Consider the following 133881-nt stretch of genomic DNA (forward strand, 5'->3'; position numbering starts at 1 on the left):
AGTTGCAGAGTCTTGTCAATAACACTTGACACTTGTTAATATATAATTACTTTAATTAATTAACCAAAAGATTGGTTTAAAGTTTAAACAACCATGGAAAACGTTAATCGATCTTTCCTTAAAATTAGGGACCACTAACATTAGTAAGCAGAGTCTTAGGTTATCTGCTCGTGGCCAAAAACCAGCCACCTCATGCAAACCTAATTAACAAACCAAGGATACTTTCAAACTCAATTCTTAATCAAGCCAAAAGTTTGTCTTGACCTATGCTTTCAATTCTACGGTGTAGAACTTCAGACAGATGCATCCACTTGGATCTTGTTTTTAAAGAGAGCCATGAGAGACAGATTCCTGCAGAATTCATGGAATTGTTTATCTGACTCAGTGTTCTTGTTTTAATTTAAAAAAAAAAACGCATCATATGTACAATGTAGATTACTAAATGCTTAAACCCATTTTCTAAGACCAAGTCCCACATGCCTACAAAGATTATGGGTTCCTTATATATATATACACACACACACACACACACCTTATGCTAGATTCGATCCCCATGTTCAGTACAATAGGTTCTGAATAGTTGTCTCCTTGTTTTACTACATGTGATTAACACCCATGTCTGGTTTCAAGTCGTTCGTTGAACACTTGTACAAAAATATAAACTTTTATGTATTTTCATTTCATTCGATCTCGAGTAGACATTCGTATTCGATGTGAGAACCGTCCTACTACTGAATATCAAAAATTAGGTTACGATAAAAAAAATTGAGGAAAATATAGTGGTCATATTGACAACGTGGGTAGACATGTTAGAATACTAAGACCATCTTTAGTCAAGGGCTACAAGCCACATTTAGCTCTCAAATTGATAAAATTAGTCTCCAACCAAAGGGCTAAATTGGAATCGAGCTAAAAGAATCAGTCTAAGTTGGCCCCAGGACAAGCAACATGTAGTCCCATGATAGACTAAGTTTGGCACCAAAAAGTAACAAAATATGAAGGGGAATAAAATATAGTCATGCACGGTTGGAGATGGAAAAATTTAGTCCAAATTTATTTTTAAGATATTAAATTTTAGAGTACTAAAACAACCAAAGACTATGTTTAGCCCTGCAACTGAAGATTTCCTCGTGACATTGAACTTGTGGAACTAGGTTGGGAGAAGTGATTCAGCAGAATCTAATGGAGAATTTTCAAATGTGTTTTTTGTCATGTCATGTGCAGGTGCCTCCCAGCTACATATGTTTTTTGGGTTATATGTTATTTGGGTGTGTTTTTTGTGTAGCCGTCTATGTGTGTGTGTCTCTCTCTCTCTTTATTTAGCAAACAAACCACATTGATTGACCAAAGTCCCTCTTCTCCAAACCCACTTCACGGTCTTCCAATTAATGTATTTTTGAAACCCTAAAGTTTGATGGACTTCATGTAGCAATTCTCCTAATTATTTTTAATATATAAAACATTCTAGACTGTAATATCTAGGGTTTAGCTCTAATTAAGTTGGATTAATTAGTAATTGTATGTATTAGTTAAATAATCTAGAGAGAGAGAGTCACTTCACATGACTTAAAGCTAACTCCACCCAACCTTCACCATTTTTCTATTAAAAAAGAAGTAGGCAATGTCACTTGGAATACATGAAGAGTCTCATTGAGTCACCCATATTGTTTGGAATTTTCCCTAATTAAAAAAGCCCTAAACATATCCCTAAAAGGGATTTCCAACTTGAAAACTAAGTCACATTGGGTTATCCTTTTATCCTTTTTGGATCCTTCCAAAAGTAATGGTTGCAAAAAAGAAACAATTAAAGGTGATTAGAAGTTAATGGAGTTTTAACATGATATGGGATCATGTCTTAAATAATAATCTCTCTCATTTATTTAATCGACGTTGTTTTCTCATTGGTTTGATTTTCTTTTTGTAATAAGCACAACTTGGCGGGGGCCATGCTCGAGATTTAGGCAATCTTAAAACGATAATATTGGCATCACTTCAATCAACAACAAAGCAAAAAAGCATGATTAAGGCCCTAAAATGTGTTTTATATTTAGATGGTGGAAACCATTCCAACATCAAGAACATGAAGAAACCCATTGTTAAGTAGACATGTTAATTAATCAACATTAGTGATTGGACAATCCTCTCACCACCCCGACTACTTATTAACTTAAAACTCTTCTTCTTTGAGAGAGTGAGAGTTGCTCCTTGTAGGTCCAATGTCACAAAACTTGGAAATTGAGGTGGTTCCAACGTGCCCTAATGTGCGCGGGCCCTAACCAGAGTTTGATCAACTACTTAGATGCAACTTCACATGCCTAACCCTCCATCAGTGGAGAAACCCTTCTGCCTATGTCACCCGTCCTACAACATTATATTAAATTATATTTTAGCTTCCAATTAAGCCACCGTTCGATCTCCCTCTTATGCAGCATGTTTGACCCATGTTTCAACTTTTTTATGTCCAAGTGCTTTGGTATTTTTTCTTTTCTTTTTCAAAGGAACATAAAATGAGCTTTATTCAAGAAAATGAGCTTGTCTTTTCTTTTTATATAATAAATAGTAACATTCATTCAACCACCAACACTATGGTACGGTGATATTTATTTCTAACATAAAATGAAAGTTTTGGATTCGATTCTCATAAAAAAAGTAGTCTAAATCCCGGTCTCCGAGTAAGCATTAAGAAAAAGAAATAGAAAAGTTCTTTTGGATAGATGGATAGAAGACAGTTCACTTGCAAAGTTACAAGGTGAAGCCTACAAACCCTAGCTAGCTATATGAAATGAACTCTTCAACTTTATAGTAAAAATAGGACTTAGATCTCATCCAGATCCAAATTGTAAAAATCCTCACATCTTAACAATTTATCGTATATTGTGTAATAAAAAATTATTTAAATTATTTATTTAAAATTAAATATAAATAGTACATGATAAAAACTGATCATACGATGTACAATAAATGGCTAAACTATGAAAATCCTCATAAAGAAAATTAAAAAAAAATGTTCATCCGTAAAGATATGCATGTACATGAGAAAATCACTTCGGGACGTACAAGGTGAGCCCCATATCGTGAGAACGGTAGCTGGTTGGCCTGGTTTTGCTAACCCTCCCTTCAAGTGTGATTCGAGACTCAAAATGACAGATAAGTGAGAACGACCCAAAGGTCACAAAATCATTGGATCCAATTAATAAAGCGAAAAAGGTTGTTAGGTTTAATCAGTAGAAATCCATCATTTCAAACTAATTAGTGCGGAGATATTCCTAATCCCAAGTCCTAAATTGATGTGCATTAGTTTAATAATTCAGACCCCCCCCTCCCCTTCCCCCAATATACTCTTCTATCTATGTTTCATGTTAGGGATTTCAGCATTATGGACCCACATAAACTATACAGGAATGGGCCATCACGAGTCTCAACTATCATCTCCAACCTGCTTGTAGAAATTGACATGATCCTTTGATGAAGGAATCATCTCTACTTCTGGCAAACGAAATGGGTTGCTTGTGGGACCATTATTCAAATTATTCAATAATTAAACCGTCTGTATCTTTTTCCTACTCTATAATTATTAGAAAACTAAATAATTGAAAAATATTATCTCTACTAATTAATAAAATTTTTTTTGTTAACTAGAAGAATGTAAAAAGACAAATTAATCTTCTATCATAAAAAAAAAATAATGATGGGCTATGTAATTTCATAGGTTTAAATTTTACTGTTTTTTTTTTAACCTCACCTACATGTGATGTTAAAATACTTCCAATATTAAAAAAAAAAACCGAAAACAAAAACTTCTCACTCCTCCCACGTTCTCTCTCTCTCCCTCTTTCCTTCTCATTTTCTAAAAAAATGTGTTCATTCACACAAAGTGTCTATGTAAATGCTAGTTTGATTAATGAAAACATTGTTTAGTTATTAATTGCGATCAAACAAATAGAATGAACATTACTATAATCATGATGGTAATTGAATTGTTTGAAATTTTTTGCACGAATAATTCGTAAAAATAACGCCCTCCCTATAAACAAAGTGAAGTCTAAATATTTGCCTAAAGGGTGAATAAATTAAATATACATCGATCAACCATTCATGATGGAGCGATTGACTTTTGTTTACCTAAATATTGCATATCTAGGTCATATTTAAGCTTTGTGATGGATCAAAGAAACCACCTCTTGTTTTGTGGTTAGTATAAGTAATCATGATTATCCAGACCACAAAACAAAAACACACATGATGAATTGTGAAATCTAACGGTCGAAAAAGAATGCAAGCTTTCACTTGAAAGGTGATCCAGATGATGATGGGGATCAGATTTCTTGTATGGGAAAACTTGACTAAGGAAATAGGAAAGAAGAGAAAGAGGAGACAAGGTGGGTCAGGTTTGGAGTTGTGACGAAGACTTATTAGGGTTAGGGTTCAGAGGCTGCTTTCAAAAATAATGTATACTAATCACACATTAAGCAAAAACTTTATGCTCATGAAGTGGGAGATTTCGAAAGCCAACTTCTTGTCTCTCTTTATAATTTTCTCTCGTAGTTAGTAAGATTCGCAGAGATCTCACACAAAGAAAAAGTAAATCACATTCATTAATTATTCATTTGATTAAATTTATATGGATTTCAAACGTCAATCACGCAAACATCCCAAACTACTACCGATCATCAACACGTAATGGTGGAGTCCGTGGGGCCCAAATATAAGTTGTAACTTGTAAGCACACCTGAACCCAACTCTGTAACCCCAGCTCGAGTTATATAAGAGCTTCCCATGTTTACTTTATTCACGATACTGCCATCATTACCGTCACTTTCGACCGTGGGAAAAACTTCAACTGTGAAACATGCGTATCTTAGGGTTTAGATACCGAAGATAAGTAGATGGTGACACGTGGGCCATACAAAGTGAGTAGAGGCAAACCTACGGTAGGAGATCTCACTTGAATCCATCTCTTGACGTGGGACCAACACGAGTGCCAAAAACCATGAAAGATTTGCATTTCGCACATTTGGAAAGTTTTGACTTTTTAGAGGGAAAAAAATTAAAAAAAAAATTGGAGTTTTAATGAAACATTTCTGTTTTTTTTTTTTAACGAAAAATAATATTTTTATTTCTTATAATACTATTCATTACAACTTTATTTATTCTTTTTTATTAAAATTAAAGTTTTTTTGAGCTTTTTAATAGTTTTTTTCTGTTCTTTTTTTAAATGCATTGGTGGGTGATGTCGGGCCTGAGATTGAGCACCTCTCGGAGCCAGCTAGAAAGACAATGGGGCAAGGGTAAAATTGGAAACTCAATTTTCATTGTTAGAGAGAGAGAAGATGTAACAAGTTTTGGGATTTTAAATTTTCTAAGCTTCTAGCAGTTGAAGGAGCAGTTGGGGTCAGGGAAACAGAGGAATGGGCTTCATGTTGTTTCATCGAGTTTCGTTCCCAACTGCATATCTGAGCCACTCATACTCAAAGTACGAGATAACAAAAGTACCTAAGTTTTAAAATTGTGAAAAACTTAGTTTCTACATACTTAAAAACCTAATCAAATAGGTAGAGAAATGTTATAGGAATTCTCTCAAAAGTGAAATTTTTTGTGAATTTTTTTGTTATCTTATATTTTTTACATAATATTTTATAATGTTGTCACGTGAATTAACGTTAAATTATGCAATGTTAGAGAATCTTACTTTTGACATATACAGTTAGTTTTTTTTTTCAAAAAAGTATTATAATATGATTTAAAATACTATTATAATAAAATTCGTTTAAAATACTATTATAATAAAATTCGTGTTGTAGTTAGGTCAAATTCTCTTACCCCTAGAGGAAGGAGAATAAGAAGAATATTGCTCTTAAGAGAAAAGTGGAACATAAATACAGATGTGAGAAATATATAAGACTTGTAGGAGGAGTGTACTTGTCATAGCATGTAGGACGTGTCGCCCAACAGAGAATTTTGAGTAGGAAGGCATGAGAGCTTATCCAGGCAAAGTTTCTTTATTTGATGAAACATTTTCTTTAGATTGGATTGGTCATCTTCCCCAAAATCCCCATCATCACTGACTGAAAGCAAAGCCAGTAGGACTGGCCCGTGCAGTAAGTTAATTACTTCCAGACTTTTCTAACCTAATTTTTTTTCTCCATGTGGCTGATAATCCTATAATTGAGCGGCTCATGTGAAGTTTGATCGTACTGGTCCAATTCATAGAAAATGAAATTACAAGTTAATCACACAGCTTGTTTGGCATAAATTATAATAACCACAAATAATAATAATAAGAAATTAAGATAGAGGTTGATTAAGCACTTCCTGGTTGAAACAGTAGTGGACGAACTCAATCATTTAGATTTTTTTTTTTTTAACAATCGATATTATCAGCATTACGAGGGTATGAATTGAGTTTAGTTCACAATCGGGTAGCAATAATATAGTTCACATTCATCTTCGGTAAGAATATAACCTAAAACATCTCACTTACAAGTGAAGAGGAATAGACCGTATTACTAAGTCATTTTACTTTAATTTGATTCGTATACAAATATATGTACTCCAAACACGTACCAAGCTGGCCATCACATTCTCTCCTCAAGTCACAAATGACAAAACTCACACATTGGTTTTTAACAAGTAATGTTGTGTAGAAATACAAAATTAATCGTTTTACTAACAGATTATTTGACGCACACATGAATTTGTATCCAACTAACCTCATTAGTGTCTGTCTCAACAACATGATCAACAATTTAAACCACTAACTCCATTATAGTATTATATGTCATATCCCCGTCCGAGCCCTCATCACATTCCGAGTTCGACTTCGTCGTAGCACGATACTGATTTGTCACATCCCGGCCCGGGCCCCACCACATCCGGAGCACGACTCCGTCTTAACACGATATTGTTCGTTTTGGGCCCCGATCATGCCCTCACGGTTTTGTTTTTGGGAATTCACACAAGAACTTCCTAATGGATCATCCATCCTGGGATTGTTCTCGCGCGAACTCGCTTAACTTCGAAGTTCCTACGGAATCTGAAGCCAGTGAGCTCCCAAAAGATCTCGTGCTACGTAGATATGAGAATATACATATGAGGCTTATATGATTCACTTACTTGGACGATGTGAGATGTTACAATATCTCAACAACGTGACCACTAATTTAAATCAAAGTTTGCAAATTATATGATTTTGTTATTAATGATTGAATTATTAATTAACATGTTTAATTATTTTTTAATAATATCACATCACATAATTTACAAATTTAATCTGAAAAAAGGGCCTACTGATCATTATTCTTGGTATAAATATCGATTTTGAATTATAATTAATTTCGAATTTGAAATCCCATCATGTCAAGCAAAGGGTATTGTTGCAATTTGACATGTATTGAAAGAAGAAACAGATGTGGATGAGATTAAGTGGCAAGACAAGTGCAATCCTTTGGGGCCCTAGAGTGTCCTTGGGTCGTGTTCCCATATGTACATTATATTTACAGGGTAATACTAAAAATGTTAAATTTGTAGATAAAATCTTAGAAACTAAAAAATATGAAAGTTGATAATTAATTTATTATTTAAATATTACTAAACGTACGTATTTTAATAATAATATATCATTTAATTTATAAATTTTATCTTCAAAATTAGTCTCTTAACATTTCCCTTCCACAACCCTCACTTTCTTTCCTTTGGGAAGTCCGCAACCCGAAACCATCGCTCTCTCACAGTCTACCACCTATATATGCACATATATTATACATATGCGATTCTAATCAACTAATTACATCAATAAAGGGTTTGTCACTCAAGTTAAATATAATTCTTTATCTATGCATAGACAATGTATTGTTAAATTCTTTGAGGAGAGTGGTCATGATCATTCACACTTACGTTTGATATTCTGATATTTTTTATACTATTCCGTAGTTTAAAAAATAAACTCTAAAAATCCATGAGTGATGATTACTTAAATATAGAACTACTTGGTAGGTTACGCAACCAAAAAAAAAAAAAAAAAACACGTTTAAGCACTTGAAATATATTTTTAATTAATTTTTTATTGAATTGAAGAACCCTTTTTGTTATCCTGTGTATAAATACCCCCTCGCACATGCAACAACTCCCCTGCATCCTCCATTTCCCCTTCCCTCTCCCTCTCTCTCTCATCACTCCAATTCTCTCTCTTAAAAGCAAACATGGCTGAGGCTGCAGAGCTTCACTATCAACCCAAACCAACCAACAACACAACCACACGCTTAAAACTCTTCGGTTTCAATGTCCAAGAAGACGACGTAGAATCACCCCCCGTACTCGACTCCACCAAGACCGCCACCACCCCTTCCGACTCACCGGAATCCGCCCCATTCTCCACCTCCGGCGACCGTAAATACGAGTGCCAGTACTGCTGCCGAGAATTCGCCAACTCCCAAGCCCTCGGCGGCCACCAGAACGCCCACAAGAAAGAGCGCCAGCAGCTCAAGCGAGCTCAGCTCCAAGCCAGCCGAAACGCTGCGGTCTCCTACGCCAGAAACCCCATCATCTCCGCCTTCACTCCGCCGCCTCACCTCCTCTCCCCGGCCGGATCCCTGATGGTTCCGGCGGCGTCTCCGGCAAATCCGTCGTGGGTTTACGTCCCGCGCACGGCCACCCCGTTCCATGTCTCGCACGGGTGCGTGTTTCCCGCGGCGGCGAATCACGGGAGGGCTGCTGGGAGTTATTCCTACGGTGGCGGTGTAGGGGATTCCGCATTGACGTCAATGGGGCCGTCTCATCACCAGGTACTACAACAAGACCGGGCCCACGTGAGAGCGGATGGGCCGTCGTTGAGTAGGTTCACGAAAGGGGATGGTGGGCCCAGTTTCGATGACGCGTTGGGCTTGGACTTGCATCTCAGCCTTTGACTTAGCAAACCAAACGGTTTTTGTAATGTGAAATCAGCTGGGAAAAACTGTGTATTTTGCTGATGGAGATCTTTGTACATTTCAAATTTTATTTATTTGTTTAATTTAAGACGTAATTTAACGGCCATATGCATTGCTCATTAGCCTCATTTCTACCATTTTTTCCTTTTTTTGTTTCATTCCTTCTTTTGTCACTAGGGTTTATGATGAGTAGGTAGAATAGAATTCACGTTTGTATTTAGATCATTCTGTTTTTTTTTTTTGAAATGCGGAAATCCCACTTGCAAGTTAGAATGATGAAAGTGGGACGTCGAGACTTTCTGCGTCTTGAGACGTCGACATACAGTTGAATGCGCACCCAATTTGAGTCATACGTTGCTTGGCCACCATGTGTGTATTTGATATAAAGGAATGTGAAAGTACATGTAAATGTGGAAGTTCTTTGCAAAATCCAAATGATAATGCTCACTTTAGAAATATATCAGATTCCTGTTGAGAATCTTATTCTTAATATCTGTAATAATCTCGACTTTTGAAACAAGAAATTAAGTTGAGAAATTGTTCACATTCTATAGCTACTTTAGAATGTTAATTTTGTTAATTTAGTGAAATTAATTAATTAATTGATATGTAAAATAAAAGATGAGTGTGTCATTGCCAACCATCTGGTGTTGACTACTCAAGTAGTAGTCAGCAGTAGAGATTAAAGTATAGTAAGACTGATTAATAGATTTTGACACTAATTATCTTCAGATTTTACCAATTAATTAAAAAGAATTCATCTCACACACCAATCTGATAAAGTCTTATATATATATATATATATATAGGATGGATCCGTGACACCACTTTTTTGACACACTTTTTTGTGGGACACACTTCGTAATATTTTTCAACAATTCACACCGTTGATGCACAAAATCAGTGAGGACTTTGGTACAACAGAAAATGTTAAGTTTGTGACCTTCGCAAGATTGCTCCGGTCACTAATGTGGATAAGTATGTAAATGGATAGAGACAGGGAATCAAACACAAGATGTACGTGGTTCACCCAGATTGGCTATGTCCACGGAGTAGAGGAGTTCTCATTAATTGTGAAGGGTTTACACAAGTACATAGGTTCAAGCTCTCATTTAGTGAGTACTAGTGAATGATTTAGTACAAATGACATTAGGAAATATTGTGAGAGAATGATCTCTATTTATAGAAGAGAGTTTCTAGTTTCATTATGATATTGACACGTGTCGTGTTGTGATTGGCTTCTGATATTGACACGTGTTGTGCTATGATTGGGTTCTGATGTTGATACGTGTCGCGTTGTGATTGGTCTCCTGGTTGGAGGGAAACTCTTATGGGTCATTGACGGTATAACATTGACCGGTGCTCAGTAGTTTCGGGATTGGTCAAGTATGGTACAAACACACTTCGTCTATCTTTTAGGTCTTCCCTCAAAGATCATGCATATATACCAAAAATCACCTAAATCTGAAACCATATGACTATTTGATTAATGGTTTAGGATTTCTTTGTAGAACATTACTTTCTCGTTTTCTTCACTACAAGTCTACAAATGAATGTCTTAATGGTTTTGGATTTATCTAATTTTTTGTAGGGATGATCTATAAATGCTATTCTAAAAGATAGACTGTTCGGATTGTTAAAATATATTACGGAATTGACCCCACAAATACATGTGTCAAAACTTGTATAAAAAAGTTACACCAGAGATATACTTTAGAACAAAACTTGTATAAAAAAGTTACACCACAGATATACTTTAGAACATTCTCTCTTCTTAGCTATAGATCATGAGCTTGCAGGATACAAACATTCTGCATATGATGTATGACATACGTACAAGAAATTCAATCTAAAAACTCAACCTCTTCACCATAATTCGCTCATTTAAAACAAAAAATCATTAGTTGCTTGTGTGAAAAACACATGACTAAATTGTAGCAGCATTGTCCTTATACATTGTAGGCCAATCGTCTAACTCCGTGAATAAAATTAATGACAATTAAGAATAAGTAGTCAGTGGATGTTTTTAATTTCTTAGAGTGTAAGCATTTTAGAATGCATCCTAAAGTTGGCTATAGGATGTTACATTTGTTACTAGATATTTTTACAGAGATACCAAAATGATTGATAGTTGACAAACTCAAGGACCACTTCTGTTGATTTCAAATCTCAGAGACTAAAGTAAGGAGTCACAATAATCTCTTAGACCATTTTAACTAAAAAGCCATATATAATATATATTCCTTGATGAGCTATGTCTTTAGCCACTATATACGCTCCCTCCTCTCTTTAGCACAGATAAACGAAAGATGCTTCAGCACACATAAACTGTAATATATGACTCCAATTAAAAGACACCAATAACATTAAACCTTATTACTTTATATTTATGTGCTTAAGCATTCACTGACGACAAGATAAATTAGGTAGATAATTGCATCAGCCAAACACAGCGTTCGGCTAACTCAGTAAATAATCTTAGTTTTTAGTATTTTACTTAATGACTACACAATTTAATTCACTCAAGCTATTACTTCCAATATTCCATATATCATTTCAAGAGTTTCTAGTCACAAACACCTCCAACTAACCCATTGATGGATTGTTGGTGCCTTCTTTTCACCTTTCTTCTTCTTGACTAGGTGGTGTTGATGGATGTGTGGGCCGGGGACCAATCACATGCAGACCAATCTCCCACAACTGATAGAAAATCAGTGGTTTGATTGGATAAGCTGATATAACACTAGGGTTTAAGTCAAACGCTACAATCTTTCAATGTTCCCTGTAATTATTAAGCGATTAGTTTATTAATCAAGGAAGCAGCTAAGGTCTAATGGAGGTTAATTGGTTCCTGATATCCAACCAGAAAAAAGCAGCACAGATAGAGTGAGAGTGAGTGTTGCTGCTGTATTAAGAAATATAATAAACAATAGAGTTCTAGAGAGAAGTGGTTTGATTTAAATTTACAAACTGAGCAAGTTGGGAGAGTCTCTTGTGGGTAAAACAAACTAAAGCATACGTGTTAGCACGAAAACAAGATAATGCATTCCAAGCAAGCATCTAATATATATGCATCGTTGGTTTTTTTCTAGGGTTTCTTCCCCCAAATCTTAAGTTGCTCAGTCAAAAGGTAGGTGGCACTACCAAAAATGGTACCCTTTCTTGGTGCAAATTCAAGTCTAGAACTTAACACAACGTTGGTGCTTTTGCACCCAATAACATGATGAACTATGGGCATCCAGGAAGTAAGCTTTGCCTACCTCCTTTAAACGGAAAAGCATTTTTACATTTTTGTTAATTATAGTTTGATATAAGTGCAAATTTTGTTTTCATATTTTCATTGAGTTATGTTTGCATATATCGTTAAACTGTGATTTACATGAATGAAAAGTGACTCATTTTAAAATATGAGCCATGTAGTGTTTTGATAGTAGGGTGGGAGCTAGCTAGAGAGAGAATTCTACAAGGGAACAAGAGAATTATTTAAGTTATATGTAAAGTAGTAGAGTATAGAGATGGATTTAATTGGATTGGATGCTTTTAGGGTTTTCCTTTTTATTGTTTGTTTGTTTTTGGCATGAAATTTTTGATGATTTGAGGAGTAAAGAAAGGAGCTAAGATAGGGTGTGGAATCAAGTACTTATAATCATAGATTTGAAAAACTTATGCACTTGAAAAAGTTAATTCTTCTTTAGAGCTTTTTGACGATAAGAAAACATCAACCAAAGAGTAGTTGGTGAGGCATATAGCAAAGAAAATCAAACTCACTCCCGCGACTTTGCCTTAAGCAATATATTAATCTCCGGATTGGGTCCCAATTGTAGCTTCATTAGCAAGTGATTATATTAGAGTTTAATTAAGTATGGTATAAGTTCCTAGTCACCATGATCCAATCAAGTTGTGGCATAGTTAAATAATGCACGCCTCTAAGTGTGACAAATCAAGCATACTAATTAGCTTTCCCGAAAATAAGGCCGGGACCAGGGAAGTAGGGTTCTCAATGAGACACATTGCGCCTTGGTTGCATCTAATTGAAGGAGAGAAAAATACAAGATAATTAAGCAGTCTTTTTCTTGTACGAGTACAGTTCAACCACAGGTCATGAACTCATCAGTGACCGCTAAATGCTACCATATTTACACACACACACACACATATATAATGGCTTCCATTGGAAAATGACCTTTAACAGAAACCAGTCAAGTATCATTTTCATTTCTGCGTGGGTCTTGCACTGATTCCATTAAATCAATAGGATTTTACAAATGAAGTGGGCGGTTTTGGAATTCAATTGGTAACATATGTCAGTTGCCCCATGTTAGGTTCTCTAATTATTCACTGTAACTAATAATATTATGTATTAGGGTACTATGATAAATAGATATGGTACTGATAAATATCGAAATAGTTGGTAGCTAATGAAACCAGATGGAATACTGATAGTTTAATTTAAATATATCTTGAGAGAATTAACATATGCATGCAAGCATGTGGTTTTGTGATTGCTTATCCAAACCTTTTCTTGTACAGACAAAAAAGGCATGCATGTTTAATTTGATCCATATTAATTAATCATCAAATAATTTTTGAATAACGTAATACACAGTTAGACGATGTAACTATTATACTCAAGCTGCAACACGCAAATTCTTTGTATAATATATTCTAAAATTGAGACAAATCATAACCCTACTATCCAATCTTTATTGAAACATGTAAAATGATACATTACAATTAATTTTTTTCTCGATATTCATAAAACTTTCTCGTTAATAATCTAATATTTCAATGTATTGGTCCACGTTCGGATATTTCGATGACAAACCAATTTTGTTCGGATAGTACTAATATGAGATCACCGACTCATGATCTCATATAGATCCTAGAGAGCTAACTAGAGAGAGTTGTGCCGACCTTGATTAATATATAAACAAGTGCAGTCCTGTGCTAAAAAACAGATTTGATTTGATATATGCATGCATCTGTGTCAATAAGGTTACACATAAGGTGTGAACTATATGAATTACAAGACTCCCAAATCCAATAGTACACAGATATGATATATATGAGCTTTGTAGAGCGCCATACAGCTGAAATGTTCTTCTTGTCGGCAGCTAACAGTAATATAAATTTAAGGCAGCACATAATATCTACCAATCTCTGTGATGGTCTAATAATAAAGGTTGATTATAATGCAGAAAGCAATAATTTCTTCGCAAATAAAGATAAAACTGTGTACGATGGACAATTTTTTCCGACTCTTCGTTTTACAAAAGTCTTGTTAATATAGGTCGCCCATTATAAGGCAAAAAGGAACAAAATAGCATAAGTGCTTCATTCCTTTCCCATATCGTATGTTAGCTTATTAGCTTTAGCTTTCATTTCATGCCCTTTTATGGAGGTAAGAGGTTCAGTCTGAACATGAAAAAGGACGAACAGATTTCCAATGTACAAACTTTAAAGTCCTTCAGAGTTTGCTTTTAACAGTCATGCATGTGCACTACTGTGTATGCTTCACAAACCACCTTTAATACAACCATGTTTAAAGTACTTCAAAATTGACACAACGTTTCTGGTCCCTACTTAGGGTTTTCACATCTAGTAATCTACCCGGCCCCCACAAAAAAAAACTTGTGTACAAGTTGTTCGGATTATCTCACTTGTGTAGAGATATTTCTCTGGCCATATCAATTGCATGACACTTATACACTAATAAGATATTTCTATGTATTTTAGTCTTACATGATCTCACGCGATTTCAATCAATATAAAGTTTATGCACTTAGACAATCATACCGAATATCTTCCATCAACGTTAGCCCACTAACCCTTCAAACAATCTATATGAGGAACTACATAAAGAATGAATTTCAGCCGGTACTGACTTCTCTTGGTATTTAAGCAATTATGTTGCAGTCATAATAATTAATATCTTGCAACTTACATCGATATGAGTTTTTCATGTCGTATAGCCTTTTTAAAACATGTTAATTTTCTTCAGGATTACTCATTCCATCTTAGACTTTTGAGATGGAATATTTAGCTTAGCCTGCAGACTTGACCTCAAGTCAAACAATTTACAAATATATTGTGGCTAGCATTCAAACCAATTGAAGAATAAATGATGATAGTGAATTAAGCCAAACTTTTCAACCTTAAATTTAGATGGAAGTTATACTTGTCAACTTTGGGGTCCCATCAATCAAGAGGAGTGTCCCAATGTACAGTTCAAGCTGATTCTTGTCGACTAGGACTACTGTTCTAAAAATTTCAATCTAAGTGTTAGGCGGTTGGTCATCGTTCCAATTAATTCTTAAGTGTTTGAAAGTTAAAAAATAGAGTATAGACTTGCTAAGGTGCCCGCTTAGACTGTATGGACATCCGCCTAACCTGCCCAGACTCGTCTAGGCATTCGACTAGGTTGCGACTTATTTAGACAGAAAATATATAGCTTTCATTTTGCATTTTATTTTTTTTTTCAATAAATTGTAAAGACTTGTTGAATACTTAAACGAACACACATTATATGTTTGTTCCTCATGTTTTCATTATGTTCCAATACTTCATAATATATATATGTCATGCGTCTTTTAGAACCTTAACTAGGACTAGTTTGGTATTTCTATGTAAAAAAAAAAAAAAAAAAAAAACACTACTTTTATTGTGTTGTGAGAATAAGCAGTTACAAACTCCTACAAGATTGAAGCCTGAGGTTGTTCCAAGCTCATTTATTTATTTTGTTCAAAGCTCACCTTATTTCATTAAACTCCTTAAAATTTAGTGTCACATATTAATTTACCCGGTGGAGAAAAAAAAAACAGTGTTTATTGGTCAGACCAACCAATGTTGATGGGAATAATAGCATATAGAAAGCTAGGTTACAAGCACCTCCTTAAATTAAAGCTGTAATCATGAGGCATATATGTGGAAACAACCTGTTGGGTTTGGACCTACGTAATTAGTTTTATGCAGTTTTACGCTTCATGATTCATAAGTCTTAATTGAGACTTATAGATGGTGAGTTCGATACCATATTATTATGGTTGAGTCATTATGTAGTTTAACTTAAATCACACACCGTTTAGTGTAAATATTTCATTATATTAAAAAAATCTAAACCCTAATACACATAATAAAAGGTGTATGGGAATGGGAACCCACTATATATATAGCGTTCACTTGTGGAAAAGAAAGATTATAGCGACTAGATACAACACTACTATGGCGTCCCAGTCAAAGAACACAATATCAGTCTTTCTTCACAAGCATGACATAGTGATAAAGAACCGGAACGTCACAGTCATTACTCAATACATGAAAGTTGATGTCCTTATGAAAACTGCTTAACATGAATGAGCATGATATACTATTAGTAATTGGTAGGGGCAGGACAGCCCGAAAATAACTCAGCCAAGAAATGCCACCACTGGTCGTACTAGCACAATGTTGATGGTGAACTTTTTCTTGCAATGTTGCTATCACAGCTAGCAAGCTAGGCCTCTCTGTAAATTGTAATATGCATGAAGCTGCATGCATGGCTTTTAGAAACAAGGACGGCATCTCCACTATTGAAATTGCTGCTTTTGAAACAATGAGGGGAACTCAAGTCCCCACAAAAAAGGGAAGGGCATTGCTTTTGGCATCCTACCCTGCGACTGCGAGGAAAGATAGAAACTGGTGCCTTCTCGAATCGCACTTTGTAAAGCTTCTTTTTGTGCTTTCGACGATATTAATGTTTAACTTGTAAATTATAATCTATACTCTTGTGATTAGGGGTACAAAAGATTTGAAGCCTGTGATTAGATTAGCTTAATTAAAATCAGGTATGTGAGACTTCAAATTCAGTGTTAACATTAACTTGGATTCTTCTCCTTCACTTTTGTATTCTAACTGCGATACTAAAAATATTGGTATATATCATGAAATGTATTATGCATCATGAAACTGAATTCAGAGAGTTCTTTGTTTTTTAATAGTCCAAACTACTCAGTAGTGTGGAAAATAAATGGTCATAATTGAATTTAGAAAATACGATTTTTTATTACTTATCAGTCTAATAGATATAAAACCGGACTATCCTGTAGTTAAGATTATTGAAGACTTCTTCGGGTAAGTGTTTTGTTTCTCATGGTGAGTGTTTTGGATTAACGGGCCCACACCATAAGGAGGGCTCTCAAAGACATGACAACCAAACTCCAATCTTGGACCAAGCCCAAGATACACACGTGACAAAGTTGACAACTTCCACCATTCATCTAAAGCCTACATACTCTCTAGGAGTACAATTACGTTGAGGACCTAATGCACTTGACTTGATGCCATTCGTGGATCTACTAAAGTTCAAAAGCCCAGAAGACCAGGCTCTAACCCTAGACCTCGTAAATTAGTATTAATGTATTAGCCATTAAGAATTGTTATTAGCATTCCAAAAATTTCATTTTACATTCCTCACAAGTGTATTTTTCTTTCTAATTATAGAAAATTTGGAGTGCCAAATGAGATTTTTGGAGTGCTAATAATAATTCCCTAACCATTTATCAAGAGATAAATTATGTGGCTGATGAACCGACTAACATGGGAAAGGGATCATCCAGATCCATTCCTCCTAATCCACCAAATCAGGGAATACGTACCGTTGAAAATTGATCCAACGTTTACAAACAGAGATCCACTTTAAAAGTTATAATAACTTCAGTCGTTGGATTAATTTTAGGGAATTTTAACGAAAAGCACCCGGTACTGTTCACTTTAACGAAAAACCACATTTTTACACTAAAAAGTCAATCCTGGTACTATTCACTTTACCCTTTATTTTGTCCTTATCATTAAAACTCAAAGTTTTCAAGCCCTTTTCATTAGTTTTCCTTTAATTTTAAACGGCACGGATTCCCGAGTTTATCATGTTTCCTTGGTCCAGTTTGCTTCAATCAAAGCTCATGTATCTTGTCGGCATCTTCTTGTGGTAGACGCTACTTGGAGCTCTAGGCCTTGTTGTAGTTTCTTTTTGTTAAGCGTTTAGACCAGTCGTCAACCAAAAAAAGAAGAGAACTTTAACAAAAAGCTCCCGATACTATTCACTTTAACGAAAAATCACATTTTTATCACTAAAAAGTCAATTCTGGTACTATTCACTTTACCCTTTATTTTATCCTTATTGTTAAAACTCAAATTTTTAAACCCTTTTAATTAGTTTTCCTAAAAAAGAAGCCTAATACCATTTTGGACTTGTGTATTGGGCCAACTAGTATACAAAACAAAATAGCAATAAAAAAATAAGAACTTTAACGAAAATCTCTTAGTATTGTTCACTTTAATAAAAAATCACATTTTTTACACTAAAAAGTCAATCCTGATACTATTCACTTTACCCTTTATTTTGTCTTTTTCATTAAAACTCAAAGTTTTCAAGTCATTTTAATTGGTTTTCTTAAAAAAAAGGCTTCGTAGAATCAATCGTGTAGATCTAGTCTAGAAGCTCGTTTGAAAATGCTTTTAAAATAACTGAAAATACTTTTTGGCACTAATCCTTGATGAAAATACAAGTGAATTCTGAAAAAACATTAGTTATGTGCTTGCAAAAAGCACTTTTAGGTACTATTAGAATGCAAAAACCTTTTTTCTAAAGTCAATTTCAATCATTTTAAAAACACTTCCAAACAATCCCTAGCACAAGCACAAGGGAAATTTAGAGGACAGTAGGACCCAAAAAATATATATCAAAAAGGAGGTAAAATAGGTTACAAAATAAAAACTTCAAGACTCCAGGGGGACTTGGCCCATCTGATCCCCAAAGTATTACAAGACTAATCATGTATGAATCAAAACTAATAAGCGATTTCTCGACCTCAAAAGATATAAAAAAAATCCTGCCAATCATCACTCACACTAAGTTGTTAACAGGTCAAGGCAGGTCTAAGGTTGTACAACATTCACGTCGACACAGCCAGTTCCTTTTCGACGGGTAATGCGTTGTGTTCTTCTTCACTTGACAGCTGCTTTTGCTCTTCCTTTTGTTCAACCGGCAATACCTTTTGTTCCTCTTCAGTCGGCAGCTGTTTTTCCTCTTCCTTGATGGGCTCCTCTCGTACACAAGGTCTCCAGATTGTCTCCTTGCCCACGTCCATGAGTGCAATGCCTTTTCTAGTCAAATCAGCTCTGATCTGATCACTCATTGCAAAGTCTTTGTTTTCCCTTGCTCGTTTTCTCTCTTCAATCTTCTTCAGTACATCGTTTTCCACCATCCCTGCTCTCTCCAATGCTTTCGCTTTCAATTGCTGCAAAACCTGTACAACACAGTATCCCTGTGTAGTTGATAACTTCAATCCATGATTTAAAATTTAAAGGAAAAAAAAAAAGAAGAGGACATATAACCTCCGAGTATGTATGGGACGACTTTAAACCCAAAACGTCCAGAACATCATCAGTTACTGCTTTCTTTACATCGATTAGTGACTGGACCATTGATAACTGTTTTTGCTTTTGCTGCTTCTTCTATAAAAAGTAAAAATACCTTCTGTTATCACAACACAGCCATACACACATTTAAAGGTGGGAGAGAGCACCCAAAAAAAGTCAGGCATGGTGGAATTGAATCTATATGTTTACCTTGAGTCCATTCAAAGAACTGTTTATAAACTTCAACGCATCTTGGAAAGCACCAGTCAATATCTGGGCAGTGTTTAAGTCATCGCACATTTTGGACTCAAACTCATTCTTTAGCTTACTGATGCATTCTTGGGCAGTCAGAGTAATTTTAACTATTTTGCCATTTTGATCTGCACCTTCCTTCAGACCCTCTTCTAGAAGTGGAGCTAAAGCATCCTCACAATCTTGCAAAGTCTAACAACAAAAAACATCAAGCCATTAGATACTAGATACAGAAACATAAAATCCATTTGTGCTGTGATCCAAAATGCATGTTTGACTTGTCTTATTAACTTCTGTCTCTATACAATTCTGTTCAATCTTGATCAGTATTTTATTTGTATTTCACTATATTAACCAAAAGTCCAGAATTTTCTGGAACCAGCTACATCACAAAGATTAATATTTAATGCCAACAGCCATCATTCCGGAAGACATTGGACAAACAGAAAATTTGCAGGGATAATCGAACAAGACAATAACAACTATTTAACCCAACCAGGAAAACTTGCCAACACAAAGTTTAGAGCAACGTCCACTAAAATTACACATCAGGATACAATAAAAGATATCAACGGAGAACAATATTACGCAAAAGGAAAGGTCTCAGAACACTTAGGAACTACGCAGGTGCATGCATAACCATAAGGACTGAGAGACGAACTTCCAAATGAAAATTATTCGGATACAAGCCACATACCTGATATACGTAATAAATAGCATCTGATGAACTTTCCAGCTGGGAGATTGTGTAGTTGAGGGGAGACCTATAGTGAGCGCTTATCAAGAAGTGTCTCAAAGCCAGTGGATGGTACTTTTCAGTAATCTAATAGAGAATGAAATTATATATTAAATGGTAGTATAAACTGAAAATATATAGAAGCTCGAAGAAGCATTAAAAGGAAAAGTTAGCACAATTTACCTCCCTAATAGTGAAAAAGTTGTTGAGGGATTTTGACATTTTCTCGTTGTTATTGGTAACATGTCCATTATGCATCCAGTAACTCACACTGCTCTCTTGGCATGCAGCACAACTCTGGGCAACCTCATTCTCATGATGTGGAAAAATCAAGTCAATGCCGCCGCCATGAATATCAAACTTGAATGTCAGATAATGTGCACTCATTGCACTGCATTCAATGTGCCATCCAGGTCTACCAGGTCCCCAAGGGCTTTCCCAACTTGGCTCACCAGGCTTTGCAGACTGCAGATTTCTTTTGAAGTTTCATTAATTTAAAAATACAAACAAAAAACCGCAAAAACGAGGTAAATGGTTGAGGACTTCAGACCTTCCACAATGCAAAGTCTGCAGGATTACGCTTCCTTGAATCAACAGCAACTCGCTCACCAGCCCGATTGTGTTCCAATTTTTGTCCAGATAACTGGCCATAATTTGGAAATTTATCAACAGCAAAGAAAACATCCCCGCCAACCAGATATGCATATTCTTTGTTAATAATCTGCATGATATAACAATCATTAGAGAGAAACTGCAGGCCTATAAATATAAAACAAACAAGAAACCATCACAAAAACATAATATATAAGCATTAGAGCAAGCAGAAAACCTGTGTTATCAAATCCTTGATATGTTCTATGTGCTCAGAAACATATGGCTGATGGGTGGGAAGAAGGCACTGGAGATCGCCCATGTCATTGAGATATTCTTTGCAAAAACGACTACTTAAACTAAATGGGTCTTCACCATTCTTATTTGCTCGCATTATTATCTGAAACATCCAAACATTAGCAATCTCTACATGGCATTAAGTAACAAGTACACAATGAAAATGAAAATGAACAAGAAGAGTCGGAAGATTCAAAATAGAAAATTATATGAGTTCGAGAGAATACATGTATAAAAATAGAGATAAACTCATAGAAGTTTAAAAACCATGAGTAAAGAACTAATTGTTATTCCAGATTCCAGTGTTTAATCTAAACCCCTTTACAATGAATTCACCTGAGTTGATGAGTTAAGAGTGTTACACATGCGGAACAATAAATGACAACAGGCACACGGCAAAAAGAAAGAGATATTTCTAAAATAATTGTGCAGATAAAGACAGGATGTAAGAACTATAACCACTAAATGCACAAAATTCTTTCAAGAACATGGACAGCCATATGTCCCGGATATTCAAATGCCAAACAATGTTAAAGCATTAGCTAGCTGCCAGATAACTGATTTTGTACATGAGAAAAAAACCCCGATATCAGGCCAGTAATTTAGTCAAAAAAAGGTAAGCAGATTTATAGCACTAAACAAATCAAACGAAAAGTTTTAACTATAATGAGATAACAAGTATACGATAACTGAAGCATTAATGTTTTGTTTCAATGATGGATTCCCAAGTTCTAAGGGATTTAGACTAAATTAGTTAGAAATGCCCTAAAGGAAACATTAAGTGGAGGGGGCTGAAAATGCACTACATGAGCATTACAGCAAGAATTTATAAGGGTATTAGTATAACTATAAACGAACCAAAGCAGAGCACACGCTAATGAAGGGTAACAAAGGAATCCAATCAAAATCATCTCATGATACGGTTCAAGATTCTCACCTTGTCATCAACATCAGTGAAATTCCGGACATACGTAACCTCGTAACCCAAATGCTTTAAGTATCTGTAGAATTGCAATTCAATGTCACGCATGATTAGTTGCCACAAACTAATCTTCACTTATGTATTATGCTAAACAGATTTGGCAGCGTTTGACAGTGATCAAGAAACTAGCTTTATCAAATTGATAAAACAAAAAAAGCCACTTAATTTCTAACAGAAATCAAACATATCAAATTCCACACTAATCAAAAGCACGATTAATTGCATAATTATTAAATTAAACATGCAAATAATGAGATTGAATGTGCGAACCTGAAGAGGACATCGAAATTGACGGCGGCGCGAGCGTGGCCGAGATGGCTGAGATCATAGGCGGTAATTCCACAGACGTACATGCTGACCTTGCCGGGTTCTATCGGCCTGAACGTCTCCTTCTGGCGGGTCATCGAGTTGTAAACCATGAACTCCTTGCCGGCGGCCATTCTCGGATTTCTCAACCCTTTGCCAGCCGCTCAATGCTCTCTGTAAAGACTTCTGCAATCGAATTGGGAAAAAAACCTAAACCCTAATTCAAGTTCCTTTTTTTCCAATTCGATTCGCAGTTCATAAACCATAAGGTTTTGCTTTTATGTGTATTTTCTCTGACTGGTGCGGCAAACAAAAGAAAGTGACAGAAATTTGTAATGCTTTGCATTTTAAGTAATAAAAAATTTTAATAGGAAAGAATTATTAGCATAAAAGGAAATTAAATCTGCCAAAGATTTTTAAAAGACTTATTATATTAACACCTCACATATTGTTGAATACATCCTACAAACTTAATACACTCCGTATTTGCTTTTTTAATTAACAATTATCTTAATGCACCTCATATCCTTTCCCATAACACCCTCATACCCCACATTCTCAACATACACCTTATATTTTCTATATACACCCCACATAATTCATATCTTATAATACTCATTTTAATTATTGTAAACTAAATTGACTTGGGAGTAAAACCCTCTATGAGCAACTAAGGTTTGATGACCGGTAGGAATTGATCGGCATTCTAAATTAGGTCATATATTTAGATAACTTAGACTTCTACAATTTCGTTTCCAATCACAAAAATGAGAATGCATGAAAATACCATGCGTAAAGTATGGAGGGTATGAGAAAACCCAATAAAAAGGGGAAAAGAAGGAGAAAGATAATCACAAATGTCTTATGCTGATTATTTTCTCTTGAACTTGTTAGGAGGGTTTTGCATGACCATGGTGCAGATACAACCCATGACTGCAAGCACTTCCAATGATATGACATAAAACCTTAAATTCCTTCTAAGAGCTTGAACACACAACAAAATATTATGGTTTCCTGGGAATCGCATGCAAGTATTTGCACTATTTGTAATTCACAAATTCGGACTACTTAAAGTTTCATCGTTCATCAAACGAATATGATCCTACCCTAAATTCTCTCTATCGAAAGACTAATCTCTCACTTTATATAGGGAGATGTCATTGAAATCACTAAAAAAATGAAAAATATAGAGTCTTACCTAATGAGAAGTTTCTAAAACATCGATTTCGTGTTTCATTAGTAAAAAATAAATAAAAATTTCGCAATCAACGTATTAGTTTCATTGGTTAGAATTTTATTTTACAATGAAGGGTGAAAGGGGTTTTGAGAATTGAAGATAAATATACTTTAAAGTGATTTGGTGTGTATTTATAATTTTTTTTTTTAAATCTTATAAGGTCGAAATTGTCATTGTATAATAAGGTATATAAGTCATTTAATATTAAATTTCAATGTGGGATGTATTCAACATTACGTGGGGTGTTAATAAAAAAAACTTTTTAAAATTTATGTCACAACAAAGCATTCATAATCTCAAAAAGTACTCATTCCTAATTAGGTTCAATTCTTACCAAAGTGAATTTGAATCACATTATTACTAGCTCATTATGAGGCTTAGCCCACTATTCACCCTTTAGTATGAATAATATTGTTTGTTCAAAAAATAAATATAAGATACCAAAAATTGTTGGGGGCCCCTTTAAATTTGGCGGCCCTGTGCGATTGCACCTTTCGCTCGCCTATTGACACACCCCGATCCGGAGGATCCAGGTGTGCTGGCCGTCACGTGGGCGTGACGTAACCATCGGCGCGACACGGAAGCAAAATAACAATATAACTCAGCAGAAATTCAAACCAAACTCAAACATAACCACCTACGAACATAACCGGACGAGTTATCAGGTAAACACATAAGTTCAGAGCATAGGTTAACTGCAGTCAAGTAGGACTAAAATAAGATACATCACCCTCAGGTGAGTCCTACATGTCGAAAGTCTGTCAGAAAGCCGGAAAAGACCTCGTGAGCCAACCACCGCTAAACTAGAACCTGGAGGGGCGCAAAACAAAATGAGTGGGTCAGTAAAACCAAAGATTTTCCAAAACATTTCAATTAAAACATTTCTAACCCCTCACCGTAAAAACCTGTATACTTTCCCAGAAATATATATAACCATATAAAATCTCAAAACTTAAATCCCAAATCTTTAACATTTTCAAGAAAACATGCCATGCCATAAATCAAAATATAAATCAGGTGAAATAAGGAATCAATCGGAGACCCTGCAGTTGGTCCTATACGATTAATTCAATAGCTTAATATCCCACTAAGCCGGAGCCACCACAGTGACCTGTACGGCCCTACTCTGCACATCACTCGGAACTACGTAAGGTAGTCTATACGATGAAAGGTGTAAAAATACGCTCTAGTGCTTCTCTCATCATATCATCAGCGCGCATATCTAAGGTCACCTACCAGTCGGAACCCCTCTAATGGTCTATGCGACTGGCATGTCGGAACCCTCACATGGTCTGTACGACATCCACCTACTTGGATCCAAGGCGAGCGTGCGGTGTGGTGAATAAAATAAGCACTAACACCTAGGGTGCAGGTTATGAGCTTGAAACATCTTATCAACAATCAATTAAATGAATAATGAACTCACCTGACTTACCTGTGCCTCCACAGCACCATGCAACATGTATGCATCATATATCAATCATATAACTCATATGAAATTCACATTTTCCAAATAATTCTATGCATGGCATTTTCAAAACATAATTTCGTATAAATTCATTTTCTGGGAAAAATCGATAGTATAAAGGTAATACGAAAACAAAACTGCCCACTCACTGGTAAGTCGACGGGTCGTAACCCCCGTGGCGTCCCTGGATGCGGTCGTCCTCGTGATACGTCTCACCTATATGCGAAATAACTATAAAAATGTTAATTTTAAACATATCACCAATAATTCGAAATAATTTCTCATACGATGCTCAATTTGGGTATATGAATATACCACATTGACCTACTCGACGTCACGAGCGTCGAGAAATTTTTAGAACTCGATTTGGACTCCCCACGCGCCCTCACGCGCCGGCTAGGGCTCGGCCCTACGCGCGGCCACGCGCAGGCCACGCGCCGCACGTGTCATCTTCTCCAAAGGCTCGCCGGACTGGTTTTTCCGGCGGCCGGACTCCGGCCAACCTCCGGCCGATTTTCAAACTCCTTATTCTCCTTCGTTTTTCACCCATTTTCTTCGAATTTTATACCAATTTGAAGCCCTAAGAGTGTACTATCACGTTGGACTAGTTTTAGGGCCTAAAAACCAAGAAATCTCACCTTGCAAAAACCAAAGATTCGGCCAACCTTGAAACCCACGATCCCGACGTCCAAAACTCTCCAACGAACGTCCCCGAGCTTCCTTAGGACCTCCTAAAGCTCGCCACAAGCTTGAAATTCCCTGAAACGCGACATTTAACGACTGCATGAACAGTACCTCAAAAATGGAGGTTCGGGATCCACGTGAAATCGAAGGTTTCACTTCCTAAAACTAGTACCAATGAACTCAGGACGTCGAAACGATGAAGATACATACCTTATTTGCCTCGATCCGTCGAGTTTTGAAGGATTTTGGGTGTGTGCCGTACAATGGGTGTGAGTGTGGGTGCGAAGTCGAGAGAGACAAAGACAGGAAAAGCACGGGGGAAGGAGAGGGAGAGAGGGAGGTCTTGTGTGGTCCAAACTAATCCACACCCTCCATTTCATCCTAATCATACATAACAAAATCCATCTTTCAAAATATTTTCTAATACCCTTGCATCATATTTAAACCAATAAAATCTCACACACGTACCTTAGTAACGACAAGGGCATTCCCGCCATTTCATATTCCCGTCAACAGTACCTCCGGGACGGGCTGTGACACCTATTATGAGGCTTAGCCAACTCTCCACCCTTTGGTTTTGCTTTTATGTGTATTTTCTCTGACTGGTGCGGCAAATAAAAGAAAGTGACAGAAATTTGTATTGCTTTGCTTTTTAAGTAATAAAATTTTTAATAGGAAAGAATTATTAGCATAAAAGGAAATTAAATCTGCCAAAGATTTTTAAAATTTATAACACAACAAATCATTCATAATCCAAAAAAGTAATAATTCCTAATTAGAATTTTGAAAAAAAACAACTTAATTTGAAAATTTTATACTTTTCGATCAAAATATTTTGAAATTTTCCATTTTTTAAGTTGGCCTTTTTTAAGGTAATAAAATAATTAATGTTTATTTTTGTAATTTAAATTCCATTAAATGTTAGATTTTAAATTTTATAAAATGTCAAACTTAATTGATATGAAAATATACTAATATATTGAGATACACAGTCAAAAAGACTGATAAAAACTGAAAATCTCTTGCTTATGACTAGGACTTGTGAGGTCCATAAGAAATGATATACGCCAATATGATCTAGGGCCAGATGATGTGACTGAAACCCAACGAGGAACAAGGCCCGGCCCATGATATTTACACGGTAAAAAGGTGCACTGCCGAGGTGATCAATAAATGTGACACAAATGACGTCGAAAATTTGGATTCTAACTTGCAATAATAGTTGTTCAGCTCTCAACTAACAAAACAACGATTCTACAACCAACATTTCCATTGATCTTGTCGATCCACTTAGATTGTCGGAGAAAGTTTTGAGATGTATTTCTAGCAAAGTTCCAAAGGGTAATAGGTACTAATCGGGTGGCGGGTATAGACTTAGCGCTTAGACTCCTAGGCAAAGGTAAGAGCATCTCCAATAGAGATGTCAAAAGATAAATGTTAAATGTTAATTTAATGGCTGACGTGACAATGTCAGATTTCCTCTTTTTCCAATTGATATGTTTTTTTGTTATAAATGATTTTTGTATGACCAATTTTAAAAATAAATCAATTAAATTAGCTTTTTAAGATCTATAATTGGTGCATTAATGGGATCCACACAATAAAATAATTAAAAATGATTTGACATCACATTTTCTCATATGTCAAATTTGACATATGAAAACTCATATGTCAATCCACATAGGATTCACATATTGGTTGAAACTTGCTCCTACCTTCAAATTTGATTACATGACATTATACTTATGATTTGACATCTCATTTGGAGATGGTCTAAGGCGGTTTGTTGCGTTTTATTAAAATTTATTATATAGCATATAAATAAATATAACTTACCCTAAAAAAATACATAATTGTATTGGAATATTATAAATTGCAAAATAGAATGACATATAGTGTATAAAGTATTAGAACATATTGAAAACATGAGGAACAAACATTTAATGAGTGTTCATCCACATATTCAACAAGTCTTTACAATTATTGAAAAAATAAAATGCAAAGTGAAAGTTATCTATTTTCTATCTAAGTGAGAGTCGTGACCTAGGATTGCTAGGCGGAAGCCTAGGTAGGTCTAGGCATCATTTCTTAATTTTCAAACGCCTAAAAATTAATCAGAACAGTGGCTAGCAGCCTAATACCTAAACGGCGCTAATCAGTATTTTTAGAGTGATTTCTAAGAGCTCTTTCTTTTCTTGCTCATGAAAGCATTGGTAGCATGTGAAACCATTAAGTTGGTCTATTGTCATGGCCTCGATGTTTAGAGATTTCTAAGACACTAACTACCATGTTTAGAGATTTGTTAAGAATAATCAAAGATCTTATGAGTATGTGCACTAATGACGATGGCAGATTTTTTATACTTTTTGTATGTTTTTAGGGAGTTTTCATGTATGAATGCTTCTATTAAACAGCCCAGCTTCATTGAAGTTCTGCTATCTCCCCTGTAGGCGAAGACACAGTACTATGCGGTCCATTTACTTCACTTTCTGCCAGCTTAATTTGTTAGATTTCTACTACGGATTACCATTCTAATTATCTAAAGAGTGTAAGCGCAACTATATCGATTATAACATATGAAAATTAGTTTAATTTAAAATATTGTTTATGTGAAATAAATGATATCAAATGTTACACAATCGTTGTCACAGCCCGTCCCAGAGTTACTAAATACCGAGGACGTGAAATTACTAAAACGCCCTTAAACGGGATTAAGGTGCGTAAATTTGGTATTTGTTTTACACTAAGATCCTAAACTAGGGTTAGAATTATATTAGTATGTGTTAATTTAATTTGTGTTTGGACTTAGGGTGGGGTCCTACCCCCTAAATCCCTCCCCAAAACCCGTGGGATGTCTCTCTCTCATCTCCCTTCACTCTCTCTCTCTTTCTTCATTTCAGTATCACTCTCTCTCTCTTACTCTCGAACTCTCTCAAGCTCTCGGACAAACACCAAGAGCAATCACAATCCTACACCAACGTCCGATCTAAGATCACCACGACACTCCTTAGGACCTCACGAGCACGGGAATACCAGTTTTAGGTAAGTTCTATTTCGAGAACCCTAGTTTTAAAACACCCCGTGTAATGGCACTGTTCACGAACTTAATTTTGGTTGTGTTTTAGGTTAAACAAAGATCACCACGAGTCTTAGGAAGTTCCAAGGAGGCTCGGAGTGCCTCGTTTGAACAAAATGGACGTCGGGATCGTCGGGTTCGAGTTTGGCCGAAATTGAAGAATTTTGAAAGGTTTGATCTTGTTGTTTTTAGGCCTTAAAACCCTTCCAACGTGATAGTACATGTGAAATGCTTCATTTTGGTATAAAATGCGAAGAAATTGGTTGAAAAACGAAGGAGAATAGTGGATTTGAAAATTTTCCAGAAACCGGCGAACAGCCGCCGGCGACCGGCGACTCGCCGGAGAAGACAGGGAATCTTCCGTCAAGTTTGACGGAATATTCCGACGCCGTTAGTTAACTTTAACGGAAACCGTTAGTTTTTAACGGAATATTCCTAACGCCGTTCACTGTACCGTCAGTGTGCCTGGCACGTGGCTGCGCGTGGGCCGCGCGTAGGTCCGTGCCACGTCAGGCGCGTGGGGGCGCGTGAGGACTCCAAAAATTATTTTAAAAATATGGGGATGATCCTGAGGTTGTGTAGGTCACTGTGGTATATTCATATACCCAATTTGAGCATCGTATGAAGAATGTATTACCTAGTTTGGTTTAGGTGCGTTAATTGTGCGTTAAATGATTGTTTTAAGTTATTTCACTTCTAGGTGGAACTTATAACGAGGACGAGCACATCCAGGGGCGTCAAGGGGGTTACGACCCGGCGACATACCAGTGAGTGGGCATTGCTTTCTATATATATATACCTATATACTCGATTTCCCCAGAAATCAAATTTAAATGAAAAATATATTGAAATGAAATGAAATATGATGTGATTGCCATGCATAGAATGTTATGGATATTATGAACTGTCGTATGATGCATATATGTATGATGGTGCTGTGGACGCACAGGTAAGTATTTAATTACTGTTATGTTGAGGATGATGATATATTGAGCTCATATCCTGCACCATGGTTTAGTGCTTATAGTATTCACCGCATCGCACGCTCGCCTTGGATCCAAGTAGATGCTGGTCGTACAGTCCACGCGGAGTGGGTACGACGGGCCAGTCGTAGAGTGTTAGTGAGATTATGACTGGTGGGTGACCTTAGGTTATTGTATACAGATGATTGATGAGAGAAGCACTAGAGCGAATATTACCATGAGTCGTTCAGACTACATTAGGTGGTTCCGACTTATGTGCAGAAGGCCGGACAGGTCACGCGGAGTGACTCCGGCAGAGAGTGAGATTGATAGATGTTGAGCTCTAGGTTCAATCGTTCAGGGCTATTAGAGGGCCTCCGATTGATTATTTCTTTTACCTGATTATATTATGTTAATGCATTCATACTACACTGTTGAAATTGGCATGGTACATTCTTTATTGAATCTGTTATAAGATTGATGATTGAGACAGTTGAGATATATATGCTATATACTATTTTTCTGGGAAAGTATACAGGTTTTCCAAAAAGGGGTTATAAATGTGGATTTATGAAATGTTTTGGAAAAGCTTTATTTTCGCCCACTCACGTTTTCTGTTTTTCGCCCCTCCAGGTTCTAGTTGATAGTTGAGGCGTTGGTGGCCTACGAGACTGCTTCGGCGTTCTGACAGACTAAATAAATGTAGGATTCACCCGAGGGTGTTGTAAATTAGTTATGTTCCTACTTGACTGCACATAGAATGCTCGGTTGTAAATAACTGCAATTAGTGGTTTTCGTTGACTCGTATTTTATTATTAAATCGTTTCCGCTTGCGTTATGGTTACGTCACACTCACGTGACGGCCATCACGTCCTAGTCTTCGGGTTAGGGTGTGTCAGTTTGGTATCAGAGCATAGGTTGCAGTCCTGTATAACTAATGAGTTCTTCTATTGATTTTGTTATGTTTTCTGTCAGAATTATGCCGCCTCGTAGAGATCCTCGCCGTGCTGCTGAGCCTAATTTCCCCGATATAACTCAGTTAGGGGCAGCAATGGCTCAAGCTTTTCAGGCTAATATCCGTCCTCCTCAGAGAACGCCCGTAGAGACGATGTATAATCTGAAACTGGAAACTTTTGAGGGAAATGAAGGTTATGAAGGGGCAGAAAAGTGGTTGGATCGAATTGAGCAGACCTTTCAAGTGATGCAAAGTCAGGGAAACCTGCCAGCTAATAGATGGGTGGAGACCACCACCTGGTTTTTGGGCCGTGAGCCAGCTGCGTGGTGGATAAATCAGTCGAGGCACATGGCACCTGAAAGGGCAGCCGAATGGGAGGTATTTAAGGAAAATTTTATGAAGAGATTTGTTCCTCCGGAATATATAGATCGCAAGAAACAGGAATTCACCAGTCTGAAGCAGAGGAATATGTCTGCACATGAGTACTACAGGAAGTTTACTGATTTATCCCGTTATGATTCTGATTTAGCGGGTAATCAAGCAGAAATGCTTCGTCGTTTCAAGCTAGGATCTAAGAAGAAGTACAGAACGTTTGCCAATGCACTTCCCTGTGCCGATTATCATGAGTATTTTGAGATTCTGGTCAGGATGGAAGACTCTGATAATCTTCCGGACAGTGAGGATGAAGAGGATAAGGGTAATGGTCAGAAGAAAAATGAGAAAGGTAAAGGTGTTTCCATTCCAGGACCTCGTCAGACGCAGAATTTCAAGAAAAGTGGAATGAGTTCGAGTTCTTCCAGTGGTGGATTTAGTGCCACAGGTCCGAGGAGAGGAGGTGGTAGGTTTGGTAATGGACCTAGATTTTCTGGTCAGAGAGGCTTTGGTGGTACTGGTAGTTCGGGTCCTCCGTTATGTCGCCGTTGTAATTTCCGACATCATGGGGAATGTAGGAGAAGCAGTGGTGCATGCTTTACATGTGGTCAGACAGGACATAGAGCTATGTATTGTCCCCAGAATCAGCAGAGGCCCCAGCAGCCTGTTATGCCAACATCAGCACCGACTCAACAGAACTTTAATTCAGGCAGTTATGGCCAGGGTGGTCGTGGTGGTGCTTATCACTATCAGGGTGATGCTGCTCCTTATGCTCCGGGACAGTATCACTATTCCCAGGATCCTTATTTTCAGAGTGGATATTCTCAGGATCAGGGAGGTTATACTTCATATCCGTCTATGCCAGCTAGCGGATCTCAGTGGTATCAGGGGGGCCAGCCCCAACAGAGCGGAGTTGCTGCTAGTAGTACAGGGTCGTTTAGGCCGCCTGCCCAGACAGGTCAAGGACGTACTCATCAGGGACGAGGTAATCAGAGTGGCAGAGGTCGTGGAGGACGACAGCCAGCTCAGGGACGTGTTAACCACATATCGCTGCAAGATGCTCAGAACCATCCAGACTTGATTATGGGTACGTTGAATGTTCTTGGTCATTTTGCTAAAGTCTTGATTGATTGTGGTGCTACACACTCTGTGATTTCTCATACATTTGCTCAAATGACACAACCTCATCCTTCACCTCTAGGGTTTGATTTAGAGTTTGCTATGCCTAGAGGGGATAAATGTTATGTTGATAGTTTTTACTCTGGGTGTCCAGTGATGGTAGATAATGTCATTATGCCTGCTAATCTTATCCCATTAGACATCGTGGATTTTGATGTGATTTTAGGGGCGGATTGGTTGCATTATAATCGCGCCCATATAGATTGTTACGGGAAATCAGTTACTTTTCTTCGTCCTGGACTACCTGAGGTTACTTTTGTGGGTGAAAGAAGTGGGGTGAGGCATGGTGTTATTTCCGCCATAAGGGCAAAGAAGTTGTTATCCAAGGGTTGTCAGGGATACTTGGCACATGTGGTGTTAAATGATGTTGATTCCGGTAGTGTGGAGGAAGTCGGAGTAGTCAGACACTATCCTGATGTATTTCCAGATGATTTACCTGGGTTGCCTCCAGATAGAGATGTGGAATTTTCGATTGATTTGCTTCCAGGTACGAACCCTATCTCTTTGACTCCTTATAGAATGGCACCAGCGGAATTAAGAGAGTTGAAAATTCAATTGCAAGAGTTAATTGATAAAGGTTTCATTCAGCCTAGTTCTTCACCTTGGGGAGCTCCAGTGTTGTTTGTAAGAAAGAAAGATGGAACTTTGAGATTGTGCATTGATTACAGGCAACTGAATCGGGTGACGATTAAAAACCGTTATCCCTTGCCTCGTATAGATGATTTGTTTGATCAGCTCAAAGGTGCCTGTGTGTTTTCTAAGATCGATTTGAGGTCTGGGTATTATCAATTAAAGATTAAAGATGAGGATGTTCATAAAACAGCTTTCAGGACTCGTTATGGGCATTATGAGTTTTTGGTGATGCCATTTGGATTAACGAACGCTCCTGCAGCTTTCATGAGATTGATGAATGAAGTATTCCAGGAATATCTTGACAAGTTTGTTATTGTTTTTATTGATGACATCCTGGTATATTCTAAGTCGAAATCAGACCATATTCGACATCTTAACTTGGTGTTAAGGAAATTGAGGGAACACCGATTATATGCCAAATTTAGTAAATGTGAATTTTGGCTGGATCAAGTGGCATTTTTGGGACATGTGGTATCAGCTCAGGGAATTCAAGTGGATCCTCAAAAGATAGCAGCAGTGGAAAATTGGGAACAACCTCGAACGGTCACTGAGGTGCGGAGTTTTCTTGGTTTGGCAGGTTATTATAGACGGTTTGTTCAAGACTTTTCTATGATTGCCTTGCCATTAACGAAGTTAACCAGGAAGGATGTTAAGTTTGAGTGGGATGAAAGTTGTGAGCAAAGTTTCCAACAGTTGAAGTATTGCCTTACTCATGCACCTGTGTTAGTACTTCCTGATGATAATGGTAACTTCGAGATCTATAGTGATGCTTCTTTGAATGGTTTGGGTTGTGTTTTGATGCAGCATAGTAGAGTGATTGCCTATGCTTCTAGGCAGTTGAAGACTCATGAAAGAAACTATCCGACTCACGATCTTGAGTTGGCAGCTATTGTGTTTGCTTTGAAGATTTGGAGACACTATCTCTATGGCGAGAAATGTAAGATCTTTACCGATCATAAAAGCCTTCAGTACCTTTTCACTCAGCATGATCTTAATCTTCGTCAGAGAAGATGGTTGGAATTGTTAAGTGATTATGATTGCACGATTGAGTACCATCCGGGTCGTGCAAATGTGGTAGCTGATGCTCTGAGTAGGAAGCCTCAAGGGCGGCTTAATGCTTTGTATACCAGTCGTGTTCCTCTTCTGGCAGAGTTGAGATCTACTGGAGTAGAATTAGAATGGGAAGAGCAAAGTGAAGCTTTTCTTGCCAATTTTCAAGTCAAGCCAATTTTAATTGATCGGGTGCTTGCAGCTCAATCGTTGGATGAAGAAATTCAAGAATTGATCAATTTAAGAAATGAAGGGAAGAAGAAAGATCTCAAGATCCGAGGATCAGATGGTATGCTTATGCAAGAGAACAGGATGTATGTGCCTAATAATGAGGAACTGAAGAAAGAAATCTTGGATGAAGCACATTGTTCGGCTTATGCTATGCACCCAGGAGGAACTAAAATGTATCATACCATTCGACCATTCTACTATTGGCCGGGTATGAAGAGAGAGATTGCGGAGTATGTGAGTAGGTGTATTGTCTGCCAGCAGGTTAAGGCTGAAAGAAAGAAGCCGTTTGGGAGATTGCAACCACTTCCCGTTCCCCAGTGGAAATGGGAGAATATAACGATGGATTTTGTGTATAAGTTGCCACGTACACAAAATGGTTTTGATGGCATTTGGGTGGTTGTAGATCGACTTACCAAATCAGCACATTTTATTCCAGTAAGAGAGAAGTACTCTTTAAATAAGTTGGCTCAGTTATTCATATCGAAGGTTGTAAAGTATCATGGTGTCCCAGTGAATATTATTTCTGATCGAGATCCAAGATTTACTTCTAAGTTTTGGATAGCTTTTCAAGAAGCTTTGGGTACTAGATTGCTTTACAGTACAGCTTATCATCCACAGACAGATGGTCAGTCAGAGAGAACTATTCAGACACTCGAGGATATGTTGAGATCCTCTGTGATGCAATTTGGTGATTTTTGGCATGATCGTTTGGATTTGATGGAGTTTGCCTATAATAATAGTTTTCATTCGAGTATTGGAATGTCTCCATTTGAAGCACTTTATGGTAAAGCTTGCCGTACGCCATTATGTTGGTTAGAGGTTGGTGAAAGAATACTTGAAGGGCCAGAGATTGTGGATGAGACTACTCAGAATATTCAGGTAATTAAATCTAACCTGAAAGTGGCCCAGGATAGACAAAAGAGCCTAGCGGATCGACATACCACGGACAGAATGTATAATGTGGGCGACTATGTTTTTCTGAAATTATCGCCTTGGAGAGGTGTGGTTCGCTTTGGAAAGAAAGGAAAGCTAAGTCCCAGGTACATTGGACCTTATGAGATCACTGAGAGGATTGGTGAAGTTGCTTACAGGTTGGAGCTACCTCCAGAGTTGTCTAAGGTACATAATGTGTTCCATGTCTCGATGCTTCGGCATTATGTGTCAGATCCTTCACATGTGATTCCTCCTCAACCATTGGAAATTAATCCGGACTTGACGTACGATGAGGAACCAGTGACTATACTGGATTGGAAAGATAAGACCTTGAGGAATAAGACCGTGAGCTTGGTGAAAGTATTGTGGAGAAACCATTCAGCTGAAGAAGCTACTTGGGAGACAGAAGATCGGATGAGAGATATGTATCCGAGGTTATTCTATGACTTTTGATGTTCTGGTTAGTGATTGGAATTTCGGGGACGAAATTCTATAAGGAGGGGAGATTGTCACAGCCCGTCCCAGAGTTACTAAATACCGAGGACGTGAAATTACTAAAACGCCCTTAAACGGGATTAAGGTGCGTAAATTTGGTATTTGTTTTACACTAAGATCCTAAACTAGGGTTAGAATTATATTAGTATGTGTTAATTTAATTTGTGTTTGGACTTAGGGTGGGGTCCTACCCCCTAAATCCCTCCCCAAAACCCGTGGGATGTCTCTCTCTCATCTCCCTTCACTCTCTCTCTCTTTCTTCATTTCAGTATCACTCTCTCTCTCTTACTCTCGAACTCTCTCAAGCTCTCGGACAAACACCAAGAGCAATCACAATCCTACACCAACGTCCGATCTAAGATCACCACGACACTCCTTAGGACCTCACGAGCACGGGAATACCAGTTTTAGGTAAGTTCTATTTCGAGAACCCTAGTTTTAAAACACCCCGTGTAATGGCACTGTTCACGAACTTAATTTTGGTTGTGTTTTAGGTTAAACAAAGATCACCACGAGTCTTAGGAAGTTCCAAGGAGGCTCGGAGTGCCTCGTTTGAACAAAATGGACGTCGGGATCGTCGGGTTCGAGTTTGGCCGAAATTGAAGAATTTTGAAAGGTTTGATCTTGTTGTTTTTAGGCCTTAAAACCCTTCCAACGTGATAGTACATGTGAAATGCTTCATTTTGGTATAAAATGCGAAGAAATTGGTTGAAAAACGAAGGAGAATAGTGGATTTGAAAATTTTCCAGAAACCGGCGAACAGCCGCCGGCGACCGGCGACTCGCCGGAGAAGACAGGGAATCTTCCGTCAAGTTTGACGGAATATTCCGACGCCGTTAGTTAACTTTAACGGAAACCGTTAGTTTTTAACGGAATATTCCTGGAATATTCCTAACGCCGTTCACTGTACCGTCAGTGTGCCTGGCACGTGGCTGCGCGTGGGCCGCGCGTAGGTCCGTGCCACGTCAGGCGCGTGGGGGCGCGTGAGGACTCCAAAAATTATTTTAAAAATATGGGGATGATCCTGAGGTTGTGTAGGTCACTGTGGTATATTCATATACCCAATTTGAGCATCGTATGAAGAATGTATTACCTAGTTTGGTTTAGGTGCGTTAATTGTGCGTTAAATGATTGTTTTAAGTTATTTCACTTCTAGGTGGAACTTATAACGAGGACGAGCACATCCAGGGGCGTCAAGGGGGTTACGACCCGGCGACATACCAGTGAGTGGGCATTGCTTTCTATATATATATACCTATATACTCGATTTCCCCAGAAATCAAATTTAAATGAAAAATATATTGAAATGAAATGAAATATGATGTGATTGCCATGCATAGAATGTTATGGATATTATGAACTGTCGTATGATGCATATATGTATGATGGTGCTGTGGACGCACAGGTAAGTATTTAATTACTGTTATGTTGAGGATGATGATATATTGAGCTCATATCCTGCACCATGGTTTAGTGCTTATAGTATTCACCGCATCGCACGCTCGCCTTGGATCCAAGTAGATGCTGGTCGTACAGTCCACGCGGAGTGGGTACGACGGGCCAGTCGTAGAGTGTTAGTGAGATTATGACTGGTGGGTGACCTTAGGTTATTGTATACAGATGATTGATGAGAGAAGCACTAGAGCGAATATTACCATGAGTCGTTCAGACTACATTAGGTGGTTCCGACTTATGTGCAGAAGGCCGGACAGGTCACGCGGAGTGACTCCGGCAGAGAGTGAGATTGATAGATGTTGAGCTCTAGGTTCAATCGTTCAGGGCTATTAGAGGGCCTCCGATTGATTATTTCTTTTACCTGATTATATTATGTTAATGCATTCATACTACACTGTTGAAATTGGCATGGTACATTCTTTATTGAATCTGTTATAAGATTGATGATTGAGACAGTTGAGATATATATGCTATATACTATTTTTCTGGGAAAGTATACAGGTTTTCCAAAAAGGGGTTATAAATGTGGATTTATGAAATGTTTTGGAAAAGCTTTATTTTCGCCCACTCACGTTTTCTGTTTTTCGCCCCTCCAGGTTCTAGTTGATAGTTGAGGCGTTGGTGGCCTACGAGACTGCTTCGGCGTTCTGACAGACTAAATAAATGTAGGATTCACCCGAGGGTGTTGTAAATTAGTTATGTTCCTACTTGACTGCACATAGAATGCTCGGTTGTAAATAACTGCAATTAGTGGTTTTCGTTGACTCGTATTTTATTATTAAATCGTTTCCGCTTGCGTTATGGTTACGTCACACTCACGTGACGGCCAGCACGTCCTAGTCTTCGGGTTAGGGTGTGTCAATCGTGATTTATTATCAATAATTCAAAAACTTATTAAAAACAACGTTCTTCTGCCCCAAAAATACAAATTGCCACCCATGTCATGAAAAAATGGAATAATTTCAAACCTATGTCCACAAAGTGAAAAATATTAATGTGGAAAACTGAACAAATTGAATCGATAAATAAAACAATTCATTCAAAAATCAACAAATACGCAAAAATTTGGACTCAAATTTTGATTAACTTAAAACGACTCCTGCCTCTGCATTCTCATTTCTTCATAGAACCTCTCAATAAACATCTGCGCCCGCAAATCAATGGAAGCTTCTTCTTCGTGGACTTCCCAATCCAGCGGCTCATATAAAGCCACTGCATTGTCATCATTTCCGGTGGTCGGCAGAGCTTCCAACGTGAAATCTCCATCTTCTCCTTCAACTCTCAAGCTGTTGCCCCAACATTTGCAGAGAAAGAACATCGAATACACGTCTCGAAGGCTTTCGTTCTTCATGAGCTGCTTCCTTCTGTGGTAATGAATGAGGGGAGTGTTGGAGGGAGAGAACTGATATTCTCTTACAAACCCATAGTCGTAATTCTTCAGAAGCTTCATCTTCTTTGAATATTGCAACTTCCTAATAAATGAGTTTTCAAATGATAGTTTTCTCACTCTGGCAACGGAGATAAAGACCTTCAGAAGCTTGGAGAGATTCTGAAAAACGGGTAGTCGTCTTTTCGACATTTTTAGTGAAAACTTTGAATTAACAAAAGAGAGACTTACATACAACGAGTCCACTTACCCGACCAACAATCTAGAAATTCAGTCACTCTATCTTTTAGTTGCAGGAAAGTTTGAGTAGGGGTTTGTGAAGGAGGGAGAGAGCATTTTTAAGGAGGCAAAAAGTGGAAGGAAGTGAAAGGAATCTAATTGGTGGTTGGGAGCCAAGCTGTAAAGAGCGGGTATAATGGTCGGTTGCTTCTTCTTGTTGTGTTGTTTAGGGTTTAATATATAAAGGAATAAGCAAACTAGCCGTTGGATTTTGGACCCCGATGGGTTTACTTCCTTCCCTCTATAATTCTATGAGTTTAATTGGACTTTTAAAACCGATCGATCTCACGTTTAAAAGGCTACTTTCTGATGATTTCTATATGTATTTTGATGTTTGCCACGTGATAAGAGAGCGTATGAGGAGCTTTCTGAATTGTGCGATGGCTTTGAGTTTAAGGGCAGTTCAAAAAGGGTTTATTACAAAAATATCCCTCAAGAGAATGTTTACTTATTTGGATTAGAGAAAGTGAAAGAGAAAGAAGAATTGAGAGCAGAATCAGCTTCGTTAGTTGATACAATTCATGATTTTTTCAAGTACTAGATTAATAGTTATAATATGGAATTACGAGTTATTAAACACAAGAGAAGTTAGAATTTTAAATAATTCCAATAAATTACAATAAATGTAGGTAAGTAAACATTTCATATATCCAAAGGGTAAGAGTGAAATTTTACATGCACGAATTTTTTTTTTCTTCTTCCAATTATATGCATGATTACATAGTGAGAATCCTGATTCACAAATGACAAAAACACTCCATAATGTTTAACAATTTTTTTTAATGTTAGAAGAGGTTTCAAGTTCTTGTCATGCATTCATAGACGAATATAACTATATATTATCAATCATGCATCCAAATATGAGAAATTGAACTTCTAAATGTTATTGCACTTCTTGTTTCTTAATTGTTAAACTAATGTATACAATAATACAAAGTTAGTTTACCTTGTTTTGTATTCAAGCATGCATATATACGTACCGTATGGAGTTGGGCATGCAGATCTCAAGTGTTTCTTTCTCCTTACACATTCCTTAATTTTCTATCACCTTCAATTAATTTGCAGTTTGAAGATGCTTTTACAGCTTTGGTGGGTTGTCCGACCCGACTTGATTTGTAATTAGGAGATTGATGGTAAGAGATGAAAACAAGGATAATACTTCCCTCCTGAGAATAAACCCTACATGGACGAGGGAGGAGTCTTGTATGGTTTTTTTATAAGTAAATTGAGTTACTCCCTATTTTGACAATTAGTTTTACAGTAGAAATTCAATTTGCTTCATGATATTAGAGCATGTTATTTCGGGTGTGAAGCACAACGGTCACTCGGGCTCCACGTCATCCCATTTGCGTGGTTCATGTGTTATGCTTAAAAATTCGCCACACGTGAGGGATGTGTTCATAATGAATCCCACATTAATGGTAGGACGAGCCTTGCATGAACTTATAAATAAGTTAAACTATTCCCCATATTATCAATGGATATTATGATAGAATCTCAACTTTATTTAGAAAGTCCTTATTTTCTCTAACGTGACATTATTTTATCATACAAATGTCTTAATCATTTATGTTCATTCTCTTTACTTCATGCAGAGATTGTATTTGAAAAATTTATACGATTTGAAAATTTTCATGCAGAGATTGTATTTGAAAAATTTATACGATTTGAAAATCATTTAACCATCTATATAAATAATAAAAAATTAATAATCACGAGGATGCTACATATTATACGATGAACAGCTAAATGACTCTAAATCAAATGAATTTTCTAAATGGAGCTTTAATGAAAAGGGTTTGGACCAACAAATATTTAACCAAAAACCTCCCAAAATATTATTTAACCAAAAGGGCTCAAAGTTTAATAAAAAATCATCCAAAACTATTGTCCACGGTCCAAACTTACAAACCCAACCCACTACAAATATACACTTCCGTAAATACCCCAAAATGATTTGATATTATCCTGACTTTTCACCAACCTCAAACCAGAACAAAACTGCCATAATAACTCTTTGTCTTCCTATCAAATCGAATTCCCCCGTTTCAAAAACCACCAAATCGAAGTTCAAATCGAAGTTGAAAAAGGAAGCATTCATCGGAACAAAGCCGCCGAAACAAACCGGTGCAAAATGTACCAGAACCTTTGTCGGAACAAACCAGCAAAAAAGATGTGGAAAATGTACTAGAACTTTCAAGTGAACAAACTGGAGAAAAAGACGTGCAAAATGCACCAGAACCATCGTCGAAACAAATCAAAGAAAAACTAACACTGTTTCTGGGAAAAAAAAACTAACACTGTATTTGGAGAAAAAAAAACCAAAACATAAAACAGTTTTTGGAAAAACTAACACTGTTTCTGAAAAAAAAAAAAAAAAAAACTAACACTGTCTCTATAAAAAAAAAAAACCAAAATATAAAATTCTTTCTGGAAAAACAAAAAAATAACACTATTTCTGGAAAAAACTAACACTGTCTCTGAAAAAAAAACCAAAACATAAAATTGTTTATGGAAAAACAAAAAAATAACATTGTTTTTTTTTGAAAAAAACTAACAATGTCTTTGGAAAAAAAAAACCAAAACATAACACTATTTCAAGAAAAATAATCTGATACAGTGTTTGTTTTGTTTGTGTATAAACAAACATTGTATTTGAAAAAAAAAACCAAAATATAACACTGTTTCTAGAAAGAAAAAAACACTATTTCTGGAAAAAAATGTTGGCAAAACTGTATCTGGAAAAAAAAAACATTGTATCTGGAAAAATAACTGAACAAAAAGCTAACAAATCTCAAATTTATTTTCTTGAAAAACAAACGATGAACTTCAGTGAAGAAGAAAAATTGAAAAACAGTACCTCGAATACACTATGTGTCACATCCCTGCCCGGGTCCACCACATCCGGGGGCCCGTTCCACCATCATAGCACGATATTATCCGCTTTGGGCTTACCATTCCCTCACGGTTTTATTTTTGGGAACTCACGAGCAACTTCCCAGTGGGTCACCCACCTAGGAGTACTCTGGTCTTCTTCTCGCTTAACTTCGAAGTTCCTACGGAACCTAAAGCCAGTGACCTCCCAAAATGTCTCATGTTAGGTAGGGATAAGAATATACATTTAAGGATCACTCCCCTGGGCGATGTGGGATGTTACAATCCATCCCCCTTAGGGGCCCGACGTCTTCGTCAGCACACTTCCGGCCAGGGATTGGCTCTGATACCATTTGTCACATCCCGGCACGGGTCCACCACATCCGGGGGCCCGTTCTACCACCGTAGTATGATATTGTCTGCTTGGGCTTACCATTCCTTCACGGTTTTGTTTTTAGGAACTCACAAGCAACTTCTCAGTGGGGCACCCATCCTGGAAGTGCTCTCGCCCCCTTCTCGCTTAACTTCGGAGTTCCTACGGAACCCGAAGCCAGTGAACTCCCAAAAGGCCTCGTGCTAGGTAGGGATGAGAATATATATTTAAGGATCACTCCCATGGGCGATGTGAGATGTTATAATTGTCACACCCCGTCCCGAAATTCATTTATCGGTGATGTAAAATGACAGTTTTATCCTTGGACGGGGAAATTGTAGTGTGTATATGTGACATATTGAGACTTAGAGGTTATTGTGTGGTTTTGGCTTGGTGACCCACGTGGACCACACACATACCACACTTACTCCTTCTCTCTTCCTCTCCGTGCTCTCTCTCGTAGACTCTCTCTCTCTTCTCTCTTGTACGGACGACACCCAAAACCCACTGTAACGTGATAGATCGAGGAAGAAAATGGTACCATTGTGTTCTTAAGGTCCTCGTGAGTTCAAAGGTACCAAATATAGGTAAGATTACCTTTAATTTCATGTAGAACCACAAAGCCCGATTCCATGCATTGTTCATGCAACTTTTATTCTTCAATTTTTAGGGGATTTCAAGCTTGTAGGAAGTTTTAGGAGGTCCCAAGGAGGCTCAGAGTAGTTTGTTTGAAGAATTTGGACGTCGGGATCACGAGAAACGATGAGTTGCAGGTTTGGTCAGAATTTCGAAGCTTCTCCAACGTGATTTCGTGATATTTGAAGCTTCAAACAGGTATAACGTTGTTATACTCATCTCTAGCTTTCCATTGGTGCAAATTTCTCAGAAAATTGTGAAGAAATTAGTGAGAAAACAAAGTTTTTCGAAATCCCCAGTTTTCGGCGACGGCGACGGTCGCGGGGGATTTATGAAAAAGACGACGGAATATTTCGTCAATCCTGACGGAATATTCTGATGCCATCAGTTAGGATTAACGGTGACAGTTGAGTTTTAACGGAATATTCCTAACGGCAATTAGAGAATCCGTCAGGATTCCCTGCTCATGGCCGCGTGTCTTGCAGTGCACTCACCGGCGTGTGGCCGCGCGTGAGGGGTCCAAAAATTAATCTAAAAATTTGGGAATGATCCTGAGGTTGTGTAGGTCATTGTGGTATATTCATATATCCAATTTGAGCTATATTTGAGAAGTTATTAGCTAGTTTTGTCTATGTGCTTTAAAATAATGTTTTTATAGTTAATTCGCATATAGGTGAGACTTATCCCGAGGACGAGCGTATCCAAGGGCGACTCGGGGGCTACGACCCTTCGACTTACCAGTGAGTGGGCTTTTGGTTTTCAATATATATTTATATACTTGATATTTCCCATAAAATATGTTTAAATAAGATTATGCCTTGAATGCCATGCATATAAGTTTATAATTCATATACGAATTGGTATATGATGCATTATATAAAATTGTGGTGCTGTGGACGCTCAGGTAAGTTGATGTGAGTTATGTTTGGTTATGTGAATTATCGATGATGTGAGATGTGATTGAATAACGTTGAGCTCATAAAACTGCACCTAGGGTGCTTGTGATTTAGCCAGAGATATGGCACATGCCTGTTTATAATGTCACCTCCCGCACCATATGCTCATATTGGATCCAATTTAGGTTCACAGTTTTGTCGTACATACCTTTACTATGGTTCCGACTCGTAGGTGATTAGCGATTTATCGCCCAACTATTATGTGAGAGTAGTATTGAGTATAATTCTATTACACCCAGTATTGTCATATAGACATTTTCATTTGGTTTCGACTCTTGTGCAGTATAGTGCCGTATAGGTCATTGTAGTGACTCCGGCTAGATTGACTTTTGAGCTATGAATTCAGCCGTACAGACTACCACAAGGGTTTTGGCTAATATGTTATATTTCTATGAAGTTATTCTCACCTGAATTACATACTCTGTTATATCTTGGTATGGTATACATATGAGTATGATTATGTGAAGCATGTTTTGAATTGATATATTTACATATATATATATATATATATATATATTTATGTATGTGCTTATATTCTAATTCTAGGAAAAATTATATATGTTTTACAGCGAGGGGTTAGTTATGTTGATAAATGAAATGGTTTTGTAAAACATTTGTTTTTGCCCACTCACGTTTTCTGTTTTGCACCCCTCCAAGTTTTAAGTAAGCTTGCTGTTGGTGGCTTGAGGACGTCGGTAGTTCTGACCTATCTAAATAATAGTAGGACATTTCTGGTACTATATAACTAGTACTTGTCCTATTGGACTGCACCTAGACTTATTATGCTTTGATTAGAAGTGTTTACTGTTGTAACTAACTTCTATCACTTCTTGTTTAGTAGTGCACTCTAGTAATTTGGTTTTTAATTATTTGTATATTTCTTATCTCTATTGCTTCCGCACTGTGCACATGGCTACGTCACTCTCACGTGACGGCTAGCATGCCTTGATCTCGATCGGGGTGTGTCGTCGTACCCAGTGCACAAGGCTCCTGCTTTATGCAGGGTCTAGGAGAGGTGAATGTCGGCTCACTATGAAAAATTGAAAAACAGTAGCTCAAATTCTTCCTTTCTTCTTCATCAAATTGAAAGGTTAATAATCAGATGAATGAGAAGGGAAGGGCAGAAATTCACCTTTGGCTTTTTGCCGATGTCGGTGAAAGTGCATATCCCTTGCTCATCTTTACATAGAAGAGAGAGAGTGTGTGAGAAATTTTAGGAGGGATGGAGAGAGAGATGGACAAAATCATATAGTTTTGCTTGTAAGAGATCGTATCCAATTTTCATAGAGATGGAGACGGCTCAAAATTAGGTTTGGGGTCGAAGCTGTGGTTTTTACATAATGATAGAAATGGAGTTGTTATGCGAGATTAGAAAGAAAAATGGAAGGTTTTGAATGTCATGAAAAAATGGGAGAGAGAATTTGAGAGAGATTAACGGACAAAAGCTTGTCGTTAGGGATAAAATCGTAAACTCAATATTTGGGCCATTTTAATTAGACTAATTTAGTATTGGGCTTTATCCTAACCATTAAATAAAATTATTACATGGTTTTTCGTTAAAACTTAAATTTTTAAAACTCTTTTTATTAGTTTTCTTTTTTCTAAAATTATCTTTACATAATGATGCAAAAAATTGAAACAATTTTATTTATGACGTTGCTACATGAAATGATTTTCTTTCCATCGTCTTTCATTTATTCAAGAAAAAAAATAAAGAAAAACTAATGAAAATGGCTTGAAAATTTTGAGTTTTAACGAAAATGACAAAATAAATTGTAAAGTGAATAGTATAACAAGATTAACTTTTTAATGTAAAAATATAATTTTTCGTTAAAATTTATAAAAAATAAAACATGCTTCTACATGAAAATAATCCATGTGTTGACTTCTTATCAACATGGCTCTTCACCCGGATGAAAAGCAATAAAAAAATGGTTCGCCATTGACTATTTCAAAGCATCGGGCTTGACCTCTTGTTGAACCCACACGATACAATTCAACTGCCTTGTTATAGTAGCCGTTGGCCAGTTTACATCTATGGTATAATATTTGTACATGGGTATCTTTTTTATTAATTTTTTTATTCCTCAAATGTTTATTAATTTCATACAATTTCCTCTACGATTCGCATCAACATTTCTTTTTATTTTTGGATTCAAGGGTTATACACACATTTTCAATTTTAGATGTCTATGACTAGTAATAAAATAAAATAATAACTTCGTTCATAATAATTGGAAAGAAAGAATAAAAATTGACTAGCGTGATCTGATCATATATGACAATGTATAGCAATAAAGTAATTCAAATAAAATTTCATTAAGAATAATTAGAAAGTAAGTACAATTTGACTAGTGCGGCCTGACCGTATCCGATGATGTATATCAATATAGTAAATAATTCACCATAACCAGATTTTCTTATCTGCACGTTGGTTCAAAATTTGACTAGTGCGGCCCAATCGTATCCAACAATGTATAGCAACACAGTAAATAATTCACCATGATAAGATTTTCTTATCCGCACGTTGGTTTACGCTTCTTCCACTCCTTTCTATAAATGCTTAAAATTGCGAGATTCGATTATTATTGTCAAGGTTTGTACACTAAGCAATTATATTTGCACATGTTCCATTTTTTGTGAAGAAAAGAAAGGCATGCTTTACAAAAATGAATTTTGCCATCAAGAGGAATAATATTAAGCGAAAATAATTTTCATTTTTGAAAATCAAATGAATATAATTTTAAATCAACGGCTGGGAGAAGAGATCAAAGAGGTAAAGTTCAAACCGGAGGGTGGTTGAGGGCAAAGGCGCACTCAAAAACGACGCATCACCCGGGAAACCTCAGCGGTGCGGAAAACACACCAAGCGCGCACATTAGCAGTCACCAAAAAGAAAAGGAAAAAAGAAAAAAAAATCCAGAGTATATATAACCCGAACGTTAAAACGCCCTCTCTCGGAGTCTCTCAATTCGCTCTCATCGTATATAAACTTACGTTTCCCGGCGAGTTGCGAGAGAAAACCAAAACAGTAACAACAAACCCAATAGAAAAATTCTCCCTTTTTCCCAGAAAATCCCGAGATTTTCCGAGAAAATCAGAGGAGGCGCGAGAAACAGAGAAGGAGAGCTGTGATCTGAGAGTGGCTCTCTTTGGTCTGAGTTTCCGATAAATGGTGTATATAGGCGGGTCGGAGGAGGAAGAGAGAGTGGCGGCGAAGTCCATGGCGATGGGTTCCGAGAGGACGAAGGCTCTGCACAATTTCAACTTGCCGTGGGATTTGAAGTGGGGGAACCAGAGGCACCTGCGGTGCCAGAAGGAGAGCTCCGAGGCCGGCGGGAGTGGTGGGGAAGGGTCGGAGGCTAATCGGCGATCGTCGGCTCAGAGGATGGAGAGCTCTCCGGCGGTGACTCGGCGGAGGGATTTGGAGTTCGAGAAGCGGAAGTTTCGGGCCCCGAGGCCGAGGATCGAAAACGACGACGCGGAGGAAGGGATCGATGCGTTTAGGCAGAAGCTCATGTTTGATCTCAAGACGGCGGCGGATAAGATGAAAGACGCGATTTTGAGGGAGGAGGAGGTGGCAGTGGCGGGGGCGGCTGCTTATACTGACGTGGCGGCGGCAGAGGAGGATGTTGAGATGGCGGAGGTTGGCGAATCGGAACCTCCGGTGGCGCCGGAGCCAGAGCCGCCGGAGGCGAGGCCGTGGAATCTGAGGACGAGGAGGGCGGCTTGCAAGGCTCCAATGGGCGGCGGCGGCGCTAAGGTGGTGAGAATCGAGGAAAAGAAGGCGAATTACTCGCCGTTGAGGAGTGAGGGTAACAATGGCGTGAAGTCGCCGAGGCTGGTGAGAGGGGCTTCGGTTTCGGGTCCAGAGAAGAATAAGGAGGAGGAGAGGCCCAAATTCTCGTTGACGCTCACCAAGAAGGAGATCGAGGAAGATTTCATGAAGATGCTCGGCCACCGCCCTCTCCGACGCCCAAAGAGGCGGCCAAGAAATGTTCAGAAGCAATTGGATGTACGTCAAATTCCCAAATTCATAAATCGTGACCCTCCTCTTAGTTTCTTGACTTCTTCCCTCTCGGCCATTCTGTTTGTTTATCAAATTAACTGACGGCGGTTGTTCTTGTTGCAGGGTTTGTTTCCCGGTACGTGGTTGACGGAGGTCTCGGCGGAGACGTACAAGGTTCCTGAGTTCCCTGAAAATACAAAGGTGATTGCTTTCTTCTGACTTCTCTCTCATAACTTCAAAAGTCTTCGTCTTCAAACTTTTCATTGATTTGAATATTTGATCAACACTGAGTCACTGAAGAAATTGGGCTCTCTAAATAATGCAATTATCCCCAAATTTAGCTGATATTTTCTTGGGGTTTTCAAACTTTCATGAGTTATGAAGATTACGGAATTCAAAGTTCCCGCTTTTCTTTCTTTCCCAAATTTTCAAATCACAACTTTGTTCAGTGCTGAACTGTTTGCTCATTCTTTTTTGCAGAGGTAGCGATCCGGGCAAACGCGGGCTTATGTGGAAAGTTTCAAGGCTCTTGTTTATTTCTGACTGCTGCTGCTGCTGCTTGCAAAGAGGGTATGCCCATACACACATACACATTGGAGTTTTGATGAAACGTATCAAATCCCCTGTTACTGCTGAACGTTCAGTTGCTTTGGAACACTAATTTTGTTTGTTAATTATAATTCATCTTCCTTTCTTTTTCTGAATAAAATGTAAATAAGGGAAATCTGGCCGGATTCTATTATATCGAAAATAACATTTGTGGTCTGAGCTAGGTTTTTCCTTTTCGGTGACTGTCTAGTATAATATCAGTTGCATTTGATCTCAGTGTTCCCATTGTTCATCTTTGTTTTCGTTTTCTTTTCGGGTGCATGCTTGGCCACATACTACTTGACAATTTTGAATCTTTTACTGTTCTCTTCATTTACACCATCTTTGAAACAAGTGAATGAAAGAGAAGAGTGGCTAGGGAATTAATTGTTTGTATGGAAATGGACTTGTATATTTCCTTCTTTTCTGTACATTGTAAAATATTAAACGAGCATGTTCTTTCGAATGTAATTGAACTTCTGACCTAAATGCAAGTCTAATGACTTGTTTTGAGGTCTCCGTTTCATGGAAGTAGCGTAGCTTCAAGGCGGTAGGTTGTACCGGAAGCAACACTTGGTTGCTCCTACTTCTTGCCTGTGTTTTGGTTTTTGCTGTTAATCTTCACAGTTCTGCCCTGTCCTGCTCAACTACCTCTATTCAAAACATCGTTGTTTCACTTAACTAGTAGTATTAATCTTCATAATTCTGCAATCTTTTCATTTCTTTTTTTGTTTCGTTTTGGTACAGATGCAGTAATGCTGATTGCCATCACATTCACACTACAAATTTCTGCAACAATGATTTGTAATACAGTAACACTTCCTTGGTCATTGTTTAGCGGAGTCAATTGTTCAAGATTTTATCTGCTGAATAATGTAGATTTTATGAATTTTTTATGAATATAATGTTTGTCTTTTGCATCCTGTCCTTCTGGTGTGAGATGGATAATGTTTGTTTTCTTCTTTTGTTTATTGCCTATTGGAAGCAGGCATGCTACTGTTTAAAGTCAATCCTTCGCACTTAATTTGGCTTGTTCAAAACTGAAAACTTCCATCAAACCCTAAACAGTTGGAAGTTCTGTACGTTGGTGACCATTGATCAACGTCTCGTGATCAATGATCTTAGCATTCATTGTTGCATTGTAACATTGATTCGAGACTTCACGGTGATATCTGGGGCGCAGAGAAGTCTCTCTCTTGCTCCCTGGTCTGACTTTTTCCTGTCCTGGGATTTCCCTAGCCATAGCCTACTCGTTTGTTTGACTTCCACTTTGACTCGTGAGTTTTGTTCCCGGAACTGGATGACCTGTTATTCTTTTGGCAGAAAACCTCCAAGGCTGCTGTTTGACTAGGCAACTTATCGTTGCCGTGACTGCGCGTTCGCGTACTGTTGTTGGCTTTGGGTTCTCAGTTTCAAATTTCCAGTTGCTCAACTGTTGAGGCCCAACCCAGTTTGTGCCTCCAGTCCAGTAAATCTTGCTCTCAACATTTAAGGGGCCTTTTGCAGCCCATGATGGCAGCAGAACGTTGCGCTCGAGTGTGCCCGTCACACAGTCATATTCCTGTTTTGACGATAAAATATACCATGTGTGTCTAGTTGCCATTTTTTGAGCTTGAACTTCCTCTCTCCTTGTTGCCGCGACCTTTTCTTGTTGCCACTGTCTGTAGCTGTTTTGGTTAATGAAGTTACTATTTGCCGGAAGAACAACGAGCCATCGCTTGGAAAGTACAAGAGAGGCATCCCAAATCTTCATACATTACACAGAGAAACAAACCATTTTGACAAGACGATATTTTATTCTAAATTACTCTAATTCACGTGGAATTTGAATTTGAATTTCGACGAAATGAGACAGACACCTTCCCTACTCAATTACCTAACTCACTACTACAACTATTTTCAAAAGAGGAAAAAGAGAGTCAAATTTACTTATTTGGTAATTTGAAAAAGAATAAAAAAGCAGAAAAGAAAGAAAGGGATGTGACAGTGAAAGAAAGATACCTTGTTCATCTTTCTCCACTCTACTTTTCACCCTTCCAACCATCAAATTTACCCATCACCGTAAAAAAAATTCTTCAATTTACAGAGTATGAATATTATCACATGGTACCTAATAATACAAGATTGCAGACAGCTAATTTCATCTGTACTTGGAAGATTTAACTCGGTCATTTCTTCTTCTTTCTAAATTTACCGTTACAGAAGAGAGAACCGAACCCGAAAAAACTCCCAGTAACTTTGGAAATGTAAGGCGGTGGGAGATTCAGAACAGGGCTGATTCTGACCCCATTGCCGTGAGATCCACTCTTTCTCAACGCCGGCTTCTGGTTCATGTTGTTGTAAGGATAATACGTACTCGAACACGAGGCAGACGATGATCTTCGGCTCGAAACCGATGTCTGTTTCTGCAAATGCTGCTGCTGCTTCTGATGAGTTGTTGTTGTTGTTTCCTTTGGAGGCAACGCTTGCTTTTGATTTGGTTTTGGAGCCGACCCTGTTGAGTTGCTTCTCGAAAGAAACTGAAGCGGCCGGATTAGGCTCTTGCCGCGAGCAGCGTCGCAGTTGAGACTGCTGCTCCGCCGGAACTGCCAGAATGGCTTTGCTGTTGGAGGCTTGTCGGTTTCATCTGCATCGGCATTGGCGTCTAAAAATTCTTTCAACCTCTTCTTCTTCTCATCTGATTTTAGCCTCTCTGTTTTTATAGGTGTTGAGCGATGAGCAAGGGTAGGAGGAGCTGCCCTCTCATCATCAGCCTGACGAGTAACTGTTTTCTCTTCAGGCTGGTGAGTTTCTTCGGCGGCGGCGAGATTTCTCTTGATTTGGACGGGGAGAATCTTCCCATTGGAGAAAAGCTCGTCCGCCGAAGACAACTCCAGCTTGAGATTGTTTACAATGCAGAAATCGAAATCGGCAGTGGAATCCGAGAGAGAGGAGTCTAACCGTTGCCCTTGTTTCGGAGCATGATTCGTCTTGTCCAGATCATGGGAGAATGAAATTCTTGGACTGAATCCGGGGCTCCAAATCTCCGAGCAGACCTCAATGGCCATGGTTGCTCCAAAACCAACTAACAAAGTGTTTCGAATTCGAAGAGAAGTGCCTGAAACAAGGCTTTAAAATCCAGCAGAGAGCCCAGAGTGGCATTGAATGTCGGCAGATTCGGAGTCAAAAGAAGCCAAAAGTCGGCAGGAATTTGAATTATGGGAATCAGAAGTCAGAAGCCAGAAGCAGCAGCAGCAGCTTTAGCTTTTCCATTTGTGTTTCTGCTTTGAGCATTTCTGAGAGATGCATTGGAGGATATCAGAACAATTCTGCAGATTGCAGAGGTCGTTATATTGCCTTTTCCCCCAAGTTATCAGAACAAAAGGAGAAAGATAAAGAGAAGGAAATTAAAGTGGTTGAATTTAAGCACCGAAAGGCTAGAAAAGAAGACCCTCAAAGCCTCCTCTATGAGGTTTCCAATGAAACTTTTACTTTTGGGGATGGGAAAAACAGAGTGAAAGTGAGTTGGGTGAGGGAAATGGCACTTAAAGTCAAAAAAAAAAAAAAAAAAAAAAAAACTAAAATCGTCGGTTTGTTTGATACATATTGGAACTAAATGATTAGTAATTGATATATTTTGCAGACATGACCGTTAAATGATAACTACAAATTAAAAGGTTTTAATAGCGATATTTATACGGTTTAAATACGTCTACTGCAACTGAGTTGATAAAAAAGTATACTCACGAACGAATGATGAAAATATATATAGATGAAAATAAAATTTTGGCAGGAGCCACCTGATTAGATTTTCCATCAGGAAGGTGCAATTGTGCTTCATTTCTGAAATCAATCAGTAATAATCCATTTGAATATTTATCTAGTACTATAATGTATATTCTGCAAATTATAACAACAACCAAGCTTTATGCCATTAAGTAGGGTCGGTAATCCTAGAACGTCATTGTGCATAGTTTGTGCCAAGTCTTCCGTTCGCTTCAAGTACTTCATATCTTCTCTTATAGTCTCTTTGAAAGTCTTTATAGATTTTCCTCTACTCCTTATATCCTTAGTCTCCATCTCATATATTTGCAAATTATAGAAACCCAAAATTCTGAAATCTCTATATGAAAAGGAGCAAAAATTACATGGGAAGCAACTGGTTTTTGGGGTGGATCTAGTTGATTAATAAAAAAAAAGAGCGGCCTTAAGCAACAATGCTTCCCGCTTTGTGAGGGTGGGAGATGGAGGAACGTCTATCATACGTAATCTTATCATTCTTTCGTAAAAAATATTGTTTACACGATTTGAATCTGTGACCTTTTGATCACAAAAAAACAAGCTTGCTCTCATCAATTGAAAAATAAACTTAATATATTTTCGGGATATAGACAGAAGGTTACGTTCAGATCTAAAAGGTTGCCATTGGGATATAGAAATCCAATTCAGCAAGTTCCAAATTGAAAATAATTTAGAGAAGCAAAGCAAAGGTGTGTAATATGTTGCCTAATTGGTTGACATAAGATTGATGATTGATGAGGCAACAATAATATGTCACGCGATGTAGGGTCCATGTGGGACTCAGCCCCATAACGTTGTTTTGTATAGGCATTATTTGTTGCGTTGCAAGCGCTCAAACTAGGTTCAACCTTATTAGGGCAAAGACACAATGAAGTTGTACTAAATCTAAAAGTTTGTGATCATGTCAGAATGTGAGAGCGTCCAACACAAAAATATGTGGAGAGACTCAAAGTTGTTCAACTACGTATGTTAAACTTTAATATTGGATGTGAGATACTTTCAACATGTCTTTTTATGCATGACATTTTTTGGGGAACATGATTTAAAGGATCATGTTTGTGCGGTGCTTCGAGATCAATCGATCATGGTCATTCACCATGTTTATACCATATTTATGACCTCGTATTTAGATCTCGTACAAATACTCGGGGGACTTAAATGTAATTATGTGGTAAAGGAAAGGGCAAATATGTAATAAGTGAGGAGTCTTTATTCTATAAAAGGACCCCTCACCCTCACAATTAGAGAGGCTCATTCTCACCCTCAGAGGCCATTTCTTAAGGCTCCTTCATCCTCTCAAAGCTCTCACATTACAGAGCTCATTCTCTCTCTCCCTCAGATAAATATATATTCAGTGTGGACGTAGCCCAAACCTTGGGGTGAACCACGATACATCTTGTGTTATTTACATTTCATGCAGATTCACGGTCGGATTTACGTTGTACCAAGACCTCCGGTTTTGTGCATCAACATTTGGCGCCGTCTGTGGGAAACGACACAAAAAACTATGTCGGTTCTCTTTCATTTTTTTCATCAAATCTCACCACTGTGAATCTGCAAAATCTGCAAAACCCAAAATGATGCAAACCTGAGAAGAGAGGTTTGGAAATCGAGGCAAAAAGAATAGGCCAGAGATGTAATTTTATCAAACACGAGGGCTTTTCAGAAAATTCAACTGCCGGAGAAGGCGACAAGTGTAACATCATCCAACAAGCAAAGCATCCATGTCCACAGCAGCAGAAAGCCTTAATTATATTCCGTCTTGTGAGAAGTATTGTCCAGCGCTCCCTGCGAATCTTGTACAGTTGGCGGCCAAGACTCTCTCCCTCTCACTGATGAATCCTTGAAGTCAACACCCAGGGGGACGCCTACACATCCTGGCGCCTGGCTCACCCTTTCAGGGTCCTGATAGAAATCTGCAGACCGTGACCATGGGGGTGGTGGGGTCGGGTAGTAACACCTCATCTCTGCCGTCTGAAATCTCTCGATTCGCTGTCCATCAGCTTGTCATGGCTTTCCAGGCCGTTGATTTTGTCACCTTGACTCACTCCGAAGCGAGAAACCTCATCTCCGATCTCAAGGTCGCGCCGCCTCTAGATGATTCGCTTGCTTGGTATTTGGACCACAGCGTCAAGCTCTTGGACCTCTGCAACTCCATCTCTGCCGAGATCGAACGCCTTTGCCAGCGCCGCCTTCATTTCACCTTCGTTCTTCACCTTCTCGGCGACCGAAAGGGTGAAGAGCTCCCGTCGCCGGAGAATATCCGTCGATCTCGCAAATCGCTATTTGATTTCAATCGCGGTGCTTCTTCTGGCTTTGGAAAGCGAAGCAACGCCGAAGTCTTAGTTAGAGATCTGAACCTGAGCCCGACTCGCCTGAGCAACGCGCCATGTGGCAAGATATCGAGTGTGGCAAAGCTCGTGCGTCGAAGAGTGCACTCGGTGGGACTGGTGACTGTGTCATTTTCTTCACGAGTTTCTTACAGATGCTTATGCGGAATATGTCATCATCATGATATGGTCTGCAACTATCATGAAATGGGAGAGATTGAAGAAGTGGTGTTGGCGATGCAGGCCAGAATCAACTAGGGTGTTGGTGGGGGAAGCCGAGATCAACTAGCGGAGCTTTACACATCATGCAACGATCAGACGGTGAAGTTGTAGGGAATGGGAGAATGGACCAATTGCTCCAAGACTTTGACTGCTTTTCCACCGCCTCTATTTTATCCACCAAGAACCAGCAATTGAATAATTAAAGTGGAAAGCAAAAGCAAAGCAAAGTAAAAGAGCAAAGCAGAAAGCATGGCTACCCTTTCAACATGAGATTTGCGGTGGAAAAGAGCAAAGCAGAAAATATGGCTACCCACTGAGATAATTACAAAAGTAGAAAAGAAAAGAGAAAAACAAAAGTAAGGAATAAACATTCTACCAGAATGATGTAATTTATTATCTTTCGGAGACATATGTATAAACCCCATCAGTGGGTAATATGTATAAACCCATCAGAGGGTAATTAAAAAAAAAAAAAAGAAAAAAAAAAAAGGAAAAGCCCAAAACAAATGGGCTGACATGTTGTGGAGGGCGAAGACCTATAAGCCTGAAATAGCACCAACCAGGTGATCAAAAGTACGCCTAGTACTCCAAAATTATTCGGCAACCTGCCGCTATTAGCACCAACCAGGTGATCAAAAGTATGCCCAGTATTCCAAAATTATTCGGTAACCCGCCGCCATTACCACCAACCAGGTGATGAAGTGTACAATCCGTACTCTAAATATCATTTGGCAACTAGCCATTCATGCCACCAACCAGGTGATGAAATGTACAACCCGTACTCTAATATCATTTGACAACTAGCCATTCATGCCACCAACCAGGTGATGAAATGTACAACCCGTACTCTCCTTCATGCCACCAACCAGGTGATCAAAAGTACGCCCAATACTTCAAATTATACATGAGCATTACTCATGTCAATCATACATAAACATTCATGAGCATCACTCATATCAATCATACATAAACATTCATGAGTATCATTCATGTCAACATTCATGAAGATCACTCATGTCAACATCCATGAACATCACTCATGTTAATCAACATAAACATTCATAAGCATTACTCATGTCAATCAGCTTCAAAATCTTCATTTACAAAAGCTCTAGCTTCCAAAGCTTCATTTACAGAGCTCCAGCTTCAAAGCTTCACTTGCAAAGCTTCACCTACAAAGCTTCAGTGCAGGGTATACAAATACCACCTCCCAACAACCGCCACTTCGGCCCATACATGGATTCAATTTGAAGTCTCCAGCCAACAAACTCTATTGACCGAAGACTTGAGGGACTACATTATGTACCATATATTGGGCTTCAACTGGGCCTCATGAAAAATACTTGGGGGACTTAGCCCATTACTTATGTATTAAGGAGCGAGCCCTTATTCTATAAAAGGGACTCCTTCACTTTCATTAGAGAGCACCCATTATTCACATACTGAGGAGCGAGCTTTTTTTTATAAAAGAGACTCCCTCACCATCATTAAAGAGCAACGCCGCCAGCTGAGCAACCGCCTCGCCGCGAGCATCACTCATAACCCATCATTCATAACCCATCATTCATGTATTGAGGAACGAGCCCTTATTCCATAAAAGGGATTCCCTCACCATCATTAGAGAGCATCAACTCTAGCCTATCATTCATGTATTGAAGAGCGAGCCCTTATTCTATAAAAGGGACTCATTCACCTTCAACGCCACAAGCTGAGCCAACCAAGGCAACATAAGCCACGAGCCGAGCAGCCTCGCATCATGTGTTACTTCTAGTTGAACATCATTTCAGATTGAGCACCGCCTCATATCAAGCATCAGTTCAAGACAATATCTAGTTACTTCGGCCCACACATGGACTTAATTTCAAGTCTCCAGCCAAAAGACTCTTTTGACTGAAGACTTGGGGGACTACTGTTTATACCATATTTAGGGCCTCATATTTAGATCTCGTACAAATACTCGGGGGACTTAAATGTAATTATGTGGTAAAGGAAAGGGCAAATATGTAATAAGTGAGGAGTCCTTATTCTATAAAAGGACCCATCACCCTCACAATTAGAGAGGCTCATTCTCACCCTCAGAGGCCATTTCTTAAGGCTCCTTTATCCTCTCAAAGCTCTCACATTACAGAGCTCATTCTCTCTCTCCCTCAGATAAATACATATTCAGTGTGGACGTAGCCCAAATCTTGGGGTGAACCACGATACATCTTGTGTTATTTACATTTCATGCAGATTCACGGTCGGATTTACGTTGTACCAAGACCTCCGGTTTTGTGCATCAACACACCACATATCGAACGACTACGATTTCACCAACCTCATGTTCACTGCCTTATCTCTTCTCTTTTCATTGCTTCTCTTCTCATGTTCACAGATCGAATGAGTTTGCGACCGAGGCATGTCGATGACTCATCGTAAACTTGATTGGCACAGGGAATGAGTTCGCCACAGAAGAGAGGTTACAATCCCACCTTCATCGGCGACAATGTGCTTTAGTGCACGATGAGCGTGCAAATCATAAACGGTGTTTGGTTGGGCAAAATTGTAAGGTGATGGATGAGGCCTGGTGTCCATGGATTTGGAGGTCCTTTGGTCGCGACAACGCGCTTCGATAGTGTGACTTTTTTTCACTGTTCAATATATCATGAACGACTCGGATTAATGGATCTCGAGGATCCTCACAAACAGAATCCGAAGAGGATCCTCTTCCACACCTTTTGTGGTTAACACTTTTCACAATTTTTATTGGATGGGACCATGTGGGACAATTGGACGGATCACATGAATATCATGTTAGAATGTAGCGTATAATCCAAAATTATTTAACTATGTGTGAAGAGGTAATCTTTAAGCACTAATATTGTACTTAAACCATTCCATAACTCTTAATATATTGAAGTGGGATCCATGATGAGCACCCGCACGAAAGAGACTTCGACAGTTTTGGTTTATTAGGACATATCTCACATGCCATAGAACTAAAGTTACGTAGATTAAAATACAAATGAATCCATATTTTTGTGAATTTTTTATTTTTTTTAAAAGATGAACAACTGATTGCAAGTCACAGTTATCTATTACTTACGAAGATCGAGAAAACTCATAAAAACATTTCAGCCTCTCTTACTCACAAGCTATATTTTTATGATATTTACTCTTAGGAAAAATATGATCCTTTGTCACGCGCGTACTGATGAGATCACAATTTGCAATCATAGAACGTGCAAGTACATGCTATGCACGAAAGATTTGACACATGGGCTAGTACATCTGTTTGACCTAAAAAATAAGGGCTCCAAAGAAATGACTAGGACTGAGGGATAGACAATGCATGATATAGGCCCACGTACACGATGTCAGTGTCCCTTAATTTGTTGGGCTTGTATATTCCTCGTCCCACCGCCCACATGGACCCTGTTTGGGAATCTAATTAAGCATATCCCAGAAACCGATCGTTAAGTAAAACGGAGCTAGATTTCGACCTACTAAACGTTGTCGTTTAGGCATTAAAATACATAAATATATGCAAACGCCAAACAGCGCTTTTACCAAACGAAAACTACAGCGGAAAATTGAAGTGAAACGTCGTCAGATCTAGACCCGGATCCGACCCGCCAGCGGAACGACGCTAACAGCTTTGACTATCGGGTAACCTCCAGATTTCCACAAACCGACACGACCTTTCCCTGCATACCATCCTTTATTCCCGCAATTTGGGCCGGTTCGAAATGAGAAAATGGAGCCGCCGTGGGACAAGAGCATGAAGAAGAAGCGGAAGCGGAGCCGCCGCCCCGTCAGGCTGAGATGCTCCGTCAAGAATTACGATTGGGGCATTGTCGGCCGCAATTCCAAGGTCGCCAGGCTTTTCGCGCTCAATTCCGGGTCTGACATCGACCCGGGCAAGCCGTACGCGGAGTTCTGGATCGGAACTCATGAATCTGGGCCGTCGTATGCGGATTCCGGGTCGGAGCCCTTGAGTCTCAAGGCCTGGATCTCGCAGGATCCTAGTGTGCTTGGAGACAAGGTGGTTGAAAAATGGGGTGCTGATCTTCCGTTTTTGTTTAAGGTATGGGTTCTGTTTGTTGTTTGGTTGCTGAGAAAATGCTGAAGAGGGAATAGAAAATTGAATAATTAATGGTAGTTTGTGAACACTGTGTTTGCATTTTGTTTCTTGTCATCTGGGTAATACATTGTAAATCTGAGATTTAGAACTTTTTCCTGCAAAATGCAGTGATTTCTTTTGCAAGATTATGGAGTTTTGGGATTATTGTGGATTGTAGGTGCTTTCGGTTGGGAAGGCGTTGTCGATACAGGCTCATCCGGATAAAGAACTGGCTAGGGTGTTGCACAAGTTACACCCCAGTGTTTTCCGAGATGACAATCACAAGCCTGAAATGGCATTGGCATTGACGGAATTCGAGGCTCTTTGTGGGTTTATCAGTGTCAAGGTAAAATATGCAACTTCCCTTCGATCTCATTTAGCTCTTGTGCTTGTATTGAATTTGATCTTTATAACAGTGTTGCTAGATTTAGATGACGTTTCTTATCAACGTCCTGAAAATGTGCCGATTATAGTTGCGATGGGTTAGATCCCTAGTAATTAGTAATGAAGCATAAACTCTGCTTTTGCTTTTAGCAATCAGTTCCACCGGATCTTGCGGTAAGGAAGTAAAGGAATGCAGTTGAAATCAATAAGTTAAGACGCCGTTGAAATCAAGTTTTTAACTTTATCAAGTAATCACCTGAAATGCATTTCACTTTTTACCCTCAGCTTATAAAGATTTTATAAAACATATTCAACCGAGTGCATTCTTATTATAATTATAAAACAATTTCTCTTACTCCAGATCGTTCGTCTGTTCCTAATTGTATATTTTATTTCAACCAGGAGCTTAAGGACATGCTTAATAGTGTTCCCGAGATTGCAGAATTGGTTGTGGTTGGAGATGCAGAGCGAATTGTACTTGGTAGTGAGCACCATGAGAATGGGATAGCCAAAACAGATATAGAATCCGTCTTCACTCGACTTATGTTACTAAGTAAAGATACAATTGCTGAGATGATTTCTAGACTGAAAAGACGCCTTAATCTAGAGAAAAAGGTACTTTCAAGTTATGTTTGCTGTAATTGTTGCCATTAAAGAGTTGCTTTCATCTAAACATATTGAAGGATATAACCCACAATAACTAAAATCATAGCTCGTTGTTCTGCTATCAGTATATACCCAATATGAAAGTGATAGGAACATTGTTGTTTGAATAGTCAGTATAACTAGAGTTCCACCATTATCCATCATGTTTATGTTGATTGCATCACTAGGTTTTTCTTCAATTACAATATTCTTTGCTTCATTGGACCAGAAAAGGCATTTGACGGTTAAAGAACAACTGGTACTCAGATTGGAGAGTCAATATCCAGATGATGTGGGTGCAATAGCAGCGTTTTTTCTTAACTATGTGAAGCTGAACCGTGGTGAAGCAATAAGTCTTGGGCCAAATGAACCTCATGCATATATTTCTGGTGAATGCATTGAGTGTATGGCAACTTCTGACAATGTTGTTCGTGCTGGCCTTACCTCAAAACCATTGGATGTCCAAACACTTCTTTCTATGCTCGAATATAGACAGGTAACATAGATTTTCATTCTCGATTCTTTCTGTTTCTTGAGGGATGCTCCATCTGGTAGATATGAGCATTCTAAAGAATATAAACCTGCTTGCTTCTAATATATTGACATTGTTTTTCAGGGTTCTCCTGAAATTATGCAAGGCGTTTCTTTGAATCCATACACAACAAGGTATCTCCCACCTTTTGAAGAATTTGAAGTTGACTGCTGTAACCTTCCTCACTCTGCATCGGTGGTTTTTCCTTCAGTCCTAGGACCATCCCTCTTCCTGTTTACTGCCGGGAAAGGACATTTCGATGCAAGTCTGTCTGAGGATGATATAGTGATGGAGGGTGATGATATAGTTGAAGAGGGTGAGGTTTTCTTTGTGCCTGCCAACACGAAGATTAGCATTACCGCCAAATCAACAGAACTACAATTGTACAGGGTGGGAGTGAACAGCAGAATATTTAGGGATTTGTAGTCTGCGGTTACTTTGAATTCTTCCTTTTTCTTTTTCCGAAAGAAGAAAAATGCGGACACGACTTCATACAGTCACATTCTTATGTAATATTTATGAGTAATATTTACGTAATATTTCCTCCGTCATTCTTTACATGTATTTTATTTAGGGTTAAAATTGTTAAATGTTAAGATGGAGCGAGATCGAATTCGCACTGGAGTACATTAGCATTATTACTTTCCACTATTGCTCTAAAACGTTGTTTGCATTTTCTTGACAAAGTTATTCTCCACTCAAGTAACAATTAAAAAGATTCGCGAAAAAGAATCTCCAGAAGAAAAGGAGAGAATAAATTCGGGTTGCTTGAAGCCCAAGTTTGACGTGGAAAAATAGAATAACGACTAATGATATTTTCTTGATAAGAAGTTAATAAATAAACGGGTCGGGTTGCTTGAAGCCCAAGTTGGTCAGGGTGGGTTAAATGGGTCAAGACAAACGCGTCCTTTGCTTTTACAATTCCAAGTAAAGCTTAGGGCCCACAGAAGCGCGAAAACCACAGATTCTCTCTCTCTCATCGCATTCCCATCAAATTAGCTGCCAGATTCCACTGCCGCAATCCGATTCCCTCTCCACTGGTTCGCCTGCTTGCCGCCCTCCGACGACTAAACCTAGAAAGTCACGCGCAGGCTCGCTCCCTAAACCCTAGAAGCTCCTTTCCCGTTTCAGCCATGCCCGGCAAGGACGACGCCGGCTCCTCCGAGAAGGAGAAGAACCTCGAGCTCTTCCTCAAAGTCGGATTGGACGAGCGCACGGCCAAGAACACCATCGCCAACAAAAAAGTCACCGCCAACCTCACCGCCGTCATTCATGAGGTACTCAATCGTTGATTTTCTTCTTCTTCTGCTGCTTACTTTTCGTGTTTTTTTTAACCGATTCAAATGCATGCAATTCATAATCCCGCGGATTTATAATTTTAGTCTACTTATTTTGTTGTTCTTGAATAATTTCAGGCGGCGGTTACTGATGGATGCAATCGAACAGTTGGTAATCTCCTCTACACGGTCAGTAATTTAACTTTAAGCCATCTGTTAGCATTTCTGATTAAGCTATTAATCCAGTAAATTTTAGTGTCATTTGTAACCTTGTAGAATTTACTTTAGCTCCGTCCTTTTCTAAATGGATGATAGTTCCATAAGGGTGCGTTTGGATGACGGACTTTGAAGCTCCATGGAACCTAAAAGTCTAAATTAGTTAGGAAAGCATGGTTGATTAATATCAATGACAGTGAATATATGTTAATGATTATATATGCGCTTTGATGTTGTATCATCTATGACAGGTTGCGACAAAGCACCCAGCAAATGCCCTTGTGCATCGCCCAACATTGGCGCAATACATTGTATCGTCGAAGGTTGGTGACTGCACCTTCTTAGTGTTTTGGATTTAACGGACATACTGTTTTATAATTCTTGCTGTTGATTATTGAATTACTTTTTCTTCGAATTCTTACACAGTTTTTATTTTCCAGATTAAAACCCCTGCCCAGTTAGAAGCGGCTTTTTCATTTTTTGCAACGACGGGGCCAGAGAATTTTGAAGTAAATAAATTTGAAGAAGCTTGTGGTGTTGGTAAGATTTATTGGGACGTATATTGAACATGTTTTGGATTTGTTACATAATGTATATGTCTGGAATTTGATACTGGCTCCATTTATCTATTCTGGACTTAGATTTTTGTCACAATTTGAATTAATCGTATCATGTTAGTTATCCTGTTTTCTTTCTACAATTATAGACATTTAACCTTTTTGCTTTTGGCAAGCAGGTGTTGAAGTTTCAGAAGAAGAAATAAAACAAACTGTTAATGAGGTTTTTGAGGAGAATAAGGCTGCAATCTTGGAGCAGCGGTATAGAACAAATGGTTAGTTTTTTTTTTCCTCCCAGCCATTTCTAGTTACACACAACACTCACAACTGAAAAGTTGTATGTTATTATAGGAAAACATGCATTCATCTATACTATGTTTTATAAATCTTTTGAGAATTTTTATCATTTTATTTATCATAGACTATGTTTTATAAATCTTTTGAGAATTTTTATCATTTTATTTATCATAGACACATCCAGAATTCAATTGTTTGGTTGATTGCTATTATTTCTTCTGGCCTTTGATGGTTCAAGCCTTCTGAGTTCTGAGTATAGAATTTCCCTTAGCTGTTTGGATTCGCGGCTAGATATGGTTTTGGGAAATTAGAAATGTCACGTACATGTCTTTCCAAGGGGTTCCTGCCTAATTGTTCTTATATGCTTGCTTCTCAGCCGTTAATTGGTTGGGCTATAGTCTCCTGTCTGATCCATGTGACCTCTGTTGCTCCGAATTGTTTGCCGCCTATGCATCTGTGTTCCTGTTTAATTCTTTCTCTAACCCCCAATTCTTTATGAAATTATTTGTACTTCCTTTATGTGTTACATCAGTATGTTCTGTTTGAAACTACTAAACTTCGTATTCTGTTGTTTCATCTAGTGGGGGATTTGTTTGCACATGTTAGGAGGAGGCATCCGTGGGCTGATCCAAAAATTGTAAAGGTGATCTTATTTTACTTGCCTTGGACTTATTGTTAGCTTTTTCTTTTTTGGGTTTTTAACAGAAAAACTGAAAAAGTAAGCACTAAAATATTTCTGACTGCCATATCTTTTTCTGTGACAGCAATTTATTGATGCAAAATTGCGTGAATTACTTGGTGAAAGGACAGCAGCAGATGATGAAAAGGTTCCAAAAAAGAAAAAAGAGAAGCCTGCTAAAGTAGAGGTTGGTATTTTCCCATGTTGCTGCATTTTTTCTGAAACTTATTAAGAAGTGACTGAAGACCACTCTGCATTGTGTCTCCGTCCCCTCCTTCTCCATTTTTGTAGGAAAAAGTTGATGCTGTTTCTACTCCAGAACAGCCATCTGAAGAAGTTCTTAATCCATACTCAATATTCCCTCAGCCATTGGATAATTATAAGGTATGGACTTCCTCATTTTTTTTGTTCTTCGTTCTGTATTACAACATACCTCCAACTGTATGTACAAGGTAATATTTTGATTCAGACAACATACTGAAGAAACAAAGAAGTCATTTTCATTTATTTTCTGAATAGAGTGTATTTGTACAGTTGGTGTTTTCACCACTCATCAGTCGTTTTTGTCATTTCAAAACCCCTTGCCTTTTTTGTTGCCTTATTGAGTTGTGTGTTTCTCTTTTACATTATCGCATGTCCAGCTCCGACTTTTTGTTACCCCGTTGTCAATCTTCAGGTTCATACTTCTGTTTTCTTTAGTGACGGTTCTATTTTGAGATGTTGCAATACAAGGGAATTGCTTGAGAAACACTTAAACAGGACTGGTGGGAAAGTTTTGACCCGCTTTCCTCCTGAACCGAATGGATATCTACATATAGGTCATGCCAAGGTAAATGTGTTCTTGGATAGATTCAGTGTTTTGCTTTGTCAGTGGTTGTTCCTCATTATAACCGTAAACTATTGATTAGGCAATGTTTATCGACTTTGGCCTGGCAAAAGAGAGGGATGGAGGCTGCTACCTACGGTGAGAGTCACTCCTCTGCTTTTATAGTATGATTTTACTTTTCAATTTCCAGTAGGAGGGAGAAACAAAATAGACATGGAAACCATATAATTGATTATTGTGTTGTGGTTGATGATGTCAAAATTTATGATCACATATGATGTGCATGTACTCTTTGTATTATTGCTGAAGATAATCTTACCTAATTTTTTTGTTTGCAATATCTGGAACTAGGAGAACATGTTCTTGATTAATTCTACTGTTACAGCATCACAATATTTCTAATTTTCCAGGATAACATATTTAAACTACTGTTTGTTGCAGAAGTTTATAATCTTCTTTAAAAGTTTTAAATGTTCTTTAACTTGAAAGGGAAAGAATTTTTTATCTTCCTGTGTTTTTGAAAGGTCGATTCCTACTTTATCACTTTTAGGTTTGACGATACAAACCCAGAAGCTGAAAAGAAAGAATATATTGATCATATTCAGGAAATTGTGAAGTGGATGGGTTGGGAGCCCTACAAGGTAAAAAAATTGGTTGGTACGTCTTCTTGATAGTCTGTTTTGTCTTTGCGCCAGCTGACTCCTGCTGGATTTCTGCAGATCACTTACACCAGTGACTACTTTCAAGATTTATATGATTTTGCAGTGGAACTCATACGAAGGGGTCATGCATATGTAGATCATCAGGTTTTGTTCAAAGTTTATATGAAAATTGTTTGTATGCTGTGATTAGTTAGCTTTCTACATGCCTTACAAGTCCTCTGTGGTACAGTGTGGTCATATCAATTGTTGATGACTTCTACTTTTGTATTCATGACATTGTTTTTATTTACAAATCAACATTGGTCTGAGAAATATACTTACCTTTGTTAATATGGTTTTAGACACCTGACGAGATAAAGGAGTACAGGGAGAAAAAAATGAACAGCCCTTGGCGGGACAGGCCAATTGCAGAGTCATTGAAACTTTTTGAGGATATGAGACGAGGCCTGATTGAAGAAGGCAAAGCAACCCTTAGAATGAAGCAAGACATGCAGAGTGATAACTTTAACATGTATGACCTTATTGCATATCGTATCAAGGCAAGTGTGTACCTTAAATAGTTCTTCTAATTACTCGAGTTCATGGGCATCCTAATAGTTACAGTATGAATTTCTTATTGCAGTTTACACCCCATCCTCATGCTGGAGACAAGTGGTGTATCTATCCAAGTTATGATTATTCTCACTGCATTGTTGATTCTCTTGAGGATATCACACATTCGGTATGCTTTCTAGCTTTGATTGATATTCTTTCCTAATGGATAGTAGTGGCATGATTCATGATCATCAAATCATGCCAAATTTATCATAGGGGCATTTCACTCCCTATCCTCTGTGTGTTTTCACATTATTGTGCAAATGTTGATGGTTGAGTCTTGAGATGTTGAGTCTTTAGTCACCCTGTATTTGAATATGGCAGCTTTGCACACTTGAATTTGAGACTCGCCGTGCTTCGTACTACTGGTTATTAAATGCCCTCGGAATCTATCAACCATATGTATGGGAATACTCACGGCTGAATGTCAGTAACACTGTCATGTCAAAGCGTAAGGTGTGTCAACTACTGAACATACTTATGTTAAGAGTTATAATGTTTGATATATAATTGTTATGTATGAGCCTTTTTCCACACTTATCAACTACCATCTATGTTGCAGTTAAATCGACTAGTGACTCAGAACTGGGTTGACGGTTGGGATGACCCACGTCTTATGACACTGGCTGGTTTACGACGCAGGGGTGTTACTCCAACTGCAATAAATGCTTTTGTTAGAGGAATTGGAATCACTAGAAGGTTTGAACTTTTGATTGTGCATGTGTGCGTGTGTGTATTGTGCCTGCTTTTAGTTCTGCCAGTATATTGTGCTTCTTCATTATCATATATGAACTTGTGATTCTTTCTGCAACAGTGATTGTAGTATGATACACTTAAGTCGCCTTGAGTATCACATAAGAGAGGAGCTAAATAAAACAGCTCCTCGAACGATAGCTGTGCTACATCCCCTCAAGGTGTGTATCTTATTGGCATTGGTTTTCTTGTGGTATTTTTCTTCCATCTGTGTATGACGTATAATTTCTGGTTTAAGGTGGTTATTACAAACCTGGAAGCTGGCACTACAATGGATCTAGAAGCAAGGAAATGGCCTGATGCTCAGACAGATGATGCATCTGCTTTCTACAAGGTAACCCTGGGTTTTGCTGATACATATTAAACGTTGCTCCAAGCTTTTGGTACTTCAATTGTCACTGAATTTTTTATTTTTCCTTCACATCAGGTTCCCTTTTCCAATACCGTTTATATTGACCGGTCTGATTTTCGGCTTAAAGATTCAAAGGATTACTTTGGGCTTGCTCCTGGTAAATCTGTCCTACTCAGGTACCATATGGACTACAAGTTTTTACTTTCCTTTCCACTTGAGCATATTTGGGCTCAAGGGTCACAGTCTTTATCTGAATTTTGCAGATATGCGTTTCCTATCAAGTGCACAGATGTCATATTAGCTGATGATGAGGAAACTGTTCTTGAGATACGGGCTGAGTATGATCCTACAAAGAAGACAAAGCCAAAGGTCTACAGTCCATCCTTTTGCTTGTGGTTGTTGTTTGATGCTTGGAAACTAAGCTTTGGTGCTTATTACTCACATTTTGTATTCTTATTGGTCAATTTGTATATTCCACAGGGGGTGCTTCACTGGGTTTCTGAACCTTCTCCAGGGGTTGATCCACTCAAGGTGGAAGTCAGATTGTTTGACCGACTGTTCCTTTCAGAGGTTGGCCATCATTACTCTCTCTCTCTCTCTCTCTCTCTCTCTCTCTCTCTCTCCTTCCTATCCCTCCCTCCCTCGCTAAATCTTTTGGAAATTTGTTTGTCTGTCAGAATCCTGCTGAGCTCGAAGACTGGCTTGCTGATTTGAATCCAGAGTCCAAGGTGGTAATACCCAATGCATATGCTGTGCCCTCACTTGGAAGTGCTGTTGTTGGGGACGCATTCCAGTTTGAAAGGCTCGGTACGTTTCTGCATTGACCTTTTTAATTTTTTTGTACTGAGATAACGTTTTTAAGGCAAGAAGTATTCTTTCAAGCGTGTTGATAGCGGTCCACATGGAATCTAGGAAGAAAGTTGTACATAAGTGGCTCGAGTCCATATAAATTGTCTACTCATACAGAATTGTCTGAGGACTCTGTATGTTTCTGTATTGCAGGATATTTTGTAGTCGATAAGGATTCAACTCCTGAGAAGCTCGTCTTCAACCGTACCGTCACGCTGAGAGATAGCTATCACAAGGGCGGGAAGTAGGTAACGCCTTAGCAGGACACAAAACTGGAAGTTTGGGAACTCAGTGAGTAGATATGAATTACAAACTCAACTCTTCTCTGTACTGATGTTATTGTGCCAGCAAACTTATAAGTTTGAAAGTACCAAATGAAGTGAAACCTAGATTAGTATCTCTAATCCAATCCAAGGCACCAAACGAGCTCAAAAAGTTATTTAGCGTGTTATTTTTGCGTCTCGGATTGGATTACTACTCGTCCTCGTTGAGAATTGAGAATGTGTGGACGGGGAAACTACGGGTAATAAGGAGCAATTAAAGAACACTTTGGTGCTCTCTGCAGTCGGCAGTGTTGACACAAGTAAGAAATTTAAAAACCAACCAGCTGCCTCCTCATCGCAACTCCTCCTGTGTGACAGAGAGAGTGTGAGAGTTTAGTCTCTTCACGCTTAGTTGTGAAAGCGAAAGAAAGATTGATTTGATTGAAATTTTGGAGCGATAATATCTCATTTCCCCATCATATTCTTAAATTTCCAAGTTCCAAACTTCCAAAGCCAAACCCTCACATGAAAACATAGCGCACCATTTTCCATCTCTCTCCCTCTCTCTCACTCTCTCTCTCTCTCTCTCTCTCTCTCTCTCTCTCTCTCACTGTGGTGCCCCACTTTTTCAAAGATAAACCCCCCACCCCCCACCTTCAACCCTAGTACTGATGTTCACTTTAATTCATCCACACGGCTCCACGCAAAACACCCACAAGTTAGATACTCTCAAACTCACGAACCCACCTCTACAATTTTTTTGTACGATCGATCACGATACTTTAGATTATCTTCAATAGAAATGTCAAATTATAACTGTTATATTACAAATTGATGAGCGATGTGATACTCTGGAGTCCTATATCAAATTTTGTGTTTCTTCAATCAAATTGTTAAATATTATTTTTCTTATTAATGTAATCTCCAATAGATATGTCAAAATTGTCATGTAGGTATACAACAGTAAAAAAATGGCAGCAAACTCTCTCCAATTGAGCCTTCAATTTCTTACGTGGTGCTGAGTCATTTGAAGGCAGAGTCTTCTGCTGTCAAATTTATTAAATGATTTTTTTAACAAATTAATATAATATATAATAAATGTTGTTATGTTTTTGAAACATTTGATTGGTTGCCTTAATCATTGGACTCTACAAAAAAATAAAAAAATTTATTAAATGACATTATTATTTAACATATAGGGTGGAGCAAAATATTGTACACAATGTCAAAATTGCCACATAAGCTATCAACTATCATTTTGATGTTTAAAATTTGGCATTGGAGATGCCACCCACAATTAAACTAATAAAAAAAATTGATTGTCAAATTTCACTCTTAATCACAAAGGCTTCAAATCTAACCAGTAAATAATACATTAATTGGAATTTTTTTTAATATCATATGATCATAATGGCATCTGGACTTAGGATTTGACACGTCTTTTAAAGATACTTTTAATTACCTACTGATTATAGTTATACGGACGTGACAGTCAATACAATATGTCTGCTCCATTCAAATTTCTTATCCAATAAATTATTGTACATTAAAATATTAGAATATCGCTTTGTAACATTCACCATGTGGCACCTAGAAATAAAATCATATGGTTGACCGTCGAAAAAAATAAGACTGATGTGACATAACGATCGTAATTCATTCCACGTGGCTTCTAGTTGGGGACCCCCCCTTTAACAAAGCATTAGAATTTATGTTAATTTGTTTTATATATATTTATTTTCTGTTTGCCGACGTTTAGTAGCTGCTTCTTCAACAGTTTTCCTTACGGAAATTCAAGTCAGTTCTACTGTTTGTTATTTGTTCGTTACGCTGAGTTGTCACTTAGTGAGTGAGTTGAGGCCTTGTAGATGAATAACTCATGCAAATATACTAAAATAAAGGAAATATCTATGCTCGATTCTACTAAGCGTGGATTCTCCTCTTATGTTATCGCTCGTTTTGTGCTTAGTCACTAGAGAAATAGAGCATTCTCGGACTTTGGTAATGTGCCGACCTGATAAAGTTTCGTACTTGTAACGGAAGTTTGATAGGGGTTTGAAATAGATCTCTTTGCACGCTCTAAATAGGGTTCTTTTCACCTTTCCCTCACGGTACTATGAACTATCATTTTCGAGCCCCCGCTTATTTCTTATTACAACATTCTCGTCACCCCAGTTATAAAAATTAAACAAATATTAATTGTAAATAAGATTTGTATTATATCCCCAAAAAGTACAAGGTCAAACATATGAGTACACTTAGTACAGGGTCAAACGTAAGATATTGTTACAACGTGATTCACTTAAATTTGAATCTTTCTTTTATAAGTTTTAAATAATTGTAAATAATAAAAAAAAAACAATCAACTTCAAACAGCATCTGATTACATTACTTGTAGAAAATGCAGTTTGAATACATTCCATAACCTTAAACGACATCAACTCAGAAATCAGAATCATCCCCTGAAAATCCTCTAACTTTCTAGGTTGTCACATCCCGTCCATGTTCCATAAATTGTCAGTGATGGTGTCCAACACCCAATCATTTCCTACCATCTGGCAATCAAACTGTGAATTGTCATAATTGCCCATTGCCGAAACAGGGTCCAGGCTGAGACCCTCCATGTCATAGCTACTGTTGTCCACATAGTAACTGCCATCTGGACTTAAGCTGCTGTATCCAATGTGGTCAAATGCAGGGTATAAACTCGTCGACTGTTCTGCCATTTGCGGCACCTGTGAAATAAGAGATTCCGACGAAAGAATATTACTTGGGACGGTGGCAAGATTGGAATTTCCACTCATGTGGTAGTTGTCAAACATGTTTGTCACATTGCCAGGTGGAGAAGTTGGGAGTGGTACGGAAGGAACTGTGTGATTTGGCGACAGAGAAGGAGATGCAGAGTTCTGAGAAGGGCTCAAGGTTGAAGAACGAGAAGATTGCTTCATCTTTTGCAGCAGAATCGGCATCCAGAAACCCCGAACTGCGTCGAGAAATTGCACGCTGTTCGACTCGATGTTCAGTTGGCGCGCCTGTTTTTGCACTCTTGTTCTCCAATAGTTCTTTATCTCATTGTCTGTTCTCCCCGGCAAATGCTGCGCAATTTTAGACCACCTGAAAAAACGTACATGCATGTTATCGATATATTTTGGACAATACGGATGCGCGACATAAAGAACGGGTATTCTTCATGGAGAATTTCTGACATAACAAACATCAACTTTACTAAAGAGTTAACGTTGTGACATGAATAGAAGATGACCTGTTACCCCACTTAGAGTGGAGTTCAAGGATCAAGAGCTGTTCTTGCGGAGTAAGGTTGCCGCGCTTAATGTCGGGTTTTAAGTAATTTAGCCATCTCAATCTGCAGCTTTTTCCGGTCCTCTTCAATCCTAAAGAAAAACAGAGTTGAATGCTTGAGAACCAAAAAATGAAATGGACTTGTTGACAAAAGGTTGTGATCATGTGGCTACTATTTACCTGCAAATTTTGCTAAATAGTTCCAATGGCCTTCGCCGTGGTTCGCGATGTAATGTATAAGCAGATTGTCTTCCTCAAGAGTCCAAGGCCCTTTTCTGAGCTCATTTTCTTCATTAGGGTTTCTAGGAGCAGCCATAGTTGCTGTTTTACTTGAGAGAGAGAGAGAGAGAGAGAGAGAGAGGGAGATATTTGCTTTGAGGAAAGAGAGGGATGAAAGTGAAACAATAGGAAGGCAAATTCAGATTTTATAGGGAAGAAGAAAGTTTTAAATAATTACAGGTTCAAATCTAAAAGTAAAACCCTAAAAGGAGTCTGTCCACATGCATATTTGGCTTTCTAAAACTTTATAAATGGAATTTTATGAGATGGTATTTGGTTGTATAGTTTCAATGGGGCTATGCATTAGCCTGCTGAGTGTTAAAGCTAGAGCTTCAAGCTATTGATGGGACACGACAAAATACATCATTTTCTTAGTCATCCTTGGTCAAGTTCAAACCACATTAATTGTACAATTCTAATGATATTGTAATTAAATATTACAGAATAGTTGCGGAATTTGAGTCGTCAGTCGTTAACTTTATACAACTGTTCGACCGTCATACTAATGATTTCATAAACAGTTGGATAGATTTGAATAAGGTTTTTTTAGCCAAAATGATCTCTGAGATTTGCATAACACATCACTTTGGTCCTTAAGATTAAAAATCAATAGAAATGGTCATTGAGATTGTTCACCATCCATTATTTTGATCATTCCGTTAAAAACTCCGTTAAGTATTCCGGAGCTCGCCGGAAGTTTGAGCAATTTTCAAAACTTCATAACTCAATCGCTTCTTAATCAAATTTGACCCATAATATATCAAAATGAAGATAGTAAAGTGTAGAACAAGATTATATCCATTTGGAAGCCCAATGGTTGCCGGAGATGGCCGGAAAATAGTCTGAAAGGTAATTGGTTCGCCGGAAAACTAGAATAGGTAAATTTAAACATTCATAACTTCTTCAATACTCAATGAAATCGAGTGATTCAAAAATTAAAATCATACCCCTCGATGAGAAGAATAGAATGGCACCTTTCTTGATGGCTAAATTTCCATGATTTGGTCGGAAAACGGCTTGAAAGTGGCTGTCTTGGTCTCGAGTTAGCCACTTTCGAGCCGTTTTTCGACCAAAACACGGCTAATTAGCCGTCAAGAAAGGTATCATTCTCTTCATCTCATCGAGAAATATGATTTTTGTTTTTGAATCACTCGATTTAGTTGAGTATTGAAGAAGTTACGAACGTTTAAAGTTTGCCTAATTTCCAGCGAGTTTTCCAATTTTCCCGCGGACCAGTCACCTTTCAGGTTATTTTTCGGACATCTCCATCAACCATTAAGCTTCCAAATAAGTATAATCTTGTTGTACACTTTCCTATCTTCATTTTTATATATATTATGGATCGAATTTGGTTAAGAAACGATTGAGTTACGAAGTTTTGAAAATTGCCCAAACTTCCGATCAAGAGCTCCGGACACTAATGGAGTTTTTAATGGAATGACCAAAATAATGGATGGTGGATAATTTTAGGGGTTTCTATTGATTTTCAATCTCAAGGACTAAAGTGATATGTTATGCAAATCTCAATGACTATTTTGGCTAAAAAAAAACCTTTGAATAATTAGGTATAAACTAAGGAAAGAGAAGATTAGTGAGCTTCTCGATAGTGAAATGTAATAGGGTTTCTTTTCTTCAGGGGATAGCTAGCTTCGTTTCGTTTGTGTTTGTTGTCCATCTGGATTCGACCCCTTCTTATACAAGAAACGTGATTGACTGGACAAAATATATTTACGCAGATACAGAACTGCAAAAATACAAAACCAGATGTGGAAAATGGCGTCTTCTGCGTTGGGCTGCATTGAAGCGTGATTCAAAGTATTCAACTTTGTATGACATTGACAGTGTGTGTGTGTGGTTGAAATATAATGATGCCTCATCCAAGCACCAACAAATGCGTTCGTTCTTTTGAACGTGGTACTATTTGTTTTGATAAAAAATTATCACTCGCCTAGCCAACTAATAAATGAAAATACGTGCAACCATACCCTCTAGACCACTTAATTGTAATTAGGGTATTTTTATTATACAAATATTATAAACTGAAATCACTAGCTTTCTTTCTTAGTCATCGTTTAAAGATCAACTTTGTAAAAACTCAATCAAATTAATTAGAGATTGTTAAGTCACTCATATGTTTCAAACAACTCTCAGTTTTGGTAACAATTAGCATCCTCGTGCTAAACCAAGCATGTATTTGATACATATCATTGGCAGTATCATCTCCAATTTGAATGATTTTGAAAGGATGATATGTGAATGATAATTAAGAAAATGAATGTTTTCAATTATGATATTTTTACTATGAATTACGTAAACCACAATTGAGTGGACAAGCATGTGGCCCATGGTGTGAACACAAGTATTGTCCTAACAATAAAAGAATAATTCTTAGGTGCACACCATTGTACTTCTCATTATCTACTTGGTTGTGATTACACAATTTTCAGGGTGCACGTGTCACAAACAAAATTGTTCATTTTTTTAATCACAGCCTAAAGATTATCAATGCAAAAGCATCAATAAAATTGGAAGTCCTTTAATCATCGTGATAATCTGGACGAATAATCAAATTATCACTATATTTATTCTTTCTTCTATTTCTTCCATGTGTAGAATAACCCTTTTTTTCCTACCAATTGGGACCCTCCCTTCACCAGCATATAATTCTTGCATATCCACCATTTGAATCTCCAATAATTACATATCCAATTTGACCTATTTTCAAAAACCTCGATTTGTTTTATACATAATTTTGAAACTAGCTGGATTGTAGAAAAAGTGATGAAAAGAAGAAAGAATTAAGTGACATGGGGGGGTTTCAAAGTGGGGGAGGTGGCCAATGGAGAGGAGAGGGGGACCATATATGGGGTGCTTAAAGTTTTGAATAGATGCAAAGGCCAGGTATATTTGATATCACACATCAGAACATGAGAGAATCGATTATTTGAGGATAATTTTTTTCCAAATTTAGTCGAATTGCTCTCTATCGTGGGAGGGAGATGCCCGTCATCATACCTATTTCTGGATCATGTAAAAAAAGCTTGGAGTAAAAAGATAACTAGCAACAACTCATCATGTGAGATAGACTTGATCTTGATATATATCGATACAAGGCACGCGTGTTTATGTGGTGACCCTTGTTGGGGTGGGGGTACCCTAGGCTGGAGCTGTGGATCTGTGGTTGAGAATATGAGAGAGTACTATGGACGTACTGTCCAAATGATCTGTAATTATTGACGTTAAATCACCTATTGTGTAGATTTTAGATAGACAAATCACTTAATTCAACGCAATTCCTTTACAATTAGACAGCCTAGCGTGTCCGCATGCAATTTATAAAAAAGCTTCGGTGTTACTAGTAGTGGAATGTACTTGGAATGTGTGGGTTGAGGGTGACAATTGACGCAGAGCATAAACATAAGTTACAGATGGAATGGAACATATGATACATTTACGACCTATTTGTAAAGGTTAAGTTCAATGAGAGAGAAAATTGGAGAATTCAGGAATAAGGAATAAGGAATAAGGAATAAGGAATAAGGAAAGTAAGCAATGGGAATCGAATCAACTAGTCGTCCCACCCTCTAGCTAATCTCATTTTTTACTTATAGATTATGAATTTCAAGATTTATTTACGCTTTTTCGGCTTTATATATTTTAGTGAACCCGGAGAAAATTAAAATAATTTTAATTTGTATTCTCAGTAAGTAAATATGTTGTAAATTACAATATCTTAATCTTAAATCTTAAAAGAGAGAAGATTTTAATTAAATTTCAGATGTCGCAACCACTTATGTATTTTAGAAATATAAATAGTATATTTGTTCCAAGTCAGGGTTGAAAAATGAGGAAAGGTGTGGGTGGTATTTGCTGTGTCATTTGTATATTTTAGTTTTATGAATTTGGTCGTCGTTGGGATTCTTCAACTGCTGCGCGGTTGAGCCGGCCTGCCGTTTGGACCGAGTTAATAATATTTGGGCTTGTTGTGTGTTGTTCCGGAAAGAGTGGATTAAATTAAAAATAAAAATTAACATCATTTGGGCCTAAGAAAGTCTATCCTCAGTCCGTATTATCAAGAGATTTTTCAGTATGACTGTCACATGAAGTGGTACACCACATGTCCTTATATAAATGATGGATTATATGTGTTAAAAGGTTAATAACTTAAAAATTAAAAATTTTCACCATTTGCATAAAAATACGTGGTGTACAATCCGTATTCCCGTCACCACTAAAAATTTCTCCATATTATCAAGGAACTAAGACACAAAATCTCGAAGGCAATAATAATGCTTGTAACTACTTGTAAGCTACCTTGCACCTAAGAATTTATATTCATTATATTCATAATATGATCGGTGTAATGAGAACCGAACAAAGAACCTAGATGTAGTCGTAAATACTCTAAACCACGTGCAAACCTCTTAGCCACCCAGAGTTAATAACAAGGTGATATAGTTCTTGTATAATCCCATGATTATGTCATTGTTAGTGAAATAAATTTCATACAACTTTAAATTTATGGCTTGTCATTCCATAATCATATGGCATTCGCCTATCACTTTCCTCCATGAACTAAGATTTTCACGTAAATCGACCTCCATTAATTTTTACCTAAGGAGAACACCAAAAACACTGCCCGCCTACCGATTTGGGTTACTAATAATATTGAAGTACACGTTTCTTAAGAGCAAAATATTTGTTTTAGTACTCGCACCGTTGTACGTAGGCATGGTATAAGAAGAAAGACTAAAAGTTTACTTATATACATAGTAACACCGAATTGGTTTATACTGTTCGACAAAAGAAAATTCTGACACACTTGAACTTAAATGCAAGAAAAAGAACACATTATTCTGACATATTGACCCAAATCACATTGGCAACAATATAATACAATGAATATATGTTGGATGAAATCAAGGTCTAAACAAGTTAAGGTCAGTAACAGGCCATTTGTGATGTACCTTCAAAAGAATTTGGACGAGGATGTTGACAGTCTCATTTTTACCCTTATATGATGGCAAAGTTATCGTTCAATATCTAAACCCTAAACCCTCTTCTGCTTCCACCATTTAAGAAATAAAAGTTTGGCATAGAATGTATGGATCCTAATTCAAAGTCAAAGATTAGCTACTCTACAAAATACACATTAAGTCAAGAATCAAAGGCTTATTTGGTGAAGATTGACTTTTAAACGATACTTAGTACAACTGTAATCTAATCAGCATGCTATTCTAGCTAGGGTTGAAAATCAAAAGGCAGGAGATGCCAATTAACTTGACAAGCAAGGAATGCATATATGCATGACATATTGTTATAAGTTGGGATTTCGAGGGGGATGGGGGGTTGTCAATGAGTCGGTATGGTTTACCAATGAGAGATTTTTCAGTGTGTTTGAAAGGTAGAACACCACCTTGTTATTATACAATTGGAGGAATTTTTTGTCTTCAAAGTGTTCCTCCAATTGTTTAAGACATGTGGTGTTCCACTCTGTGTTTCGGACACACTGAAAAATCGCTTGTTATCGACATAAATTTGGAATATCGAGAGCTCTGATAAATAAATGAAGCTCTCCAAATTTAGAAAGTTTGGAGTCAACATTTGTAACGACTCTTTAGATTGTGAGCACTCCAATTAAGGTGAGTCTTTATATTTGGTTTTACAACCTTTTATTGAATGGAGTTGAAGTGGAAACCCTATATATGCCATTTGTGGTAACATCATCATTATCCATAATGGGAAGATATATGTTCCCATCAAGAACAAAAATTGAAAACAAACAAAGCTAATTACACCAAATCAAATACCAAATTTACATAATTCAAAACCAAACCGGTTATATGGTCTCACACATGCGATACCACACACACCAGGACAATGAACCTGCTTTATTTTCACTGATCAAGTTTGAATTTTCTTCTTTGTAAATTAAAGTAGGTTTAGAATTTCATCTTGCTAAAAAACACCAGTGTATGGTCCCACGTACTGGACGCGGATATATTTAAACTTTTTTTTGGGATAAAAAAAGGATATAGAAGTTGGGATACAAAGTCAACTTATAACTGAAATGAAAATCTGTAGTATAGCTAATTTGCTTTTGGACTGAAGTTTCTATAAACTCGATTGGTCTGTCTCTAAAGGCATGCAAAGCCGCAAGTTTCTGTGTAGACAAACGACTCGAAGTTTGGAAGATGGAACTCATAGACAATCTCTGTGATTTGGAGACTAGTCTTGGCACCAATATTCATCATGAAATCATGGCCCTCTCGGGCAATGACACCTCCCTTACTACCGATGATTATCATCAGCCACAACCTGATGATCATCAGCTCCCTATCAACTTCACTCAACACATTCAAAGCTTTTCTCAAATTTCTGATGATCCAAATCATGACGATATCTTAGTTGCTCATTCCACAGCTCATCTCATGAATGGAGATTTTCGCCAAGAAACCGGAAAAGGAAAGGCACGTGCGTATTATTGCATACAAAATTATATAGTTGCTTGTTAGAGAGCTAGCTAGCTTATATATATGTCGTCTGGTTAATTGACCATGGGATTGATCATGCATTTATGCTTAATTTCTGGCTAGATTGATTTTCTGAGATTCGTTTTCCTTTGTTATTGAAATGCGCGATTGGTGATTCTTGACAGTCGTTAGGAGGAAGAAAGAGAAAGAATAGTGAAAAGGATGGAGAGAAACTAAAAGAAGTAATTCATGTGAGAGCTAAGAGAGGCCAAGCTACCGATAGCCACAGTTTGGCAGAAAGGGTATAAATATATCACTTCTTTTTAAATTGCATTATGTTACCAGTATGTGGTTTAGAACTAATAATTATCTTGTTAGTTTTCAAGGCCAGATTTTGAAGCACATTTAGCTTAATTATCTTGCCTTAATTAAATAGCTAAAACCCATAATATTCTGATAACTATACTATTTATAAGTACGTGAAATTATATATTGACGGGATGCTGGTCTCACGCATTTGCTTAACATGCATGGTATTATTAGCTAAGAAGAGAGAAAATAAACGAGAGGCTGAGATGCCTGCAAAATCTGGTTCCAGGCTGCTACAAGGTATGCATAATTTGATTAACTTCTTGTCGCTTAATTTGAATAATCTACGAAAGAAATGAATGATTATTTTCTTTCTAAAATTTAACTGATATCGTTGCTCTTTTTTTTATGGTTGAATTAATTTGCAGACAATGGGAATGGCAGTAATGCTGGATGTGGTTTGCAGTTACGTTCAGTCACTGCAGAACCAAATTGAGGTGAGTCACATCTTAAATAATTAATCATATCATATCATGGAGATTTCTTACATAATCATCGATCAGTGATCATATATGTCCAATAGAATATTAACAAAGTGCTTTGTATTGGTGGTTTCCAAGTTTCTGTCAATGAAACTTTCTGCAGCAAGTGCGTATTATGATTTCAATACACCAGGTGTGGATGCTGTGGACGCAATGCAACAGCAGCAGGTATGCATATACACGCTTACGCAAATATATATATGTGTGTGTGTGTGTGTGTGTGTATCCACATTAAAATATGAATTTGTATAGACTATAATCAATATACGGAAATGTTTTTGAGATTCATTCTTTCTTCTCATGCTCTATTTACTTTTTATTTTCTAATCGAAAAAAAAAAACAAAGGAGAATTCATGAAATTAAATAAATAGGAGTGTGCGTTGTTAATGAGCTTTTAAAAGATGAAGGTGATAAAAGCGAGCAATGTGGAATGTTGCAGGGGACAAGTACTGCATATCCGGAGGTACAAGAGATGGTAGTAAGATCAGAAGGGTATGGAGGACTTCCTCACTACAACAACGCAACATGGCCTATTTGAGAAGTGAGAGTACGCTCAATCTTCTTCAGATCCCATGCTCCTAAACCCTACATGTACACGTGGAGACAATGAAGCACAAGACGACGACCAATACCATCTTCTCTAGCTTCCATGGATCCCATAATATATACAATAAAATATTCTTTTTCATGCTTATATATTTTTGTAGGGTGCAAATGAATCTTGTACTATATAAATGAACCAAAAATAATAAGATGGGAAAGGCTGAGACAGATCAAAGTGGTAGTTATATAGATCATGCATGATTTGAAGACAGCTTCACAGATAATAACTTGATTTGAAAGAGTCATCTGTCATGTGGATACATATGTGGGTTTCTAAGCTTACCCTTAAGATTAAGGGCACTGATGTCCCAACGCGGTTTTGAGTGCTGAAAGAGAGGCAACCTGAGACTGGCGTATAGTATAGTAGAGTAGACCATTGTCTATGAATCCCCTAATTGGCCACTGAAGTAAACAAGGGGACATTACCTAAACTTAGATCGTTGGGATCATGCATGATTCACATGGAATGAGTTCACAATTATGTGGCGTTCCTTGTCCAATAATAAATTACTTAGTGTTAATTTTTCTCCACGTAGAAATGTATTATTGAATCAAGACGTTACGTGACAGTGAACCCGTTCCATGTAAGTTGCTCTCCCGAAAAGGGCAGGTTTTAGAGACTCTAGACTCTAGTTATAGTTGAGGTGGGTGGAAAAAACTTGTATGAGTGTCCCGATTATATCATTCGTGGAGCACTTCTACAAATAACGAATTAAACTTACTACTCACACACAAAATAAATTTAATAATTATTATTCATTCTTTTCTTGTTCCATATATTTGGATCCAATCTCAACTATGGCCCAAATTCACTTCAAGAAGTATAGACCAATGGGCCGCAAAACTTTTTTCATGCCAGACTAAACCTCCCAAGGCAACCCCCGGGACCTCAAAGTCGGGACCTAATTTGTAGGGGTTTCTTAATATGCAAAGACTTGGCCTTGTTGGACTTGGCAGAGTGAGTGAGTTCCTTGATGTGGAGCTCAGAGCCAGGGATTAAGAACTTGATCAATACGGTGTCGTTAATAACTCCTTTTTTCAATCTTTAGATTTTTTTTAAACTAACTGAGTTGTTGTGCTTCAATATTTGATCAGGTTGTCATGAACTTGTGGAAAGGTTTGGCATTAGCGCTGATGCAGTTGCCCGCATTGGGGAGGCATTAGCATTGTCCGATTTGTGGCTCAAATTCCTCGCACCTCTCAGAGGCTTCTGTAATTACGTCTGGATATCTTTAAGATTTTATTTTTCTACCACGATATGGATATGCGTGTTTGTATCTGCTAACATGGTACGTGCAACTAGAGTGGAGATAAGGTCATCTTCAACCGATCCGGTCAAAAAGTTATAGGTTAAAAATAGTTTTGAATGACACGAAAACTATTTCCGACCGAAGGCTAGGCCAAAGGGCTTATGGGCTATACCGGGCCCAAACCCTCAAATCAAGCCAACGGGCTGGCCATTTCAAGCTAGCCAGCCCTCCAACTCAACCCATTTGAATGCCAACGGCTAGCTAACATCATGCTGCCGTCAGTCTACCGTTGAAATTTGAATTTTTTTTTTGGACGAATTTAAAAAAAAAAAACTTCTAATTTTTTTTCCTATAAATACCTACACCATTCCTACAACATTGAAAGCTGAAAATAAGAAGTGTCACGTAGATAAGAATCCTATCTAAAATTCGCACAACCAATTACATCTCAACATGTGACACTTGAAATCATATCCGAAAAAATTATTAAGATTACATAAAGATAAGAAATCTGGAGAGTTACTCATGTTAGCAACACGTGTCACTCGAAATCCTATAAAAAAAATTGAGATTACATAAAGATAAGAAATCCAGAGGCTTATTCATTTGGCGACAAGTGGCACTCAAAATATGTCTGAAAATCTTATTTTAATATGGTGGTTTAATTTAATTAACCATATTAATTTAATTAAAATAATAAATTATGTTTGGCTTATAGCCCAAACATTCTCGGTTGTAGACGGTTTTTTGTCAAATAGCTATGTTTAGCCTATGACCCTTTGATCTATTCGGTTGGAGATGGTATAAAATATGTTTAGCACTGTTTATTAAATATAATTTCTTGCAAGACTACATGGTTAAAGGGAGTCTTTCAGCCCTCCTTCGATTGGAGATGACCTTTGTCATACACGTCAGGTTCCGTGGCTCCTCAGCTGCTCGCTTCTTGGCATGGGCCATTGTGGGTCTTGAAGCATCTTGACGGGCTCCACATAAATCGTAACAAACACGTTACAGGCATTGGGCCACTGTGACTCTGAACTGCGAGTATGGGATCTGAGCCCATTCGGTGGCTAGGACTGGGCAAGATTGGAATTGTGACCCACTAGGTCGAGCCTCCGAAGAAGGTAGTTGGATTACTAGGACACCACGTGTGTGCTTCTAGTTTTGACTCTTGGTTAGGACTTGCTAGGAGTAGGCATGCGGGAATGACTAGTCATCTCATTACCGCTCTGTCTTGACTTTAAATGAACACCAAGGCAGGCACGGACGAATGTGATTTGCCTTGCCTGCAAAGAGAGAGAGAGAGAGAGAGAGAGAGATGGAGGAGCAGGGAAAGAATGAGGAGAGGAAGAAGGTGATGGTGGCGATCGACGAGAGCGAGTTTAGCCTATACGCCTTCAATTGGGCGCTCGAAAATCTGCGCGAGACCATCCAGAGTTCGCAGCTAGTCGTCTTCACTGCACAGCCCATTGACTTCGCTTCCACTTATGCTGCCAGTTACGGAGCTGCCCGTAGGGTCTCTAAATCTTAATCTCACTACCTCTTTTGTTGAAGTTACCGGTTTGTAATTGTATGCTTGATCAAGCTGTTGTTTTCTGATTTTTCTCTATACATTGTGCAGCTGCTCAGTTGGTAACATCTTTGCTTGAAAACCACAAGAAGGTGGCGCTGGCTTTGTTGGAGAGAGCTAAAGAAATTTGTGCCAAACATGGGGTACAAATACAATCAAAGTTCCTTTCTTTTCCTTCCTAAAACTACATCTGATTTTGCGAAAAATTCCTCGTTTTCGACTGTGCAGATTGTTCCAGAGACAGTGACAGAGGTAGGCGATCCGAAGGTGGTGATATGTGAAGCAGTCGAGAAACACAACATCCAGTTGCTTGTGTTAGGCAGCCACGGTCGCGGAGGTATCCAAAGGTATGTGCGTTCTTATTCAGTTTGGAGTGTAGATGGCTTAAAACCTAGTGCGAAAATCGCTTTCTGATTGATATGTTCTGTTGGGACAGGGCTTTTTTGGGAAGCGTAAGCAATTACTGCGTACATAACGCTAAGTGTCCTGTTCTTGTTGTGAGGAAACAGAACTGAACGCTTATATGTTCTCTTGTTCTTCAAGTTAATATCCAAAACCCAAACTTGCATCTTCCGCAAGAAAATGTTGCGTGCTGCTTGATAATTTTTGAAATTAGAGTCATGTAATAACTGGAAACTTCATGATTGAATAAAGCATGCATTTTATGGTTTGATTAAGTGACACGTGTTGGCCCATATCAATAATTCATATCTCGATTGTAGACTGTACTTAGATTGAAAGCATCATTCTGGAACTTTTCATTATGCGTTACACTAGTGATACAAGTAATATTGTCCAACAGTTAACTGGTATTGCCCCACGTCTTCCATCAAATCCATCCAATTTTCAAATTCAGATTCGTGAAATTTAATTTAACGATTAAAATTATTATAATTTTTAAAGAGATTTCCTGTTTATAGTCGTTTGATCAAATTTTAAAAACTTAAATTTACGAATTAGGTTGATTTAGTGCAAGGAATCCGAAAAAAATATCTTTCCGAAAATGATAGTGGCCCATTCAATAAAATAATGCATTGATAATACCCCCAAGAAGATAAACATAGCACGTCAGAAACTTGTTTCATAATTCCGGAAATGTGACACGTAGTGATCGGACTTTGTGGGGCGGCTCACTAGAAAGTTTTCACGTTGTCACGATTAAGGCCAATTTAGTCAAGGAGAAATTCAAATTAAGCGACTTATTTTAGAACTTTTGAGACTAAATATTTATGCCTTTTTTTTAATTTTTAATTAAGCTTTTCAAGCTTTTAATTAAGGTGCTTTGACTTGAGTTCACATGAGCATTAATTTATTTATTTACATATCAGCATTTAATATATATTAAATATTTTTTTTATTAATGTGCTTTCACCTGTATTTTATTTTCATTTTTTTATAAACGAACAATATTATTTACATTAAAGAGTTGAAGGAGTAGATCAAGAATTACAATGAGTTTTGTAATAATATGGTTCAAATTCGTCCTCGATGAAAATCGAACTTTAAGACATTTTACTTACAAGTGAAGAAAAATACTAGTAGATCGTAGTATTAAGTGACTATTCTTCTTGTTTTTAAATCTCATCGCTTGCTTAATTTAAGGAACTCCTATTATCTTAACGAATAATACTTGGTTACTAAAAAATGAGTAGGAATTCCTACTTAAAATTCTTAATGTTTTAATCACTGAGTTTTGTACTTATGATCAGAACCGTTCATACTATGAATCACACTATAAAGATCATCTCTGGAAAAAATAAATTAAAAACAAGGTCGTTTAGTTAATCTATGTAGCAAATACATAGACGGTTCGTAATGCTTTTACCAATGTCATTCATTTGTTTTAAACAATTTGGTGATTAAACGACCTTAATTTTAATTGATTTTTTGTAGATGTGATCTTTATATGATGATTTATAATATGAACAGCTCTGATTATAAACACGAAATTCTATAAATTGTCAACAAATAATTTTGAGAAATTTTGAGTATGAGTTCCTACTCATCTTTGAGTAGCCAAATATTATTCCATCGTAACTATTAGAAAGTTTTTTTTTAAATCAAAATTAATTGGTTAATTTAATACAGCTCTACAATCATTTTCAGAACCTAATTTCCAGGTCATCAAATTTTTCTGTTTTTTTTTCACTCTCCAACGTACCCAGTAAAATCTGTGTTTCAACTTTAAATTGTATGCACGCTACATGGAAATGTACCAATATGGAAAACGAATTAGAATTACATAATGTATCTAACGATTTGGTACATAACTACGTATTAGTAGTTTTGTATGTATCCGAATTACACAACGTACCAATGATTTGCATGTACCAAAATGAGCATTTCAAATATAGATTCTAGTAAACTCGGGCACTTACAATAAGGGCATCTTCAAACAACAAAGTTACAATTAAAAAGCTAAAAAATTTACTAAACAAACACTTATATATTAGTCTATAAAGTTTTTCATACAAAACGCTTAAAATCATTGTTGGTGAAGTCAGTCATGTTGATACTAAGAGAAATGCTAAGGAGACTCTTTCAAAGTGAGACTCTTTATGGACTTTCCCCCACTTAATGTTTTTGGCGCAATGTTTAATAATGTTGGTACGAGGATTGTGCTAAAAACATGAGGTGACGGAAAATCCATGGAGAAGTCTAATTTTGGAAGAGTCTCCTTAGCATTTCTCTTGATACCAATTAGCATATAGGGTTTAATTTTTATTTTAATTAGGGTTGGTCATTGAGATGCAAAATTGTACAATTTTTCTGCACCCAACAAAAAATTTGAGTGGAGGCACCCACCCCCTCTAGGCCTATAGTGGCTCCGTCTTTGCGCACCTATATCAAAATGTTTTATTGTTTAACAAGTTGCTTGTAATTCTGCTAGTTAAGAACATTTATTTTTACATTTAGAAGTTTGTGTTGTTTCTCCTTTTCATAATTAGATAAATTTAGTGTTGTTTCTGTTGATTTTTTTTAATATCATTCAAATAAAAAATAAATAAATGGAATTAGAAGCACTGGCAAAACGTAAACTTGACGAATTTATGAATGATAATCCTCTCCGAATTCTCTCGATAATTCTTTAATCACGTTCGTTCATCGTATATCGTGCAATCAGAAATTATTGTAAATTTTTTATGTAAAATTGAATAAAAAAATTACCTGATAAAAACTAATCGTACGATACGATGAACGACATAATCGGAGAAGATTTTCATTCGATGAAAAAAGAGCAAAGTTATCTAAATCCTCTTATATGTGGGGTCGGACTAGGTGTTTGACTGGCGGTTGTGACCTGAGAAAACCCATCCTCTGTTTCTTCAACTACCATTTTGACAAAATCCATCCCAAAAACCCGATAAATAGAGATACAACTGCCCCTGGTTTTGCCAACAAAAAAGCGAAGGAAAAAAATGGGAGAGGCGATTCCGAGAGGAGAAGAAAGAATGGGAGAAGTGGTTGCAAAGGGAGCCGAGAAGAAGGTGATGGTGGCCATTGACGAGAGCGAGTGCAGTCATTACGCTCTCATGTGGGTTCTCGACAACCTCAAAGACTCCATAACCAACTCGCCCTTGATCATCTTCATGGCTCAGACTCCCTCCAACGGCAACATCACCTTCTCGGCGTCGCTCGGCGCTGCTCGCATGTACTGTCCTATGTCTTCCAGTTAAGTTGTTCAGAATTTCTTCATGAGGTTTTTCTTTTGTTCTTTTTAAGGTTGATACCGTACACATAAGTGGAGATGTGAAATCTTCTGACAAGTTGTTTGTTATTCGTGTTACGGAATTCAGGTCAGGAGTTTGTTAACTCTTCCCAAGAAAATCAAAGGAAGTTTGCGTTGGCACTGTTGGAGAAAGCTAAACAGATCTGTGCTAGTCGTGGGGTAAGGCCACCGTTCTTCATCTTCAGTCACAAAACATTATGTTTGTGTGTGTGTGTGTGTATATATGCTTGTATGTGTGTATATACTTTTCGTACAAGCGCTTCTTTTGAGACTGCTTTTGTTGGATTCCCTGCTGCTTGTTTTTGCTATAACTGATTTTTGCAAAAGCAGTTGGGATTTTCACTAAAAATCTTACTTCTTAGAGAATTACTTAGAAGTTCTTATTGATGAAGCACCTAATATGTGCTTTTTCAAAAAACGCTTGTGACCCGATCACTTTTATGTTTACCATACTTTGTCAAAATCACTTTTGGTTATTAGTAATCGGTTTTAGCTCTTCCAGAAACTCTTAAACATGCACTAGGTAGTAGGTACAATGTATTATTCAACTGTGAATTTTCATAAAATCCATATTTTTATATGGCAATTAAGCCCATCAAGGTGCTCTGATGTGGTCCATGCAGATGCATGGCATCTTTGGGATATTCCACCCGTGTGAAACATAAGTTTACCATTTTGTTTTCCATAGGTAAATGCTGAGACAGTCACAGAAGTTGGAGATCCGAAAGAAGCCATATGTGATGCTGTCAAAAAACACGGCATCAAGCTGCTAGTTGTAGGCGAGCGTGGGCTCGGAAAAATCAAAAGGTTAGTATCATTTCATCCAATTTTCTACTTTTGTGTGTGTTTTCCTCCATTTCATTTAGGGGTCTGACTATTTTATGTGCCGAGCCAGGGCAATTCTTGGTAGTGTCAGCGACTACTGTGTTCAGCACGCCAATTGCCCTGTCCTCGTCGTGAAGAAATCACAAGCTGATGCTCTTGCTTGACATATGATTCGTATTCAGTATGTAAATATTTCTACATCAAAAGAGTGTGGTGAGACATATTGTGTTTAGATTTGGATGACTCTGGTATCGATCCACATATTTTATATAGATTTGGATGATACTGGTATCTATTGAACGATGACGATGTAAGAAAACTTATGACAGTTAATATGAACCTTGTGCTGTAAAAGAACAGTATTGTTGAAATTAATTAAGCGGTGAGATATATTATACAGGGTTTATAATTGTTCAAGTGCTTGAAACAAAGAGATTTCTAGAACAATACATAACAGCATGACTAAAGTACAATATCTTTAAATTTAGAGGCATATAAGCTTCTGGAAATCTTATTGACTTCAAGCAGAACAAGTGTTCTGTCACCCGAAGATGCGGTTGAGGGTGGCTGCTAGACGGACGCCACCTTGAGCTAACCGCCTATGGACTATTGGTAGCCGGGAGAGGAAGTATTCATCTGCAAATTAACAATGTTTAATGTATTCTCTTCATTTTTTTGTTCTCCTCAATTTAACGAACAAACAAGCATACACTACCATAGAATTCAACCCATTCATGCTTACCTTCTAGCACTGAACCTTCATTTGCACCCTTGTATGCCCAATCACAAGCTGCTTTGATGCCTTCAGATGCGTATCTGTAAATAAGTACCCGGTAATTAAACTTGGTTAGCGAATCATGTAGGCCGAGCCTTGCTGATCTTATCATCAAGCAGAAACTTAACACAACCAGAAGGCTCGAAAACATAAAGTTTGGTCAAATTTGTAACATAAGCGAATGATACATACACGTCGGGGCACGCTGTCTTGTTTAGGCTGCAGGTCTCCCAACCCTTAACTTGATCTGACCATTCAGTCTGTGTTCAAAGAAATATTAAGCATCAAGGGACAAACTTTAGGATTCAGACATTCCAGAAAATATTCTACTGCAGTTGATGTTGCAAGGTACCGTAATGTTCTGTTTAATCGCGTCAATCAGTTCTTCGACGTTGGAATTGTAGAATCTCTCTTCCGCTGTCTCAATTATGTTGGAATCCCATATCTGTATGCATCGTACATTTTGAAAATTTAATTACATTTAGTAGTAGTTTGTGGAAATTTTGAACTGGCAAATGAGACTTACATGATGAAGATTTTGCTTCGTTGTGTACCAGTGAACATCAATTGTGTTGCCTCCCTTGTCCGGACCAAAACCTACATGCAGAGGCTGCGTAACACGCGTAAGGTCACGATCATTGGTAACATTACATCATGTGTGTTTAGTTATACAGATTGTGCCATACCTGATGGATGTCTCCTATGAAATGGGAAAGAAATAGAAGCGCCTGCGTGAGGTTATCTGATATCACAATAAAAACAAAGTTAAATAACAAAACATGGTCATGTAATCGTATAGTCCAACTATGGAACGGAATCTAATATATCATCGATAATGTATTGATATGATCGTCTCTATCTAGAAAAACAAAAGGATTTACATTTAGGTTGAGAAGAATGGCTACTGTACGTGAGAAGCTGGGTGGTATAATTGTTAATTGCCCCCGCAACACAACGCCCCTTCTCTCCAGTCTCATCTTTGCAGTCCCCTGGAGATTAATCATTAGTAATTACATTATTAATTAGAATTAATATTTATACGTGCATACTAATCACATGTTTAAAGGAACATACTATTGTACTGGTAATTGCAAACATCAGGAGTGTTGATAAAGTGAAGGGCAGATGACCAGTGGTAAATAAACTTGACATGATCTGGCCATATGCACAGGCTGCCCAAGTCATTCTGTGCATAGTCAGGAAGCAGTTGCTTTACCGCATCCGCCGCCGCCGTGCTCAGCCTAGACTGTCATCCCATCACCCAAAAGAAAAAACACACCCGAGCCGTTACTAAACATTTAACCCAGAGGGAAAATATGGTACATCTTTTTTACTATAGCCAACTTGGTTAAGTCGAGATCTGAGAAAAATAAGACGTTGTATAAGAACCTGAGCAATTCTGCAAATTGTGAGATGCCCATCAGTTCCCCAGCCATGAATCACAGGAAAAAGAAGGAGCAGCGAGCACAAGGTAACAACAATCTGGATCCTGCCAAACTCCATTGCTTCCCCTTCCTCCCAAGAAACAAGAATACTGAAAAATGCAGCTAATAAATGGCGGATTTTCTCTGTTTTTATAGTTAGTAATAAGAACACAAATTGGAAAGGAATTTAAATTGAATTATGTGGATGTCATTTTACATATAAATTAACTTTTGTTTTTGGCAGGGATGGAGATAGGCTTTCACCTGATTGAATCATGTGGATGACATTTTACAAGCACGACAATTGTGGCTCTCTGCGTTCACACACCAACCGGCTACGTGCTTGAAAAGGAAGGCAACTTTTAAAAAGGAAGAGATTATATGAAACGGGAAATGGTGATGGAGGTGGGAATGCAACGGTTACGGTACGTGCCCTAGAAAGCCAAGCAAACAGAATGTACCTAAGTATCCCACAGTTCCTGTGCTTTCCCTCACTCTTTACATTAAGTCTTGGATTGAAGCTTCTCTCAGTTTGACTTGGCATCAACGTTGATGCAGTTGCTTGCACGGGTGATGCATGCGTTAGTATCTTTAGATTTTTCCCTCAAAGTCCTTGGAACTCTCGAAATACATTTCAATATTTACGTTTGGATCTGCTAAGTTTTTCTTCTACATACGTACGTTCTGTATGCATTCTTGGATCTGTGATTAATTGGGAGAATTCATTAATCTTGTTTTCTGTAAAATTGTTAATTACATGACCCTTCATATGCAATTAGGGTGGAGACAAGTTTTTCATAGAGGCTAGGGTCAATGGCTCCTCATGCACTCAAGCTGCCAAATCGAGAGGTTTGTCATTCGATGGCAACTGATTTGTAGCTCAAATAATTAAGAATATTTATCTCTGCATAATTGTACCAAAGTTCATCTTGTACTATAATAATTCTTAAAGATATGACCGTGGAAGATCATTTATGTTAAGTAATAAGTCTTAAGGCAAACATAAGGCTAGAGAAAGGCTATAATGAAAACCAAAGATTGCCTATTACTATTAACCTAACATTTTCCTGCCTCCACCCATAATATTCATTATTTTCTTATTAAGCTATTTTTTTATAAAAATATTTTTACGTCATTTTCTTGTAAATAATGCTGTAGGCCCAGAAATTAAGATGGGCCATCTCAACTTCGGTAGAAATTTGAATAAACTGTGGGTCTTGAGCACACGCCATCCATCTCAACATGAAGACGAAATCGCCTTCGGCCCAGCTCCAAATTTTCATATCTCAAATTTCATCCCCTTTTCTTCTGGGACCAACTTCATGTTAGGAGTACTAAGATCCAATGGTTATGAAATGGACAAGTGTCAAATGAATATGAAGTTAGTTGAGTTGGTTATGTTGTGACTTAGAGTGTAAGCTACCAAAGGGATATTATAAATAGCTTGTAACAAATCATTGTAACTAATAAGAAAAGAATATTACAATTGAATAACTGATTTCTCTCTCTAAACTCTAATTCTTCTACTTCTCTCTCTGTCTTTCTTTCTTCTTCTTTCTTGTATCTGTATAATCCTCTTCTTCAAGAACCTATGATGGTTTACATGGTATCATCGCCCGAACAAGCGTAAAACGCTTGCCGGTTTTGTCGATCTTGGTTTCGATTGCTTCCGCTACTGTGATTGCTTTTCTTTTGCTTTGGTTTTCTGGAATATTGGGTTATTGTTGATCGTGTTTCTGATATATTGGGGTGTTTTCTGCAAATCTTCGTCTGGTTCTTCACTCGTTAAAGGGTGCATACCAACTGTTTGTGATTTGGTGTCAGTCAAGATTCTTTGGAATTTCTCTACAATTTGCAACAATGGTAACAGCAGCTCAGTTACAGATCTTACAGTCTCCGATTACTTCGTTGATTTCGTCTGTTTCCAGTTCGGTTACTGTGAAATTGGACGAGACGAACTATTTGGCTTGGCATTTTCAGATGCAGCTCCTTCTTGAAGGCCATAGCATCATTGGTTTTGTTGATGGTTCAATGCCGTGTCCTGCTCAATTCAGTCAAGATTCCTCTGCTACTTCTGCAGTTTTGTCTGGTGATTCGTCTACACGGATTCCTTCTGATGACTACACTATATGGAAGATGCATGATAAGGCATTAATGCAATTGATCACTGCGACTCTATCTCCTGCTGCAGTTTCTTGTGTCATTGGAAGTACTAGCTCCAAAGAATTGTGGACTCGTCTTAAAGATCAATTTTCTACAGTCACAAGAACGAGTATTTTCCAACTCAAATCCGAACTTCAGACAATAAAGAAGGGTACTGATTCTGTCACATTATATTTGCAGAAAATTAAGGAAGCAAGAGATTTGTTGTCTGCTGCTGGTGTATTCTTTGATGATGATGACATTGTGATTCTTACACTAAATGGTTTGCCTGCTGAATTCAATACCATAAGGTCTGTGATCAGGGGTCGGGAGAGTGTGATATCACTGAAAGATCTTCGATCTCAATTACTTGCTGAAGAAACTTTGCTTGAAAATTGTTCTCATTCACCTGTGTTGTCTGCATTAATGGCTCAAAGTAATGGTTTACCTTCCAAGAATCAGTCTTTTTCTGGGAATTATGGTAACAATAACCATGCTAGTCCGAATTCGACTGCATACAAGTCTTTCAATAATACCAAAGGCAGGAATCGGTTCACTCCTAACTTCAATCCCAAGTATGGCAATTACAAGAATTTTCATTCGAGTCCTGCTCCTGGAATCCTCGGTACTTCACCACCAAGATCAAACAATTATGGATTTCTGTCTCAACCTTGTCAAATCTGTGGGAAACACAATCATTTGGCATCAACATGTCGTTTTCGTAATACAAACTCTGTACAGGGTTGTCAAATTTGTGGAAAGAACAACCATTTTGCGGATACTTGCAGATTTCGCAACTCTGGTGCTCCTTCTGGTTGTACTATATGTGGAAATCAATATCACAGTGCAGACACATGTTTTCAAAAGAATTCTAATCCTCAACTCAATGCTCTACATGCTGCAACACCTAGTGGTCCATATTCTCCATTCACAGTGCCAGTGCCATCTGCACCATCCCAGCAACAAGTATGGCTTACTGATTCTGGTGCCAATAATCACATGACCTCAGATTTGAGTAATCTCTCCTTGGCAACTCCATATCCATCACATGAGACAATTCAGACAGCGAATGGTGAAGGTTTAGCAATATCTCATATTGGTTCTACACTTCTCAGAACTTCAAAGCAGCCTATTAAACTTACTTCAGTTCTTTATGTACCAAAATTGTCTCAAAATCTGTTGTCTGTGCATAGGATTTGTCTGGATAATAATTGTTGGTTGATTTTTGATGCGTTTTCTTTTTGGATTCAGGACAAAGCCACAGGGAGGATACTTTACAAAGGGCTGTGTAACAATGGATTGTACCCCATCATCTCTTCAACATCTCCTGCAGCAAGCTTCACAGGACATCCTGCAGCCTTTCTGGGAAAGCAAGTTCCTCACAGTATTTGGCATAAGAGATTAGGTCACCCTTCAAATTCAATAGTTTCTCAGGTTCTTACATCGTCAAATGTTTTCTGTGTTACTGATACAAACCCATCTCTGTGTCAGACCTGTTTAGAGGGCAAATTTAGCAAATTGCCATTTTCTTCTTCCCTAGTCAAGTCTGTCAAACCTTTTGATATTGTTCATAGTGATGTGTGGGGGCCTGCTCCGTGTATTTCTTTTGACGGTTTCAAATACTATGTCACTCTCATTGATCATTGTACAAAATATTCCTGGATTTTTCCTATCTGCAATAAAAGTGATGTTTTTGGAATCTTTAGGGCCTTTTACAATTTTATTCTCAATCAGTTTCAAGTCTTCATTAAAACTCTTCAAAGTGATGGTGGTGGTGAGTATGTTAGTAAGGCATTTCAAACATTCTTATCTGATAAAGGCATCCATCATCAAGTGTCTTGTCCTCATACACCCGAACAAAATGGCATTGCCGAAAGGAAACACAGACACATCATTGAAACATCTATCACTTTGTTACAAACTGCATCTCTACCATCCCTGTTTTGGTCAGTTGCTTGTCAAACTTCAGTGTACTTAATCAACAGGATGCCATCTCCTTCTTTACACAACCAGTCTCCATTCCAATTGCTGTATAATTTAAAACCTGAGATCCAACATCTGAAAGTTTTTGGCTGTTCTTGTTATCCTTGGTTAAAACCTTACACCAACACTAAACTAGACCCTAGAACAACCATATGTGTATTTTTGGGGTATGCATCTAAGTATAAAGGGTATATCTGCTATGATGTGACTAAAAACAAAATCTATATATCTAGACATGTCATTTTTGATGAGACAGAGTTTCCTTATCGGTTTCTTCACACTACACATCACTCTACTTCTTCAACACTGCCATCAGTCCTTCAAACCCCAAGTCCAGTTCCAGATCACAATAATGTTCTTGTGTTCCCACACCATAACTATCATATGAATTCCTCATCAAATAATGTCATGCCAAATACTGTACCTATTCCAATATCAGAAGGGTCTACTACCCATCCAGGGACAGTTTCAATCTCAGATACAGAATCTCCAGGTTGCAGTCAATCCATTGCTACATCACCAACACAGCCCTTGTCTTCCATACTCCCTGTGGTACCTGAATTCCAACCTGACCAATTGCAAGTGGTTCTCTCCATACCTCCTGTTAACCTCCACCCCATGCAGACAAGATCTAAAAGTGGTATTATTAAGAAGATTGCTTTTCTTGCGGCTGTTCATGACAATGGAGGTGTTGACTTGACTCAAGTGGAACCTGCCACTTATAAATATGCTTTAAAGACTCCAATATGGTATGAGGCTATGAAAGAGGAGATTGCTGCATTACACTCTCAGGGTACATGGTCTTTGGTTCCTCTACCAAAACATAAGAATTTAGTTGGTTCCAAATGGGTGTTTAAGATAAAAAAGAATGCTAATGGGTCCATTGGGAGGTATAAGGCACGACTGGTCGCTCAAGGCTTTAATCAAGAAGAAGGGATTGACTATGGGGAAACCTTTAGTCCGGTTGTTAAACCAACAACAGTGCGGTTAGTCTTAGCTTTATCAGCACACTTTGGTTGGTCATTGCGACAGTTGGATGTGAAAAATGCGTTCCTTCATGGTATTTTGCATGAAGAGGTGTACTTGGCCCAACCACCTGGTTTTGTTGATATTCATCATGAGGACTATGTTTGCAGATTACATAAGTCTTTATACGGATTGAAACAGGCACCTAGAGCCTGGAATGAGAGATTTACCTCCTTTCTACCATCTTTGGGGTTCACATCTACTTATACTGATCCTTCTTTGTTTGTGAAACTGGTTGACAGTTCTGTGGTCATTTTACTTCTGTATGTGGATGACATTATTATTACTGGCAGTGCAACTATAGCAATTACTGAGGTTATTCAGTCACTTGCTAAGGAATTTGATATTAAAGATTTGGGTCCTTTACATTATTTTCTAGGGATTCAAATCTTGCAAAGGAAGGATGGCCTGTTTCTTTCTCAAGATAAGTATGTTACAAATTTGTTAACTAAGTCTGAAATGCTGCTGTCTAAATCATGTGCCACTCCCTGTTTGCCATATAACCGATTGCTCAAAGATGATGGGAAACCTTTTAATAATCCGGCTCTTTATAGAAGTTTAGTTGGAGCTTTACACTACTTGACATTTACTCGACCTGACATCGCTTTTGCAGTACATCAGGTTTGTCAGTTTATGCAGCATCCTATGGACTCTCATTTCATGGCAGTTAAACGGATCCTTCGGTACTTAAGAGCTACTCAAGGTTGTGGTATTCATTATGTCAAGGGTTCCCTGGATATTACTGCATATAGTGATGCAGACTGGGCTGGCGATCCCAATGATCGCCTGTCCACCACTGGAATGGTTGTATTTTTGGGCTCTAATCCTATTTCGTGGTCATCCAAGAAGCAAAATACTGTCTCTCGTTCCTCCACAGAAGCTGAATATCGGGCTCTATCCACTACAGCTGCTGAACTTGATTGGATCAACCAATTGTTGGCTTTTCTGCATATTCCAGTTATAGAAAAACCGGTCCTCTTTTGTGACAATTTATCTGCTATAGCACTGACTTTAAATCCAGTTCAACATCAGCGAACGAAACACATAGAGGTTGATGTGCATTTTGTTCGTGAGAGGGTCGCAACACAGCAATTGCAGGTTCATTTTGTGTCTTCAACCGAGCAGTTTGCTGACATACTGACAAAAGGCTTGTCTGCTCCTCTCTTTCAGACTCATTGTGCCAATCTCAGGCTCAAATTCTCTGCCCCTGAGCTTGAGGGGGGATGTTAGGAGTACTAAGATCCAATGGTTATGAAATGGACAAGTGTCAAATGAATATGAAGTTAGTTGAGTTGGTTATGTTGTGACTTAGAGTGTAAGCTACCAAAGGGATATTATAAATAGCTTGTAACAAATCATTGTAACTAATAAGAAAAGAATATTACAATTGAATAACTGATTTCTCTCTCTAAACTCTAATTCTTCTACTTCTCTCTCTGTCTTTCTTTCTTCATCCTTTCTTGTATCTGTATAATCCTCTTCTTCAAGAACCTATGATGGTTTACACTTCATAGATTGAATTGAACATGTGCTGAAATTGAATTCAAATAAATAGTTTGAAAAGCAAATATTAGCTATGTTTCCCACTCCTTAGCTAGAAAGATATGTGGCCATGAAACAGAGATTAAGTGGAACAAAATTGACTGGACGGTAAAGTCGTGGAAACATTTTTTTTTCTTCCATATTTTGGATGTTGGCTCCATGGAACAATATACTAACTATTGCTTGAACATGGAAGAATTGAAATCGTAGATCAAAACATTATGATTCGATGGAGAGATAAATTGGTGGCTCTTTCCATTGTGCAAGCAAGATTGGTTGGATTAGCCCACTTTTATGTTGGGTATATATTTACTTATACGGCTTTCTTTAAACTTCAATTACTATGTTTGATCTCGAAGAGAATGTACAAAAATTCTTTTAACATTCAAAGTTTGTAGAAGTGAAGATTTGTTTCTAATTAATCAATGACCACCTTGTATTTGAGAAAAAATTAGTGGCAATATAAGTAGAACTTTCATATGTAACACTTTTTTTTTTTTTTTGTAACTCTTTCTTCAATCATGTGATGAAAGAAATAAAGAAAAAACAAATTGGAACATAAAATATGTGAGATTTTCGATGCATATCTTGTATGCATCTCCAAATACATATAGCGTGTTGAGTTTGAGATTTGATTTGATTTTGTTTTTTGGTCGTTGGGTTGTTAATAATAGAAAATAATGGGATCAAACTTAGACATTAATTATAATCAAATGATTGATAATTCCAACTAGAAGGGAGAAGAAATGACCAGAATATGATCATAATCTTTGTATAATCTAATCTCAAAGTCAATATTTTTGTGGGGATGGGATGGTCATTAACTACTCTCTTCCCGTACGCGTGAAGTTTGGCACAAAATATTTATTAAGACCAATGCATTTCACGTTACATATTTTATATGCCTTTCAATTTCATCAGCTGCAATCTCCTAATTATTTCTACGTACCAGGGATTGAATTTAGACTTTTTATACATTTTGAAAATAAAATTAGAAACTTCACCAAGCAATTTCATTTCATTTATCAGTATTATCCACTCACTCATTTTTATTTTTTACGCACTTCATGTTAATTTATGTCTTTTGATCATTTTTAATTTATTTGATATGACAAACGAAATTTAAAAGATATATAAAAAGATATAAAGGGGTCCCAAAAAATATTGCTTGCATACCCCGTAAATTAGTTTTAACTTTTTGGATGTTGGGTCTTTGGACTTGTTCCGCTTGGCTTGGCTTGACTTGACTTTTAGTTCGTCTCTTTTTATTTTTATATTTTCGTTGTTGTTACTAGTCGAGTTCCCATTAGTGGTCTTTGAGATTTGGTTCCCATTTACACACAAACTAGAGAATTTTCCATATTCGGAATGGTAAACTACTTTTTTTTTTTTTTTTAAATGTTAAATTATTATTTTTTAATAAAAGCAACGATGTGATATTGTATTGATAGCGATTCAAAAGCAACAGCAGATTACATAGACAAAGAAAACTCTCATAGAACTAAATGCTACTGTTAGTCAACAAAACATCAAGAGGTTGTTCGAACCAAGCACACTCGCGCGGGAAGGATAGGGCATAACGAGCAAGACGGTGATCATATGATGTGTGAGCTGCAATAATAAAGCTTAATTAATATCATTATAGTATCATATTGACCGTGACCATAATGATGTGTGTATTTGGAGCATATACCTTGTACCTGCTTTTTGCTTGGTAAACCATTGAAATTGAAGAAGAAACCAGACTCAACCACCCCGTTTTGCACTGATTAATTAATTGGACCTCAAATCAAAGCCCTTAATCTCGATAAATTTTTAGTTGTGATGGGAATACGTATGGTACATCACATGTTTTTATGCAAGTAATGGAAAATTTTAATTTTTAAGTTATTAAGCTTTCAACACATATAACCCACTATTTATATAAAGACACATGATGTACTACCTCGTGTGACTGTCATACTGAAAAAGCTCTCCTTAATCTCTACATTAAGTAATAATTGTTTTGGATTTGACAGTGTAGCTGTCGCTGTGTATTAGCAGAGAAGTGCGCACCATGCGAAACACACTTGGGATTGAAATTGTACCAAAACCAGAAAGGAGGTGCGTCTGATTAATTTCTTATAAAAGTGGACAAATGGCATCGACATTTCTCCATCATGGTCGGTGAGTCACTAAATCGTGCAACAGAGGGCACGCACCGGCACACCTCTAAAATAAGAAAACCCAATGCTAATAGTAATCACGCTAATTATTAGTGTTCAAGTGATAATGAGTGAATATCTAATCGTGAAAAAGAACAGTAAGACACTTAAAATGTTACTGGAAGTATAATGAATTCTTCACGATAATGATTAAATAGCTAATTGATATATGATTTGGACAAATTTTGTAAAAATAATATTTGAATGAATCATTGAAAAACTAAGTGGTTGCCAATATCGAATTGCCCGGATCTTCCTTTTCAATTTACTGTGATCCAAACTCAAATTTTATTTAGTATAAATTAAAAGAGTTAAATCACTTGCTATTAAAATAAATAAAGTGTTTAAACCTTTAAAAAAAAAAATTGTAAAGTGGCATGAAATATTACGGGTTAATAAAGTATTAAATGATTAATTTAATTAGCACTTGAACGCTCATTTCACAGTAATAATCATTGACAAATATATGCTAAGAAGACTCGTTATAAACTCTATGCTACCTCATTTTTTTACACAATTAATGACACACCCCGTCCTGAAGGAGAGCATGCTGGCTGTCACGTGAGAGTGACGTAACCATTTACACAGTTCGGAAGCTTTAAAAAATACAATTACTAAGATGAAATACCCGAGGGTGAGTCATACTTTTGTGAATTCTGTCAGAACACCGTTGGATTCCTCGTGGCCACCAAAGTTCTGCTATCTAGAACCTGGAGGGGGCGCAAAACAAAGTTGAGTGGGTCAGTAAAACAAAGTTTTTCGAAAACATTTCATTTAAAACATTTCTAACCCCTCGCTGTAAAACTTGTATACTTTTCCAGAAAATAACATAATAGCATATACCTTCAAATATATCAAATCATCAATCTTTATCAAAACCAGAAAGTATGCCATGCATGCATATTATGAAATATATGAATTGATAATTGATGCATATATATATGTGAATTGGTGTTGTGGACGCACATGTGAGTATCAGGTGAGTTTTATGTTATTCATGTGAATCATTGATGATGTGAATTGTGTTGAGAGCTCATAACCTACATCCCTGGTGTTAGTGCTTATATTATTCACCGCACCGCATGCTCACCTTAGATCCAAGTAGGTGCATGTCGTACAGACCGATAGAGGGTTCCGACATGCTAGTTGTACAGACCACTAGAGGTGGTTCCGACTGGTAGGTAACCTTAGATTACGTGCACAGATGATTGATGAGAGAAGCACTAGAGCGTATTTGTGGAATGGTAAGCCCAAAGCGGACAATATCGTGCTACGGTGGTGGATTGGGCCCGGGAAGTGGTCCGCCCCGGGCCGGGATGTGACAATTTGGTATCAGAGCCTAACCTTGGTCGTGGTGTGCTGACGAGGACGTCGGGCCCTTAAGGGGGGTGGATTGTGGCATCCCACATCGCCCAGGGGAGTGATCCTTAAATGTATATTCTCATCCTTACCTAGCACGAGGCATTTTGGGAGCTCACTGACTTCGGGTTCCGTAGGAACTCCGAAGTTAAGCGAGAATGAGGCCAGAGCACTCCCAGGATGGGTGACCCATTGGGAAATTGCTCGTGAGTTCCCAAAAACAAAACCGTGAGGGAATGGTAAGCCCAAAGCGGACAATATCGTGCTACGGTGGTGGATTGGGCTCAGGAAGTGGTCCGCCCCGGGTCGGGATGTGACAATTCGTTTGGTATCAGAGCTTCCTGAAAAGCTATCCAAAACTTAGAAGTAAATCTTAGATCTCGATCAGATATAATATTCACTGGAACTCCATGATACTTCACAATCTTCGTGATGAACAACTTAGCCAATTTTTTCAAAGGATACTTTTCCCTCACTGGAATGAAGTGTGCTGACTTAGTAAGCCAATCTACAATCACCCAAACACCATCAAATCCATTTCGTCACGTGACAGCCAGCAAGCCCTCATTCGGGACGGGGTGTGTCAATTAATATATAATATTTTTATCTAAATTGAAGTTGTCTGTGAATTGACAGAAAATTTATTAAAAAAAAATCATACTTTTAAGAGCGAAGTTGGCATTTTTCTAACTAAGAGCATATAACAGTAAAAAAAGATAGCTACTAATTGTTTCCAACCGAAATGTCAAATCATATGTGGCATGACATGAAATGGCAGCAAATGAGCTTGGTGTCAAATTTGACAGCAACTACAAATTTTTTTTCACTAATTATTAAATGTCTTTTATTAATATTTTAATATAATTTATTATTTGATATTTCAATTCAATTTGTATATTATAGCCGTTAGTACATATTACCAATGCAATGTTTAATTTCTTTATTGTTAGTTGAATGAATTTAAAGTATAAGACATAAATAAAGAAAAAAATAATAATGTGATAAAATAATAATTTAATTTGACATATCAAATGAAGAGAAAAACGTACAAATATGTCTAAATACCATATAAATTATCAAATTTAAATTTTATATTTAAAATTTGATACCTTCTTTAAAGATGGTTTAATGCAGCCAAAAATACATAGATACCAACAAAAAAATAAGGTTAGAATTGCAGGAACAAGCAATGAGATTTGACTACGTGTCAATATTCGAGTGTGGAACCGTCTAGTACCTGACCACCAAAGGTTTTTGGACCGGCCCTGCAAGTAAAAGTTGAGTATCACATCCTCCTGGCTGGCTGCCAATGAGTCAGCCACACCGAATTCCATGTTTTTGACACGACAAGTCTTTATTTATTAGTGTGACTATTTGTCTTTTTTAACATGGCTTCACTTTTTATCATATTTTTAATTCATACACAAGTGATATATATTAAATTAATTCAAACTATAGAGACGAAGATTCAATAAATATTTCTTGATATCTGATCCTACATAATATACTTTCTGACTGTAATTGGTGGATTTATTTGTATTATATAAATTTTTTTATACAATTAGATTTATTTTAAATTTGTCTAAACTCGACCGAAAATTGTAGTTTAGGATTTTATTGTAAATTATTGAATGAGAATTCGTACTAATGGGCATAAATAATGCACATATATTATAACACGTGAATTAAGAAGGCCATTCCTTACGCAATTCAACAGTTTCCAGCCACGTTGTATTACAATTGCAAATGGACCGCTACGCTTTTCTGACGTGGAACGGATGTACCTGAAACTTGCATACCAAGTCGTTATGTTCTGCATCAGTCTTCACAACTAAAACCTTTTTTTTAATTTCTGGTATTCCCTCATTCCAAATTTCCAAGTAATTTCTTCGCGTCTATATAATCCCAAAGCCCCTCCTACCTCAAACCTCCTCCCCTTCTTCTACTTCGTCCTCTTCCTCTCACCACCGCTCTCAGCCATGGAAATTCCGGTGCTCAACATAATTACTGATCTTCCGTCCCGCCTGACCTCGCTGCCGGACCCATCTTTTCTATGGCAGAGTTTGTCGTTTCCCGGAATCCAAAACGTCTCTCAAGCTTACAGTTTATGGACATGGGGAGCTCTAGTCCTCGCAATTCTAGCTTCCTTCGGCACCCTCATCGCTATAATCAACATTTTTGTCATCGGTCTCCGCCGCCTCCGGATATTAGACCCGCAGCCGCTTAATCAGCAGCTCCACGACGGCGAGTATTCCGACGTCAGTGACGACTACGATATCTGCTCTGCTTCTTCGGCGTCCTCCTTATCCGATGAAGATTTGGAACCCGAAATATCGTTCGACGACGAAAGTAATTCGATTGGGAGAGATGAACAATTCCACGTCAAAGGCTCGGGTTATTACGGCGACGGCGGAGTGCAGAATCGTAATTTTCGACTCCTCCGCCGCCGAAGCTTCGGAGGACATCGATTCTCGTGGTCCGACTTCACGGCGGGCAATAGCGTCGTAAAGCTCTGGGACACATCGTCGCCGGCCACGTTTTTGTCCGCGGACCCAGCCCCGTCGGGGCTCGTGTCTCTGGGTGTCTGGGACGCGCGCGTCGGATGCCGGATTCCGGCGATACTCGCGGAGTGGGGCCCGCAGATCGGGAGAATAGTTGGAGTGGCATCTGGTGGCGTGGAGAAAGTCTACGTCAAGGATGGCGTAACCGGCCATTTGACGGTCGGTGACGTGAGGAAAGTGGCGTCGCCGTTAGGGAGTGTAACGGAGGCTGACGTGGACGATACGTGGTGGGACGCCGACGCCGTTGTTGTGACGGACGAATCAGCGGTGAGTGGATGTGACTCGGCCGTGATACGGTGTTGTAGCGCGGTTAGGTCTTATCTGCTGTAAATTATTAGTACGAAACAACAGAAATCAAATAATGCCAGGTCATTATTTTGTAAATATCCTTTAATATTATTTACCTGGATTTACTATTTTTGTTTACCTTTCAATTTGTTTTTCTTTAGCTTGTAATCAACAGAAAAATGGCAAATTACAAGCTTCATACTAGCTTCCTCTGGTGATGGAATCGAGATCATTTCTGGATCTCGTAGTTTGAAGCCAATGAAGAAAAATTCGGACCAATTATTTTAAATTGTATGGCCTCATTAATCATTTCACTCATCTATTATACAAACTAATGGTCCAGATCTATCTTTTCCTATCTTGAACAGTTTGGATTACTCTATCGTCAGCTTATAACTGTGAGATCCGAAGAGGACTTGAATTCCTGGTGATGAAGCCTTGACAGTTGAGTTGATAATCTTCTTCTTTGCCGCGTGTTTTGGTTGTTAATTGTTAAACAAATATAAAAGATAAATTGTGTATTATACAACTTCAATGTTGAACGTGGCCGGAAAGAATCTCACCAACCAAATAAATGTGTATGCTTGTGAAAATAAACAGAAAGATGGATGTCATCTACGATGCCATTGTTTGAAAGTACAATTGTTCTTCAGGCATGCCTCATAAAAGTAGAATCATGCTTCGTCGCCGAAAAGTCAAATCACAAATGAACATGTATCTGAATAATTAAAATTGAAAACTATAATTAGACGCTTGTTCTTTTGTGATTGTGTTTCAGCAGCAAAGCATGGTTCATAAAAGTAGGTAGCAATGCCACTAAAGCAATGGTTTCAACATCATGCTACAATTCACATAATATGTTGTGCTCTCCCTTTAATCAACATCACATTATCTAGCTTTCTGGAGCATGAGAATCCCGAGAGGGGCAACAAATTTACATAGATAGAAAAAGATCCATATCTTTTAGATGTTATGGTTGAGCAATAAACCGTTTGCCTCCAAAAAAAATAAAAAGAAACATAATCGGGACTACTCAATCACCCATATATATACATACACGTACATATATATAACTTGGAAGTGTTAGAGTGGCTAGATCAAGCGTCTTATTCTTCACACTTCCTACGAGTTTGTAGAGAAGAAGCTTCAATGTATCTTGTATAGCACTCTTGTATTTTTTTATATAATCCGCCTTATGGAGAAGAGAAATGCAACCTGAACATCCTACGTTTTTAGAAATTTCCACGTATTTTAGCAGGAAGTTTAATTTTCTAATGATAGATAGGTCCAGATTTCGCATGCTTATCTTATGCTAAAAGAAAGATAAATAAAACAGGTGTCTTACTCTTAGACTTGGTCCATGAATAACACAAAGGTAACTTGCAGGGCACAACTAGTTACGTGACCATTTTTATATTTTCTTCCCACGAAAATGAAAACGCACGTCGTTTCCCAGAATCCCACAGTCCCACATATTATTTTAGTACCAGGATGTACTGTAGGCGTTGTCAAAGGGGGCTCCCTACGCTTTGAATCAAAGGAAAACTAATGAAAATAGTTTGAAAACTTTGAGTTTTAACGGTAATGACAAAATAAAGAGTAAAGTGAATAGTACCAGGTTTGACTTTTTAGTGTAAAAATGTGGTTTTTCGTTAAAGTGAACATTACCAAAATAATGAGCAAAGTGAATAGTATCATGTTGCCAACACAATGTTATTTATCCAAACTGAAGATGTGTTGGTGAACAAGGGAAAAATAAAAAATCTCAAGGTGTTTGAGAGGTTTCACGTAGAGCGAGAGTTTGCACAGTGCAGATTTGTGTGTTGATTTGGAGGGGCTTTGAATGATACCCTCCCCTTTCTATTTATAGTAGCAGTTTCGCATGGTCGATGTAGAGTCCCACTCGAACTATAATTCCTTGGTCGAATCCTACTAGGTTTCGGCCAATCCTAGTTCATGTAAGATTTTGAATTCCACCCTATTATCCTCCAGGTTCAACCCTTGATTCTTGGCATATTTTCTTATTCGAAGCATAACTAACCTTTAAGGACTCCTTGTTCTACTAGGACTCGGCCGACCCTTCTATTCATATAAGATTGTGTTAGGATAGGATTCGACCAAACCTCAATAGGCTGGGTTTTTCTTGAAAATATTATGAGATACCTGATGTCGTGTTGTTGACCCTAAAAACTACCAAGCCTACGTGGCGCGCAGGCCGAGTAATCTATAAGCTAACTACATCCTTCGGTGAATGCGGGGCGTGCTAACTCGTCGGCCGAGCTCGGCCGAGGAGTAAGTTTGTTGATGTTGCGTTGGGTGCGCGGCTGACTTCTGCGTCTTATGATTGCGACCGAGAAAGGAACACGTCTCGGCCTCTTGGGCTCTCGAACATGAAGACAAGGTTACTATTCTTACGAAGTTCACGAATCGCCGTCGTCGGATTCGGTCATAGTGATGTTATTCGTCAGAGTAAACTTTCGCCGAATCGACACCAAAGTGTAAGGGCACAAATACTCAAAGCGAATATAAGTCTTAATAGTGAACATGGTTCGGCCGTCTGAATGCCGAACTCTAAATCTCACTTGGGAGTATCCAATCATAAAATAACTCGGCGTGCAATGCGCCAAGCTCAATAAACTGTAACACCTCACTTCGCCGAGAAGGCTAATGAGATGACCTCAATCAATAAGGATCTGGAACTCCTTCTCGACCGAGACTTAGGTAACCAATCGTCCTCGCCGCAGTGCTGTTGATGCCAACGGAAGATATTGCGAGACTGGCTGATTCTACGATGACAGAGCTATCGATGCCGACTTAAGATATCACCGGTTGCTTTCACAGTGCTGTTGATGCCTACGGAAGATGTGTCAGCGAAAAGAGAAAATAAAAATCTCAAAGTTGTTGAGAGAGTTTGCGCAGGGCAGTTGTGTGTTAAATTGGAGGGGGCTTGAATGGTGCACAGCCTCCTCTATTTATAGCATTGGATACCTTTAAAGCCGAGTTACAACCCTACTCGGACTAGGTCTTCTTCTCCTGATCAAACACCAACTCGACCAGTCCTATTTTCACTATAATTGTGAACCTAGTCCTTTATCGAGCCAAATTCGTTTCCGGGTTATTGATCTTGCCGGGACTCCTCATTGCATCAGGATTCGACTCGTCTTGCGGTATGGCATAATCGACCCGGATTTGGAAGCCCACGACCTAACCGGTCCAGAACTAACTGATCCCTGAGAACCGAATCCTATTGTAAGGCCTTCTGGGCCGAGACTAATTCTATACTCGGCCCAAACTAATATTTTGGGCCCAAACACGTGTATACGGGCCGGGCCCATAATCACCCTCACCCGAAAATGTCATTTTGGGTCCAAACAGGATCTTAACTAAAACAAGATTCAATTAGCTACTAGCCTAGCTACATGTGGCATCGTCAAACCAGTATTCATGTTTTTCCAGACTACTCGTGTGGATGTGGTTGGTGGTCAAGTCAAGACTTGAGGCGTACAGGAAGTTGCACAGAGGGCTTCTTGTTTCTAATGCAGTAGTTGTGCAGAATTATAGAATATGTCAATGTACATGCGTCATAGAGTTTGATAATGCTAAGTACCCAAAACCTTAAGAAATTTCAGAAGGCTCAATATATTTAGTTTCCAGCTGCCAATGGTAACTCAATATATCCCCTAACCCAATCGAGGTTAAATGTAGAGATTTAAAATCCCAGAAATCCATACTTACATTTAAGTTAAGGAGTAAAAACTAATTAACAAAACAAGAACCATGAATGAATTAATGAATGAATTAAGCTATGAACAAGCAACGGACTTTTTCTATCAACATACAAAAAAACTGAATAAAAGAAACAGATAAAGAATCAATTAACCAATAAATTAACAGTGGTAGCAAATAACCAACTAGCTCGATTGGATAATCCTCTAGTTCTGCTTATTAGTTGTTCATCATGTAGTCAATATTCTGGGAGTCCTTTGATGAACTTGAACATTGATGGAGATATCGAACCGCCGAAGTTTGGAGACGCATGCGACGAGGAATCGGAGAATCTGTAAAGCGGCCTTGGCGGGCAGAAGAAATCCGCTGAATTATTTGAGGTCGGCGTAAACAATGGAATATCTGCAAAATACGGGCTAGGGTTGCTGAACATGGCATTGGGAGAATATCCGGAAGATGATGAGCTCCCCACTTGATGTTGAACATTATTAATCATACTATTATTATCGTAATTCCCACCACCACAATTAATCTCATCCGTCAGATCCGAACACGACTCGTTTCCATCACGGCTGCGGCTAATAGCAGATTTAGTAATGTCTGTATTGTCGATATGGTCGTCTTGACACGATGAAACTTTCACGTTTGCATGATCTTCATGAGTAGTGTCAGTGTCTTGTCTTTGGTCGTTGACCTCGTCGTGAGTATTATCAGAGCGCGAGAGGCCGGTGAGCTTTTGTACCAAAGCCATGAAATCGCGCGCCTGCGCGTGGATGATTTTCGGAGATTGGGTGTAGATGATCACCGGCTGCCGCTGCTGCTGCAGCTGCTGCTGGTGTTGCTCCTCCGTCTTGTTGGCGGCGGCCATGCGGGGATAGTTATTGGGAGGTTTGTGGATGAGATGGGAGCTTCGGTTGATCTTCAACGGGGAGGGACGGCTTCCGTTGATCATCATCTGGTCCCTCCTAATTGATGAATGTTGTACTTGACGATTATCATCCAGCTGGAACTTTGCAGGGTTCATGCTCAATGATCTGTTACCTAATTAAGCTAACTAACTGATCTTAGGTAGCTCCAAAATGAAAGGATCAGTTAATCAAGAAACTAATTAAGATGTCGAACTAGCAAATAGAGAGAGAGAAAGAGAGAGAGAGAGGATGACATTAATTTGATTAGAGGGAGAGAGATGTGTGATATATAGAAGGAGAGTATGAAAGAAAGAATGGAAGCCAAGCCAACATTTCTGACCGTTTGACATTTATCATAGTTATATACAAAATAAAGAATAATACTATTAACTGGGAAGAATATTGGCAATCTGCTATCCCATTCGTCCGTTGCCCTTTGCCTTATGTTTGAGGTTTGGTTGTCCTCTTGGGCGCCTTTGTCGGCTGCCACACGCAACGCCGGTGCCGCTCGGTCAAACAAAACTATTTTTTTTTCTTTTCTTTTTTTCTATTTTATTAATTGTGGCTCTTCTGCATGCCTAGCTCCTTGGTGGTCACACACACACACATATATATATATATATATATATATATAATTTGAGAAATTGTAATATATTAAGAGTCTGATGCTAATTAGATAGTAAGTATAACATACTTGAATGTTATAAACATAATGCTCGATCACCTAGATTAGGCTAAGTGGTCACCTCAAATATTTTTTGTTAGATTAAATTAGTTTTAAATATTGTATCGTAAAAAATAAAACAAAAAGCATGTTATTAGCACTGTTTTGTTTATTTATTTATTTTTTGAAACAGCACTGTTTTATTAGCAGCTTGAAGTTCAGTTATACAGCCTGCGCGGCTCTTGACACTTGTGTTGAGCTCCCACCTTATTTCCTCAACAGAGTTGGGCGTGAATATTGGGAAGTTCCCTTTTTTGAGTTCAGTGAATGGAAGGCAATTTAACTATTTAAGACTTGAGATTTACCAGTATATAAGCAAAATTACAGATTTATTGTTATTTATTTATTTTCTGTGTGTACATCATATGCATATGGTGTTCACTGCTTGATCTTTAATTGCAGATAATTAAGTGAAATTTTAATCAGTTTGACGGTGAGGAATGGCGATTAGTTGGGGCCAATGGGCAAATCCCCTCTGTCAGCCTCAAACTATAGTCAAACTTTCTAATAAAATATCTTGAGACTTTTTAAACTTTTCAAGAACTTGAATTTGGAGCTTTGACTAATTGGATAGTATTTTTATTCAATTTTTTTTTCTTATAAACTTCAATGTTATATCATCATATTCTCTTGACCTAGATCAGTAAAGTCAAATTCTTGTAGTTTATGTTGTTCACTAACTTATTTTTTGTACTTTGGTCAAAACATACATTTGACAAGTATATTATCATGGTGGCAAAGGCACAATTCAATCCAGCTATATATTATATTTCATGAACTGCTGCGTTTTCAAAGTCAATCAATTGAAAATTTATGCTCATTCGTTCAGCCTGGCTTGTAATTGCAGAAATGATCGAAGGACCTTCAACTCCCCATCCTTCAGTCTCCCTTTTGACGTGCATGCAGTGATCAATCTGGCTAGCCGCACCGTCAAATCACCCCCTCTACGGCTCTACCGCTCTACTTAATTTCTGTGTGGTGACATTTTTGGAAAACATCCTTCTTTGTAACGTGCACATTTTTGCTGCTTCTTAAAAATTTGTAAGCGCTTGCGTTAATGGTGTTTTATTATAAATTAAATTTTTATTAAAAATCCATGTGCTAGCCACAATTAAGTACCGAACTTATAAAAATAAGTATCAAAAGCAATTAAAAGTGTTTTTGGCTATAAAAATAAGAGCCCCTTGAGTTTCATATTTTGATTGAAGAAGAATTACACGTCTAATATCGCGTAGTGGTCCAATGCAAAGGGACCAGAGGGTGGAGTGAGCCTCTGGCCTAGTGACTCAACACTAGTTATTTGGAAACTCACACGTTGTCCTTGTAATAACTAAAAAAGATATTATCAAACAACTGCGTACACAGTCAATAACCAGCAACTGAGGAAGACATTGTTCTATTGTCGTCCTTAATCGTCGTGATCGTAATCCATGACGAAATTTGAGGTGATATATATTGGTTCACGTCAAATACAAAAAACTAAGGTGATATATATTTCATCAGGTTTATCTAAGAGATGGTATGATGACTACGGCTTTCTAAGAATTCAGGTGCTGCACAACTTATTAGACTATTCAAATTTGGATAGAATAAAGAGTTACCAGACATTTCTTGTAGTGCACGATTCACAAGAATTTTTTATTTTATTTTCATAACAATAATAAAACTCAAACTTAAAATCCTTTACTCACAGATGAAGATAAATATCATTAAACCATAGTGCTAGAGATTCTTTCACAAAAAGATTAATGATCATTCCACTTACCAGACACTTCTTATTATTTTCTAAATCATCCCACTTACATGACATTTCTTATTATTTTCAAAATATAAAAACATGTGTTTAAATAGTGAATAAAGGAAAACATTGAAGATTCAAAAGAAGTGGGTAAATGAAACCATTCTTTATCTTCTTTGCTTTTTAGAAACAAATGTTAATAGACATGAGCCTAGGCATCCGCAGCAACTTATGAAACACGTTTTCTTGACCATGAGAAAGGACTGTCGATTGCAAATCTGTATGTTTGTATCAGGAGCTTCATGTAATCTTGGTCTCTATGTTTCAAAGGTCAAGTTGTGCTGTATTCGAACCTTAACAATTTTCCTTCTTCTGACATTTCATAGGTTTATTTTTCATCGTTCATTATAACCGAGACGAAAAATAAACATCATCAGATATATTGCTTTATTGGACTGAAATTATAAGTTTGAAAAAAAAAATTTCCGAAGTCTCCCGATTTTCCAACTCCTATGTTAGTATGTTACTATGTTGAGGAAAACGTGCGTAGGGTTGTCCAACCATGTTATTTATATAGTACGTCTAGGCCCGGTTCAAGCCCAATGCTGGCAGGGTGATCGTCCCGGGTCCAAAATAATTGGGGGCGGGCACCAAAATTATTAGAGTGGTATATTTATATATGTTTTTTAATAAGAGTATATATTTATAAAATTTGATTCAATGACAAAGAAATTTAATTAGAACTGGTGGTTTTGTTATTTGAAATTAATAAGGAGGTCTTGGGTTCAAAACACCATTTGTGCAAATTTCTTTTCTTTAAGAGTATAAATATATAAAATTTGGCTAAATATTCAAGAAGTTTAATTAGAATCAATGATTTTTATTGTTTAAAATTAACGAGAGGTCCTAAGTTTGAAATGTTAAGTGCATGTTTATTCTTTTTAATTTTTACAAATTTTTGTTTGGTTGTTAATTTATTTTTAAACATTTGTTCCAATTCAAGTCTAATCTTCAACAAAGAGTAATGCGTTGACCAAATTTTTAGATCAAATTTGCAAATCATAGGACGTGTCATCAAAAAGTTTAATTTAATACCCATTTATTACTTATACATATCAATTAAAGACTCAAAAACATCATTATTTTTTAAATCCCATATTGACTCGAAAGGTTTGGTTCAAATGTTAAATAAGGAGATTCCAGCTGATGTGCTGCTGGAGATATATTTAGTTGATATTTGGAATTTAATGCAGTCATTCCAATCGGTGAAGTTTATCTTTACCCCTCGTCAATGCAATCGTGCAGCCCATATGGTGGCGGCGTACGTTCTAAAGCATGGTGGGAGTTATGGTTGGGATGAATTAGGACCTCAATTTTTGTTTAATATTCTAGCTGAAGATGCAAATGTTTCCATTCGTATTTGAATTTTAATACAATTCTATCCTTTGACAAAAAACACATCACAATTTATATAAAAACACTTTAAAAGTTCAAATGGAAAACAAAACTCATATCTATCTACTTATAAACCTGGAGTTTTTTTGTTTCCTTCTCACGATACAAAATAAATTATTTTTTCCGTATTTCTAAATTATTAAGTTTAAAGTGATTTTTTAAGTATAATTTTATCGATGTCTTACGTGTGAAAACAAATAATTTTTTTATATAAAGTGAGGGCACATTTTTTACGTCACCCCGGATCTAAAAAATCTCTAGACTGACCATGAGTACGTCTCACAAAAGCATGACACCTCACTGTATTTTGATCAATCGGCTTAAGCTTAGAGCATTGATCACGGTTTTTCTTTGTGGCCTTGGAATTGTTTTGTTTCACTGGACTACTGTGGCTTTCTGGATTCGATTCTTCGGTAAACAAAAAGGCCGGGCCTCTTTTATCAGATTAGGGCATTCGGCCCATTATCTGTCCAATGTCCAGTGTCTGTATTGTACGACAAAGAAAAGATCTATATTTCATATATCATACGAAAAATGGCATACGTTGAATAAAGTTCGCAATACGAGGAGTATCCTAAATATATAACTATATAAGCACATGTAAGGAGAAATTTTTTCTTGTGACCGGAACACAGATGGTACACCACGTGTTTTGATATAACTAAGTGGTGGAAAATTTTATTTTCTAAACTATTAACTTTTTAATACACATATCTCACTATTTGTTTAGTGACACGTGGTGCAACACCCTGTGTTCCGGTCACACTAAAAAATCTCTCCATACAAGGTCCTTCATCTCATCAATGTGAGATTCATTCTCAAGACGCCTCCTCACGTGTGGTAATTTTCAAGACTAACATGTGGATAATACAACTTAGGTAACGTGGAGTACGTGTGGCCGTTGGGCTTCCCACACGAGACAATATGCTCTAATACCATAAATAAAATTGGGGTTCTATCATAAAATCAATTGGCAATATGGAGAGTAACTTAAATACTTATAAGCACATGAAAGTCCCTCTTCTCATCACCGTTGGATTCATTCTCAAAGACATGCCATCTTTTTTTCTTTTTTTTTTTTATCTTACACACTCTTGTAGAATCGTGTTTATTATTTTTGTTTGATTTATTCAATTTCATGACTAGAAATAAAAAGAAATGTGTGAGAAGCTAAAAAGAATCATAAGGTCAGCTCCCATATATGTTTATGTATGCATTCCTAATAGCAGTATACACTCGAAGTCACGTATTACCTTCCTAAGGGAAAAGAAAAGAAACTCAGAAGGTGGATTAAAAACAGTCAAAATAGATGAGCTTCTAGATGGGCTAATGGAGCAGTAAAATGGTGTGAACTCCTCACCATTGCAAACCCCACGTCCACATGGTTGTCATCGTGCTTGCAAAACGCAAAGGAGGTCAGAGCAGCACCCAGTAACTCTTCTATATAGTGCTGCTCAAACAATGACTAATAATATTACCACAAGTCGAGAATAATATTGCATTAAAATACATGATATTTAAATATTAATTTGTTTGGTAAATTAAAAATTATATAGTTGTTGTTATTTTATTAGGGTTTTTAGTTCTTAGTTATAGGATCATGCGCAAAGCAATCGCACGCGCACTGCATCTCTCTGCCATCGTCTCCAGTCTCTATATTGTGCATATCATCAGAAAGTGGTAGCAGAATTAAGCAGTTGCAGTTGCAGAGGGAAGGAGAGAAGGCCTCTCTCTTCCTTCTTCTTCTTATTGGTTTTTGCAATAAAACCTTCATGCTTCTCTCTACTGATCACACACACACACGCATATTTTATTCATTATAAATAAAAATATGTTTCAGAACATTAGCTGACTGCTGACTGATCACTCACTTCTCGATGCTTTTGTCTTTCACTCTTTCGATCACTCCTCCTTGGATCTCCCGTTCACCCTTTTTAGGCATTCCCTTTCTTCTGTCATAGAATTTATAGGAAAACTAATGAAAAAAAAGTTTTGAGTTTTAAGGATAAGGATAAAATAAATGGTAAAGTGAATAGTACCATGATTGATTTTTTAGTGTAAAAATATGGTGTTTCGTTAGAGTGAACAGTACCAGTAACTTTTCGTTAAAGTTCCCTTAATTTAATGGTTCTTTATTTGTGCATTTTTATTTTTGTATTTTTCAAGCAATATTCACACTGGGATAGCTTCACTAAAACCAGCAAGTCACCACGTTCAACCATTTTGCTAGCTCCTCCAACATGTAAATTTCAATTTTCAAGCGCCACATTATGAGCAAACCCACTTCCCAACTTAATTATCTGTTCTCTTTCAATCTCAACTACCTAAACATGTCATATTGATTAGAATAACTTTCATGCACCTAGAATGCTAATTGTACTTTTTTTAACTTTCTTGCGTAACAATACGTGATTGATTTTTGAATCCCGTCAACATAACACAAGGCCGGCCTAGGCCTAGTGCAAGCAGGGCAACCGTCCGGGGCCCAAAAATATTGGGGGCACCAAAATTATTAGAATGATATATTTATATATGTTTTCATAAGAGTATAAATTTATAAAACTTGGTTCAATGACATAGAAACTTAAGTAGAAGAGGTGGTTTGGTCATTTGAAAATAATGAGTGGTCTTGAGTTCAAAACACCACATGTGCTTATTTACTTTCTAATTTTTACAAATTTCTTTTCATAAGAGTATAAATTTATAAAATTTGGTTAAAGGATCAAGAAGTTTAATTAGAAGCAATGGTTTTTGTTGTTTAAAATTAACAAGAGGTCCTAAGTTCGAAATGCTATGTGCATGTTTATTTTTTTCAATTTTTACAATTTTTTGTTTGGTTGTTAATTTATTTTTTGTTTGGTTGTTAATTTATTTTTAGTTACTAGATAGTAGCTATGTGGGTTGTTATTTTTAAATATTCGTTTCAATTCAAGTCTAATCTTCAACAATGAGTAATACGTAGACCAAATTTTTAGCGCAAATTGGTAAATTATATGACGTGTTATCAAAATATTTAATTTAATGCCCATTCATTACTAATACATATCAATTAAAGACTCGAAAACATCATTATTTTTTTAGTCTCATATTGACAAGGTTAGTAAATAAAAAAAAACACCTCATGATTTATACAAAAACACTTTCAAAGTTCAAATGGAAAACAAAATTCATCATCTATCTACTTATAAGCCCAGAGTTGTTTGGTTTTCTTCTCTCAATACAAAATAAATTAGTCTTTTTGTGTTTCTAAATTATTAAGTTTGAAGTGCTTTTCTAAGTATAATTTTATCAATATCTTAAGTGTGAAAATAAATAATTTTCTTATATGAAGTTAGGGCACTATTTTTAGCGTCGTCCCGGGCCTCAAAAATCTCTGGACCGGCCCTAATAACATTACATGTGTACATGAAAGTTTTTATGAAGGCAAATGCGAATGCGAGCCATGTTTTTGACAATCCGTTTCCCTCCATGCATAGCTAGGTCTTGGTGGATCAAACCTCTATATATATAAATTACATTATATAATAATGTTTGTTTTGTAATTTCGTTGATTCTTGAGTAACACAACAAAACGAACATACTCGGCAATGTGTAATAATAATGGCTATATACACGCATGTTTGTTTGTGTTAGTTACGAGATGATCAGCTAGACCTCATAATTCATGGTCCCCTTATTAAATTACTAATTTTCTCAATTTTCCGTTTGTATTTGCTATTTCATGCGTATCGCATTGCACATGCTGCGCCCTATGTTAAAAATTCTCTCAAAAGTATGACTTCGAAAGATAAAACGCAGCCGCCTCACATTTTAACATTAACTTCTTTGCTCATATTATAAAATATTGTATTAAAAGCACGAAGTGATAAAGACTCTATAGAGCGCCCGACTTTTGAGAAAGTTCCATTAGCATTTATCTTCGCTATAATTAACTATCTCTATAAATTGTAGATGCATCTTTACTAAATATTGTTCCAGTTCAAAGAACTTAACCTCTAAAATTGATGATTAATTGGTCTCAAAGAACATGAACCTTGTCTCTCCTAATGCCTCTATACATTTAATTTTGTTCTGCTTAATATATATAAAATTTAGTAAATAATAATTAATTTGTTATTCAGGTTACATCCTAGTTGTTGATTATTCAAATAATTTAAAATTTGATGTCCTTGAAATAATGTCTCCCCCTCTTGTGTGGCACCATTGCTGGCAGAACCGTACCATTCCACCATGCCATGCCACGCCACGCCTTACACTTTACTTGTTATATCCCCATGCCACTGTCAGCCAATTTGCATCCTTTATTAAAAATCCTTCCTCAAAAAACTTACCACATTTAGTATAGGTGAGTGTAGTCATATCAGTTAAAATCGATGTACTTATTCCATCCGAATTTTAATCTTTATTTACATAATTCAAATTATTAGACTACAATTAGCACACTCCTAATAAAAAAAATTGATTGGCACCAAACACATAATTATTCCTTAAAATGCATCGGTTTAACAATTTGGTCTGCGCCTAAATATGTTGCGGACCCAATTGAGGATGTACGCGCACATAGTTGGTCCCCACGGATATATGTCATGCCAAATCGAGGTCACTTAATCTGGGAATTCCAGGGAAAACATTTTGAAGCCTTAATTTGGATAACGACCTCAAATGGATAATCTCATTCTGAAACCTCACGTCACCAAATCACATCACAGAAGGTTCTATAATTGCTTCTTCAGAATATTCATGGTTAGAATTCCTTTGTCCCACATCGGCCACAGAGCTTGAGAACAAGCTCTTTAAATAAAATTACCATACTTTAACTAACACCGAGGCCTTTTGTATTAAAACCCCACACCTGACGAATTGAGCAGGTGGTAAAATGGAGACAATATCGGTGTTGTTGGAGTGAGCCTATGACCCTTGTCTGTAGCTAAAAAGGTTTCCTATACTCTATGGAACCACAATGGTATTTCAAACTAATTTACGTTTGACATTGTATTGTTGGTCAACGGTCCGTCAAGCTCTCTGTGTTGTTGGAGTGGGCCCATGGCCAAGTGGTATTTCAAATTAATTTACATTTGACATTGTATTGTTAGTCAACGGTCCGTCAAGCTCTCTATGGAGACTATGGTGGTATTTCAAACTAATTTACGTTTGACATTGTATTATTGGTCAACGGTGGTGGAATCTTGACGGACGTAGGCAAGCTCTCTATGGAGACTATTGTGGATGCAAATTTCTTCCTCCTCGATCTTGGACGATTTTGCACCTACAAAACAATTAACACCTTAGGTTAAGGCCAAGAGCCTCACGCGCCCACGATGAATGGGGGGGGCTTTGGCCGAAGAACCTCCGATGCCAAAGTTAGAATTTAGAGAGAAAGAGTGTTTAGAGAATTTTGGGATTTTTGCCAAAGTGTTGAAATTAGTTTTTTGGTGAGAATGGGAGTATATTTATAGGGATAGGAGGTGGCTAGGGTTTTTAGGTTTAATTAGCCAATTTATTTGGCTATTAAACATAAAATGAATGTTTTGGAGGTTTTTTGTATAATTGGCTAATAAAAAGGAAGAAATGGTGGGAAAAGGTAGAAAAAAGGTAATGGATTAGGTTTTTCAATGGGATAGCCGGCCCTCTTGTGTTTTTTAGGTTTGAGTGGATGTTTCAAATTGACAATTAAGGGATTGATTAGGTAATTAATCCCTTAATTAGTCAATTATTATGATTTTATGAAATATGAAAGGAATAAGTATATTATTTAGCTAATTGATTAGCTAAATAATGAAATGGGAAATATATGAATAAATTAGGTTTTAAGTTGATACCTATTTTGGGCACTTTTGACTTGGTTGAAAAAATGATTCTCTACTGCTCACGTGTAGGAAACCCGGTATGCCTCGAGGGTATTTTTGTCCTCTTTTGTCCAAAAATTCACGTGTCGCCTAGTGAATATTTTTGGCTCCACAAATGCCCCCACACCTGTTGGGCTGCTCGCAAAAAAGGGCAGCAGGTGTAGAGATCTTCTTGCTTTAGGAAACTTAAGACTGCTTCCTATTTTGATGTTGATTCTCTCTTTAATAGGAAATTAGATCCTTCTAGGAAAGGGAAATAAATTTCTCTCAAAGCCTATTTAAGTCCACCTTAAGTGGGTTATTAAATCAACTTTGGAGAGCAATTTATTCTACCCTACAAGAGAGAGATAGCTTAGAGGATATTTGTTCCCCCTCCTCTAGCAATCTTCTACATCTTGCCCGTGCAAAGGACCGTCTTTCGTTGCTTTCTTCGTCTTCTTCGTGCCGCACCGATGTAAGAAAAATTTAATTTTTCTTGCCTTATTCTTGGATAGTGCTATTGCGGGGCAGCCGTCGGGGTGGTGCGGCACATCGGCTGGCAGGGGCCAGGAGTTGGCTCGGCATGGGCCGAGGAGATGTTGTGGCAGGGACCACTGCTTGGGCAGCTTGGCTTGGCTTGAGCCAAAAGGCAGCTTGTGCAACTAGGGTCGCGGATTGTGGCGCTGGGGCGCAGTGCTAGGCGAGCCGCATGGCTCATGTCCTTTGGGCTCTTGGACCTGACTCGGGCCAGGCTGGTGATTGAGAGAAATAAGGAGATTGCGGGTCTCATGGGCTGCTGGAATGTTGGGCATGCAGGCTTCCTGCCTGTTGGAATGCTGGGTTGCGCTCCCCTGCTGAGTACCATGAATGTCGTTGGCTGCTTAGTCATCTTTGCCGAAAGAAAGGTGGGCTGCTCCAGAAAGAGGAGGTAAAGAGGATCAAGGCGGATGCATTGGCTCGTCTGATCGCTGTCGTGGAGCTTACTATGAATGAAGATGGAAAGAAGAGATCTTCCCCGCCTGCTCATGAGATGCCAGTTAAGAAAAAACTGAATACTTCTTCTGCTGCTCATGAGGGTCCGCTTGCTACCGAGAGGTATGTGATTGACATGATTTTCCAATGGGAAGAAATGTAAGGCTGCTAGATCTGAGCATGTGGCGTCTTCCATGTTGAGAATGGCTAGTACAATTGTGGATAAGATTACTCAGCGTAAAGGTTTTATCATGCCCCCAGTGCCGAAGTCTGTACCAGGACGTTCTTTGGGAGCCAAGTCTGGTTCACCTTTGTAGAGACTTGCTATTATGAAGAGTGGTAAGGTGGACTCTGCTGCTAAAGTGGCGCCAAAGCCTGCTCCCTTTGCTGCTGAGATTGATTCGCCTCAGATTCAAGATCTTAAGCTTGCAATTTCTGAGCTTCGTTTCGCTACTTATGCTAAGAAGAGAGTGGATGAGCTTCTCTATTTCTCCGGAAGACTTGCTTGCTTTTACTTTTAAGGCTTCCATTGGTGAAGTAGTTGGAGAAGTTAGTGCCCAGACTGGGGCAGCCGGGGGTGAAGCGCCGGATGATGCCGCTGCTAAGAGCGTTATGGCTGTTGAAGGTGTGGCGACCGAGTAGTCGTGGAATGTCCAAGCTGCTGTAGTGTAGTATTTTAGGTAGCCTTTAGGATTTTCTTTGTTTTTCCTTGTAGCTTTTGTTTTGCTTGAACTCCTTCAACCTTTGCTAGTTGTTTATAAACATGTTTTCCTTCGTTTTTCTTCATCTTTACTTCTTTTGTTCATGCCCTAACCTTTAGACTTGATAGACCAGTGGCAGGCATGCTACTTTTTTATAAGCAGACAAACTCGCGTAGCCTATGCAGCCGTAGGTGTTGGTGTAGAACTTTGCAAAGTTGTTAGCCATAGGGTTGGCAGCCGGATGCCTTACTTACAGAAGCAGACAAGTCCGCGTAACCACTAGGCTGTTAACTTTGACTTTCTTCAATTCCGTAGGTTGCGTAGCAAGTATCACAACATTTTAGGACTTGGTGTAGGTTGTTCCGCACTTGGCAGAGGTGAAGCTTATCGACTACGTAGCATGTCAGCAGTGGATAAAACTTCGTATATGCGCGCTAGCTTGTCTAACCTTTCACAAGAATGTGCGGTTGTATAAGTCTAGTGCGGCTTCACTGCTAGAAGGGCAAGCCGTAGGCAGTCTTCCGGAATCCGTAGGCTACTTTAGTGCACTCGGTAGCAGCTTTAGGATTCCAGGGCAGCCGTCCATCGGATGTACTGCGTAATGTGCCCTCTCCGTCTCTAGGGCCCGGTTCCCCACGGATTAGGCCAAGAGACCCAAAATCCTTCAGTTAGCTAAACCTTGAAAAAGACCATTGTGGCTACTTCTAGGAATCCCGGCGCAAGCCATCGTGCATCTAGTTATACTAGGGCAGCCAGGCTCATCCACGTCTGGATATTCGGAGTGTAAAGTTTATCCTCCCGTCTTGGAGAGCTGACCCATATGGGTGTCGGAGAATTGGTTTACCCTCTCGCACTGGAGAGCATAGTTGGTCCCTCGGGGGGCGCAATTCCTGCGATAAGTCCCTAAGAAGGGTGCAGTCTTCTTTTGAAGTGCAAGAGTGATTAGTTGTTGTAAGCATGCAGCCAAGCCAAGTTGTGATTACTTCTAAATTCCTCATTGAAAAACGAGTGAAACGAACGAGAACTTTAGCTGTAAGGTAGGAACTGCATAACAACTGGATAGTCCTCAGCTTGTGAGGTGGTGCCCGTCGAGCTTATTGAGTCTTCGGGTTTTGATGTAGCGGGAGGTCACACATGGTACTTCTTCAGATTGTAGGTCATCCATTTTTTTTTCAATCTTTTTGCCGCTTCATGGTGGTGAGGGTGTAATTACTCTTGCCCCCTACTCTGCTGATCTTGTACGGACCTTCCCAGATGGGATCCATCTTTTTGGAGCCTTCTCTGCCGGCAGTGATGAAGGCTTTTCTGCGCCGTCGACATGCAAATGCCAGAAGTCTCCATCGGGTGGAGTAGGCGCAGCTAGAGTGTGCTCGGCTACTTCTGAGGCATCGTTGGGCCGTTCTGTTGCGTCACCTAGGCTCGGCGTGAAGGCGCAGTAGGGAGCTGTGGAGATGGGGCCATGTCATAAGCAACAGGAGATGCTCAACTGCCGGTATTGGGCCACTCTAGAGTTGAATCATTGAGCAAGGGTCGGCTAGGGCCGTGTGATGCGCAGCAAGAAATGGTACTCAACTGCCGTTACATGTTGCTCCTATGTAGAATCCTTCAGGGTGACGAGGACAAAACTTGCTTTCAAGTGTGTCTTTCCAGTGTTACGTTCGTCAGAAAACTTTACATCCGCCAGGGTCTACGCCTTTATCGTCGCGCGTCTGGATTGGGCAGAATAGTACGTCATTAAGATGATTGCATGCGTTTGAAAGTAAAATTTGTGTTTCTAGGTTGCAACAACTATCGCCAAAGTTAACTTTTGAATTTTTAATAACATCGATGAGAGCTTTTGAACTGTAGAATACAGGTAACTGTGGAATACAGGTAGTCGGGCCCCCATCTCTTCTCGCATGATGGTAGAGCTTATTGCTACTTTAGATAACGTCAAACATGTGAATAAGTCCTCCGCTGCTTCTAGGGAGGTGATGTCGGGTACTTCTTCAAGTCTTTGAATGTGCATTGGCGAGCCTCATCCCAAAGTGCATACTTCTCTGCCAAAGCAAAAGAGTCTGCCAGAGTTAGATCTTCTTTCATGATCAATTTTCCGAATAGCGGGTGGTCTGCTGGAAGTCCTTTTTGGAAGGCTGCTCTAGCTATCGAGTCGTTGCATCCGACTATTTTTGCCTTCTCTACTTTGAACCTCCTCACATAGTCGCGAAGCGACTCCTTTGGGTTCTTCTTGACGTTGAACAAATGATCAGACTTCTTTTTGATTGAGCGATTGGATGAATATTCTTTGGTGAAAACCAAAGAAAGTTCGTAGAAATCCCGGATGGATTGTGGCGGCAGGGTGTAGAACCAATCTTGCGCCTCGCCTTGTAGAGTGGTGGCGAATATCTTGCACATGAGCTCATCGTTGTATCGATAAAGGATCATTGCGCTTCGGTAGCGTTTTAAGTGTCTCTCTGGGTCTTCATCCCCTTTGAAAGATGTGAAATGTGGCATGCTGAACTCTCGTGGAGGCTCTGCCTGCTCGATCTCGTCCGTGAAGGGTGACCTGCTTATGTTGGTCATGTTCCGTCGTAGTGCCTCGTTGGTGACCTCGTTGCGTTGGAAATCATGCAATCGCTTGGTCAAGAGTCTCTCTACTTCTTCCTGAATTTGCCTTTGTTGGGGTAGTGCAGCTCTCGGCTGCCCCCAGCCATGACTTGCTGGTCTAGGCTGCTCTTCCATGTGTTTGGCTCGTCTATGCAGCAGATGCAGTGCATATGGTGCATTCCTAGCAGGCGAGCGAGTTCTTCGTAGGCTGCTGGTTGAACTTGAGCTGGATTGAGTGACTGCTTCTCTCCGTCCGTCGTGCTGCCTACTCTGATGTGAGGTGGATGATGCTCCTTGTGGGCTTAGCCGCGAATGAACACTTTGTCTGGAAGGTTGCTCATGTTGACTATCGGAGTGTGACCCCAACCGTGAATGTATGCTCATCCGTGGGCCTAGTCGAGAGTACACGCTCCTCCGCGCGCTAAGACGGGAGTATACGCTATCTCGGGGGCCCAATCGGGAATGTACACTGCCTGAACGTTCAGCTCGTGGCTGGTCGAATGGCTGCTTGCTGGGATGCTGCTGGAAAGGTTCGTCTGCCCTTGTCCTACTTCGGGATACCTCATCCAGGGCACGTTGGATCCCGATGCGTTGCAAAAGTTGATTCACCAAAGTTGTCTGTTGTGCAAAGGTGCTCGTCAACTCTATGACTTGTCGAGACAAGTGTTGTTCGCCATTTGGATTGGAAGAGCTTGGAAGGAATGCGCCTCCTTGAGCAGTGGAAGGGTGGTAGACTCCGGGCGCGAGATTTGAGTTGGGAAATGTCAAATCCGCGAAAAAATGTGGTAAGAATGCCCCCGGCTCGATGGTAGGTCCAGATGGTTGAGATAGTTTTGGGCCGACTTGGGCTGCTTGGAAAGCCACGGGAGCAGTGTGGGCCTTGAGAGTGGGCTGCTCGTTGGGAGCAGGCTGGGTCACGAGAGCAGGCTGCTTGGCAGGAGCAGGTTGCTTGGCGGGAGCAGGCTGGGCCACGGAAGCAGGCTGCTTGGCAGGAGCAGGTTGCTTGGCGGGAGCAGGCTGGGCCACGGAAGTAGGCTGCTTGGCAGGAGCAGGCTGGGCCACGGGAGTGGGCTGCTTGGCAGGAGCAGGCTGGGCCACGGGAGTGGGCTGCTTGGCAGGAGCAGGCTGGGCCACGGGAGTGGGTTGCTCGACGGGAGCAGGTTGGATCACGGGAGCAGGCTGCTCAATGCGCGGTGCATGTGAATGCGAGGCTTGGGCTTGGGTCCACGTGAACTTGGATGGCACGGCTTGGATCGTGGTCTTGGTACCATGAGCCTTGGATGGCACGGCTCGGGCCGTGGTGAAGGCTCCATGGACCTCGCCACGAGTGGCTACCGAAGTAGCCATCGTGGTGGTTCCCATGGTGGCCGTGGTGAAGGCATCATGGACCTCGCCGTGGGTGGCTACCGAGGTAGCCACCACGGTGGTTCCCATGGTGGAAGCTCGTGGTGATGATGCCGCTCCCCTTATTGTCGCATTTTGCCTTACGGATCTCCGGGTCGTGGTGAAGGCTCCATGGACCTCGCCACGAGTGGTTACCGAAGTAGCCACCGCGGTGGTTCCCATGGTGGCCGTGGTGAAGGCACCATGGACCTCGCCGCGGGTAGCTACCGAAGTAGCCACCACGGTGGTTCCCATGGTGGAAGCTCGTGATGATGATGCCGCTCCCCTTATTGTCGCATTTAGCCTCACGGATCTCCGCAATCCCATTTCTTGAACATTAGAATTTTCACTTGTGGAATTTTCTAAATTTCTAGCCATTATATTTTGCTTATACGTTTTATCAAAGAACCTTTGCAAGTAAAAAATTCTAATAATAAGAACGTATGAAAAATATTCAAATGGACTAGAAAATAAAGAAAAAACCTTTTTTGTGCGAGAGTCTTCTACGAGTATGGATTTCAACTCTCAATGAAAGCACCAATTTGTGGATGCAAATTTCTTCCTCCTCGATCTTGGACGATTTTGCACCTACAAAACAATTAACACCTTAGGTTAAGGCCAAGAGCCTCACGCGCCCACGATGAATGGGGGGGGGCTTTGGCCGAAGAACCTCCGATGCCAAAGTTAGAATTTAGAGAGAAAGAGTGTTTAGAGAATTTTGGGATTTTTGCCAAAGTGTTGGAATTAGTTTTTTGGTGAGAATGGGAGTATATTTATAGGGATAGGAGGTGGCTAGGGTTTTTAGGTTTAATTAGCCAATTTATTTGGCTATTAAACATAAAATGAATGTTTTGGAGGTTTTTTGTATAATTGGCTAATAAAAAGGAAGAAATTGTGGGAAAAGGTAGAAAAAAGGTAATGGATTAGGTTTTTCAATGGGATAGCCGGCCCTCTTGTGTTTTTTAGGTTTGAGTGGATGTTTCAAATTGACAATTAAGGGATTGATTAGGTAATTAATCCCTTAATTAGTCAATTATTATGATTTTATGAAATATGAAAGGAATAAGTATATTATTTAGCTAATTGATTAGCTAAATAATGAAATGGGAAATATATGAATAAATTAGGTTTTAAGTTGATACCTATTTTGGGCACTTTTGACTTGGTTGAAAAAATGATTCTCTACTGCTCGCGTGTAGGAAACCCGGTATGCCTCGAGGGTATTTTTGTCCTCTTTTGTCCAAAAGTTCACGTGTCGCCTAGTGAATATTTTTGGCTCCACAACTATGATGGTATTTCAAACTAATTTACGTTTGACATTATATTGTTGGTCAGCGGTGGTGGAATCTTGACGAATGTAGGCAAGCTGTTATCGGATGAGAGGGTGGGAAGTTTCAAGTTTCATGCTTTTCTAACAATACTACCAGATCATTTGGAAATTTGAACAGTTTTATTCCACTTGAAATGGTAAACTCAATTGATGTTCCTTTGTTGCTCTGAAGTTTGTAAGTCTGCTGGCACAAAATTGACTAGTCGTGACCTCCATGTCAAGGTTCAAATTCCAATTAAATCTTGCAACTACAATTGACCTGAAGTCGTTCTCCAAATCAGATGTCTGCAATTATGTTTTATGCAGCAGAAGCACTTGAAGGAAAAGCACGTTGAGGACGTGCATTGTTGGTTGAGAATGGAAGGAAAGTATCACCCTAGCCTTCGCTTGATATCATGTCCTACATATAGAATCCCTAATATTAGCAACTCTACATTAATATTATAAATACTACTTGGGACATGAAATTACACATTTTTCCAAAATTCCCTCACGAATTCCCAAGCCACAACTCACATCCTTAAATATACACAAAATAATTCGTTGGATTTGAGTTGTATTTTTTCTCGTTCTTGATTAATTATTGTTAAATTAGCGTGACTTTAATTAATTACTACACAATTTAAATGAATACGTCACATATTGTTCCTAAGAAACCTCAAGAAACCTCATAAACAGACAAAAAAGGGAATGTGAGGAAGAAACGAATGTAGAAATAGAGAAAACTTCTAAAATGAAGAGGACTAAACAAGAAACTCATTTAACAACAATCAATGTCACGCTTTCCGTCGGACTTAAGCTACGTGGTCCCATCCACGGTCCATAAGAAAAATGCAAGTTTTCTTAGTTTTAAAAAATGGATTTCTGATTTGTTAAACCTGAATTTGATCAGCTGATAAGCATACAATTATGATAATATATATCATCAAAGAATAAACACAGAAGGTTGAAGGAGACTTATTTATAAGAACGTGTGTAGTTAGTGTATCTAGAAACAAGATCACGGACCAATTTGGCATTTGACAAGATCTACAACAAAATCTAGTAAAATTGCCAAATCTCCAACTCCCTTGCTAATCTGGCATTTCGCATAAAAGCACACTTTTATTAGATTTTCTTCCCTTTTTCGATCGGAAAATCACTTGTATCGCCAGCAGATACTACAACAAGTCAGTTTTCAATTACCAGCAGAAAAAATTTAACTGCAACTATACCTTACGTGATGTGCAGGCCCTTTATCTAAAGGGTTATTCTTTTTTCAATAGAAATTGGGACTAGTTGGCGGGTCCATTTCATATCGAATTTTAACGATTTGAACTGTCCATTTTTAACAGTTTCACTTCATAGATCTTCTTTACAAAATATTAACTAAATCGAAAATGTTTGAGGTATCTAATTGAGTTCAAAGTTACGGATTGAACTGATTTTTTGTAATGATGATATATGAATGAATACTTGAAAAATATACGGTACGGATTATTAAAGTTCGATATAATGTGTGTCCCACAACTAGTTACCATATTTATAAAAAAAAATTGAGATCTCTTTGGATACAGACTCTGATGTGATGTGAGATATAAGCACAATACATAATCTTTTACTTAAAAATATTTCCGCACGGTAGACTGCAAAACTAAATTTACATAAATACTCCTTATTAGAGAAAGATAGGCTATACTATTGTATTTGGACCTCACATGTACTAAAAAATTCGAATTTGTGTATCTAAATAATATCACCCGAACAATAAAGGCCGATGTTGTATTAGGAAGGAACAATAATATCTAAAAAATTCGAAGAGTTTAGTGAGTGATTTGCTTACTCAATTACATTTGAGAGAACAAAATTCACGGAATTTCCCTATTTAAGTTGCGAAAATTTCACAAAACTCTTTTTTTTCACTTGCCAAAAGAATTTTTTCTTTTTCCTTTTTCCTTTTTTCCCTCTCAATTTCCTGTATTTCGTGTTTTTTGCATTTCCCTCCCAAAATCCAAAATTTGTCGCATTATGGTCCCGACTTCAGGTCCTCGGTCTTCCCAGTCCACTCCCACCTTTCGATTTTTCCATTTGTTTTCTCCGGTGCATACAGGAATTGGGAAGCAGAGGCACAGAAGAACTTTCCCCAAAATTGTTGACGAACTAAACATTTGGAGGAGAATTAAAAAAAAAAAAGAAAAAAAAGGGAATGTATAGCTGGAAAAAGCTGGAAGACCTACTCCTCCAAGAAGCGCTTCACAATCTTCGCGCTTGGTTCCACCACCTGCCGCTCCCATATCTCTGACCACCTCTCTCCGCCGTCATTTTCCGGCGTCGACATCGCAACCACCGCCCTAAACGCGTCCGTTGCGTCTAGTCTCCGTAAGTCCCACCCTCCCCCTCTTAACCGTAGGATCTTCCCTATCTGCCTCTTCGCCAGCTGACACGTGTTGTCCTTGATCACCCTCACCGCCTCTTCGTATGCTCCTCTCCGCTCCCGGTCGTCGTCTTCGTCTCTTTTACTTTGTGGGTATTTTTTAAAATACCGAGTGAACTCGGGCACTCCAATCGCCTTTCTCAACCCTGTCGGAACCGCAGCTGGGTCGTGCTTGTCCTGGCCATCCGGGTCGCAAAACTCGGCCAACTCGTCGAACATTCCCGAGTCGAGCATTTCGTCGACTCGCTTTGATAAATATTCCGTCAACACCGCCATCGACACGTCCACCCAAAGAAAACAGCAATTGTACCTGAGCTCGGCCGAGACGGAGGCGTCGAAACCCGGTTCGAAGACATTGGATCCCGGTTCGAACCGTTCCGCGACCATCGCGTGAATGAAGGAGTTTGACCCGCCGACGAGCATCGGCACCTTCCTCCGATTGGTAATGCCGGAAACAACCTGACCGGCGACGGCGCGAAAATCGGCGGGGGTGAAGTCGCCGTCTAGGGGGTCGAACTCGCCGAGGAGGTGGTGGGGGACGCCGAGTCGTTCCGGTAGGGGGAGCTTGTTGGTGGTGATGTCTAGGCCGCGGTAGAGTTGTATTTTGTCGGAGTTGACGATTTCGAAGAAGGGGAAGCGGCTGGCGAGGTCGAGGGAGAGGCGGGACTTGCCAGCGCCGGTGGCCCCCATGATGACAAGAAGCTTGTCTTTTCTTCGTGGGCCCGCTGAGGTGGGGCCGGTGGCCATGTGGGCCGAGCGGCGGGGCCTTTGGGGGAGGTGAAGCGGAGGAGTGGGGTGGTTGTAGAGGTGGTGGAGCGGCGGGAACAAGTGGAAGCGGTGGGAGATATAATTCGTATTGAAATTGAGATTAGAATAATGGAGGGAGTGAGTTGGGAGGGGATGAAGTGTCATAGGAAGAAAGAGAGAAGGACAGGCTGGTAATTTTGTTGAGCTGGGAATATGTGATCAGGTAGCTGCGCACACACTGCACGCACATATACGGACTGTCCAACGGAATAGAGAGAGAGAGAGAGAGAGAGAGAGAGAGAGAGAGAGAGAGAGAGAGAGAGAGAGAGAGAGAGAGAGAGTGGGAGGACAGCTAGCTGGATGATAGTACAATACGATAGGTATGATGAGCAAAACAAAAACAAAAAACGGCAGCTTTTGTGGTGGTGGTGGTGGTGGAGGAGGAGGAGGAGGAGACACGATGCGGCAGAGGAGAATGAAGGAAACGGCAATGGGGTGTTTTTGTCCTGGAGCTGTTGGCTAATGCTGGACTACTATATATCTCGTCATGCTCCGTGCTCTGCGCTCTCTCTCTCTCTCTCCCCGTTGGACGCTTGTTAATTTGCTTCCGGCGTTCTGGTTTTTATTAGCTCTCCTCCCATCGTGCTTCATTTTCTTGTTTATATACTCGCGAGAAATTAAAAACACGTGTTTATATTTTATTTGTGACATATTATATGATTTGAAAATTTAATTTACAAAAATTGATTTTTCTAGCATTACTTATTAAAAAATAAATAAATTTAATGAAAATAGTGGTGTCATGTTTTTAACTATTTCACCAAACTCCATTTAAGAAAAACTAATGAAAAGGGTTTGAAAACTTTGAGTTTTAACGATAAGAACAAAATAAAGGGTAAGTGAATAGTATCATGATTGACTTTTTAGTGTAAAAATGTAATTTTTCGTTAAAATGAACAATACCGAAAGTTTTTCGTTAAAGTTCCCCTCTATTTACCCCTCTCTCCTCACTATTACTAGTTCACACATCCTATGCATAAAAAGAACGGAAAATTTACTTTTAGATCATGATTTGTTTTTTGGGAGTTTTAACAAAACACTCTCGGTACTGTTCACTTTTAACGAAAAACCACATTTATAGCTTTCTCTGGTACTATTCACTTTAAAAATGACTTTTCATTAAAAATGAAGTTTTTTTGAACTTTTCTGTAGTTTTTTTTTTTTTTTTAACAATGGGAAAAAAAGTCCTAACGAGCAACGTCTCGTAGAGATAGAAGACCTACGGGTGGTGAATTTATTTTTCTGAAGAAGAAGCAAGTACAATATCATAGCAATAACAACCGAGTAACTCCATGCTTCGAAGGACCATCAATGGTTGGACCAATTCTGAAAGTAAAGATCGTAGAAATTAAACATACGAAACTCAAATGAGACAATAAGCAAATGGAAACGCGTGCCAATAACTGCGTTTAATACATAATGTATAAGTGTTATCTGAAATGATTGAGCCTCAAGCATTTATAAGTGACTTGTGGTCTAGATAACTCGACCTCTAATGATTCCACGGGAAAACCCTATGCTAGGTCACCAAGCAAACACCATAAAGAAACACCAATTGCCCTCTTAATTCTTTTTTTGGTTCTCTCTTTCACACATCAATTTCTCTGTCATGTTCAACGGTCCATGTATCCCATTCAACCAATACCCTTTTTCAAACCCACAAGTCATGAGTACTCGAGTTTCTAGTACGTATTTACATGTATTTATACACTCATATTGTAAAGTCAAATGTAGGGTGAGTTTGGCGCAACGGAAATGTTGTTCCTTTGTGACCGAAGAGTGTACCAGTTTTGGGACAACCACTTTACAAAGTAAGGGTAATGGTTCGTACGATAGACGTTGCTCCCCCACCTTCCGAGCACTCTCGCAAAACGGAGAGCCTTGTTAGCTTGAAGTCATTTTTCATATTGTAAGGTCAAACCAAGTTTAAAAATGCAGATTCAACCATTAAGTTGGAGAGGAAATTGGATGATGCATGAATTTGCATATTGGTCCTGAGTGAGTTAGGATACGATGCATTATTATTTTCAAAGTGTCACGAGAATTTAGTACAAGATGCATCTTTCTCTTGCTTAACTCTCTTATTTTAAGTAAGTCTTTCAATCGTAATGATTAATTATCTCATGTCCTTTTATTTTAATTTAAGATTGCATACTCCAACCTTCCATTAACGGTCAGGTGCATCCTCCCAAAACCCTTTAAAATCCCAGTTATTGGAAGCACAATTCGACATTACAGAGGGGCTCTTACATTGCATGCCATTCGGGGTTCAAAACCTGCTGGCCAAAATGGTTTCTTATTAAAGTTGAGATTCTACCCCTCCCCTTCTAACATATGTGATCAATGACGAAATCTCAATCCTCTATTTCTTGAGTTAATTATACATATTCATTATTCTTTTAATTTATGAATGTCTTCATTGGCACTATGGTCTACTAGTGTTCTTTTATGCTTATAAGCGGGTTGCCCCAAGTTCGGTTTCCAAAGTCCTGCTCTCTCAAGATTATATTAGTTCATATCTGAAGGCTTAAAATATTTGACAACTTAATAAAGCAAAACAAGAAAATGAGTTTTCTAATGGTTCATGAATTTTAAGTTGGTTTTGCTTTATTAAGTTGTAAAATATTTTAAAACTTTGGATCTAAGCTAATGTAATTTTGTGGCTAATATACATTTGATCCTTACATATCCTCAAAATGAGGACCTTAAGAAAGCATGACCTCATTTTGACAATAGTAACTTGTAATCAAATTCCACGTTGATTTCTATGGTGGTGAATTTTTTTTCAAATTTAGTATTGTAAATTATATTTTGCACTCTCAAATTCGGATGAGGTACAAACTCATACCTTATTTTTTAAACATGGCAACATTATACACAAACTTACAAATTCATTACAATGTTATACTTCCGTTAAATATTCTATTAATACTTCCGTTAATCAATTGGCCGGCAAGCTTATAATGGCGCCCAAACTTGAGAGTGTAAAATATAATTTACCCTAAGGCCTTCTCAAAATTAATATTGTCGCGTGCACACACACACATATAGATATATATATATATATCTATATATGTGTACTTATATATATATATGTGTGTATGTGTGTGTACTTTTATATATATAAAACCAGTTTAGTGTTTGCCAAGTAAGTTGACCCCAAATTGTTTTCTGCATCCTCTTAAAAAAAAATATGGAAAACTTAACTTAGATTAGATTATAATGTGTTAGCAGTGACAAGTAGCTAAAGGCAGCAGCTGCGAAACCCTCCAGCAGTCTTTTCGTCTGGCTTTCTTCTTCCTCTCTTTATTTTTAATAGGTTGCTAACTATTTTTCAAGTATATTATTGGCAAATTGCACTGTCACACTAGTATATATGATATATCCAGTTGTGTTATTTTATTTTTGTTCCACTTCCATGCTTACAAATGGTTTGGTAGCAATACGTTTGCCGGCCAGTTGAATTTAGTGACGCAAACATCAACCAACATGTGGATAAATTTCGACACCTGGAAGTAGGTACGATAATGTATAATAACGTTAATTAATCTTGTTTAGTGATCTATTAATATAGATCATACCTACATCATAGATAATTATCCTCTTAAGCATGCAAAACAGATGGGACAAGCGCGCGCGCGCGCATATATATATATATATACACACATAAACATTGGGAAACATAATAAAATGCTGAAGGCCATGCCGTGACTCCCTGCCTATATAAATAAGTAGTGCATGCTTGTCAACGAAGCGTTTGCTTCACTTAAGGATAAGCGTGGCGATTGGTCATTGGTGACAAACTGTCGATGATGAGGGATAGATAGCTTGCTCTTCAGTTTTGGCGCCGGCGATGGCGTATGTGAGTAGTCTCTCTCACATCGCAATATCACATGGCCATATACGTTTGTTAAGTGGTTTATGTTGCAGATGGTTACGTACTTATTGTATCATCGGCAGTGGATGGTTTGTATGTCTGGATCCTGTTTTAATTTGTTTGTTTTGCATTCCAACATCCGTTCAAGTTAAATGCAACACAAATTGTGTTATCTTGTTTATAATTAGGGATATGTTGCTAATTAATTACATGCATAGTCCACAATACATGTATTTTATAAAAGGGTGTTGTTATTGGTCACAAAAAAAGAGAGTTATTCTACTGTTTTTCGTGACAAAATTTATAAAAGAATTATGCACTATGCAAGTCATTTTGAGAGTAAAATTATGTTTGTGGAGAAGAATTTGCATGTTACGAATGCAATATTAATTTAGTGTTTTTCCGTATGTTATTGTATCATCAGCATAATACCTCAAATGAGGTGAATTGTCTTACCCTCTCATTTCCATACTCTTCTCATCATCTTCTGTTTGGTGTGGTCATGATTAAGCCACATCAACATTTATATTTTTATTACTTTTTGTTTTATTATTTTTATAAAAAAATCAATATAAAATATTGACGTAACTTAACCGTGATCATACAAACAGAAATGGATGAGAATAGTATAAAAATAAAAGGGCAGACAATTCACCTTCCTCCTCAAAAACCCATGCCATTGCCTTGTATGTCGTCCGTACATGGTCAGAATGGTGTCATATAATTGAGCATACTTTGGTGACTGACGCTGGGGCCTCGTTTTGTGACAAGGACTATGGGGATTTGTTGGTGATGACTGTTCTTTAGATTTGATACTTTTTGTAACATTGGCATTACTCAAAGGATCAGGTTCCTCTTTTGAGCAAGGCAAAGGGTTAAGGATCTTCCTGACCAAACCTATCAGGTCGTTGAAATTTTATCTAATAATTACAATTATTATAATTTTTAAAAAAATTCCTGTTTATAACCATTAGATAAAATTTTAACGATCCGATAAACTTCGTCAGGATGATACTTAATCTTTAAATTCAGGATTCTCAAGCGAAGAAAGAGAAAACCCAAAAGCAAAAGAAAAAGAAAATTCAAAATCTTCTTGTCACATCAAACAATCAAATATATGACAGAAATGCGGCGGCAGGGATATCTGACCCACCTCGTCCTAGGATTCACATTATTAGTGATTAGCTACATCAGTTAAAATGTGTATATCGATTGCTTATCCAACAATGTTTTAATAACTAAAAGCTTGCATTATGTACGTGATTACTAAAAAATAATGGAGGTGTATTGTCTGCTCTCTTATTTCTATACTCTTTCTAATTCCTTTTGTTTTATGTGGTCACGGTTAAGCCACGTCAATAATTTATATTTCTATTACTTTTTGTTTTATTATTTTTATAAAAAAATCAATATAAAATGCTAACGTGGCTTAATCGTGACCACACAAATAGGAGGAGATGGGAAGAGTATAGAAATGGGAGGGTAGACAATCTACCTCCAAAAATAATTGTGCTATGTACGTTGCAAGTTTTGCATTTTCTTTATCGCCTTCAAGGATAATATTGTGAAGAGATTCTATTTGGTAACGAAAACCTAATCTTGGTTCTCACAACTATCCAATGAGCACGTCTAGTAGGAAACTGAAAATTGTATAAAAAGAATATCACATATACGCGACATATTTCAATGCTGTTGTGAGGTTGGTGAGTCCCTGCCCTCATTGAGCAAGGTTGGTGTTTGCCGCGACCGGGACAGTTGCAAAGCCAAAGCCAATAAGAAGCAGGTCGATCGGCGACGACGATGATGAACGACAAGACAGTTATATGACTCGTGCTGTGGAAAACTGTGAAAGGTGGTTAGAAATTCTTTGAAATCGTGCCTAAAGTTTTCTAAGATTTAGAACTTTAAATTAAGATATGACTGAGAGAGTCGGTGTTGAAAAGGTGGGATTAAAGCTCAAATAATCAACTTCATCATCATTACCAGTACACTGAAAGCTCTTCCCATTACCCACCATGGTATGAATATTTCCAACGAATTAAACTGCAATTCGTGGAACCCTGAAACCATGACATTGACCGGTTGCTGTTGAAGAATACAACAATTCTGAATCGGTAAATTCACAAAGTTAAATATAATTTATATTGAGTGTTTTTACTCTTTAAATGACTTATATTTTGTGATTTCACTTATAATGATACCGAAATTTTTTTGTGAAAAATTAAGTCATCGTGTGTATGTTGTGCAGTTAATGAACGATATCGATATAATTAGTAGCGAGCTACGTATCGTCTTTCTAATAATTGACACGAAGTCGATGCTAAAATGTGGGTAGATATGAACGATTGTGACAGCAAGGAATTGACCCCAGCAACTTTAATCTAAAAAGGCAGAGAATTGAAGCTTGAAGAGATCCTGAAAATAACGACTTTGGCATTTCGACCGGCCTCAGTCTTTATCTTTGATTTGCAATACGTACTATTTTTTATCCTTTTGACTATAAGTTCAAATTAATCATCTGGAATTGGATTATGGCCCCCTTAAGATTCGATGCATTGGGGCTTAATCAATAATCAATCGTCTTAGTAGGATTAATTTGAATATTAAGTAGGGTTTCAGTTCATTTTCTTTCTAAACATGCGCGTGCATGCAGTTCATCAACCAGCCAATGGGCCACATGTTGCGCGTGGTTCAAGGAATACACGTACGCAGACTTGCGGATGGTTCTTAGGCATTGGCCAAATTTTCTCTCGAAATTTTAAAAAGCTGCCACTTTTTCTTATGAATTTCAGTTTAATCGATTATTTATAAACTTTTATAATAAACTAATTTTCTTCTTGAATTTTAATTTTAATTAATTGTCCCTAAATTTTTATAATTGATCAATTTTTCTTTAAATTTTAACTTTCTCCCTAAACCCTAAACCCTAAACCTTAAAATTCAAACAAAAAAGTGCACGAAGTGAATAGCAGAAGGGAAGAAGAAAAAAACCAATATGTTGTGCATATTAAGAATAAAATTACTTTTTTACTATTATAAAATTAATAGAGAGAAAATTAATCACTTACAAAAATTCAGAATAATTGACTAAAATTAAAGTTAAATGCAAATAAAACGAAAAGCAAGCCACCGATTTAGAACTGTTGACTATTGAATGCTTTTTCTAGTTGAAAAATTAATTCATCAAATCGATTCATATACTTGTCTTCCTCTACACTTAAACTGGAGTTCGTTATCTTTTAAGGACATGGGTCCTCTTCGGATCCATGTATCATAATCCACCAAATTCATGTATTCGGATCATTAAAATTTGATCTAACAACTAAAGTTATTATAACTTTTAAAATGGATCCCTGCTTGTAGCATTTGGATCAAATTTCAATGGCTTGGATATATAGATTTGGTGGATTAGGATAAATGGATCCGGAGAGGACCCATGTCTATCTTTTAAACAATTTGCATGTGCTTGGACTCACTTCGTAAACTTGCGAGATGATCAATGTTTTGTGTTCACATTCCAGAAAATGATATGCACTAATGTGTCATATTGTCATGTCATAAGTAAAGCAGTAAACATTTGTGTGCTTATATTTCTCATCATATAACACATGAGAT

At 38.1% G+C, this 133881-nt stretch overlaps 15 protein-coding genes and 1 long non-coding RNA gene across 18 annotated transcripts; 10 read left to right on the top strand and 6 right to left on the bottom strand.

Annotated features, from left to right (window-relative positions):
* The first annotated feature begins 8106 nt into the window (after positions 1 to 8106).
* LOC103451632 (zinc finger protein GIS3-like) lies at positions 8107 to 9030 on the top strand. Its single transcript, XM_008391046.4, has one exon. The coding sequence runs from the start codon at positions 8199 to 8201 to the stop codon at positions 8901 to 8903; it is 705 nt and encodes a 234-aa protein (XP_008389268.3). The 5' UTR covers positions 8107 to 8198; the 3' UTR covers positions 8904 to 9030.
* A 9590-nt stretch (positions 9031 to 18620) lies between these two features.
* On the bottom strand, positions 18621 to 22919 carry LOC103451633 (cysteine--tRNA ligase 2, cytoplasmic-like). Its single transcript, XM_008391047.4, has 9 exons — positions 22448 to 22919; positions 22133 to 22196; positions 21137 to 21298; positions 20858 to 21028; positions 20491 to 20772; positions 20269 to 20394; positions 19530 to 19763; positions 19296 to 19415; positions 18621 to 19207 (listed from the first exon to the last, which is right to left on the bottom strand). Exons 1-9 carry the CDS (start codon positions 22615 to 22617, stop codon positions 18854 to 18856), a joined length of 1683 nt encoding a protein of 560 aa, XP_008389269.2. The 5' UTR covers positions 22618 to 22919; the 3' UTR covers positions 18621 to 18853.
* Positions 22920 to 28831: 5912 nt separating this feature from the next.
* Positions 28832 to 37931, top strand: LOC139190723 (uncharacterized). Its single transcript, XM_070811178.1, has 7 exons — positions 28832 to 28914; positions 28998 to 29119; positions 29649 to 29715; positions 30544 to 30612; positions 30886 to 32324; positions 36915 to 36981; positions 37810 to 37931. Exons 5-7 carry the CDS (start codon positions 30890 to 30892, stop codon positions 37814 to 37816), a joined length of 1509 nt encoding a protein of 502 aa, XP_070667279.1. The 5' UTR covers positions 28832 to 28914; positions 28998 to 29119; positions 29649 to 29715; positions 30544 to 30612; positions 30886 to 30889; the 3' UTR covers positions 37817 to 37931.
* A 141-nt stretch (positions 37932 to 38072) lies between these two features.
* LOC103414404 (uncharacterized) lies at positions 38073 to 38931 on the bottom strand. The gene has a single exon (XM_008352792.3). The coding sequence runs from the start codon at positions 38790 to 38792 to the stop codon at positions 38301 to 38303; it is 492 nt and encodes a 163-aa protein (XP_008351014.2). The 5' UTR covers positions 38793 to 38931; the 3' UTR covers positions 38073 to 38300.
* Positions 38932 to 46539: 7608 nt separating this feature from the next.
* LOC103451638 (uncharacterized) lies at positions 46540 to 49238 on the top strand. 2 transcript variants are annotated; one of them, XR_003767965.2, is made up of 4 exons: positions 46540 to 47733; positions 47851 to 47928; positions 48208 to 48297; positions 49063 to 49238. XR_003767965.2 is itself a non-coding variant. In XM_008391054.4 (3 exons), exons 1-3 carry the CDS (start codon positions 46891 to 46893, stop codon positions 48211 to 48213), a joined length of 927 nt encoding a protein of 308 aa, XP_008389276.2. In that variant the 5' UTR covers positions 46540 to 46890; the 3' UTR covers positions 48214 to 48552. The 2 variants fall into 2 exon arrangements, 1 of the variants encoding a protein (XP_008389276.2); XM_008391054.4 differs by lacking the exon at positions 49063 to 49238 and having other exon boundaries at positions 48208 to 48552.
* Positions 49239 to 58184: 8946 nt separating this feature from the next.
* Positions 58185 to 60861, top strand: LOC103451636 (mannose-6-phosphate isomerase 1-like). 2 transcript variants are annotated; one of them, XM_008391051.4, is made up of 6 exons: positions 58185 to 58713; positions 58928 to 59095; positions 59536 to 59748; positions 60008 to 60274; positions 60395 to 60444; positions 60522 to 60861. In XM_008391051.4, exons 1-6 carry the CDS (start codon positions 58384 to 58386, stop codon positions 60583 to 60585), a joined length of 1092 nt encoding a protein of 363 aa, XP_008389273.2. In that variant the 5' UTR covers positions 58185 to 58383; the 3' UTR covers positions 60586 to 60861. The 2 variants fall into 2 exon arrangements, with proteins under 2 accessions (XP_008389273.2, XP_008389272.2); XM_008391050.4 differs by having other exon boundaries at positions 60395 to 60861.
* Positions 60862 to 61185: 324 nt separating this feature from the next.
* LOC103451635 (glutamine--tRNA ligase) lies at positions 61186 to 67776 on the top strand. Its single transcript, XM_008391049.4, has 23 exons — positions 61186 to 61587; positions 61726 to 61776; positions 62055 to 62126; positions 62244 to 62343; positions 62540 to 62635; positions 63239 to 63300; positions 63422 to 63523; positions 63628 to 63720; positions 64013 to 64165; positions 64245 to 64300; positions 64713 to 64803; positions 64882 to 64968; positions 65166 to 65363; positions 65447 to 65545; positions 65743 to 65874; positions 65981 to 66117; positions 66233 to 66332; positions 66410 to 66505; positions 66599 to 66699; positions 66787 to 66892; positions 67004 to 67093; positions 67201 to 67330; positions 67526 to 67776. The coding sequence occupies exons 1-23, from the start codon at positions 61444 to 61446 to the stop codon at positions 67618 to 67620; spliced, it is 2391 nt and encodes a 796-aa protein (XP_008389271.2). The 5' UTR covers positions 61186 to 61443; the 3' UTR covers positions 67621 to 67776.
* Positions 67777 to 69830: 2054 nt separating this feature from the next.
* On the bottom strand, positions 69831 to 71366 carry LOC103451634 (MYB-like transcription factor EOBI). The gene is made up of 3 exons (XM_008391048.4): positions 71116 to 71366; positions 70898 to 71027; positions 69831 to 70749 (listed from the first exon to the last, which is right to left on the bottom strand). Exons 1-3 carry the CDS (start codon positions 71249 to 71251, stop codon positions 70125 to 70127), a joined length of 891 nt encoding a protein of 296 aa, XP_008389270.2. The 5' UTR covers positions 71252 to 71366; the 3' UTR covers positions 69831 to 70124.
* A 5899-nt stretch (positions 71367 to 77265) lies between these two features.
* LOC103451642 (transcription factor bHLH75-like) lies at positions 77266 to 79317 on the top strand. The gene is made up of 6 exons (XM_008391058.4): positions 77266 to 77684; positions 77873 to 77989; positions 78231 to 78296; positions 78425 to 78493; positions 78617 to 78706; positions 78979 to 79317. The coding sequence occupies exons 1-6, from the start codon at positions 77409 to 77411 to the stop codon at positions 79075 to 79077; spliced, it is 717 nt and encodes a 238-aa protein (XP_008389280.2). The 5' UTR covers positions 77266 to 77408; the 3' UTR covers positions 79078 to 79317.
* Positions 79318 to 80758: 1441 nt separating this feature from the next.
* On the top strand, positions 80759 to 82639 carry LOC103451641 (uncharacterized). Its single transcript, XM_008391057.3, has 4 exons — positions 80759 to 81903; positions 82014 to 82105; positions 82191 to 82309; positions 82399 to 82639. The coding sequence occupies exons 1-4, from the start codon at positions 81711 to 81713 to the stop codon at positions 82475 to 82477; spliced, it is 483 nt and encodes a 160-aa protein (XP_008389279.1). The 5' UTR covers positions 80759 to 81710; the 3' UTR covers positions 82478 to 82639.
* A 2607-nt stretch (positions 82640 to 85246) lies between these two features.
* LOC103451639 (uncharacterized) lies at positions 85247 to 86926 on the top strand. Its single transcript, XM_008391055.3, has 4 exons — positions 85247 to 85634; positions 85760 to 85851; positions 86381 to 86499; positions 86588 to 86926. Exons 1-4 carry the CDS (start codon positions 85382 to 85384, stop codon positions 86679 to 86681), a joined length of 558 nt encoding a protein of 185 aa, XP_008389277.1. The 5' UTR covers positions 85247 to 85381; the 3' UTR covers positions 86682 to 86926.
* Positions 86865 to 89119, bottom strand: LOC103451640 (endonuclease 2-like). Its single transcript, XM_070810898.1, has 10 exons — positions 88981 to 89119; positions 88682 to 88860; positions 88367 to 88538; positions 88174 to 88281; positions 87979 to 88034; positions 87819 to 87902; positions 87645 to 87737; positions 87485 to 87552; positions 87260 to 87333; positions 86865 to 87153 (listed from the first exon to the last, which is right to left on the bottom strand). Exons 1-10 carry the CDS (start codon positions 88991 to 88993, stop codon positions 87059 to 87061), a joined length of 942 nt encoding a protein of 313 aa, XP_070666999.1. The 5' UTR covers positions 88994 to 89119; the 3' UTR covers positions 86865 to 87058.
* Positions 88464 to 89472, top strand: LOC139190543 (uncharacterized). Its single transcript, XR_011574831.1, has 2 exons — positions 88464 to 88763; positions 88961 to 89472. It is a non-coding gene; the product is annotated as an uncharacterized lncRNA (long non-coding RNA).
* An 11274-nt stretch (positions 89473 to 100746) lies between these two features.
* Positions 100747 to 102110, top strand: LOC103423851 (uncharacterized). The gene has a single exon (XM_017329107.3). The coding sequence runs from the start codon at positions 100952 to 100954 to the stop codon at positions 101861 to 101863; it is 912 nt and encodes a 303-aa protein (XP_017184596.2). The 5' UTR covers positions 100747 to 100951; the 3' UTR covers positions 101864 to 102110.
* A 3675-nt stretch (positions 102111 to 105785) lies between these two features.
* On the bottom strand, positions 105786 to 106571 carry LOC103423852 (VQ motif-containing protein 20-like). The gene has a single exon (XM_008361932.3). It carries the CDS (start codon positions 106569 to 106571, stop codon positions 105786 to 105788), a length of 786 nt encoding a protein of 261 aa, XP_008360154.2.
* Positions 106572 to 125381: 18810 nt separating this feature from the next.
* On the bottom strand, positions 125382 to 126494 carry LOC103451645 (adenylate isopentenyltransferase-like). The gene is given in 1 exon segment (NM_001329017.1): positions 125382 to 126494. A coding segment is annotated over 1 exon segment (1113 nt).
* Between the last annotated feature and the right edge of the window lie 7387 nt (positions 126495 to 133881).

The sequence above is a fragment of the Malus domestica genome, chromosome 13 (assembly GCF_042453785.1).
Source record: "Malus domestica chromosome 13, GDT2T_hap1".
Classification (NCBI taxonomy): domain Eukaryota; kingdom Viridiplantae; phylum Streptophyta; class Magnoliopsida; order Rosales; family Rosaceae; genus Malus; species Malus domestica.

Coding starts and splice junctions, on each gene's coding strand:
- LOC103451632 (XM_008391046.4), top strand. CDS start 8,199: ATGGCTGAGGCTGCAGAGCTTCACTATCAACCCAAACCAACCAACAAC.
- LOC103451633 (XM_008391047.4), bottom strand. CDS start 22,617: ATGGCCGCCGGCAAGGAGTTCATGGTTTACAACTCGATGACCCGCCAG. Junction 22,197..22,447: donor AATTTCGATGTCCTCTTCAG/GTTCGCACATTC, acceptor GCAATTCTACAG/ATACTTAAAGCATTTGGGTT. Junction 19,764..20,268: donor CTATTTATTACGTATATCAG/GTATGTGGCTTG, acceptor TTTTGTTGTTAG/ACTTTGCAAGATTGTGAGGA.
- LOC139190723 (XM_070811178.1), top strand. CDS start 30,890: ATGCCGCCTCGTAGAGATCCTCGCCGTGCTGCTGAGCCTAATTTCCCC. Junction 32,325..36,914: donor CCATCCAGACTTGATTATGG/GTACGTTGAATG, acceptor TTTCACTTCTAG/GTGGAACTTATAACGAGGAC.
- LOC103414404 (XM_008352792.3), bottom strand. CDS start 38,792: ATGTCGAAAAGACGACTACCCGTTTTTCAGAATCTCTCCAAGCTTCTG.
- LOC103451638 (XM_008391054.4), top strand. CDS start 46,891: ATGGTGTATATAGGCGGGTCGGAGGAGGAAGAGAGAGTGGCGGCGAAG. Junction 47,734..47,850: donor ATGTTCAGAAGCAATTGGAT/GTACGTCAAATT, acceptor TTCTTGTTGCAG/GGTTTGTTTCCCGGTACGTG.
- LOC103451636 (XM_008391050.4), top strand. CDS start 58,384: ATGGAGCCGCCGTGGGACAAGAGCATGAAGAAGAAGCGGAAGCGGAGC. Junction 59,749..60,007: donor GCCTTAATCTAGAGAAAAAG/GTACTTTCAAGT, acceptor TCATTGGACCAG/AAAAGGCATTTGACGGTTAA. Junction 60,275..60,394: donor CTATGCTCGAATATAGACAG/GTAACATAGATT, acceptor ATTGTTTTTCAG/GGTTCTCCTGAAATTATGCA.
- LOC103451635 (XM_008391049.4), top strand. CDS start 61,444: ATGCCCGGCAAGGACGACGCCGGCTCCTCCGAGAAGGAGAAGAACCTC. Junction 61,777..62,054: donor TTGGTAATCTCCTCTACACG/GTCAGTAATTTA, acceptor CATCTATGACAG/GTTGCGACAAAGCACCCAGC. Junction 62,344..62,539: donor TGAAGAAGCTTGTGGTGTTG/GTAAGATTTATT, acceptor TTTGGCAAGCAG/GTGTTGAAGTTTCAGAAGAA.
- LOC103451634 (XM_008391048.4), bottom strand. CDS start 71,251: ATGGCTGCTCCTAGAAACCCTAATGAAGAAAATGAGCTCAGAAAAGGG. Junction 71,028..71,115: donor CTATTTAGCAAAATTTGCAG/GTAAATAGTAGC, acceptor GTTTTTCTTTAG/GATTGAAGAGGACCGGAAAA. Junction 70,750..70,897: donor CACTCTAAGTGGGGTAACAG/GTCATCTTCTAT, acceptor ACGTTTTTTCAG/GTGGTCTAAAATTGCGCAGC.
- LOC103451642 (XM_008391058.4), top strand. CDS start 77,409: ATGGAACTCATAGACAATCTCTGTGATTTGGAGACTAGTCTTGGCACC. Junction 78,297..78,424: donor TGGTTCCAGGCTGCTACAAG/GTATGCATAATT, acceptor ATTAATTTGCAG/ACAATGGGAATGGCAGTAAT. Junction 78,494..78,616: donor CACTGCAGAACCAAATTGAG/GTGAGTCACATC, acceptor GTGGTTTCCAAG/TTTCTGTCAATGAAACTTTC.
- LOC103451641 (XM_008391057.3), top strand. CDS start 81,711: ATGGAGGAGCAGGGAAAGAATGAGGAGAGGAAGAAGGTGATGGTGGCG. Junction 81,904..82,013: donor TGCCAGTTACGGAGCTGCCC/GTAGGGTCTCTA, acceptor TACATTGTGCAG/CTGCTCAGTTGGTAACATCT. Junction 82,106..82,190: donor AAATTTGTGCCAAACATGGG/GTACAAATACAA, acceptor TCGACTGTGCAG/ATTGTTCCAGAGACAGTGAC.
- LOC103451639 (XM_008391055.3), top strand. CDS start 85,382: ATGGGAGAGGCGATTCCGAGAGGAGAAGAAAGAATGGGAGAAGTGGTT. Junction 85,635..85,759: donor GTACTGTCCTATGTCTTCCA/GTTAAGTTGTTC, acceptor TACGGAATTCAG/GTCAGGAGTTTGTTAACTCT. Junction 85,852..86,380: donor AGATCTGTGCTAGTCGTGGG/GTAAGGCCACCG, acceptor TGTTTTCCATAG/GTAAATGCTGAGACAGTCAC.
- LOC103451640 (XM_070810898.1), bottom strand. Junction 88,539..88,681: donor CAATTTGCAGAATTGCTCAG/GTTCTTATACAA, acceptor ATGGGATGACAG/TCTAGGCTGAGCACGGCGGC. Junction 87,553..87,644: donor CGATTAAACAGAACATTACG/GTACCTTGCAAC, acceptor CTTTGAACACAG/ACTGAATGGTCAGATCAAGT.
- LOC103423851 (XM_017329107.3), top strand. CDS start 100,952: ATGGAAATTCCGGTGCTCAACATAATTACTGATCTTCCGTCCCGCCTG.
- LOC103423852 (XM_008361932.3), bottom strand. CDS start 106,571: ATGAACCCTGCAAAGTTCCAGCTGGATGATAATCGTCAAGTACAACAT.